General features: G+C 32.8%; 5 protein-coding genes and 1 long non-coding RNA gene across 9 annotated transcripts; 5 read left to right on the top strand and 1 right to left on the bottom strand.

Annotated features, from left to right (window-relative positions):
- Positions 1–1,387: 1,387 nt before the first annotated feature.
- On the top strand, positions 1,388–4,352 carry LOC110661385 (glycerol-3-phosphate 2-O-acyltransferase 6). Of its 2 annotated transcripts, XM_058147036.1 has the most exons (3): positions 1,398–2,176; positions 3,057–3,885; positions 4,198–4,352. In XM_058147036.1, exons 1-3 carry the CDS (start codon positions 1,553–1,555, stop codon positions 4,212–4,214), a joined length of 1,470 nt encoding a protein of 489 aa, XP_058003019.1. In that variant the 5' UTR covers positions 1,398–1,552; the 3' UTR covers positions 4,215–4,352. The 2 variants fall into 2 exon arrangements, with proteins under 2 accessions (XP_058003018.1, XP_058003019.1); XM_058147035.1 differs by lacking the exon at positions 4,198–4,352 and having other exon boundaries at positions 1,388–2,176; positions 3,057–4,129.
- Positions 4,353–8,845: 4,493 nt separating this feature from the next.
- Positions 8,846–13,866, top strand: LOC110661379 (26S proteasome non-ATPase regulatory subunit 7 homolog A-like). Its single transcript, XM_058147683.1, has 8 exons — positions 8,846–9,059; positions 11,153–11,217; positions 11,431–11,513; positions 11,673–11,730; positions 11,872–11,971; positions 13,477–13,533; positions 13,615–13,700; positions 13,795–13,866. The coding sequence occupies exons 1-8, from the start codon at positions 8,846–8,848 to the stop codon at positions 13,864–13,866; spliced, it is 735 nt and encodes a 244-aa protein (XP_058003666.1).
- A 43,974-nt stretch (positions 13,867–57,840) lies between these two features.
- Positions 57,841–71,114, top strand: LOC110649367 (putative tRNA (cytidine(32)/guanosine(34)-2'-O)-methyltransferase). 2 transcript variants are annotated; one of them, XM_021803901.2, is made up of 13 exons: positions 57,841–58,066; positions 58,256–58,495; positions 58,786–58,831; positions 58,922–59,015; positions 59,310–59,359; positions 59,727–59,776; positions 61,106–61,214; positions 61,838–61,898; positions 62,022–62,074; positions 66,094–66,186; positions 66,752–66,815; positions 67,323–67,430; positions 70,686–71,114. In XM_021803901.2, the coding sequence occupies exons 3-13, from the start codon at positions 58,805–58,807 to the stop codon at positions 70,925–70,927; spliced, it is 951 nt and encodes a 316-aa protein (XP_021659593.2). In that variant the 5' UTR covers positions 57,841–58,066; positions 58,256–58,495; positions 58,786–58,804; the 3' UTR covers positions 70,928–71,114. The 2 variants fall into 2 exon arrangements, with proteins under 2 accessions (XP_021659593.2, XP_021659592.2); XM_021803900.2 differs by lacking the exon at positions 58,256–58,495 and having other exon boundaries at positions 57,842–58,066.
- A 627-nt stretch (positions 71,115–71,741) lies between these two features.
- LOC110649368 (josephin-like protein) lies at positions 71,742–72,573 on the bottom strand. Its single transcript, XM_021803903.2, has one exon. It carries the CDS (start codon positions 72,246–72,248, stop codon positions 71,859–71,861), a length of 390 nt encoding a protein of 129 aa, XP_021659595.2. The 5' UTR covers positions 72,249–72,573; the 3' UTR covers positions 71,742–71,858.
- A 5,646-nt stretch (positions 72,574–78,219) lies between these two features.
- Positions 78,220–79,931, top strand: LOC131180210 (uncharacterized). The gene is made up of 3 exons (XR_009149021.1): positions 78,220–78,323; positions 79,128–79,207; positions 79,680–79,931. It is a non-coding gene; the product is annotated as an uncharacterized LOC131180210 (long non-coding RNA).
- Positions 79,932–94,523: 14,592 nt separating this feature from the next.
- On the top strand, positions 94,524–101,232 carry LOC110650820 (sulfoquinovosyl transferase SQD2). Of its 2 annotated transcripts, XM_021805937.2 has the most exons (11): positions 94,524–95,122; positions 96,465–96,531; positions 97,133–97,203; positions 97,510–97,627; positions 97,731–97,804; positions 97,941–97,996; positions 98,093–98,176; positions 98,428–98,515; positions 98,592–98,669; positions 100,233–100,289; positions 100,503–101,232. In XM_021805937.2, exons 1-11 carry the CDS (start codon positions 94,764–94,766, stop codon positions 100,996–100,998), a joined length of 1,548 nt encoding a protein of 515 aa, XP_021661629.2. In that variant the 5' UTR covers positions 94,524–94,763; the 3' UTR covers positions 100,999–101,232. The 2 variants fall into 2 exon arrangements, with proteins under 2 accessions (XP_021661629.2, XP_021661630.2); XM_021805938.2 differs by lacking the exons at positions 97,510–97,627; positions 97,731–97,804 and having other exon boundaries at positions 94,540–95,122.
- The last annotated feature ends 42,947 nt before the right edge of the window (positions 101,233–144,179 follow it).

A 144,179-nucleotide genomic window follows, 5' to 3' on the forward strand; every position in this document is an offset into this window, starting at 1 on the left:
TTCCAAACCCTTATACTATTTAAAAAAAAAAAAAAGTAATTAGAATCAATTTTGGGTCATGTGTTCTCATTAACTCTCTAAAACGAATGTCTATTTTAAACATTAATATATTTTTTTCTTAAAAAAATTCCTTCATTTGAAGTAAAATACCAAAAGAGAAAAGAAAAACCAATCTGTAAATAATTGAAACAAAAACCAATCAGTAAATATACAAGTTTGATGCTATAATCAAGAGATATTTATTTGAAAATCTAAAAATCAGTTTGTGATGTCATGCCCGTATGAAACACATTAAGATTGACTATCATTTTGTATGTGATAATAATAGAGCTATGTTTATATCAACCAACCTGGTGTTTCACGCTCGTATGAAACACACTGATGTTGACTATCATTTTGTACACAGTATGGTGTCTAAAAGCAGTTGCAAGTTCGGTATGTCTCTTCCAAAAATCAATTGGCAGACCTACTTAACAAAGTTGTGTCCCTAGCAAGGCATGAACTTCTTTGTCCATAGTTGATAATTCGAACAAAACCATGCTCAAATTGAGTAGATGTGATAAGGATTATCCTGTTGTATTTATCCTTGTAACTAATAACTAAGTCATTGTATTTTTCTCTCTCTCTTTTATAACCAATCTTTTCACTACTATAACTATTTATAAGTATTGTTCAATGAAATACAAGAACTCGTTACGTTAGACTTCTATAATTATTGGCCTTTGATGAAGTCAAAACTCTCATTTCATTCACTTTTCAGAAAATAATTTATTATTTACTTAATTCATTTATTTCTTAAATTGTGGACTTCTAAAAAAGTAAGCTATTTGAACCAAATAAGGTCCAAATACGTGCACTGCCCATTGTAATTTCCAAACTTAAATCCAGTGATTGTCATCATCACTTGGAATGACGACTACCATGATTTTGTTAGATAGAAAAATCGTTTATTGTCCGGCTTGAACTGAGATTTTGTCATAAGATAGATACAGATAGGTACGAAATTGGTTAAGCTATGCCAGGGAGCCAATTGAATTTTGGCTTTGGCTTTGGCTTCTTATGCGAATGAGAGTTGCTTGTCAGCAAAAAACTTTGCCAATTTTTTACAAGAGGATTAATTAAGCTGAGCTTTAACAAAGAGGCGTGGCCAGCACCCAAAAACTATAAAGTAGGCTAATTGAATGATATGTAGGCGTTGGTATGGACTTCCAACTACTCAGACCCCTCTTCACAACTGCCCTAATTTATAGGTCAATAAAATAAAATAAAATATTTAGTGGGCTTTACTTTTGGCATTAGCCCCATGAATTAAAATTGGTAAAAAAAAAAAGAAAATTTTAAAAAATTAAATAATAGGTCCTTAGACCCCTTCTCTCTCAACCACAATATTTTCGTGCTTACACAAGCAGCTACTACATGACCATGCATCTTTCCCCTCTTTTTTATAAACCCCTCTCCTTCCCCTCTCTCTCCATGCCATAGCTCACTACTATCACACACTGCAAGCTCACAAGCCACCACACAAAACTCTCTCTCTCTCTTTCTCCCACAAATGGTCATGGGGGCCCGTCGACATTTTGAACCAGTCACAAAATGTTGCACCGAGGGACGAGCAAATCAGACGGTGGCTGCAGACCTTGATGGCACCCTTCTTGTGTCAACAAGTGCTTTTCCTTACTTCTTGCTTGTTGCACTTGAAGCTGGAAGCATCCTAAGAGCGCTAGTCCTTTTAGCATCGGTTCCATTTGTGTACTTTGATTACTTGTTTATATCGGAGACAATGGCAATCAAGACCCTCGTCTTCATTACCTTTGCAGGACTTAAAATAAGAGATGTTGAGCTTGTTTCGAGGTCGGTCTTGCCTAAATTCTATGCGGATGATGTTCACCCTGAAACTTGGAGAGTGTTTAATTCCTTTGGTAAAAGATACATAGTCACTGCTAATCCTAGGATCATGGTCGAACCATTTGTCAAGACCTTTTTAGGTGCAGACAAGGTTTTGGGCACTGAGTTAGATGTTGCAAAATCTGGGAGGGCAACTGGGTTCGTCAAGAAACCTGGAATTCTTGTTGGAAAACACAAAAGAGACGCCATCTTGAAGGAATTTGGCGCTAATTTGCCAGATTTAGGCCTGGGAGACCGAGAAACTGACAATGATTTCATGTCCATATGCAAGGTTAGATCTGAAGAACTGTAATTTCTTCTCCTTATTATCCTTCTTCTTTATGAGCTTGTTAATGCATTTTCTGAATTTTGTATGAGTTGTTTCTTAACTCAACATATCCTATACTTACAGCACAACAATTATTGTAGGTTTGGTGATAGTTTTTAAGGCAACACAATTTTACCCATGAAATCAAGAAGGAACACAAATCCACCAAATTTTTGCTTAAATTAAGTCCATCATTCAATACTCAAATATGTGAGACCTATAAATGGATTTCACTTTATATATTTTGTGTTTTAAACTCATAGTTAACCTAATTTAGGCAAGAAAATCCATTTAAATTTATCAAGGACTTCTATTGTTTTGGCATTTTATCGCTTTCCTTGTTTTTCTTTATTAATTTCTTAAATAAATTCTTAATTATATAATAGTTTCAAGCAAAATAGTATTTATTTCTACCAATGAATATATTTTAAATTAAATAATATTCATATCATTTCAAAATTGAAAAACATTTATTTTTCAGGCAACATACGTTAGGGAAAATAAAAAGCATAGCGTACATTCTTCATGTCTAAACTATACAACTCTTTCTATTTCAAGTGAAAGTGTAATCATGAACCTCACGTAAGAGGCATGCATGATTCATGATTTGCAAGGAAGATCAAACAATGGGTAATTCTTGCCTAAACCGAATATATTATGAATTTAAAATATAATCATATGGGACTCATGTATTTAATAAGTCTTATCATATTTCTTGTATCTTAAGTTCACGATGAACTCAATTTAAGTAAAAAAAATCATTAAATATGAAAATTGTTCATATAACAGTTATATTTAAAAAATTTTCCAAGTCTTAACATATAAATTTCTTGGTAAAGTTCAGGAAGGATACATGGTGCCAAGAACCAAGTGTGAGCCACTGCCAAGAAACAAGCTTCTAAGCCCTGTAATATTTCACGAGGGACGATTAGTTCAGAGGCCTACACCTCTGGTTGCCCTCTTGACATTTTTATGGATGCCAATTGGAATTATTCTCTCAATCCTCAGGGTCTATCTTAACATCCCTTTGCCTGAGAGAATTGCCTGGTACAATTACAAGCTCCTGGGGATTAAAGTTGTAGTTAAGGGCACCCCTCCACCACCTCCCAGGAACGGCCAAAGTGGATTTCTTTTCGTCTGCAACCATCGAACCGTTTTAGACCCTGTCGTGACTGCAGTAGCTCTACGAAGAAAAATTAGCTGTGTCACATATAGCATAAGCAAGTTCACTGAAATAATTTCACCTATTAAAGCTGTTGCATTATCGAGGGAAAGAGAGAAAGATGCTGCTAATATCAAGCGTCTGCTTGAGGAGGGTGACTTGGTGATCTGCCCTGAAGGAACCACCTGTAGAGAACCATTTCTTTTGAGATTTAGTGCTCTTTTCGCTGAGCTTACTGATAGAATCGTGCCTGTTGCTATTAATACAAAACAAACAGTATTCCATGGCACTACGGTTCGAGGGTACAAATTGTTGGATCCTTATTTTGTGTTCATGAATCCAATGCCAACTTATGAGATCACATTCTTGAATCAGCTACCCACAGAGCTCACATGCAAAAGTGGGAAATCAGCCATTGAAGTTGCAAATTATATACAGAGGGTGCTTGCTGGGACACTGGGATTTGAGTGCACTAATTTGACAAGGAAGGACAAGTATGCTACTCTTGCAGGTACAGATGGCCGAGTTCCAACTAAGAAGGAAAAAGAAAAAGAAAAAGAAAAGGCTTAAGAAGAAATTCCCATAGAACTCCATATTTCATCATCTTTTTATTAATTGTTTTCATAAGTCTCAAACTTTATCATAAAAATAAACATATATCTTAATGATGTTTAGTATGAATTAAATAAACTTTTTTAATTTTCTGATGTAGTTTGCTACTTGATTTGGATATACAAATATATTTATTCTGATTATTGTTTACAAGCTTAATTTACATATATTCAAATGTAAATGTAATTAAATTTCACTGCATTTTATACAGTAACAGCGGCGGCCTAGTAGGAGAACAAAGGTTGTACGCGGTTGGTGAGATAATTAAGATGAAGCCAGTTGATAAGGGGATGTAATCATGGCTGCCATCTGGTTCAGAGTCAAATCAGATCGAAGTTGAATCAGTACAATTTAAAATTGAACTCTCATATTCCAATTAATTAAAATCGACTTTGAATCAAATCAGCATTGGTTGCAATAAGTCAGTTCAATCAGATCATGAATATCAATTTTTCATTTAAAAAATACAAAATTTTCAACAGTTAAATTAAATTCAATTAAAATTAAATTAAATTAAAATTAAAAAAATATATAACTTATATATATATAATATTTTTATAAAAATTAATTTTAAAAAATTTTTATATAAAATATTTTTTTATTATTTAATTACAGTATTAAACCGATGTTAAGTATTTATGTCATATATAATTGTTATCATGTATTAATAAAATAATTAAATTTAAAAAATGATTTTTTATTTAAAAAAATTATTTTTTTAAAATTATTTTTCTTAAAAATAAATTTTTTTTTTTACCGAGAAAGTATTTTCTTAATATTGTCTTTGAGAATCTTCACGAGTTCGAATGTGCAAAGTAACACTTGATTGGATTGCCTAGTAAGGCTAATGCCCTCTGGACGATTTATGTGAGAATAGATTTGAGGACAAATTAATATAAATATGTTTCAAAATGATAAATGTATAAAAATTATTGAGAAAAATATAAAATAAATATAAAAAGTGCAAAAAGGGAAAAGATAGTAGTCAAGGGAGCAGAGCTAAAAAATCATTTTGAGGGACTAATATAGTAACAAAGCTATATTCTCTTGAATGTGATCAATTGATTCACTCAATTTTATAAAAAATTATTTAAAATATATATAATATATAAAATATTTTTGATAATTTTCAATCAATTTTGATTAAAATTAGTAAAAAATATAAGGATCAATTTTATATTGTGAATTAACTACATAATTTATTTAAAAAAAATATAATGATGCTATTTTTAGATTTTTCCTGTTGGTATGGACTTGTAAGACAAGAGAGAAAACACTTATTGGGTTGACTTGAACAACCTCTCCAATACTTAAGTCAGTAATTAGAACTGAGTATAATATAGTATTGATTAAAGATAAAAGCATACCTAACTGTGAAGACTTAGGTTCCTTATATAGGTATTGGATAGAATTCTATTTAGAGTAAGATTTAATATTGAGATAGAATTTCTATTTTAGAGAAAGTTCAATTAGAGTGGGATTCGAAATCCTTAATAATGTGTAATACTTATATTTAGTAGATAATATTTGTATTAAATTAGAATTATATTCATTTAGGTATTTTGGGTGGTACTGTATCATATATTATTTTATTTATAAAGTTTTGCTTTTAATATTTTAAATAATTATAAAAATTTGAAATATACATAAAAAAATATTTTATGCCTAAATTCTATAGGCAGCATAGATAAAAAAAAATACTCTTAATTTGCAATAATCATTTTAATATTCTAATGTATCAAATAATTGTAAAATATCTTGACTATTAAAATTTATTTTTTGAAATTAATTTTTTTTATATACAATTATTTCAAATTTTAATTGTGATTATATATATATATATATATACTCACAAAATAAAATTTTTAGCTCTATCACTTAATTAATGTTAAATATAAAATTAATTTAAGAATAATTAACTATATTATTGTCTATATATTTTAAAAGAGTTAATATTACATATTAATTAAATACCATAATAGAGTATAATTAATCTGAAAATTTTTTTTAGAGTGCCAATGTTATAAAAAAAATCTATTGAATATATGATGAAAAATAAAAAATTTAAATATTTCACATTATTTATGTTATAATAATATAATAAAAATTATTTGAGGGCCAACAGTGAAAATAAAGTAAATTTTTTTTAATATGTATATAATTAGAAAAGGAAGTTTTAGGAGCGTTAGGCCATGACCCCCCACTAGCCCACCTTCCCTTCGCCTTTGGAGGTAACCACAGATAAAAATACTAACTAGTGGCCACTCTAAAGAATTTAGAAGGAGAAGAAAGAGAGAGAAGAGGGAGAGAATTTAGAGAGATAATTAGAATTAATTTAATTTAATTTGTAAAAAATTATCGAGTATAATATAATGATTAAATTAATTATTGATCATACACACATATATAAAAATTTCACAAAATACTCTTCATTAATTTTATTATTTATAATTATATTATTTTTTATTATTTAAATTAATTTTAAAATTTATATATTAAAATTTTTAATATTATTTATATTTAGATTCCACTTAATTAATTTTTTCATAATTTAAAACATTTATTTATAATTATAAATTAATATAGAAATAAATAAAAAATTTATATGTTAATTAATGTTAGAAAATTATATTATAGTATTTTGTTAGGATTATAATAGAAGTGGTGTTGACTGTTGAGGTTGGCATTTGTCAGAGAAGACGATGAACAATAACTACCAGGCTTTTAATTGTAGACTTGATGAGCAATAACTACCAGGTGAGCAATAACTACCCCAGCCCCATTGAAAGCTAATACAGAGCCCTGTTAATTAACAGAACGTGTGGGTTATAGCCTGACATCTGTTTATAGTAGCCATGCTTTTTTGTCCCGCCCATCTGTCACCCCTTCATTCATCACCCGCAGCGCCCCACGATTGGGCTTCTCCGACCATTCATTTAGTGAGTTTTTTATTTTTAAAACTTATAAACCGACTCAATTAATAATACATTTTACTTTTGAAGTTTTAAAATTTTTAAAATTTTTTATTCTTTAAAAAATGCTTGTTTCTAAATAAATATATTACTTTAAAAATTTTTATTTTACTTTTAAAAACTTCGAACAAAACATTTGAATCATATATGATATAATTAAAATTATAATTTAATCGAGATTTCATTTTATATTTGATTACGTTGATTTGTAATATAAAAAAATTTGATATAATGAAATAATAATTATGTGATATAATTAATTATATTTAAAATAATATAATTATCATTATATATAAAAATAAATATAATTATAATTATTTATTTTAATTTTTTTAATTTATTGTTAATATTATCACTATTACTATTAAGTTACCATTGCTACTGCCACCCTTACTTGTACTCTGTCACCGCTACCACTACAACTATTCTGTTATCATTATTATTATCACTATCACTTTCACTGTTATCACCACTTAATTATTTTTACCTCTAATACCAATTGTACACTATCACTTCACCTTGCCATTATCACCGCCATCTAATTAGCATTGACTACCACTACTTAGTCATTATTATCACTTGACTACCAATAACAATAACTATTATAACTTATTATTAATATTATAAATAAATTAAATATTAAAATAAAAATTATCATTATATTATATTACTTATATTTAAAAAAAAAAGTCTTTAATTTAAGTGTTTAATTCCACTTGTTAAATATCTTTTTAAGGTTTAGTTTTGGTTGGGCTTTCTGGGGACTGGGGTGTCATAAATCCAGACTTTGGATTGGCAGTAAATTTGCTTAATGACAGGGCAGTGTTCCAAGAAAAATAGTGGCCCTTACCACATTTAAGTAACAAATTGTTGTTAAATATTTAATTTAATCTGTACTTTCTAATGAACCTCATTAATCACTCTGAGTGAAATGCAGGATCTCATTTCTTACTATTTAATTTAACTGCTGAAATTAATAAAACATACCCGTCAGTCCATAAAGATATATTTACTTTCCTTTTTTATCTGTTGCAAATTATATTCATGAATTTAAAAGAGAGATCAACCAAATGATGCAAATAGAGATCGGGATTTGAGATCATGAATTATAATTCTTGCTTATTAATAAACTGTAATGACACATAACAATAATTGTAGATTTGATGATATTACATGATGTGGTTGCAATCCCCAAGATCTTTTAACATAATATGATAGCTAAGAGAAACAATGAATTGCCGAGCAAAATTTTCATCCGAACCCGTAACAATTATGTCATCAACATAAACCAAGCAAAACATGGTAATGCCTTGTGATTGATAATATAGTAAAGAGGAGTGCACATTCGAGACTTTAAAATCCATGGCAATAAGAATGGAAACAAGCTTCTTATACCATTACCGAGGAGCATGTCAAAGACCATACAACGACCGTTGCAATTCACATACATAACCCTATTTATCTTTATGAACAAATCCCGACAACTGTTCCATATAAACTGTAGCATCTATGTCACCATGCAAAAATGCATTTAAGACATCAGGCTGGCGAAAACACCATGAGTTGGAAATAGCAAGTCATAAAATAATTCGAATTGTGATAGGCTTGACCACAGGTAATAACTCTCGATAAAATCCACACCAGGACGCTGAGTGTACCCCTTAGTTACGAGGCAGGCTTTAAATTTATTTAGTGAGCCATCAGATTTTTGCTTAACCCGAAAGATCTATTTATAGCCAATAACGTTTTGAGCTTCATTTCGTGGAACCAAGTCCCACGTGCCCATTTTCAATAAAGCATTTATCTCATCCTCCATGGCTTGACACCATTCTTTGAACTATAGCCTTGGTATAGCAAGCAGGAACAGCTGGAATAGAAATGTGAGCCATGTATAATTTGGGTTTTAAATGGCCAGTTTGGGCACGAGTTACCATTAGATGCGTGCGTACTAGAGGTTTAGGCTGGGCTAGATCAAGGTCTATGACTGGAGGTTGGGCCAAATTTAGTGAAGTAAGTGATTGTGGACCTGTAAGTGTTTGTGGACCTGATGGCGTGAAGGATGGAGTGGATTGTGGCTGTGAGCTTGTCGGACGTGAAGGTGGTGAGTGGACAAATGGGCCAGCAGTAGTGGGTGTATGATTAATGGAGTAGTTTGGGCTATGAATGGGGCCGAGCCAAGTATGCCTTCACGGCCAACATTATGTGATAGTATAATAGTTGGTGGAAAGAGATGAAAATTTTCCAATTTTGGATCTATGGAACATAGTGCTTTTGAATTTTCACCACTAACCCTCTATTTGGGAGAAGGTAGAGTATAAAAAGATTTTATAAAGTAAGATTTTTCAAAGTAAGGTTTTTCACGATTTTCAGAGATTCATAATTTTTTAGTGTTTGGAAGGAAATTAAAGTTTTTTTTAAAGTATTTGAAGGTTTTAAAGAGAAACCCTACTTAACCCACCAATTTGGTGGGTTGGAAAATTAAACTTTTTGGAAGTTTTTAAAAACCTTCAAAAACTATACTTTAAAAAACCTTTTATCCTCCCAAACAAAAGTTCAAGATTTTTAAACTTTGAAAAACCTTCAATTACTTTAAAAAACACCTTTCCAAACAAAGGGTAAATGGAAATATCTATTCACAAAACAAAACATGGCGTTAGATAAATATTTTCTTTGTAGTAAAATCAAGATAAATATAACCCTTATGAACCTTACTATACCCAAGAAAAACACATCTAGAGGAGTGAGCATGCAATTTGTTTTTTGAATATGGTTTTAACCATGGATAACAAAGGGAACCAAAAATGAGTAAATCATTGTAGTTGGATATAGTTTTGAACAAAAATTCATAAGGTGTAGATGGTTTTGTGTGAACAGATGTAACACGGTTGATTAAATATACCGCAGCGTCAAAAGCATAAGCCAAATATTTGTAAGGTATGCTGGCATGATGTAACAAAGCCCTCCTAGTTTCTATTATATGTCTGTGTTTCCGTTCTGCACATCCATTTTGTTTAGGTGTATAAGGATAAGAAACATACTATGAAATTCCATGTTCTCAGAGACGTTTAGTTAAACCTTGAAATTTCCCGCCCCAGTCCGCCTGAAAATTTTTAATTAGTAATGAAAAATATTTTTCCACTAGTTTCTAAAATGGAACAAACATGAGTAAGACATCAGATTTTCGTTTAAGAAAATAAATCCACGAATAATGGCTATAATGATCATAAAAAAACACATAATAAATATAGCCATCAACAGAGGGAATCGGTGATGGATCCCAAACATCTGAACAAATCAATTCCAATGGTTGTGAGACTACAATTTTTTATGAAGAAAAAGGTAATTTGTGGATCTTACTAATATTGCAAACATCACATGGAAAATGACCATCTTTATTAATAACAGGCAATTTATTGGATGACAAAATATGTGAAAGAGAATGATAATTCAAATGACTTAGACGTTCATGCCAGGTTTTAAATTCCACTGAATTAATTTGAGAAGTGATTGAACGAACTAGCTAAAGTGGCATAGAATACAACCCATCTTTACTCTGGCCTTGGTAAATCACTTGATTTGTGCAAATATCCTTGATAAGAAAATAATCAGCAAAAAATTCAACAGAAACAGGATTGTTAGATGTTAAGGCATGAACAGATAATAAATTTTTGTGAATAGTTGGAGCAAAAAAAAAAAAATGCTATCAAATTGAAAATGAACATTATTAGCTGACATGATAGAATTTCTAGAACTAGTGATAGAAATATTTTTACCATCGCCAGTGGTCATAGTGTTTCCATTCGGTAGGGGCTTAGGATGTGCAATATTTCCATTAGCTGAAGTGACATGACAATTTGCACCAGTGTCCACAGTCCACAATTGTGGGGCAGGTTTGGTTGTGGTAGTGTAATATGCTTGTGGCCCACGCGGAGTGAAGGATCCCACTTGATTGGAAAAATGGGCTCTTGAAGACTGAATTATTTGATTTCAAGGAGAGGGGCACTGTCTAGTTAAGTGGCCCTAGCCCTTATAGTTATGACAAATAACGGGTCCATTTGAGGAAGCAGGTCGAGAAGGATTAGGTCTTCTACGTTGCCGTCCTTGTGGTTCAGCATTGGCAAGGTGGGTAGAGGGCTGAACAGCAGATAAGGTATGCTCTATTTCATGATTTAAATACTTTCCTCTATGTGTAAGAGAGCATACAACATATCATAAGAATACCCACCAAGGCCTACTATGATGTTGAAGAGGTTAAGGAGGTAAGAATAAATCATGTTTTGTCTTGTAGTTGTTATCAATGATCAATCTAATGCACTAGATTATATGGAAATGGAATATAACTGATTAAATTGTCAAAGCCAGTTCAAATTTCATATGATATTAAGAAGACATTAATAAAAGTAAAGAAGTTGTTTGATATTTATTGAGATGCTAGCTCTATTTCTCCCTCATGGTTTTTATTGTAATAACAGAATGCTACTCAAAAGAGCCAGAAAATTTTTGTTCATGTGCCTTCAGAAATTGCAGCTTATGAGGTTGAGAAAATCGATATGACGTGATATGAAAATCATATTATCCTGTTAGGATGTTTGTTTCTACTTTTTAGTATTTTTTTCTGTCCATTCTTATCTCTAAAGAAGATGCAGTTAACGTAAACCCATATTTGTTTGACATTTATTTTCACTAATGATGAAAGCATCACCCCATCAACAAGAGTAGAACACCTACTACAGGATGTGAAAGACATTACCATCAACACACTTGCAACTGAGGTTTTTGTTTTCTAATAGATTATCTTTTCAATTACTGAGCTTTTTTCATTTTTTTTTTTAATTTTTTGTTGAGTTTATGGATGTTGAAATTATAGCTGATTTGAGATAAGGTGAAGGATGATAATTATCTTCTCTTCTCAGGTAACTGGCAAACTTACAGCCTTGAAGGGTTTTGATTACCTTGATCCTATCATTGACGAAAAGCTCCCATTAAATAGTGAGATACTTTACCACTTACAAGTGAGGTTTATATTATTTGTTTGTTATTGCATTTTACCAAATGCAGTGTTCCTTGATTATGGACATATGTTCAATAGTATTCCATTTTTCATGCTTGATTCTTCCTTCTCTTCCCATTCAATAATTTCTAATAGCTCAAGAATATGTTTGAAATTCTTGGGTATTGACTGGTTACAGCTTATGGCTGCATGTAGGAATTGATTAGGAATTAGTTAATTGTTTTTTTATGCTTAATTTTTTGTTGTTTACTTTTAATTGATCTATATCAGGTTCATTAATCATTCTTGAGAAGCATGCCAAGGTTTGAATATATTGTAAATATATTAGTTTGGAAAATTCATTTGATTACTATCCATGTATTACGATGCATACCAACCAAGGATTTAAATCAAGGTCATGGCTGCATTCGCAGTTGTGGGTAATGTAAACAAGCCTTTAACATCCATTATGTAATGGTAACCTATTACTACACATTTTTTAAAAAAAAATTGTAAAATTCATTAAATGAATAGATATTTAAAGTTATAATTAAAACTAAGATACACAACTAAATAATAAGTATAAATACATTAAATAAAAACATTAAATCCATCATTATTAGTTCATAAAAAAAAAATCCATCATTATTAGATATCATTGGCATTATCAATGTAAAACTAAAATATCTAGGTGAATAGTAAATAACCAATCTTATTACCACCAAAAAGAGATTCTAGGAGGTTCTTGATACTTGGATTTTGAGAGCTTTGATTGTTAACTTGTTGTTGATATTGACACTGTAATGGATTAAACCTTCCTTTTGTATTGTTTATTTGATGGTTCTCAACTCAATAAATAAATGTGAAAATTTGAGTATATCTAGGGGTGGAAAATTTGAGAGAAAGTCTTGGGAGAAGTGTCGAATGTAGAGAAAGTAGACAAAATATGAGTGTGAAGCAGTCTCTACATAACAAAACAAAATCAGATTCTCTACTTTATGGTAATGTGAGTTACCCTCTAAGTAACGGCTAGTAACGGTTACAATCCCCAAAATTTTATACTTGTTAGTTACTAGGAGAATCAGCAACAGTGCCCTTGAAACCTGTAAAAAATGGTTATTTAAAGCCATGGTACTAACAACCATAAGCATATATGGCTTTGGGTTTATGTGTTTGAGTGGTTGTGTAGGAGTGCCAGTTATAGGTTGTTTGGATATAGGTCAATTTTAGGTTGGAGTTTATTGATGTAAATTATCCTAGGTGTTTTAATATGAACCAAATTTCAAGAAGTATCACATTTCCTCTTGTTTATTTCATGTTTTGGTTAAAAAAATTTTGGAGGGACTAGAAATGCACTTGGTTCTATTCATAAAAATGAGGATCATGTTGCACTGTTTAAAAAAAAGGATCAAGTTGCTCATCGGCTTATCTATTTATGCTTTTGGGACTAGAGAGCTATTAATTTATACAATAGTCATTCAATTTTCTCGACTCTTTACTGTTTTTTCTTTTATGTCTGTTATGCAAAATGTGTTTAACCTTCTGCTAAATTTTAATGTGACCGAGTTAATTAAGGCTTTTGCCGGTAAACATAAGTCGAAATTGCTATTATGCTTGCACTTATAAATACATATATCACTAATCCATTTTTATCCCATTCTTGCAATAAAAACTAATGATATGATGTTGGTTATATATCTATCGTCTCTCATTCAGAGTGTCATTGCACTCTATAACTTGATTAATAATAAGGTGATAGCCTTTTCCATGCAAATAGCTACACTGATAACACCTCCTCCTATGAATGTTCATGACATTTTATTTACTTACAAAATTTGGTTTTCAGAGGCTCAACAAAGAACATGAGAAAGCTAAAGATGCAAAACCAACAAGAACCCCAGCTGTTAATGGAAGCTGAAAATTTATGCTTCAGGCTTTGGGTCTGTTTGCACCAGTGTTATCAAAAGTGTGCCTCAGGCGCAACCCTAAGCACTTAAAGGTAGGAAAGGTGAACCAGCTCAGTGAGGCGCATCGAGGCATGCCTTAAGGAGTTAAGGCACAAGTTAAAAATTGGCTAGGGTTTCTTTTAAAATTGCTTCAGCAGCTAGCGAAAAGATAAAAAAGAGAAGAAGAAGAAGAAGAAGAAGAAGAAAAAAAAAAAAAAGGAAAGGAGAGATCAAACCTGGTATGTTTCAATTTAGCTGCTTTCTTCTTCTTCTTCTTCTTCTTCTTCTTCTCTCTCTCTCTTTCTCCTCTGCTCTCTCTCTCTCTGTTTTGTCTATGGCGCTGCACTTTCTTCTTCTTCTTCTTTTTTTGGGCTGCCATACTCTTTTATGTGCCTCTCTCTCTCTCTCCCTGGCTGTGTTTTATCCAAGGCCAGCAACTGTAATTTTTTTTTTCTTTCTTTGCCATGCTCTCTCCTTACCTTGTGCTATTTTTCTTTTTCTTTTAGTCTAAATTTGTGATTTTGACATTTTATTTATTGTGAATATGTGAAAATATGTTGAGACTTGAAATGCTATTATGTCAATTTCATTACTCTTATTAGCTTTTAGTTTTATTATTGAATTAAAAATGGTTTATTACTTTATTTTTTTTTATTGCTAATTGCTATTAGTTCTTATTATAAATTATTAGAAATATTGTAACTCAGTTTATATTATTATAAATTATTAATTTCTATTATTATAATTGGATTATGGTATTATAAATTGGTATGTATGTTATTGTTAGCTTGTTGCTGCTTGCTAAATTATTAATTTCCTTGGCTTTTTATTTTATTTTATTTATTTATTTTTTTGCAAAGATGGAATCAGAAGCATCTACTACTGCTACTAAAACTGATAATAGCAACAAAGATCTCGCATGAAAGTATGTCCATTTGGTGAATCCAAATAATAAAAATAATATTGTTTCCAACTTTTATAGCAATGTTACAAAAGGAGGGATATTCCAAGCTAAGGAGCATTTAGTTGGAGGATTTTGAAATGCTACAATGTGTAAGAAGTGTCCAACACATGTGCTTGAAGAGCTACAAGAGTATATGTAGCAAAAGACTTCAGCAAAGAACTTAGATAAACTGCCTGATTATGAGGATGTTGAAAGTCTTGGAAATGATGAAGATGAAGATGATATTGGGGTAACTCTTGGAGGCTCAAAGGGAAGTAGTAAGGTTCAAAAGAAGTAAAGGACAAAGAGTCCAATAGATGTATATTTTGCCAGAAGTGCTGAAAAGGCAGTGCAAGATAGAAAAAATCAAAGATGAAGCAAACCACTATTAATGAGACATGTAAAAAGGAATTGCGAAAAAAAGCATATAAGGATATAGCTCGGTGGATGTATGATGCAGCAATTCCTTTTAATGCCGTCAATTATCTAAGTTTTCAAGTTATGGTGGAGTCTATTGGATAATTTGGGATTGGTATAGAAGCACCTAGCTTTCATGAGGCGCGGGTTCCCTTATTAAATGAAGAAGTTGCTGAGATGAAGAATTCATTAAAGTCCTATGAAGAAGAACGGGTAAAGTTTGGTTGTTCCATAATGGTAAATGATTGGACTAATAAGAAACAATGGACTTTAACTATTTTCATAAAGTATATTGATGCTTCAGAGTACTCAAAGACTAGTGATAAGATGTTTGAGCTGCTTAATAGATTTATGGAGCGTGTTGGAGAGGCTAATGTAGTTCAAGTTGTGACAGATAATGCTAGTAATTGTGTGCTTGCAAGTAATTAAGAGTATTTATTCTTACTATTATTAGATAGTTTAATTTCATTTTAAGTAAATAATGTATTTAATATTTATGCTACCATTTTTGTTTTGTTTTTAGGGAAGTTATTAGAAACAAAGCGCCGTCATTTATATTGGACTCCTTGTGCTGCCCATTGCATAAATTTGATGCTAGAAGATATTGGGAAAATTCCCAACATTCATAACACAATTAAAAGGGCAGCGATATTGAATGGATATATTTACATTCGTCTGGGTATGGTGAACACATTGCGATGCTTTACTGGTGAAAGAGAGCTAATTAGGCAAGCTGTCACAAGATTTGCAATTGGTTTTCTCACCTTTCAATGCATACATAAGCACATGGCAAATTTGAGAAAGATGTTTACTTCACAGGAATGGACCAAAAGTAAGTAGGCAAAAGAACTGTCTAGTAAGAAAGCATGCAATATTGTCATGATGCCTACTTTTCGGACTAAGATTGTTTATATCTTAAAGATATTTGGTCCAGTAGTCTGTGTGCTTAGACTAGTTAATGGTGAGAAAATGACTGCAATGAGATATATTTATGAGGCAATGGATAGGGCTAAAGAAGCAATTGCAAAGTCATTTAGTGACAATGACGAAAAATAAAGGACAATTTTTGAGATTATTGATAAACGATGGGAAAGTCTACACCATGGACTTTTGCATGCAGCTGGATATTATTTGAATCCTGAATTTTTTTATTCAAATGATAAAATTAATGAAGATGTTGAGATTGTTACTGGCTTATACCAAGTTGTAGCAAGGTTGATTCCAAGCAAAGAAGAACGAGACAAAATAATGGCACAATTACCTTTTTATCAAAATGCTGAACGCGTCTTTGGGATGGATATGGCAATTTGGAATCGAAAGAAAGTATCTCCAAGTAATATAATTTTACCCATAAGCATGTAATCTCATCTTTCAATCTTTTTGAATAATAATTAAGATGCATTATTTTTTCATTAGTTACATGGTGGTTGACTTACAAAGCTATAACTTCCAATTTGAGAAATTTTTTTGTCAAAGTGCTTAGCCTTACTTGTAGTGCATTTGGTTGTGAGCGTAATTGGAGTATCTTTGAGCATGTGAGTGATAAACATCTCCCTTTAGTATTATACCTTTAATTTGTTCTTTCAAAAACCATACTTATTAAAAGTATTACATTTTGCAGATTCATAGTAAAAAAAAAAAAAAAAAGGCTAGCTCAACATCGTTTGAATGATTTAGTGTTTCTCAAGTACAATCGGTCATTAAAGTGTCAATATGATGCACGTGACTGCATTGACCCATCTCATTGAAAGAATTGATGATGGTAATGAATGGTTGATGGATTAAATGAAGAAAGAGATAGATAGAAATGAACTTGTTTTTGAATGATGATTTGACATGGAATGTGGTTGCTGAAGCTGTTGGTGCTGAAGAGGATGCCTACAACACTAGATCAAGTAAAGGAAAAAATGTTGGATCTATATCAGTTTCAAGATCTACATCACAGGAAAAAAGAAAAGCATCATCTATTCATACTTCTTCACTTTTTGAAGATGAGGAAGTAGATTATGATGATGAACATTTTGATTTGGAAGATGAGTATGAGGAAGATAATGAAGTTGATGAAGAAGATGAAGAGGACTTTGATGTTTCTATTGATGTGGATTGAATATTTAGTAATTTACTAGTTTATTAAACTTTAACTTTTAGTAGTTTATAAGTGTTTTTAACTTTTTACTGGTTTATTTTTATCTTTTTTGGATTGCAAAGTTATTATTACTTGAATGCTTGTTGGTTATTATTATATAATTTTATATTACTTGAAGTGTAATAGAATATTTATCTTTTTCAATTTTTAATATATATATATTTTTTGCACCTTGCCTCGCTTGGGCACGTGCCTGTGCCTTGTGCCTAGGCTCTAGGACACCTTGGCACCTTGGTGCGCCTTGAGCCTTTAATAACTATGGCTTGCACTAAAAATAATTTAATTAGTTCATTATTATTTTAAGCCCATGATTAATTAAATTAATTTTTTTGCAAAATTAATTTAATTAATTTTGTTGTATTATCTAATTATGAGGCCTAAAATAAGTGTTATTAATTGTTTTGGTGGTTATTAGATATTTATTAGAGGAAGTTATCTAACTAGCAGAATAAGTTACTCAGTCGTGATGGAGGCTATCTGTTATAGGGGAGGTTGCCAACAGTTGGGGAAATCATGAATAGCAATTGTATAACTACTTGAACATGTAAATGAGCAGTGGTGCTACTTTCAGAACATTCACAGGGTCGGTCAGGTGTTGCTGTAAATGTATTCTGATGTGCAAAGTTCAAGCTAGGACCAATCAATCAATCAACAACAACAGACTCCAACAGTTTATCTATTTTTAATTTTATCTGTCTTTTTATTTTCTAAGCCTTACATTTATTTTCCGAGTATTGTGCTTAAATTGTTAGTAATCAATACAATCTCTTGTTACTTTAATTGTTCAACTTGAAGTGAGATTTTGACGAAACTATGTTCAGTCTAATCAGGTTCTCACAACCGTTTAAGAGAAGTCAGAAAATTACACAACTGATACACTCAGTATCTATCATGCTTGCATTTTCTAAGCTATTAGCCAGCCAAGTTATTTCTCAAGCAAATAATTTTTGGCATGTCTAGTGAGACCTAGGTCTCATTTCACCATTTGACAACATCATTTTTGCAGGTAACATTATGCCTCCAACAATCAAAAGCAAATAAATCACCAAGTCTCAGGACATGGAGGGAAGTCCTATTATAATTGGTCCAAACGTGCAGGTTCTGCTCATGGTGGAACACTTTGAAAGGCAACCATCACAGGGAGAAGAAGTCCATATTTCATATGTAATAGAGGTTGTTCTTACTTTGCCCACTGACACAGTTTAGAAGCAGGGTGGAGCAGCTTGTAATGTTTTTAATATGAAAAAACTAGCTTCTACCATCACGAATGCTTTGATAAAAGGCATCAATTTATGGGTGAAGAAATCTCATTAAGTGAATGCACAATTTATTTCTGCAAAATATAATATTTAAATTTCTATGTTACTTTCTGATGGCTAGGTTCCTAGGCCAGAGGAGTTCGATTAGGTATCCATAAGTGCCAGAGAAATTGGAGGGTAGTCCTTGCCATGAACTCCCCAAGCCATTGTCAACGGAAGCTGAGTTTAAACTGAAGAAAGGTACCAGCCACATCATAGGAGAGATAAGCAAGTGGCGGGACAACCCAGAGCACCAGTGCAAGTCAGTCACCTTAGTGGCAAAATAGGTGCTCCCATGTAAATTATTGGAAGCACTAGCCCTATGACTCATCCGAGCAGTTATGATGCAGAGGCAATTGCAGATCCTAATATTACTCTAGTGCCTTAGCAGATACTTACACCGCAAGTAACCTTTGGCTCGGGGGGCAACAATCGTAGAGAAACCGACATCCCTATGGTGCAAGTGTTGTAACCAACTGCACCAGGGCCCCAGGTGCTAGCATCCATGGTTTAAGTTCTAGCAGTCGTAGTTGCTCCATAGGTGAACATGCACGTAGCTAGAAATGTCATTTAGGAGCTATATGGCCAAGACCTTAGACAAATTAGCTGCCCAGAATTCCACAAGCCATATCCTGACTCCATTGACAAGGAGATTCCATATCCGAGAGGATATCATATTTTTGAATTCAATGTATTTTCAAGGGAAGATGGGCAGTTAACTTTGGAGCACGTAGCAAGGTTCACGATACAATGTGAAGAATTGGTGAATTATGAAAACTTTGCTAGTAATAAGTGTCATAACGGTTTTGCAGTCGACAAATGATTCTCACCAAAGTGAAAAAGTGAGGAGTCGCCATTTTAATTTTGAGAAAAATTAAAGAAAACCATTTTTATTTTGAAAAGATTTGACCACTTCTAAGACAGAGAATCTAGGTTCGGGGTCCGTATATGTATGGGGGAAGGTGTTAAGCACCCCGGATCATCCCTTAATGAGGGCAAGCAGATTTAATGATGTACTCTTTATAACTTAAAACCGATAATTTTGGAGTTAAAATTATGATGTTGGTTCCCATGGTTTATTAAAGGAACGCTTGATTTTTCACTACTCTGGATTTCCCATGAACACAGGGAAATGAGATGACTCCAAAGTGAATTGAGATCGTGCTTATTTAATTTGTTAAGTATTTGTTAAATTCCTTCCTCCTAGAATTAGGACTTTAATTCCGAAGAGGTATTATTTGATACCTAGAGATTCATGATGAATGAGGAGGACTCTCGGCTTACTCATCATGCACCTCATCATTGGCATTCAAATAATTAAGAGTGTGGTGTGTGTAGTGAATGTACATGAACCAATGTGGGTATGGATTTTCATTCCTTTTAATTAGAACTCTAATTTAAAAGGAATATGTTAATTAAAACCTAGAGAGTTCTCTTCATTAATGAGGACTCTCAGTTAATGAAGAAAGGTCTCATCATCGGTATAATTACCTGTAAAACCTTTACCCATATCGTTTTATCTTAAACTATCTAGTGTTTTATAATTATGGTATTTTGTTTGATTAAGTCAAACTGAAGGAAGAATTGAGGATTCCTAAGGAGGACTCTCCATTGGATCTCCTTATAATATTCGGGGTTCTTGGAAGGACTATCTCACAAACCAAACATTGAAATGTGTTTAACAAATTTGTTTAAAATAAAAGTTCATAGGATTTCTGTGAAAATTAACATCAGGGATTTTAGAGAAAGAACTCTCTCTCTATCTCCCGTATTTGAAAAGAATGAAATTCATAATGATGTAAAATTGAGAGGGTTCTAGGAAAGAACTCTCTCCCGAACTCTCTCTCTATTTCCTTAGCCTCTTGAATACTCTTCTTAACACTTGCACATGGCTTTCCGCTCCTTTGGACTTAATGATCATGTCATCCATGTAGACTTCAACTTCTTTATGCATCATATCGTGGAATAACATGACCATGGCACATTGATAGGTAGCTCTAGCATTCTTCAATCCAAAGGGCATAACTCGATAACAAAACATCCCCCACTAGGTGATGAAGGCAGTCCTATCCTTGTCCTCATTATCCATCAAAATCTGGTTATATCCTGAGGCTTCATCGATACATGAACATCTCCCCAGTCCTGCTGCATTATCCACTAGCACGTCTATATGCAGGAGAGGAAAATCATCCTTCAAACTTGCTTTATTAAGGTCCCTGTAATCAACACATACTCTTACTCTACCATCTTTCTTCATTACAGGGATGACATTAGCTATCCATTCGAGATACTTCACAACCTCTAGGAACCCAATATCATACAATTTTTTAATCTCGTCCCTAACCTTGAGCAGCATGTTAGGGTTCATTCTTCTCAGTTTCTGCTTTACTGGAACTGTTCCAAGAATTAGAGGGACCTTATGTGTTACTATCTGGGGATCCAGACCTGGCATATCATCATAGCTCTATGAGAATACGTCAATGAATTCCTTCAGCAACTGGATCATGTCCTCTAACTCCTCATTATTTACAATTCTGAACTCTTTTTTATTCTCTTCAGTCCCTAAATTTAAGGTGCTCATCTCATCTACACAGGGAATTAGAGTGGGTTCATTTATTTTCATTTTCTCTTTCAAGGGTACAGACTCTTCCTTGGAATCGCTTGTATCCATGGCAATTATGGGTCTTTCAAAGTTAACATAAGGAATTTCAGAATCAATTGAATTATTATTTCTTGGTTGATCAAGGGTTCTGAAGAAGTTAAAATAGAGTATATTAAAGAATAGAATTTAATGACAGGATTTAAACAAAAAGAAAATAGTGGACATAGGATTTGGAAAATACGCTATTAATTTATTAATATTGTATCATAAGAAAAGGTCCATTTATAGAATCCCACTTGTCACCATGGACCAAGTGAATAAGTGTTTTTAACAAAATATACATTATTCGAAGAAAAGGACAGGGATATCCTTGGCTTCCCAATTATCTAGCTATTGGCCTTCTACGATTGGCACGATCAGCACTTCAAGTGTAGGACTTGGCTGAAGGATGTTGATGGATATATCTGAGAAAGGTTCTTCACCCACTTTTTTTACTTATTCAATAATCGGCCTCGTGAAAACATCTCTAATTTAAGGGATGCTCATCTTCTTTTCAGGGGATCTATCAAATCTTTGATCCCAACGCATACTCCTCATCCAGAACCTCCTATCTGCTAGAGCATCCTCTTCATATCCTAACCCGGAATGCCCAATCCTCTGAGTAGCCACTACAGGCTCGACAATCCCCTACAGTGTGCCCCCAATCCCTTGCCTTCTTTATAACCATTCTTTAGCATTACTTTTGCAACCATAGCTGTGGCTCCACCATCATTTAAAGGGAACCCTTATAGCTTCAATGCTTGAAATTAACTCTCCAAGGTCTGCTCAGTTGCCTCTATATAGGGAACTGATTGAGGCTTTATGACCAGCATGGCCTCCTTTCCTCTCACTATAACTATTTTCCCCTCCATGACATACTTAATCCTTTGGTGGAGAGTAAAGGGAACAGCATTAGCTGCATGGATCCACAGCCTCCCTAGAAGTATGGTGTAGGCTAGTTCAATATTCATCATCTAAAAGGTGACATCAAAAGTACAGGCTTCGATTTGGAGCGGAAGCTTAATATCTCCTAATACATCTCTTTTGGTTCCGTCGAAGGCTCGAACTATCATACCACTCTACCGCATTGAAGATGGTTCAACAGGGAGCTTAGCTAAAGTTATGCTGGATAGCACATTGAGTACCGAACCATTGTAAATCAAGACTTTTGCCACAATGCATCCTTTTCATTTAACTATTACATGAATAGCTTTGGTGTGCTTGAAGCCGATGTCGATTTCGTTATCTAAAAAGGTGAAAAATTTTGGCGCCTGGATCTGTTCAATGATCTTCTCAAATTATCCCGATGAAATGTCGAGAGTCACAAAGGCTTGATTTAAAACCCTTTATAGCACTTGGCGATGCACTTCTGAGTTTGTAACACCCCCGTTTGCATAGCCTGGTATATTTCACTGTTCCGGTGACCGGTGTCAGTCCGGACAATTATTGGGATTAGAGCCACACCTAAGACAATTTGAGAAGCCATAAACACAAATAATTAGTAATGTTTAATTAGTTAACTATAAATAAGAAAAACAGAACATAAGAGGTTAAGCGAGTAGAGTCACACGATGAGTGACCTCCTCGAGAGCAGCTAAGTCGTTTTAAACTCAAATTTCGAACCATAAAAAGTAGCCTGCGGTCCTTAGGACCCTTATGAACACAATGGAAAAGAAAATCACGAAAAGAAGCTGTTAAGTCGGTCAAATAATTAGGTCGAGGATCCGAAGAAATATTGGATTATTTGCAAGCTCGATGAACCGCGAGGGCAATTTGGTCAATTGACCCGAGAGTGACTCTGACATAATCACAAATAAAATCGGAGAAAAGAAAATTTTGGAATCGACAATAGAATTAAAGAACTAATAGAAAAATAAATAGAAAAAAAAAAGAAAAGAAAAGAGGTTGGAAAAGTCAAAGTTGATGACATCACTAATGATGTCATAAACAAATTTGTTAAATATTTATTAAATTTGATATTTATGGTCTTCCAAAGCAAAAACGTGTAAAGGAAAAACAAAGAAAAAAATTTAGGATTTTCTTCTTCTTCCCCTCTCTCTTTGCCACCCACTTGTTTCCTTAAATCCCCCATGGAAGCTTTCTCTTTAAGCTTACATTAAGCTCAAATTTTCCTTACCCAACCATAATAACTCTCATAAGGACTTCTTTAAAGCTTGTTATTACTACTTAAGAAGGAGATTTCAAGAAGAAAGAAGAGCAAAGGTTAGGGTTTTGAAGCTTTAAGTGAGGTTAGCATATCAAACTCTTTATTTTTCCATTTAAATGCATGTTTAGGTAATTAAGTGAGCTTAGAACTTGATTTAAATGAAACAAATATGGGAGAGGGACCAAACTGAAATTTGGGCAGCTTGATAGGAGTATGAATTACATGAAATTGATGCATTAGAAGGAGTTTAAAAGCTTTGATTAGTTGAATGGTTAAGGTTAAGTGCACTAGTTATGGTTAAATGCAAGAGTTAGTGAGTTTAGGGTTTCAATGCAAGGGTTTATGAACCAAAAATTGGGAAATGCATAAATGGCATATTTGACCTATTGTGAAATGAAATAATGATCAATTAGGACCAAATAAAGTGTATGGGAATGGTGGAAAATTTAGCTAAATTCGTAGGTCAATGGTCATCTTCTTTGGCAGCATGACCAAACCCACTTTGAAGGACCAAAACTCAAATTTTACAAGTCCAATTGATATTCCACCAATTGGAGATGAAAATAGACATAAAAGAGCACAATTTTCATTAAGGAACCATGACCAAAAACTGACCAAAACTTGGTGAAAGAATTGACCAAAGTGAATTGATAGCGGTGCCTCAAGATTAAATCGACCAAATGACCAGTAACTGTTCATTTGGTCATAACTCAAGCTAGGTAGGTCAAATTGACCTGAAATTTTACCAACAAATAGATATGATATAGACCTAAAACTTTCATGAAGAACACCAACCCAAATTAGGCCATTAACTCATTCAAATCATTGAGCAAAGTTAAATTTACTGTACTGAGATTCTGCAGATTTTTCATTGAGCGACAATGTTTGGATGGTTATAACTCTCTTTAGAAAACTCGGATTTAGGCGATTCTTGAACCGATGGAAACCTAAGACATAGTACAACATTTCATATGAAGAAAGTGAGACCAAATTATGAACTTAACTTGATCAAATTATTAACCCAATTTGGACCAAAAATCACAAGACCAAAATCTCAGTATGAATAGTACACGTGAACAGTAAACTTATTTTGGCCATAACTTGAGCTACAAAACTCCGATTGAGGTGATCCAAAAATGAGAATACACTTAAGACAATAAGTAACATTTTCTATGAAGGAAGTTTTGTCAAATTCCAACAGTAGATCGACCAATGGAATAGTGCAACTTCGGAGCACAAAACCGAAAATTGGCAATTTTGCCAAAATGACCTATGCTTTGAAAAAGTGACCAAAACCAACAAGTTTAATGAACAAAATGTGGTATGTGGGTGAAGTTGGAGTTCCCATACCTATTAATCCTTAGAAAGTCAATTATTTGACTTAAATAGTGCAGTGAATAGTAACCCGAAACACAAAATTTCGAAAACGTCGAATTTAACACGTTAGAAATAGGTAAATGCGAAGTTAAAATTTATTTTGGGATTTATGTTAAGTTCTAGTACTGAAACATTGTAAAATTTTGTGTTTCAGTTGAAAAGAATATCGGGAAGGAACCCGAGGAAACGAGTCGAGGCTAAGGGACGACTCGCTTGAGGTTTGTGCACAATAAACCCTATTTAAGCATTTTATCCTTGAAAAATTGATTTATTACGCATTATGAATTTATGAACTTTTGTGTTTCCACCTTGTGATCAAATTGTAACTTTGGAAATGGATTGATTTTTGTATGTAATATTTGAATGAAATGTTTGAAACGAATTTTTGATTCACACTTAGCATGACAGTTACTTATTATTCCTCCTCCATTTATGGGGTTGAGATCGTTTATTTTCCTCCCTCTCTGGCTTGCCAGTTGAGGTTGTAGATCGGATGAGTACTCATTAGCTAGCTAGCCACCTCCCTCATTGGTTTCGATTAAGGGGGTTGAGATTGCTTTGTCATGGTGTACAACACGGCATTGATCGGAAATTTTGTGTCATGGCTTAAGTTGTGTATGACTTTGGCAACATTGTGTTTATGCAATTGTTTGACTAAACTGTTGTTTAATATATTATTTGACAAAATGAGTTGTTATGAGCTTTGATATTTGCGAAATGTGATTGTGAAGTATTCAAATTATATTTCATCAATAAATGATTTATGTATCGCATTTTAAATCTTTATTGTGCACCACTGAGTATGTTTATACTCAGCGATAGTTTAATTTACTGTCGCAGATAAAAGCAAGGAGAAAGCAGCAGAGTGAGCTGCGGGATTGACAAGATCTTTTTGATCCCTTTTTGTACGGGTATTGTTTTATACCCTTATGGTTATTTTGATGTAAATACTGTAATATCATAAATATCAATGTAAATTGAGCAGTTGTAAATAAAATATAATAATATTATTTTAGATTTTCTTCTGTAAATTTGATATTTGTACATATGGATTTTCTGCCTTATGTTTTGTGAATGGAATTATTGAACCTACTGAGTTGACAAATTTGACTTGGATTGTGAAACTGTTTTGAAATGGATTGACTTGAGTTGAATTGTGAATTATTGGAGGTTGGGAGTTGTAAAATAGTTTTGGAAGTGCTTTTTACAGGTATTTGAAGAACTGATTTCTCAAAATACAGAGGGAATTCTGTCAAAATTTTTATAAAATTTGTGACAAAATTTGAATGGACAAAAATAAAGAGTTTGATATGCTAACCTCACTTAAAGCTTCAAAACCCTAACCTTTGCTCTTCTTTCTTCATGAATTCTCCTTCTTAAGTAGTAATAACAAGCTTTAAAGAAGTCCTTATGAGAGTTATTATGGTTGGGTAAGGAAAATTTGAGCTTAATGTAAGCTTAAAGAGAAAGCTTCCATGGGGGATTTAAGGAAACAAGTGGGTGGCAAAGAGAGAGGGGAAGAAGAAGAAAATCCTAAATTTTTTTCTTTGTTTTTCCTTTACACGTTTTTGCTTTGGAAGACCATAAATATCAAATTTAATAAATATTTAACAAATTTGTTTATGACATCATTAGTGATGTCATCAACTTTGACTTTTCCAACCTCTTTCCTTTTCTTTTTTTTTTCTATTTATTTTTCTATTAGTTCTTTAATTCTATTGTCGATTCCGAAATTTTCTTTTCTCCGATTTTATTTGACAGTTATGTCAGGAGTCAGCTCTCGGGGTCAATTGACCAAATTGCCCCTCGCCGGTTCATCCCGATTTGCAAATAATCCAATATTTCTTCTGGCTCCCTGACCTAATTATTTGACTGACTTAACAGTTCTTTTTCGTGATTTTCTCTTTTCCACTGTGTTCATAAGGGTCCTAAGGACCGCAGCGTCACTTTTTACGGTTCGAAATTTGAGTTTAAAACGACTTCGCAGTCGTTCCCGAGGAGGTCACTCATCGCTGTGACTCTCGGCTCGTTTAACCTCTTATGTTCTGTTTTTCTTATTTATAGTTAACTAATTAAACATTACTAATTATTTGTGTTTATGGCTTCTCAAATTGTCTTAGGTGTGGCTCTAATCCCAATAATTGTCCGGACTGACACCGGTCACCGGAACAGTGAAATATACCAGGCTATGCAAACGGGGGTGTTACAGAGTTCAAGATAAGTGATAGTAGTGAGATTCTCGCAGGTGTTTTCTTTAACTTCTCAAACACATCATACTCGCTCTGCTTCATAATTTGCGAGAGCAATTCCTCCTCATGCTTATGCTCACTAGATTCTCCTTTTCTCATTTCGTCAGAACTCTCATCATTCTTCACTGCTTCCTCTGCCTTTTCTTTTCCTTTCTTCTTTTATAATTCTTCAGGGCCATAACATCTTCCACTCCTGGTGATGTACTGAATTTCCCCGTTTGATACAGGAGGGTTGAGGATAGGCTTCAAGGGTTATAGAAAGGGGCTTAGCTCTAGTTCACATACTGATTGGGGCGAGATGACACTGTTTTGAGTGGTAGAAGGTCAAGTGTAAGTGAGCTTAAAGTGTGAGGGGGATGATGAAGTAATTGGATGAGTGTAAGTGTGGTTGAGAGTAGGAGTAAATGAACTACTCATAGCCTCTTGAGTGAAGACTTCAAAATTATAATTCCAGAGGACTGTGTGGGTGTTTGTGACTAGAAGTTGTTGGGGTGTCCTGATGATGACCCTTGGAGGTGTTATTGAGGTCTATACTAGAGGCAAAGAAAATGTGATCCTGGGGATTTGACCAATCTGTTCTTCTCCAGTGGTGTTCACTTCTTCTTTTTCTTCTTCTTTTATTTTCCCTTTTCCCTAACACCTCAAAATTATGAACCTCATCAATTTTTCAATTTCATCTTTTAACTCCTCACAGTCTGTTAGTATATGGTCTAGGGCACCTCCATGATAAGGACACCTTGCCCCTGGTTGTCCTTCCTCAGTCACCATAGTCCCGTGGCTTAGATACCCTTGTTTCACAGTAAATTCAAAAATTTCCTTATAAAAAGGTTGCAACTATTCAATTTCTAGTTCCAAACTGTCCTCCATGATTTCCACCATATTCACATCGTCTCCTCTCCCAGCCTTATGGTTTGGCAATGGACTTGTTGCTACACTCGGAGCTGCATTTCCTCCTTTTATTTTCAGCCAACCATTTCTGATGAGAGATTGTACCCTTCCCCTAAGTGCTCCACAGTTATCAGTTGCATAACCAACGGCGCCACTGTGGTACTTGCATCTTGCATTAGGATTATACCACCTAGGGTAGGGTGGCTACAGGGGGTCCAATGGAATGGATATGATCCGATTAATACTCAATAGATAGCGATAGATCTTTCTTAAAGGCATGGAAAGTGGTGGATCTGGATTTCTTATGGGTCTAGGATTAACTTGAGGAGCTGGTGGTCTAACAAATGGAGCAGGTTAGGTAGGTGGTCTTGGATGATAGGTAGTTTATGGTGGATACTACGAGCGAGGATGAGAGTAGTTAGGGAATGGAGGCAGGACATTTGCCACCACTGGGCTTTGGGCAGGAAAACGTGAGCGGAAACTGTTTTGGGGAGGGCGATATGGATAGGCTTGTTTAGAAATGGTATGTATGTCCCCTTCTCTTTTCCTGAACTGATTTGGAGTTCTTTTCGCAGAGTTATCCCCTGCAATCTCTTGAAGCCTCCCCAGCCTCATATTGGCCTTGATTCTTTCCTCCTTCTGAATAATATCAGCAAAATTATTAAATGTATTCCCGATCATTAGGTTGAAATAAGGAGCTCTTAGAGTTTCGATAAATAAGGAACAGAGCTCGTTATTTGTTACTAGGGGATACACCTCTGCCGCTTCTCCCTCTACCTCTAACCATACTCCTTGAAGCTTTCTTCTTCCTTCTGTACCAAGTTTTAAAGGTCCCTCCTAGTTAGGGCCACATCACAATTGAATTTATATTGCTTCAGGAATGCATCCGCTAGGTCTTTCTAGGAGTGCAGTTTACTCCTATCCAACTGAATGTACCAACATAGAGCCGGACCAGAAAGACTTTCGTGAAATAAGTGAATCAACAACTTATCATCTTCTAACAGTGCTGACATCTTTGCAATATAGGTAGCCAAGTGTATGCGAAGATCAGCAGTGCCACTATACTTCTCAAATTCATGAACCCTAAATTTTGGGGGCACCACCACGTCTGGAACCAGTCTCAAAGCAGACACATCCAGAGACCCATACATGTTTAACCCCTCGATTACCCGTAAGCGCTCCTCTAGGGCTGCCAGCTTTTCATTTTCCACCTTCTTCTTTTCTTTTCCCATTCTGTACACTATTTCTGCTAATGTATTAGGGGCTAGCTAGTAATGTTTGGCATAGGGGACAGTTTGATTGTAAGGTTGTTGAACTGGGTAGGCAGGCTTATTCACTGGATAAGTAGAAGCATGAGAGTTAGTAACTGCTGTAAGTTCAGGATTGGGTGTTGAAAAACAAAAGAGGATGAAGCTTGGCATTGCTGAGGGTTTGAATCCCCAATTATTATTGATGGTGTGGTTATTGGTAAAGCTGGTGGAACCGCTGTTTCTTTCCCACAGGCTAATTCTCTCATCATTTGCATCAATTCGGAGGCTTGCTCCTTCAGGTCAGCAACTTGTCCTTGTAGGCTTCGAACTTGTTCTTATTCCTCTATTATCTTTTCTGTTCTGGAATGTGTTAAGTAAACCTTGGTTGGTGCAGAGGTTTGCTTGATCGGGTTTGCTTTGTTTCGAGCAATGTTGATTTTCTGTAAAGAGCTATAAGCATTAGTTTTATTTGTTTAAGATCATTTTATTATAATTAATTTCCTAACCGATTAAAACAATATGGTGGCAAATGATTGCCGAAACGGTGTTTGCCAAAAGTAAATCAAGTCCACTCTATAATGGCATCAATCAATAGTTTAACTGTGAATGACAGGGTCGTATACATATCCATGATACTTGTTTATGTGGCACACACATTTTTTTACATAGTCTTAAGAGGATAAATTCCATGGGGTTATGCTATTCATTCATGATTTAATAGACACAAAACATAATTTGATCAATCCATTGTATGAAAAACTTAATCGTTCATTTACTTGTCAAAAATATATAGAATTCAGTTATTGCCTAGGCTCAGGGAGGCTTCTAAGACGTAGTGGCATTTCTTGAGATATTCATGGAGCCTCTCTTCTTGTCTCGCAGGATCAAATGTTTTTAGGGCATATTCCGACTTCGATAATAGCTCATGTTTTCCTTTTACCACCATCCTTTCCAATCGATTAACATTTTTTTTCAGTTCTTGATAGAGGGTGGTCTAGCATTCCTTTTCCTTCCTTTCCCTGGCACATTCCTTCAGAATGTCGTTGATCAACTGCGTTTGCTCCTTAAGTTCAATCCTGTTTTTCTTGTTCTCCTATTTATATTTAGCCACTAACATCTTGTGATATCTCAGCTCTTCTTGTAGTTTGCTGTTTTGTGTCCTGGCCCCTCTTATCTTGCCCCAGAGCATGGCTTTTTCTCTTTCCCACTGGGCGTTTTGTTCCCTATACTCTGCCTTTATTGTCGTCGTGTCTTCTCTGACCCTCTTTCCTTCCTTTTTTCGGGCTGACAGATCTTTAAATTGCTTTACCCGTTATTTCAATTGTTGATTCTCTAAGACCAAATCTTGGAAGTGAATATCCAATCTGGCACAAGCTTCTTCCATGTAGTCCTATACAAATTCTGTGTGAGGCAATTTATCTTTCGGTCCCATTAGCTTCAGAACTTTATACCTTTGTCTCTCCTGTCTCTCCATATAGGATATCCCTCTGTAGTGCTCGGTCCCTTAGGCGACCGTTCCATCAGGGTTACTTTTTCCTAGGATTTGTGTAGGGCTTTCAGTTCGTCCTCTTTACCAGGTTCATAGTAGAAATGAACTCAGTACAATTCTCTGATGCATGGGATAAACTGAGTTGAACAAAACTGCCTCATCACTAAAGCTGGGAGATAACTTGTACATCCAGTTAACCTAACCAGAGGTACGAAATGATAATCTCCTATTCTGAATAAGAAGGATTGGCTAGTAGTCCATAACTTTCTCTAGCAATAGTCGTGACTATTAAAACTTAGAATCAACTTTTACCATTGTTGCCCATTTCTTTTACCTATTGTTAATTTTGACATCTTCTCAATAATTGGTTGATCAGAATACCAAGCTAACCCTTTGGTCTCCCTTGGGCAGACATGGCTCAAAGTCCAAAGATACAACAATTGAATGCAGCATTTCATGATTCCTTTACCCTATTTTTGGCAATATGTTAAAGTTAAGAAGGTTTCAGTGAGGATAGCAGGAATTGGATTGATATTCTGCTTTTCTACTGCCCAAAACAACTCCACCACATTTTGGGTTATAATTTCTGGAGGTCCAGGGAATAGGAACAACCCATACATACTCAGAGCTAGCGTTAGCAAAGCTGTCTCCCATTTTCCATTCCGAATAAGTTGATCTAGATTCTTTTTTATATAGGCCCAACGCCACTCATGGGAATAGCCTTTGACAGCTTCTTTTGCTTTGGCTTCCTCTGCTGGGACTCCAATTATGTGAGCAAACTGTTTGCACATCTGCCTGTAATCAAGATGAAGATAAATATGGTTTTGAGCCACACAAGAGATCTCCAGTAATGCCTGATACTCCTCTATTGTTGGTGTTGTATCAATATCATTAAAGGAAAAGACCCTATAACTGGGGTTTCAAGTGGACAGTATAGCTTTCAAAGCAGGAACTTGTACTTTAACCCATGTTAAAGTGGCAATTTTTTCGTTCTTCTCTTCAAACTTTGCTTGGGCATGGGCAGGCAATGATTTTTGGCTATTTAGTAGACTGTTAAGACAAACCAATCTAACTTCAATCTTATTAGGATCGAAGGGAGGTAATGGGTGGACCTCTGCTTTTATATCCACTTCTTTTGCTTGTAAAGACCTCGAGTCATGAATTAATCTAGACCACTATTGGGCATTCTATTCTTGCTTTGAAATTTCATCAGCTGACCAACTTGAAGATGCCATCTAAAGTTTCCTTGTTTACCCTTTGCGAACACTCAAGGAAAAAGGTTAGAACATAAAAATATAAATGCATAATTTTGGGGTAATTATGAATTATACTGTCAAAGGCAGCAATGCTTATACACCTGTCAAAGTAGGAAAGTGTTTAAACTATTTTGACAGTATGATTGAAAATTACCCTTGTCTTCTAAAGATAGTAAAAAAATGCTTAAGTATAAATAGAGTAAGAGAACAGGAAGTACGTCCCTTTTGTCCTAAACGGGATAACCCTAATACCGGGTGGGTGTTGTCTAATTAGATGGTTCTACCCTTAGGGATGGCTTACTATGGCTTTTGACTAATGTAATGGTTCAACTCAAGGTCTAATTTGCTAAGGTTTAAAGGTCCCCAAATTGTCCATACTGTGAACAGTAGAGCCCTATTCCATTACTATGATACTAACAGGAAAATCCATGGGTATTACAATAAATGAAACGGGTTCCAATCTGAGCAGAAGTCCTCCTGGATACTAACGGGGTAAAACCCATGGGTCTACATGACTCCTTCCTAATTCCTAGAAGGTAAGAAAGCCCAAGTATAGGGCTAAAGTGTGTGAGGACATTATGTAAGCGTAGAGTGTGTGAAGGGACATATCTACCTCTTCCTTATTCAAAGGAATTTAAACAATGATTGCTGCAATACACACAATGAGTCAAATAATTAAAACAATTCAAAAATAAAAGTTAAAAAGAATAACGATAATTTAAATATTAAGGCCCTCGATTTCGTAGGTTAAACCCCATAATCATCGATTTTAATTTACAAGAGCACAAGATTAGATCTACTTTTGAACCTCTAAACCAGGGTTAATTCGTTTTCCCAGTGGAGTCTCCAAGTTATCGCAACAGTTTTGTGATTGCTTGACGATTCTCACTGAAGTAGAAAAATGAGGAGTCACCACTTTAATTTTGAGGGAAATTAAAGAAGACCATTTTTATTTTGAAAAGATTTGACCACTTCTAAGACAAAGATTCTAGGTTCGGGGTCCGTATACGTGTGGGGAAGGTGTTAGGCACCCCACATCGTCCCTCAACGAGGGCAAGTAGATTTAATAATGTACTCTTTATAACTTAAAACTGATAATTTTGGAGTTAAAATTATGATATCGGTTCCCATGGTTTATTAAAGGAACGCTTGATTTTTTACTATTCTGGATTTCCTATGAACACAGGTAAATGAGATGACTCCAAAGTGAATTGAGATCGTGCTTATTTAATTCATTAAGTATTTATTAAATTCCTTCCTCCCGGAATTAGGACTCTGATTCTGAAGAGGTATTATTTGATACCTAGAGATTCATAATGAGTGAGGAGGACTCTTGGTTTACTCATCATGCACCTCATCATTGGCATTCAAGTAATTAAGGGTGTGGTGTGTGTAGTGAATGTACATAAACCAATATGGGTATAGATTTTCATTCCTTTTAATTAGGACTCTAATTCAAAAGAAATGTATTAATTAAAACCTAGAGAGTTCCCTTCATTAATGAGGACTCTCAGTTAATGAAGAAAGGTCTCATCATTGATATAATTACCTGTAATACCGTTACCCATATTGTTTTATCTAAACTATCTAGTGTTTTGTAATTACGATATTTTGTTTGATTAAGCCGAACTGAAGGAAGAACTGAGGATTCCCAGGGAGGACTCTCCATTGAATCCCCCTATAAAATTCAGGGTTCTTGGAAGGACTCTCCCGCGAACCGAACATCGAAATGTATTTGATAAATTTGTTTAAAATAAGAGTTCATAAGATTTTCGTGAAAATTAACATCAGAGATTTTAGAGAAAGGACTCTCTCTCAATCTCCTGTATTTGAAAAGAATGAAATTCATAATGACGTAAAATTGAGGGGGTTCCAGAAAAGGACTCTCTTCCAAACTCCCGTAATTAAAAAAAATAGGCTTTATACAGACGTAAAACTGTGGGGGTTTGAGGAAAGGACTCTCTCCTGAACTTCTGTATTTATAAAGAATGAATTTTATAAAAACACAAAACTAAGTTCAAGGAAAGAACTCTTTCCCGAACTCCCATATTCATAAAGAGACCGACTCGTTGCTTTTAAGAGAACGATCACTCACAGACTCTTTATTTTCCGAACTACGAAACGACTGTTACAAATGATAAAAGATACTATCTCCTAATTTCTTGTTATGCGTGAACTCAAACGTATGAGTAACAACCGTATGTACATTATTTCTAATCTCCTAGATTTATTAAACACCTCATATGAGATCTCATCCTACCATTTTGACCTTGTTATTTTCGATCTCTTGCAGTCATATCCAAACTCTTTATATTGAACCGAACTCATTTTGTCATATGCTTACTTTCATTATTCCCAATCTCTTCCATCAAATCCGCGCTCATCTTGTCAACACCTTATATTTACCTCACTCTTCCTATTCGAACTCTTCACTATTCTTCTGAACCTCAAGTAACATTTATACCACCCGAACTCTTATTTTTATACTATTAAAAGTAAAGAGAAACATACTTTTGAAATGATGAATGCGTTACTATAATAGGCAGAACGTAATATTTGTGAGACAAACTAATCTATTTTAAAAGCTCGGCATGATTAGATGTTCCAAAAGTTTAGATTCTAGCTTACGTAATAAATACAGCCTAATTGCATTCAATCGGAGGAAGGGTTATTAAGGCATTTACCTGTAAAGAGTTATTAAAGGTGACAGGAGAGCTGCTACTGATATCTCACGTCAAAATGGAATCGTAAAAGCTGGGTCAACCAAGAGTGCCTTTTGAAATGACAAAAGCGACGAGGACAAGACCCTGATGACGAACCAAGATTAGAACACCGGGCTATTATGCAAATCTATCGAAGAGAGGGACCAAAGTATTGGGAGTTCTGGAGACAAAATTCTTTAGAAAACTAGTTTCTAAAGTCTCTTAAAGACCAAGAACTTCAGACCAAAAGGCAAAGAAGCTAAAAAGCAATACTCAAAACTAGAGAACCCGACCAAAGACTAGCGACCAGAGACCCCTTCTACAGTATAGCATTCAGGTATTTATAGGTAACGGGGGTCTTAAAATGGAGGGTTAGGATTCAAGTAGGAAAAGATGAAGTGTCTGGATTTAGAAGAACAAAATCCAAAGGCCGGGAATTAAAGAGGATCAAAATTGGGGTTGAGATTTAGCTTAGAATTCTTTTGTCCTTTCCTCTTTAATCCAATGGTTGAGGGTTTTTCCTTACAGAATGGATCTGAAGGCTAGGAATGAAAAGTGCTGAATCTATTATTTACTTTTAATCTAATGGCCCAAAATCTGTCCTTACAAGTGAGATCAATGGTGTGGATTGAGGCATACCAAAATGCTTTAATCGCCTTAGATCCAATGGTTCGGGTTTGTCCTTACAAATGGGATGGATGATGGAGATTGGATCATACCCCAAATACTTTAACTAACTCAGATCTAATGGTGGGGGAGTTCATCTTGCAGATCAAGGGTCATGACCGAAAGTAACTTTTGAACTCCAGATTTTCCAAACCTTCCAATTTTTATTAGCCATTTCTCGATTTACCCGATCTCTGTGCTCTGTGTCTCGTTCTCTTACCTGACCTCTCATTATGGTTGGCAGCTCTAAGACCTTCTAGTGTGATCTCTTAAACCAACTCTTTCCACATCCTACCTCTTCTCACTTCCTGATCTCTTTCCTATCCTTCCTCTGCATCTGGTCTATATCGGTGAACCTTGAATAATGGTGAAGCATTAAATTCTCCACTTATCGATGAGTCACTTTGAGTTCTGCAAACATTAAATGCCTAAGCCTATATATAATAGGGGGCAGTAGGCTGCCATTCTCACATTTCCACCTTTCCTTCTCCTGTCAATTTTCGGCCTATTCTTCCCCATGCCTTACCTTTTCAACATCATTTTTTACTATGACAAGTGCTTTGATCTTTTTCTGATTACTTCCTTTTCCTGTCACAGATCTCTAATCGGCTTACCGGTTCGAGCCAAAGACCGATCTCGAGTGAGGGGACTACTAATTTCAATCTTGATGTTCGTGATCGCCTCTTGAAGTTCATTCACCTCTTGAAGATACTCATGTTCGAACGTGATCCTTGTCGACCTGAAATGCTGGATAACGAGTGTGATCACCCATGAGAACATCGAGCAGCAACTCTCTGACCTCGACCCCGAGATGGGTAAAACCCAAATCTTTAATCTCTTAGTCTTAGCGATCTCACTAACTTGCTTTTCTATACAGTATGGTGAGAGGTGAGGCTGCGAAAGAAGCTCAAAAGCAGAATAAGGAGCTCAGCAGGAAGGTGCTAGAAATGAAAAGAGTTGAATTTCGAAAGAGAGCCCGAACTAAAGAGACAAGCTCCGAGGTTCAAGTCCAAGAGCATCCAATCCCAGAAGTGCAAATCCTCACTGTGGAGCCTCCTGCTCAATCTGAACCTCCTTCCTAACCTCCGGTCTCTTCGGCTGCAAAGGGGGGATCCTTAGGTCAGGGAGCCTCGTCTGGGCAACCTCTCTTACAAGATGCTAGAATACTACTCCAATCCCTAGAGAAAAACAAATTGGTGCAGGGCAACCTCGACTTGGCAAAAGTATTGAGCGCTATGATCTGCTTTCCTGAGGACCGGACCAGAATGGGCCTCGAAAGTATTGATAATCTTCTTAGCGTCTCGATGAGTTTGAGCTCGGAAGCGATGACAACCCAGCACAAGGTCAGAGAGAAGGTTTATCTTATGAAAAGGGAGATGTCAAAGATGGCCAAAGATGCAGCGACAGCACAGAACCAACTCTCTATTGCAAAATGCTAAGATCGTCGAACTGGAACAACAGGCGAAGTCTTATGATGAGAAAGCAGCTCGGTTAGAGAAGGAACTTGATGATGTCAGTGCTAAGTTCTCTGAGGAGATCAAAGCAAAGGAGGAGGAGGCTTTGAGAAGCTGGGGCTTATGTGAAAGCCCATAGTGATCTCCTTGCTGAGCTCATCAAGCGCTATCCCAATGAGGACTTCACCTGGCTCGAGGAATTTGCCCCAGCTATCGAGGCCGAGAGTGAGGGCGAACAAGAGGGGGGAGGAGGGAGTGAATGTTGAGAATGTACTTGAAGAGTGGGCTAGGGAAGACCCTCCCGCTGAATGACTTTGTACTCTCTACCTTTTGAAATGAATAAACTCTTTTTATGATCAATTTTCTTGATGAGATCAAAAAATATTAGACCAAGTTACATGCGCAAGTCCTAAATAGATAAAAAAAATTAACTCCCAATCAATTGAATAAAGTTGAACATAGAACTAGATGATCCTGAGATCGGTTATCAATCATAGAACATGAGACCTCATTTTAAAGAGATCAGAAAACCATTGCACACAAACATGAGAACTAATAACCCTGTGATCAAAGCTTTGAGACATTTGAGGAGTGATTTGTAATATTGTAAAATAAAAAAGGTGACTTGAGATTGGATAATAATTGAAGTAATTAAGATTGAAATAATTATTTAAAGATCGGATAAAACATTAACTTTATTAAAAGTGTTTGAACAATTCAGGCTAAATAATTGATCAAAAAGCAAATCGCAATTTGGAATTTTGAGGTATTTGAACACAGTGAGATAGAAAAACAATAGAATGCAAGATCGGATGATCCGAAGATTGGATATCAATCAGAACAGGTCGAATAAAGATGAAGAGATCAGAAAATAACCTAACTTAAAGGTGCATGAAAATAGAATTTTAAAACTTAAACATATGAACATACAACGAAAAGATCAGAAAACAACCTAACTGTGCGTGAGGTCAAATTATTCTGAAGCTAGACATTTATTTGGGAAACAATTCGAACCATTACTGAGTTCAGATAAGTGACCTGTGATCAGGTTGTAATTTAGGTAACTTATTGAGATCGGATGATGTTAGGATGGGAAATTCATTCACTGAAATTAAAATTACATCATAACTTTTAAAGAGAAAATTTGTATATTAAACAAGTTGTGTATTTAAAGGCCGATCAAAGTACGGTGTCTACAGCAAGCTAAGGTTGTTCCCAAATTCACTTACTCGAATTGTTTTCACTTGGTATTCAGCTCTCCCAAGAAACTCTATTTTTTCTTGGTATGAAATGGAGAGATTGTTCCATACTCAATTCTTCTAGGCTAAACCTGAGGTATACATAGCGAAACTTTCTAGAATGACCCAGAGGAGTGGAGAGTCAGCAGATGCTTTCATTACACGATTTAAGAAGATGAGGAATAGGTGCAAAGTGTTCCTTCCTAAAATTGAATATGTCAAAATGGCCTAGCAGGGGCTAGACATCAAGCTTTGAAAGAAGTTATAGGGGATGGAGTTTAGGGACTTCTACGAATTGGCTGTCAAAATCGCTAAATACGAAGAGTTGCTAATGGAAGAATTGAACTAGAAGAGGATAGTTATGGGTACATATTACTGAGAGATAAGTAATCATGAACTTGTTGTGGCTGATTTGGTTTCTATTGGTACCTATTGTATGTCTTACTTTAGGTACACCAACTAAGGTGGTTCACCAAAGGAAGACTTAGACGACTTCAACCACACCTCCTCAATCTGGAGTTCTAATGTATTAGCAATCAAGCCAAATATGAGGCACTGATCATCAATTTGAATATTCTAAGAGTGTTAGGAGCTGAGGAGGTACATATCATGGGTGATTCACAACTGGTCATCAAGCAGCTAATAAGGGAGTACAAGTGCAGTAGCTGGCTCTGTACTTCACAATAGTGTTTTAGCTTCTGGATAGCTTCAGAGAAGTGTCTTTCATGCATATGTTTAGAGAAATCAATTGGAAAGCTGATGAGTTGGCCTAACTAGCGTTTGGCTTAGAGATGTCTCGAGAACTAACCCACATAATGATTCTAGTTCGGAAAAGGAAACACTCATTCATTAAAGAAAGAGGTATTTTAGTTGATTCATTTACTATTAACCAAGTTGTTGCAAATGACTGAGGACCTTGGTGATAAGGTACTTGGAGAATCTTTCAACTAAAATATCTCACCACATCAAAATACAAGCCTTAAACTATTTGTTGTTGGAAGGTGAACTGTTCCGAAAAGGCTTTGATGGCTTGTTACTCAGGTGCCTTAGTTCTTCTGAGGCTTTAAGAGTAATGTAACAGGTGCATAAAGGTATCTGTGGGGCATACCAGGCAGGTGTGAAGATGAGATGGCTTATTAGAAGACAAGGCTATTAATGGTCGAAAATCCTAAAAGACTGTATAACCTATGCTAAGGGATGCCAATAATGCTAAAGGTATGGTGCAATGAGGAGAAGGCCAGTAGAGGAAATACACCCCATCTTAAAGCCTTGGCTGTTTAGAGATTGGGCAATAAACCTCATTGGAATGATCCACCCTACATCTTTAATGGGGCACACCTTTATCATTGTTGCAACAGATTACTTCACCAAGTGGGTAGAAGCGATACCTGTGAAGAAAGTAAAATAGAGCGATGTAATTGACTTCATTAAAGAATATATCATATACAGGTTTGGAATTCCTCAAACTATCACAACTAACTAGGGATGTAACACCCCCTACCCAATCTACAGTGAAACCGAGCAAAGGAATGCCACATTCTATGCTGTGAGCACCTAAACTTGTATTTGAACAATTTTCTCCCTTAATGATTACTCTTAATTTTTAATCATAAATTTCAAAGGGAAAAACTACAAGAGTTTCCCCTAAACTTTTAACATCCACCTGATAACAATGGGCACTTAGTGCCTTTATATATTCATTCATCAATCCAATAACATAATTAATACAGTACTACTAATGATGTCTCCTATTGGCATGCCAATCTATCCAAACCTATAATTCACTGTTTAGGTTTACCCGGGCTTAATAAGGTAATTATCATTCTTATTTTTGCATGATATAATCAACAATACTTATATGCACATAAACTTTTACCATTATCATATTTTCATATTGCATACATTTAAATTTTATACATTTATACACAATTCACACACATGATATCTATTGTCAAATTCCAACAAAAATAAGACATTATGCATTACTTTGCTCAAGCATTTTGGCCTATTACTTGTAGGATTTAAATTCAACTTTCTTCATGAGATTTTTAAATCTATGTTTTAACTTTAATATGGTTTTTGAATCACTTAATTTAGATTCAAGGATCAAAAGTTATGATCAATTAATCAACGATTGTCCTTAAGCAAAATTTTAACTTCACCAGTTACAGGGCAGGTTTTGAACACATTTTGGAGTCCAGATTTGAATAGGTTGCAATTAGATTTGGCCAGTTTGTTCTCCATAAAAGGTGATCCCTTGGATATTAACTTTCCAAAAAAATAAGAAGCACCTCATTTGGAGTTTCCTAGGGTAAGTTATACCCATTTCACTCTGAACAGTCCAGAATGCACTCCTACCAGGTTTCAGATTCTATGCCCCATATTCTAGCAAATTTTAAAGTCACATACACAAAGATTTTGGGTAGCATTCCTTCATGAAAGTTTTAGCCTTATGTCTTAACTTTCATTTTCCATAAATTTCATATCATTTGGAATTATAGAATGCAAATTATAGGCCTATGAATCATTGTTGTCCTAAATTTCAAGTTAAATTCAGGTGAACAGCGTAGCAAAGTTAAGATTCCACCAAAAATTCTAGCAATAAGGGTTTCATGGAATCTTTTCTAGAATTGGACTTTCATATGTCCATTTCAATCTCCAATTTGAATCATTTCAAAATCAGGGCTACAACTCAAGTTATAAACAAAAATGTGCAAACTGTTCTAAACTCCAATCATAGTCAGAGCAGTAATAAGAAATGCAAGAATTTCACCATGCAACCAATAAAATCAGCTTTTGGTCATAACTACAAAGTTTTAGGGTATTCATTTAGCTTTCCAATGGTTTAAGAATCACCCTATTTCAAGTTCTAGAGCACAAGTTATGAATTTTCAAATTCGAGTGTCCTGCTTTTGGAAATCATCAGGTCTGTTTTCCAAATTTGAGCAATAAAAAGTTTTGCCTCAAACATCATCATAGCATGGGAATTAGGTTTAGCACAAAAATACAAAAGTTTTAGAGCATTCATCAAGGTTTCCATAGACATAAAGATCATAGAAATCTAACTTTTTTAGGTCAAGTTATGAAATTTTAAAGTTGGCTGGTTCTGCAGGCCTACTGGCAGAACCAGGGTTTCATCACCCCTACCAACTATCTTTCTCACTATTTTACCTTTTGCCCTTATCCCTAGTGGTATCCTTGCTCAAACTTGATAAAAAATAAAGGTTATAGCATTAACCTTAAGGGAAAATCAGCTGCTATTCTGTTAGTAGTATGCCCTAGAGCATATCATTTAGTATGTATCTTGTACATGTTTTTATTAATAAAAGGCATTTTCACTTTTCCGTTTACATAATATATTTATGTGTAATAGAAAAGGTCCATTGATATTTTATTAGAAATTATATTCTTAAGTTGTTAAGAATATGAGTGACAGTATTTCTAGCACAAAGTATCATAAATAGGTTCACAATCGAGGATACTTCACAATAAGGACATGACTTATCCAGAAAGATTGTAATCATGTTTGTTTCCAAGTTATTTATATGAGATATAAATAAGATAGAATGATGAGTCTCATGCCATATAACAAACATGATAGGCACTTATACATGATAAGTAGGCCAAACCAGTGACATTTATGACAAGCACATGGAGTTTACTCTTGTTAATGCATTGTCAAAAATCATATTAGTGCATATAATCTTTAGACCTGAGATAGCACAGTTATCTTGTATATTGGTGGTTTGAGTTTGATACTACTTTCATACTTGTACTGTGTACGGATATATAGGCGTGTGTTGGCTCCAACTAGTTATATATGGAGGTAGGTGTTGATCAAGATGGAATCTGTTCCTCTAAGTAAATAGGAATAAAATCCTATGTTCATTTAATTATTCTTGATGTTTCAAGTTCCTGGCCAAGACAGATAGATTTAATCAGAAAAGAGTTTCTAATGAGAAAATCTTTTTAATCAAGAACTGGAATTAAAAGAGAATATAATATTCATAGCAAATGGGGTTTGATATAAACCATGACTCTAGCTCGAATTGGGATTTTGTAACAGAGAGATTCTAGTGCATGGTAACATATGATTATATGTTCATTTAAGGTAAACCTTATTACTGATTGGGTGGCCATGGTATGCTATGTTAGGTGTTAACCATGGTCTATGAGGTGCATAAAATGATTTAGAGAAATCATTTATGATAAGAAAGAGTTCTGATGATATTAAGAGTTGATATCATGTCTCATTGCCAATTAGTGATGAGCCTAGTAAGTCACACACATACATAAGTAATCACCAAATTAAATATGATTTAATTAATTAATTAAAGAGTTTAATTGATTAATTAAAGAGGTTTCGTTTGCAATTAGATTACAAAGTCCTTAGCATGGCTTAAAACCAAATCTAGGTTATTGGATGTGTAGTATAAGTTAAATTTATATTTAAAGTGTTTAAATATAAATTTAATTAATAAAAAATTAATTAATAAAGATTAATTAATTAATTTATATTTGATGTAAATTGATTATAAGAAGAGAAATAATTATTTTGGGTTGAGAACTCAAAATTAAGACATAGGGGTATTTTGGTCATTTCATAAGGTGACATGTGGCACCATGAAATGGTGACACATGGCAATACACATAAACTTGCCAAATGCCTTTTAATCATATAAGAAGATCAAAGTCAAGATTAAATATAGGTTTGACACTTGGTACAATTTGATTGGGTCAATTAAACCTAGAACCAATCAGAGGGTGACATGTGGCAAGGGTTTTAAGTGGTGACCTAGCTATATAAGTGTAAGGATGAAAGAACAAAAACACAAGCTGCTATTCATCTCTTTGTGCCGCCACCCTTGGCTGCCATCCTTTCTCTTCTTCTTCTTCATCTCTCATCAATTCAAAGAGATTAGACAACAATCTCTTGAATTAAAAATACTAGAAATCGTTTCTAGTGTCCTGTTTACATTTGTAATCTCTCAAAAGGCAAAACTTGATTTTCTAATTGATTGGGAAAGCTTTAGAAGCTGTTCAAGGGCTACCATTGGTGATCTTGATGTTGACAAGCTAGAGGGACAACACCTGGCGTCTTAAGGTGCATCCCAAAGGTATCAAATACACTGCAGTGCATCAAAAATGTTAATGCACTTGTTCTTAATCTAATCTAGGCTTCTAATGAATTATTCTATTAATTTTAAAATCTTAAATAGCAAATGTAGATCCAAAAATATATTAAAAGAGTTTTAATATGCTGTTTATCATTGAAATCAAATAGATAAAAATGAATCTTGCATGATGCAAGTGACCCCAGATGAAAAATTTTGAATTTCAATGATCTAAACTTGTGTTTTTCATGCTTTCGCTCATTCAATTGGTATCAGAGCCACTATATTTGCCATTTAGATTGTTGATTATATGATTTAATTGTGTGGTTTGATCATGAGATGATAGATTCATTGCTGGTTGCAAAGGAAAAGTGGCAGCATGGTGATGAACACCAATGGTGCGCACACTTTATAGTCTCCAATGGTGTGCGCAAGGTTTGGTTTTTGAATCTACAATTGTTGTATGATCTAAGGTTCATCCTATGACTAATTAAAATGTTTAATTATGTATTTTAATCACACAATTAAATTTTAATTCAGATCTAAATTTTAAAAGTTATTTGAATGTGATTCAAATCTGAATTTTTAAAGTTGTTTGAATGTGATTCAAATCTGAATTTTAAAAGTTGTTTGAATGTGATTCAAATCTGAATTTTTAAAGTTGCTTGAATGTGATTCAAATCTGAATTTTTAAATTTATTTGAATCATATTCAAATCTGGATTTTTAAGTTGAATATGAGATATTTAATTTAATTTAAGTATGTATGTTTTATTTAATTGTTAAATAGTGATATGCATGATGGATGATCATGGACTATAAAATACCAATGTGATTGGATTAATTTCTTTTATGTTTCTTTGGGTTGTAAATTAATTAATTTATTTTAATTTATTTTGGGCATGTATTATAAAGGTTGTAATATTTTTGAGTTGTAATTTTATTTATTTAGTTCTTATAAATTTGCCTTGGTATGCCAAGGATTACTATGTAATTGGATTGCAAGAAGATCAAGGAGGTCAAGACCATTGGTAGGACCAATTGGAGGAATTCAAGATCAAGTGTTGACTATGCACTCTTTCAGCAACTCTTGTAAAATGAATGAAATGCACCTAGGAATGCCCTGATTCAATTCTTGGTGGCTCAGAATTGAATCCCTTAGAAAATCCATGATCATACCATATTTATTGTTTATCCATGAATGCATGAGATGTATGGGAATGTATGCAAGCATATGATATATGCATGCTAAATGGATAATGTGCAAAGTGAGACCATAATAGTAATTAGGACGATCATAAAATCTTCCAAACAAATGATTAAGTTGGATATGCTATAATTAAAGTAATTATAACATGGGCCCTCCATTAGGGTAATTATTTTAAGAAATTTTAAATAGTTGCATATGATGCAATTAATTTAAGAGATTTTCTTAAGAATAATTGTTAAGTATGAGATGTTGTAAATATGTAAATTGTTTGGTGGCCAATAATGGATGTGCCTGAGGACATTAAAATTATTTGCATGTTTACTGGCTCAATGGGATCAACTTAACTAATGCAAGATAAGTTAATAATGGATGTGCCTCAGATTTTGAGCATTAGGGGCTAGGTAAAGGATTGAACCTCACATGAGATGTGATGGGCAAGGAGTTGCTCACTTATAATTTATTGCAATTCCAATAATGGATGTGCCTGTGGATGATCAATAGGATTATAAGAATTCAATCACCCACTAGAAATCTATCCAACTAGGATTTCCATTTTCTACTTTAGAAGTGTAGGATTCACTAAGTTAGTGGGAGGACCAATTTGATTAAAAGACCATAATCATTTTGGTTAATTATATGATATATTTACTAATTAATCTGATTATTTTCTACAGTTAATTTTCTGATAACAATGAGCACAGAACAACCACCACCATCCAATATCCTTATAAGCATACTTGATCGCAATAGGTTGACAAGACCTAATTTATCTAATTGGCTAAGAAATTTGAAACTTGTCCTGAACCTTGAACATATAGGATATGTTCTAGACTCAAATGTTCCTGGTCCCTTACCTCCAGAGGCCATTCAAGAGGAACATGAAACTTTGAACAAGTGGAAGGAGCATGATATGAGAGCTAAGTGTTACATGTTTGCTTCCATGAGTAATAAGTTACAGAAGTAGCATGAGAATATGCAGAGTGAAAGTGAGATCCTCCTTCACCTACAAGAGTTGTATGGTGAGCACAGCAGGAATGCTAGTTATGAGATATCTAGGCAGCTGTTCCGCATGAGGATGTCTGAGGGACAAAATGTTGGGGATCATGTCCACAAGATGATTCGGCTGATTGAGCAGGTGGAACATCTTGACTAACATGGATTTCCAACTGCAGACGGATTTGATCCTTCAGTCCCTTCCTGAGTTTTTTGAGAATTTTGTAACAAATTTCCATATGACTAAATAGGAATGCACCTTGGCTGGTTTACTCAACATGCTGGTTATTGCCTAAAAGAATATGCCGGGCAATAAATGAAAAGAGGTAGCTTTGATTGCATCTTCTTCTGCTGGAAAGTCTAACAAGAAGAAGGGCAATGAGAAAAAGAAACCTCAGATTCCTGGTCCTTCCAAGAAAATAGCTAAACAAAGATGGAAGACTAAAGCTGATGGAGGCAAAGGAAAGTGTTTCCACTGCTAGAAGGATGGGCACTAGAAAAGGAACTGCCTAGAGTATCTTGCTTCTCTGAAGGACAAGAAGAATACACCTTCGGAAGGTACGTCCATATCTTGTTATTTAGATTCTGATGATACTCATAGTTCATCTACAGCTTGGGTTTTAGATACTGGTGCAAGTTCTCACATTTCTTATAATATGCAAGAACTAGCAAATAGTAGCAGCTTGCGTTCTCAAGATGTTAGACTCCGGATTGGTGATGGCTCAACTGTTGAAGCTTTAGCCATAAGATCTAAATCTTTTTACATGTCTGGACATGTTTTGTGTTTAGATAATATTTTATATGTACCTGATGCTTTTAAGAACATCATTTCTATATCTAGTTTGACTAGAAATGGCTATGAATTTCAGTTCACAGATGATGTTTGTAATATTTATTTTGGAAATAAATATGTTGGTTCGGGTTATATGAATGATGGTCTTTATTATTTGGATAATAATAACAAACACAAAATGAATGCAAGTGATCTAAATGAATGCAAGTGATCTAAATGAATGCAATGCCATGGTGAAAATCAACTCAAGTTCAAAATATATTTGGCACTTAAGGTTATGTCATGTTGCAGAAGAAAGGATTGCAAAACTAGAGAAAATAAGGATTATATCCTCATTGAGTTTTGAACCTACTTCAACTTGTAAATCCTGTCTTCAGGGCAAAATGACTAGATCACCCTTTGTAGGACAAGGGCTAAGAGCTGAAAATATTTTAGAGCTAATACATAGTGATGTATGTGGTCCATTTAAAGAAATGGCTAAAGGTGATTTCCATTACTTTATTACCTTTACTGATGATAAATCAAGGTTTGGGTATTTGTATTTGATGAAATACAAACATGAATCCTTTGAAAAGTTTAAAGAATTTAAATCTGCAATCAAACAGGAAAGAGTATTAAAGCTCTTCGATTAGATCATGAAGGTGAATACTTGAGTACTGAATTTGATGAATACTTGAGAGAGCACGGCATTATTTCCTAGCTGACTCCTCCAGGAACACCACAGCTGAATGGTGTATCTGAAAGGAGAAATCATACCCTATTGGATATGGTAAGTAGTATGATGAGCTATACTGATATGCCAATCTCTTTTTGGGGATTTGCATTAGAATCAGCTTTGCATATTCTGAATAGGATTTCATCAAGATCAGTTTCTTCCACACCTTATGAGATATGGCATGGAAGAAAACCAAGTCTTAAGCATGTTAAGATTTAGGGTTGTCCAGCTTATATCAAAAAGCTGAACACTGATAAATTGGAAATCAGATCAGAAAAGGATCGATTTGTTGGATATCTAAAAGATAGTTTTGGATATTATTTTTATTTGCCTACATCACAAAAGGTTGTGATAAGTAGAGATGCCACATTTCTTGAACAACAGTTTGTTCAAGAATGAGGCAAAGGAAAGCAAATAGAGTTAAAATTGGAGAATTCTGACCAACCAACAGATCAGATGGGATCTGTTGAATATAGATCCATCTAGTCAACCTACACCTATTGATGAAATATCTACAGATGTTCCTTGTAGAACAACCAGGGTATCTCACCCACCAGTGAGATATGGTTTCCTTCATGAAAAAGAACAAGAGTTGTCTACTCATGAAGAAGTAGATCATAGAGATGATCCACTTACTTATGAAGAAGCTATATCAGATATAGACTCTTCAAAATGGATTGATGCTATGAAATCTAAAATTGATTCCATGTATAAGAATCAAGTTTGGGATCTTGTTGACCCGCCTGAAGGTATTGTACCTATAGGGAACAAATGGGTTTTCAAGAAATGGAAAGGTAGAGACCTATAAGGCAAGGCTAGTAGTCAAAGGGTTTCGCCAAAGGCAAGGAATCAACTATGAGGAGACTTTCTCGCCTGTTGCCATGCTTAAATCAATTATGATTCTATTAGCAATAGCTGCATACTATGATTATGAGATTTGGCAGATGGATGTCAAAACAGCTTTTCTAAATGGATACATTGAAGAAAACATTTTCATGGAACAACCTAGGGGTTTAGAATCCCAAGATGGTTCCAAAGTATGCAAGTTAAAGCGATCCATTTATGGGTTGAAGCAAGCTTCGAGGAGTTGGAACATCCATTTTGATAAAGCCATTAAGTCATTTGGTTTTATCAAAAATGAGGATGAGCCATGTGTATATAAGAAGGTTAGTGATAGTGCTGTCACTTTCCTTATCTTATATGTGGATGATATTTTGTTGATGGGTAATGACACAGGTATGTTGACAACTGTAAAGGTATGGTTGTCAAATACATTCTCCATGAAAGACTTAGGCGAGGTAACCTATATTCTTGGGATTCGCATCTATAGAGATAGAGCAAAAAGAATAATTGGTTTATCCCAAAGTCTATACTTGGAAAAGGTGTTAAAGAGGTTTAACATGCTTGATTCCAAGAGAGGATTGTTACTAGTGAGACATGGTATCCACCTTTCTAAAGAGATGTCTCCAAAGACACCTGAAGAAAAAGATAAAATGGCCAGGATTCCATATGCTTCGACTATTGAAAGTTTGATGTGTGCAATATTGTGTACTAGGCTGGATATCGCATATGCTATTAGTTTGACTAGCAGGTATCAATTCAATCTAGGTTTGGAACACTGGATAGCTGTCAAGAATATCCTTAAGTACTTAAGAAGAACTAAGGATTTATTCTTAATATATGGAGGTGGAGACTTGCAATTGGATGGTTATACCGATTCTGATTTTCAATCAGATATCGATGATAGAAAGTCTACCTCTGGATATGTGTTCATTTGTAATGGAGGTGCAGTCAGTTGGAAGAGTTCCAAAGCAGTATGACCGTAGATTCCACTCATCGAGGTGAGTATATTCTTTGCATCGGATCTTTGCAAAGGAAGTCGCTTTGGATAAAGAAGTTCATGACAGAACTTACAGTAGTTCCTTCCATTGAGTCAGCAGTTCCACTTCACTGTGACAATAATGGAGCAGTCATACAGGCTAAGGAACCCCGGTCTCACCAGAAATCCAAACACATAGAAAGGCGCTACTACATTATCAAAGAAATAGTTGGGCGAGGCGATGTAGCCATGCTGAAAAGAGCATTAGCTGAAAATCCAATTGATCCATTCACTAAGCCTATGTCACAAACTCAGCTAGACTGACATCTTGAAAAGATGGGTTTAAGATATTGTAATGAATGGCTCTAGTGCTAGTGAGAGATTGTTAGTAGTATACCCTAGAGCATATCATTTAGTATGTATCTTGTACATGTTTTTATTAATAAAAGGCATTTTCACTTTTCCGTTTACATAATATATTTATGTGTAATGGAAAAAGTCCATCGATATTTTGTTAGAAATTCTATTCTTAAGTTGTTAAGAATATGAGTGACAGTATTTCTAGCACAAAGTATCATAAATAGGTTCACAATCGAGGATACTTCACAATAAAGACATGACTTATCCAGAAAGATTATAATCATGTTTGTTCCCAAGTTATTTATATGAGATGTAAATAGGATGGAATGATGAGTCTCATGCCATATAACAAATATGATAGGCACTTATACATGATAAGTAGGCCGAATCAGTAACATTTATGACAAGCATATGGAGTTTACTCTTGTTAATGCATTGTCATAAATCATATCAGTGCATATAATCTTTAGACTTGAGAGAGCACAGTTATCTTGTATATAGGTGGTTTGAGTTTGATACTGCTTTCATACTTGTACTGTGTATGGGTATATGGGCATGTGTTGGCTCCTACTAGTTATATATGGAGGTAGGTGTTGATCAAGATGGAATCTGTTCCTCTAAGTAAATAGGGATAAAATCCTATGTTCATTTAATTGTTCTTGATGTTTCAAGTTCCTAGCCAGGACAGATAGATTTAATCAGAAAAGAATTTCTGATGAGAAAATCTTTTTAATCAAGAACTGGAATTAAAAGAGAATATAATATTCATAGCAAATGGGGTTTGACATAAACCATGACTCCAGCTCGAATTGAGATTTTGTAACAGAGAGATTCTAGTGCATGGTAACATATGATTATAGGTTCATTTAAGGTAAACTTTATTACTGATTGGGTGGCCATAGCATGCTATGTTAGGTGTTAACCATGGTCTATGAGGTGCATAAAATGATTTAGAGAAATCATTTATGGTAAGAAAGAGTTTTGATGATATTAAGAGTTGATATCATGTCTCATTACAAATTAGTGATGAGCCTAGTAAATCATACACATATACAAGTAATCACCAAATTAAATATGATTTAAATAATTAATTAAAGAGTTTAATTGATTAATTACATAGGTTTGGTTTGCAATTAGATTGCAAAGTCCCTAGCATGGCTTGAAACCAAATCTAAGTTATTAGATGTATAGTATAAGTTAAGTTTATATTTAAAATGTTTAAATATAAATTTAATTAATGAGAAATTAATTAATAAAGATTAATTAATTAATTTATATTTGATATAAATTGATTAGAAGAAGAAAAATAATTATTTTGGGTTGAGAACTCAAAATTAAGACAAAGGGGTATTTTGGTCATTTCAAAGGGTGACATGTGGCACCATGAGATGGTGACACATGGCACTACATATAAGCTTGCAAAATGTCTTTTAATCATGTAAGATTATCAAAGTCAAGATTAAATATAGGTTTGACACTTAGCACAATGTGATTGGTTCAATTAAACTTATAACCAATCAGAGGGTGACATGTGGCAAGGGTTTTAAGTAGTGACCTAACTATATCAGTGTAAGGATGAAAGAACAAAAATACAAGCTGTCATTCATCTCTTTGTGCCGCCACCCTTGGTTGCCATCCTTTCTCTTCTTTTTCATCTCTCATCAATTCAAAGAGATTAGACAACAATCTCTTGAATTAAAAATACTAGAAATCATTTCTAGTGTCCTGTTTACATTTGTAATCTCTGAAAAGGCAAAACTTGATTTTCTAATTGATTATGAAAGCTTTAGAAGCTGTTCAAGGGCTGCCATTGGTGATCTTGGTGTGGACAAGCTAGAGGGACAACACCTGGCGTCCTAAGGCGCATCCCAAAGGTACCAAATACACTGCAGTACATCAAAAATGTTAGTGCACTTGTTCTTGATTTAATCTAGGGTTCTAATGAATTAATCTATTAATTCTAAAATCTTAAATGATAAATGTAGATCCAAAAATATATTAAAAGAGTTTTAATATGTTGTTTATCATTGAAATCAAATAGATAAAAATGAATCTTGCATGATGCATGTGACCCTAGATGAAAAATTTTGAATTTCAATGATCTAAACTTGTGTTTTTCATGCTTCCGCTCATTCATATTCTCCATTCTCTTTCAATTCTAAAATTAGGGTTCTTCAAGCTTTATTTGTTAACTCTTTTTGCTCCCTTGCTTATGCCTTTCAAAATTGGTTTGATCTAGGGTTTTGGTTTGATTTTCCTCCTTCAAAATTGAGATATGGCTGTTAGAAGAATAAAAGATGAAGAGGAAAAGGTTGAAATGGGTTGCCAGCTGGATGGGAGAAGATAAAGTAGAATTTTTGATCTCCTCTTTTAACCATTGGTCCTTCATCCCTTTACCCATTGGTCCATAAGGTGTTTTCTATTATTTTTAAAATTTTTCCAAAACTTTATAATCTATTCAAGGAAGTTCTCCACCCTTTTATTTGTCCCTTAACTTATTGATTAATTCACTTTAGTTCTCTAACTCTTAGTGGCTAACTTTCTAAGTGTGAAAGGAAGCAAGTGCATACCCACTTAGTTTTCCACTTATGCGAATACTTTTATTTCTTTTCATTTCTTTGACTTATTAATTCATAATTATACCTTAATTAAGTCTTAATTAAGAGTTTTACAAGGTCCTAAATGAATTGAAGTGGCAAACAGACCCAAATACCGATCTTTAGCCACTTCCTAAGGGAGTTACTCATTGTCGAGACTTATGCACATTTAACTGATTTCTAATCCATTTCTTTTATTTTTCTTCAACCTTACTTGATCTTTATTGAATTAAATTATGACTCCTTACTTTAATTGAAGGGTGATTCCAGACATTTTAGCCGTCCGAATAGACGTTAATCACCAGAACAATAGAATGTACGGAACTACTGAAAGTGAGGGTGTTACAAGAGAACTATGTTTACTAGCTAGGACATGAAAGACTTTGAAGAAGATTATGGTATAAAGCTACTCACTTTAACTCTTTATTACGCTTAAGCCAATGAACAGGCAAAAACATCCAACAAAACTTTGATAAGTATCCTAGAAAAAATTATTGACAAAAATCCAAAGGAGTGGCATCGAATACTGTCAGAGACCTTGTAGGCATAAAAAATTATTGACAAGAACCCAAGGGAGTGGAATCAGATACTGTCAGAGACCCTGTGGGCATATAGAACCTCTAAGAGAGATGCAACAAAGCTGAGCCCTTTTGCCCTAACCTATGGGCATGATATTGTCCTTCAGATGGAGATAGTGATTCCCTCACTTCAGGTGATAAAACAAAACGACTTGAATACAGGAGAATATAAAGAGTCAATTGCTATGGAGTTAAAAGAATTAGATGAAGTTTACATGTAGGCCTTGAATCATATGGCTATACAAAAGAAGAAAGTCTCAAGGGTTTACAATAAAAAGATCTGAAGACAGAACTTTCAAGAAGGTAACTTGGTCTGGAAAACTATACTACCAGTAAGTGCCAAGGATAAAAAAAATTTGGCAAATAGTCTCCAACTTAGGAAGGACCCTTCTAAGTGCATTGAATACTTAGAAGAAATGTGTATTAATTGGCTAGCCTTTAAGGAAAGCCACATAAAAAAGTAATTAATGGCAAGTACTTGAAGAAGTACTTTCCCACTATATGGAAAATGCAAGAATAGCCAGAGGAGGAAAGCTAAAGTCGAACCTACAACCCCACCTAGCTAAATCCATACCTTCCTTGAAGATTCCTACAAGTACCAGTACAGATAAAGCCAACATATGGCTATATTTTCAATATATTCACACATGTAAAGTTAAAACAACTATGTAAAAGTAGGCTTATCAACCACTGATGTAAATAAAAGAGCCAATCCATGGCTAAATGTTCATCAAAAGCTGTTAAGCAATTATCATGAAATATACCGTACTACATCCCATAAATGTATAAATCTCAAATTAAATCTAAATCAATGACAGGAGAGTTGCTCAAATAGATGACTAGCGGCTGCAACTAAAGAAAAGAAGTTGAAATAGCTACGATGGCTCTAAATCTAAAGCTCCATCTGAGGAAGTGTTGCCTTTAGAAGCTTGCCCTCAGCATCTATCTTCTTAATGCTCTGGGTGTAGTCAACCCACATCTCCTCAACCTGTTCCAACAGTGAGGCCCTCCTGACCTTTACCTGGGCAATCTCAGCCTCTAGCTCAAGCAATCGTTGATCTAATGCCATGATCTCCTCTTTTTTCTCTTGAGCCAAGCTCACTTACTAGTCTTCTGATACATAAACTCTTGAATCTCATTGGTCAAAGATTCAGTCATCTTCATCTTATCTAAATGCTTAGGGTACAAATTAGACAGCTAGGCTTGGAAGTCACTAAACTGTTCAAATGGCTCAGAAGTTGCTAAAGTAAAAAGCAGAAGATAATATCATGCCTTGTTGATTCTCAAAAAGGTCACCAATCTCTAAGGTAAGTAGAAGCCTCAGTCACACCTTGGCCACACTAACAACAGATACCAAGGGTCTGAAAAGGTTCAGGGAAGATACCAAGGGAGAACTAGTAAAGTCAATGTTAACATCGGTGAAGAATAAAAGGTTCAGGGAAGATAGGGGATCACCTACAGTCTAAAAACTAATCAATGGAGATGCAGGAGTAGCTGGTGCAATGAGAACATCAGGCTCATTAGCCGGTGTTATGGTGGTAGTGGTAGGGCCAACAGAAGTCTTTACGACCTAAGGATATGGTATCTGCATGCAAAAGGGAAGTTAGTACAGTGAGACAGAATAGTAATGCACAAAGGGTGAAGGCATAAAATCTCAGGAAGAGAAGTAAACTACATATCATTTAAAGAATCAACCTGCTCGTTCTTTATTACCTCGATGTTATCTCTCTGATCAAGGGCAGGTGCAGTAGTCCTTCCACCATCACTAGAAATGGTGTTCTGAGAAGAAGAGATATTTATGGTGGAAATGCCCTCAGAGAAATCAGTGTGATTAGAGTTTGAGGTAGTAAAAATCACAACAGGACTTAGGGCAAAGGTCTTAGGACCTTTAGTCCTTAGAGTCGTACGACTTGAGCGCTTGGGAATAAGAGATATAGAAGGATCTTTCTTCGGTTTGGTAATAGAGGGTAAGGTGTTTTAAACCTGAGGCCTGAACTTTGGTCTGGTAAATTGGGTCAGTGGGCAAGGTAAGTACAACCTTTGTTGCATCTAGAATCTAAATTTCTTCTCCCTGTGATGGTCGCCTTTTGAAGTGTTTTACCATGATCAGAACCTACACGTTTGGACCAATTGCAGTAGGACTTTCCTCTACGTCTTAAAACTCGGTGGTTTCTTTACTTCTGGTTTTTAAAGGCATGATGTTGCCTGCAAAAGGATGCTATCGAATGGTGAAATGAGACCTAAGTTCCACCAGGCGTACTAAAAATTGTTTGCTAATTTTTGGCAAAGAATAATGGTGTAGATTGTTATTTTGATACTATGTGAGAATGTGTCCCATCGAGTGTGCCAAAAATGATTTGCTTAGGAAACAACTTAGCTGGATAACAGCTTAGGAAATGCTAGTGTGCAGATACTGAGTATATCAACTGTGCACTTTTATGACTTGTAATGAGACGATTGTGGGTTCGAGTCCCACCAAGCGTGCCAAAAATTGTTTGCTTGGGAAACAACTTAGCTGGCTAATAGCTTGGGAAACAACTTGGCTGGCTAATAGCTTAGGAAATGTGGGCATGCCAAATACTTATTGTATTGACTATACACTTTTATGACTTCGCTCAAACGGTTGTAGAAACCTGACTGGACTGAATGCAGCTTCATCAACATCTCACTTCAAATTGAATAATTAAAGTAACAGGAAATTGTATTTGATTGCTAGAAATTTAAGTACGAGGGTTGAAAAATAAATGCAATGCTTGAAAAATTAAAAGACAGATAAAATAAAGATAGATAGACTACTAGAGTTTGTTGTTATTGATTGATCGGGGGCCTTGAACGTTGCACAGAAGAATACATTTATAGCAACACCTGACCAACCCTGTGAAGGTTCCAAAACCAACACCACTACTCGTTCACAGGTTCAAGTAGTTATGCAATTGCTATTCATGATTTCGCCAAATGCTGGTAACCTCCCTTACAACTGGTAACCTCCATCACGACCGAGTAACTTCTTCTGCCAGTTGGATAACTTCCTCTAATAAATATCTAATAACCACCAAAACAATTAACAACACTTATTTTAGGCCTCATAATTAAATAATACTATAAAATTAAATTAATTTCATAAAAAATTAATTTAATTAATCACGGGCCTAAAAATAATTAATGAATTGATTAAATTATTTTTGGTGCAAACAATGTCTTCAGTCATGACACCAACTCAAGCTTCTAGAGCTAGTAGACTAGCTTATGGTGTAAGACATTTGGGGCAATTTTGTTTTAGGAAGTATTTGCTACAAGAATAACAAAATAATTTTTATATTTTTTAACTTTTAACCCCTTATTAATATGTTTGGATATTTAAAGAGACCAAATTAACTTTTTACCTTATTAATAGATATACCTTATTAATAGATATATCTTTTTGAGGAGTTAAATTGTTAATATTAGGAAACTAAATTAATAATTATCCTATTTAAATGTTAAAACTTATAAAGGCAATACTTAATTATGATTTTTTAAGCTTTTACCAAGCACATCCTTAATGGTAAAATCAAAGATGATAAAGCCCTTACAGATTTGATTTGAAAATAGTGAAATGTATTCTACTCAGCATTGTAAACTATTTTATAATAGAATTTTCATTCTCTTCGGTACGTTTTGTGTAGGAGACTGAATTGAACCCTATTCTTCCTTCTCTTAATAATTCCCATTCTCGTCATTTGACTATCGTTGACTCGTGGCTGCTATGGCTTGCTCCTACATCGCCTAGGCTGCTGGCCTAACCAAATTTTTATAGAAAAATTATCATCTAATTACCATTATTTATAAGTCAGTTTATTTAAAAAAATACTTAATCATTCAAATTTAATTTTATTAATTAAATAATTAATATATTAAAAAAATTACACATTTTTTTGGATATTGCCAAGTGAAAAGATGATATTATTCTTGTGATTAAATTAAAATTATTAATTTGCTGCTCCTTTTCTCTTCTTCCCTATTTTTGTCTCCCCATTTATCTCTCCATCCTCTTTCTTTCCCATTTCTTTTTCTGTTCATCTCTTCTATTTCTGTCTATCCATTTCTCTCTCTCTCTCTTATATTTGTCTTTCTTCCCTGCCCCTCTCTCCACTTTTCTATCTCCCTCTTTCTCTCCCACTAACAAATTCAATTTGTGATATTCTCTTCCAAAATCTAAAATCAAAATCAACAAGGAATCCAATCCAAAACTTAACAAGCCCAGATAATAAAGAAATCAACAAGGACTTCCAAAATCAATAACCCAATCAAGAAATTAAAATCTATAACAAATTCATCAAATAAATGCAAAATCAATAATAAAACAAAAAATCCATCAAATAAATGCAAAAATCAAATCAGCTCCCTTCTGAGCTCCTCCATTGCCATATTTAATCTCCTACACTCATACATCAAAATCCCTGGCTTCCCACTTTTCTGGTTTATCTTTCCTGCTATCCTCTACAGCAATCTTGATGTGTAAACAATCATCAAGGCCTATTCATGGTCTCCAGCTTTTTTTTTTTTCTTTTTTAACTTATAAATTTTAATTTTTAAAGTTAAAATGTGCTTTTTTTGAAATTAAAATTTATAAGCTAAGATAAACACAGTATGACTAATAATTATATTAATAACATTATCATTAATAATATTAAAAGAAATAATCAGAATTAGAAAAATTATACAAAAAATCTCCAGCATTTTTTTATGACATACAAAAATTGATTTTTATGTTTTAAAATCATCAAATTTAATTATTGTGGTTTGTTAACGACTTTAATATTTGATTAGAAATTTACCAAAAATTATTATTTTTAAATTTTAAATTAAATTTTACCTTAATTTTAAAATTTTAAAAATTTAATTATACTCTATTCTTTAAGTAATTTTTGATATTATCCTTTTATTAATGGGAAATTACCAAAAAAAAATTATATTTTCAAAACTTTTTCAATTATAATCTATATGTTAAAAATTATCAATTAAATCTTATACTTTTTAATATTACACAATTTACCTTACCATTAACTGTGTCGTTAATTCACTAACGGATATGCCACGTCAAATGCTAATCAAATTAATTCAAATTAAATTATTAATTAACAGTCAATTTTAAAAGTAATTTGAAATTTTATATAAATTAAAATGAATTATGAGTAATTTTTGAAAAAATTACAAAAAAAATTATGCACTTTAATTTCTTGCAATTATACCTTATATTTTAAAATTATTAATAAAATCTTATAGTTTCAAACGTTGCACAATTCTACTTTATTATTATTATTGTGAAGTAACATCACATGGTGTTCCGTTAGTGAAATGATAGCTCAGTCAGTAGGATAAGATTGCACAATATTTTAAAATATGTAATTTAATTGATAATTTTTAACGTATTGGGTAAAATTAAAAAAATTTTAAAAATATGTATTTTTTTTATAATTTTCCTTTAATGTTTTTGATGTATAATTTGATTATTTTTATTAATATTGAAATAATAGAGATTAAGCACTCATTAAAAAAAAATTGAAGAGTTTTCTATTATTAAGAAAAGAATAAATAGAACCGACGGCGGCAATTAAAATATGCCTTGGAGAAAAAAATTTTAGCAGGCAGGCCATTAGGCGTTAGGGACAGTCGCCAACTAGAAAATAGCTCAAACGTCGTCGCCGCTTGTGCTACAAGATTCTATTCTGATTCTTTTACCTTTGCTCCTTGTTCGTTAGAAGGGTTCGTTTAACCAGATCAAAACACTTGAGAAGAAGTGCATATTCACCCTCTGACCAAAACCAAAGCAAGTGAGTTCTCATCCCTTTTATTTCAATTTTCTTTTTCTCTTGACTCCGTTCTTCCTCTGCTTCGTATGCCTTGATCGAAACTGGTTTCTGCCACTTTTTATATGTTCCTTCCCTGTTTCATTTTAATCCCATTATCATGTTTTGCTTGAAATTTTATTTTCTATGATCATAAACTTGGGACGTTTGGAGAAACAAGTGATGCCTTCTTCCATCTAAGTTCTTGCTATGCACATAAGCTGCTTGAAGAAATGGCCGACCTGAATTTGGTTATGCCTTGGCCTAGGAGCTAGGACTCGGACATAAAGGGAAGAAGAAACCTAATAATTCTTTGGTTTCCCTTTTGCCTGTATGGTAATCTTTATTTGTTAGTCAGTTCACTTCGAAAACGCTTCAGAAAAAAAAAAAAAAAAGTTGTCTACTTCGAAGAAGGTGCGTATGGCTTCTTGCGTTGTGTTACTCCATGGATAAGGTGCCAAATTTAAATAAGAATGGAAATTTTAGAGGTTAATTTTGTGGCCAACTCCAAGCCCAATTTAATTTCTGTAACATTTTTCTTTGGTTATATGATCTATACATCTTGCTTTTCATGTGTTCTCGTTTACATTGGCATCATTGTTGTTGGTATGAAATGAAGATATGCTACTTCATCTTGAACCATAAGATTCTTTTGATTCTGGAGTTACCCACCAATCCTGCTATATTTTGTCTATTATTTGCAGGAGTAGTGAATTTTAAAACATGGGAAAAGCATCGAGGGATAAGAGGGTAAGTCATGCTTATATTAAAAGTTTATTGCTTCTTCTTCGAAGTTTGCTATATTTGGCTAGATATGATAATGAGATAATTGGTTTCCAGGATATCTACTATCGAAAAGCTAAAGAAGAAGGTTGGCGTGCTCGAAGTGCCTTTAAGCTTCTTCAGATAGATGAGGAATTCAACATATTTGAAGGTTCTCTGACTCTCTCTCTCTCTCTCTCTCTCTCTCTCTCTCTCTCTCCAAGTTGATTCGTTTGTCTATCCCTGGGTCACAATGCATAAAATATATTAATTTGGGTAGTGAATTTGTTCACCTTATTTGAAGGTTCTCTGATTCTCTCTCTCTCTCTCTCTCTCTCTCTCTCTCTCTCTCTCTCTCTCTCCAAGTTGATTCGTTTTATCTATCCCTGGGTCACAATGCATAAAATATATTAATTTGGGTAGTGAATTTGTTCACCTTGTTGTTTGATCGTGATTTGATTTTTAGGGGTTAAGCGTGTGGTAGATTTGTGCGCTGCACCCGGTAGCTGGAGTCAGGTATACTTGATTTGAATAATGTTCTTTGACTGAATTATTTAAGACATGGTTATTTAAAACAATATCTTCCTGCCCGTGGTATTTTAGTTATAAATTATGAAATTAGTCAACTTAGCAGTTTAACATTGCCCTTCTCACCTTCACTATCAGTTGCTGCCATCAAAAATACATTTTCATTTTCAAAAGTTTAGTCTTACTACTTGAAATTGAAAATGTCCTTCACTTTGGCATATTGGTTGCACCAAATCTTTATTGATATGCTATCATAGTGGACATTATATTTTACCTTATGGTGGTGCTGTTTGGGGTGACCGGTGAGCGATGCACAAAGCAAGCTTGACTAGTTTTCAATGCTTCCATTTTGCAGGTTTTGAGCCGTAAATTATATATGCCGGCAAAGCTTTCACAAGATTCAAGGTTAATTTTCAATATGTTAATTTTTAAATAGTTTATATAAAAGTTTGTATGCAAAGCTTAGGATTAAACCTTCACCTGAAATTAAGTGCCTTGACATTGCCTTGCCTGTTGAAAATTTAAAACAGGTTGAGGACGCGCATGTTATGAGAATTATTATAGTTGAATCTGGTTTCTTGATTTACATTGAAGTTGTAGCTTGTCTTAGTTTTCTAATTTCCACTTTCTCCAGTGTGAGTTAGATTGATCACAAGCCTTGCAACTATCACATGCATGACAGAGGCTTGCAATAGATGATCTCTATTATAAAACTGTAAATTGATTTGCAATGGGCTGCTATCTATTTTACATTTTCGTACAGTCATACCTGCCTTTTTAGTTTATTGGCATTTGTCGAATATGTATAGGAGGTGCAAGCAAACTAGTATGCTCAATAAACAGCTTCTGAATGAGCTTGTTAAACACTTTCTTTGGCGGTACAGTTTAATTAACAAATTAGCAAAAAGAAAAGAATAATATAAACTTTTTTTTGAATAAATGAAATGAATAAACAATAACATGTGTGGTTGGCTTGATCTTGTTTTAGGCTTGTTGATGTTTGTTTAGCTACTTATTTAAAGCTTAATAAGAGTTGATAGTTAATTAACTTTAAGCTATAAAATGGCGTTTTAGTAGTAAATTTATTTGGTATTAAGTTATAATCTGTTGTTAGATCTTCTTATAAAAGTTGAATGACTAAAATAAATCACTAGAGATTAAGATATTTGCTTTGAAATATAGGTACCAGGCAAGTAAAGAAGGGGAAAAAATGGTGAGGAAGATGTGGTATTTCTCCCACATTGATTGTAATAAAGATTTTTACATAAAGAGGAAGCACATACTCTTTTCATTCGAAAATCTTTGGTCATTTAATCCTCGTGGGAAAATCTACATGTAGTGCGTTGAATTATTTTGATGTAAGAAATTGTAATTTTTTTTTAAACAAAGGCTAAAAAATCTTTTCTTAGGTTGAGGTTTAGTTATTGCATTGAACTTAATTTTGAGCTTGGTAACTTATATTCAAACTAATATTGAATGGTTAAATTTTAGCTTGAGGTTGAGGTTGATTAAGATAAGTGCTACCAAGCCTAAATACCATTACTTCAGCTCAGCTCGTGGCTCAAATTGTTTACACCCTTATACACATTTGAAAAAAAAAATCATTGTATTGCGATAAATATTGAAAAAATAATAATAATAATAGAACTTTCATTGCCAAAGAAAGGGAAAGAATACGTGAAATTTATTCTTCATTCTTGTTGATATGGTAACTTTCTACCTGGTGATTTGCAGGGATGATGATCTTCCTCTTATTGTGGCTATTGACTTGCAACCCATGGCTCCAATTGAAGGTGTTATTCAAGTACAGGGTGACATCACCAATGCCCGGACAGCTGAAGTGGTGAGGAACTGAGGAGCGTTATTTGCCTCAACTTTCAGATGCATTTTCCAATTAACCTTTATGTTCATTGTTTCTCTAATATTTTATGGCCTATTTGAGTTGTCACAGTTGGATTGGAATGTAACTGATAATTTATAAGCATACATCTTTTCTTTCTGTCTCCACTTCCCACAAGGGAGGTCATGATTTTATAATATTGTCTTGAAGTTTTTAATGAAACATTGGGTAATATCATGGAATTCTTAAGTCTGATTATTATTGAAGGTGGGCAAAAACCATGTGAAAGTGAAAGTCTAAAATTGGTGTGTGTACTTCCAAAATCTCATTTCTTGGATAAGCAGCATGTTTGAACTAAATTCTTGTGACTCTAGGAATGCTAAAAGGAAGTTACTGGGAATATGAACTCCAACTGGAGTAGAATGGTAGAATTCAATGGCCACATAATCAATCTTCAAGCTGCCATCAAAAAAGTTGTATTTGTTGAATTTTCCACTATTGTTTATCATTTTGGTTCTTTTGGGATGCACATACTTGTATCTTAATATTGCAAATCTAATCAATGTTACGTAAATGTTGTTGCATGATGGATGGTTCTTTATTATTCATCTTTGTCTCTTCTACAGGTCATTAGACATTTTGATGGCTGCAAAGCTGACCTGGTTGTATGTGATGGTGCACCTGATGGTAAAACAACATTTATAGTCCTTACTTCATATTAAATGGTTGATCACCTTATTGTTTGGATCAACACATCAAATTAATATTTTATGCGTTCTAAAGATTGCTTTATTCTCTTCTGATTTGTAGTCACTGGTCTTCATGATATGGATGAGTTTGTTCAGTCTCAACTCATACTAGCGGTAAGAGTTCAGATTCCTTATTCTAAGGGAGTCTCCTGCATTCCTAAGGATGGTACCTTCCTTTCATGAAGGAATATGAATGCATATGACAGATGAAAATTCCTGCACCACATTATTTGTTCTATGTAATTGGTAGTTTTCATTTGAAGTCAAAAAAACCAAAACAAAAAAAATGCTGAACTTTAGTGCCTTTTTTAAAAATAATCTGTACTTTTAATTTTTTTTGCAATTCACTATTAAAACTTACAAAATTGCCATAATTAAGCAATCCGGTCAAGTTCTGATGAAATTGGCTTACTGGAACTGACAGGGAAAATTGAAAAATAAATAAATAAATTGATGGACTAAAAAATGACAGTGATTCTCTCTCCCTCTCTATTCTCTGTCTCAGAACTCTAAATATCTTTGTTGTTCTCTCCATCCCCAACCTACCCAATATCCATCCACCTACCCACCCACGGCCATGACGCCGTGCCCGGGCCCCCCCCTCCACCAAACAAAACATAAAAAAAAACCTACCCATCATCATCCTCCTCGTCTCCAATCCAAGATTGTGGCTGGCAAGTCCAAGGAGCTCACTTTTAATTTCAGTACCTTCTTTGAAACAAGACCCTCCATCAAGGTCGCTTACTGTCCCAATGATGCCTGGAACCATTTCTTTCTTATCATCAAAACTGGAATGAGACCCTTTTGTTTGCACATGGCCAGCTTCATGCTCATGAGTGCATTCAATTTGCTTGGGAGGGGAAATCCTAGTTTTAAGCTCCATTTCAATTTCCAAGCCCAGGTTTGTGGATTTTCCCATTAAGAAATCACAGTCATCTTCGGTCTTTGTCTATTTGAAAAGAGCAAGAATATGATTGGGTCTTTGCCCAATTGCAATAACGATGGATCAATTGAGGTGGTGGAAGGGGTGCTGAATAGAATTTCAAAGAAGAGAATTTCTATTTTTCTGCCACCTACTACTAGGGCATTTGCTGGGGCTTTCTTTGGTGTGGACTGTGGAAGTGACAGCAAGTACCAAGCTTCCTTTGAGAAGCCGTGCTGTAATGAATTTTAGATGGGGAGTTAGGAAAGGTATCAGTGGTGATTCAATGGCTGGGATTAATCTGAGAGAGAGAGAAAGAGAGAGAAAGAGAGAGAGAGAGAGAGAGAGAGAGAGAGAGAGAAGAGAGCTTTTGCTTTTTTTCTAACTTTCATCATTAGCTCATGTTAGCCAATTTTACTAGAACTTGACCGAATTGCTTAATGGTGGTATTTTGTAAGTTTGTAGGGTGAATTGAAAAAATTATAATCGTAGATTATTTTTAAAAAGACCTATTAGCAAAATAAATCTAAACCTTTACGTTGGTTGCTTATTATATCCGAAACTTTTAATTTTAGATAATTTAATCATAACTTTCAAAATTTTAAAAATTTTATCCAATTAGTAAAATCTCAAATTGGGGATTTTGATTTTTGCCACATGGGAGGCTATATGATTTGACAAATCACAATTTCTAATTTTCTTTATTTGATTTATCTCTCTCTCTCTCTCTCTCTCTCCATGGTTTTTCCTACTATCATTTATGTATTACATGGTTGTTTAAATATTTGGATGATAACGTATTATGCATTGATTAATTTGTGTTCATTGACTATTTTTTAAGTTCTATCAATTTTCTCACTACAATATGATGCATCGTTTTTGTGAAAAGTTTGGTCTCATCTAGAATCTCTCACACTTTTTAGTTTGTTGTTAGATTCCTTGGTTTCATCTTCAGTTTCTTGGTCATCTGTGTTTAACTATTTTCCCTTGATGAAATCAAACCATATCATTTTTTCATCAAATACCATTCTAAAGTTATTTTAACATTTGTAATGAGATTAAAATGTGATCTGTTTTAACTTTATGTAGGGAAAAAATTTCAATATATTAACTTTTTTCCTTTATCACTTGTTCAATGCACTTTGATTGATAAACAGTTTCATTCAACTTTTAGGATGGTTGATTGGATGCATTATATTCTACACCATCTATACTTAGGTAACAAAATTTAGTGTGTGTGTGTGTGTGTGTGTGTGTGTGTGTGTGTGTGTGAGAGAGAGAGAGAGAGAGAGAGAGAGAGAGAGAGGGAGATGAATCAAATAAAAAAAATTAAAAAATGTGACTTGTCAAGCCACATGGCATCCTATGTGGCAAAAGTCAAAATCTTCAATTTGGGATTTTGTTAATTGGATAAAATTCCTTCAATTTCAAAAGTTTTGATTAAATTGTCTAAAATTAAAAGATTTTGATAAAATGAGCAACCAACGTAAAGGCTTGTATTTATTTTGCCAATAGGCCTTTTGAAAAGGTGCTAAAGTTCAGCACTTTTTTGGTATTTTGACTTGTTTTAATGCCAAAATATTGGACATTGACAATAATGAGTCAATAATGAGGTTTATGGTATTCACTTTTGTAGGTCTTTTCATCATCATCATCATCATCATTATTATTATTATTATTATTATTATTATTATTATTATTATTATTATTATTATTATAGTCACCTTTTGAATATCTATGTTATTCAACACTTCCGCTACAAATCTCAACTTTTCATTGACAATAAAATCCAAAAATTTTTAAGTTAAATGCAAAATCTTTTTGTAGAAAATGTTAAATCCCTTTCTGAAAATTGAAATCCTTTTATGAAAAATGGATGAGTTGATTATTTTGCTGAATCGAGTGAATTGGGAAAAATCGATACAAAATCAATCAACTTGCTTGATTCTTTTCTTATTTGGGTTTTTAAGGCCCATACAAACCTAATATGTTTAAAAATAAAAATTTAACTTCAATCTTACCATGAAAAGAACCCTTAAACCCTCCCTGAAGTAATTTGAATAGAGGGGGATAAAAAGAAGAAAAACCTGTCCTCATACTTAAACAGTAAACACAACCAAACTCTTGATGTCGTGCATGAATCTGCATTTTCTGTACCTATTCCAATAGTCCCACAAGATAATGGTGTCTTGTGACACATTCAAAAGGCATTTTTTTCCCCCTTTCCTTCTGACATTCTTTTTCCTATTCCTGCTTCTCTTTCTTTTTTTCTTTTGTTCTCTGTTAAGTGTGATCTAGATATCAATTGTTGTCGCATTGTGACATTGCCCATCTCAGATAGGCCATCTTTTGTGGTTTTTTGTCATAGTTTCTTGACATTTTGTGTTTAGGTCCTATTGTTAACATAGTATAGCCTTAGGTCACAAAGACAGAGGCTTAGGTTGATAAGCATAGAGATCATATGAAGAAGAGAATAGGTTTTCCACTTGTTTTTTTTTTTTTTTTTGGCATCTGTCTATGTGATATGGAACATCAAATGAATATGGATATACCATTTTAATATTCATTTATGTTTTAGTCTTTTAGAAGAATTGATCATGGAGGGACTTAGGCCCACATTTCTTGCTTTAGACAATCCTATATCCAATTGGCGAGATGACCGTTACATATCTATTAAATATGCCATATGTTACATTGTGTTTATATATATATATATATATATATATATATATATATTGATTATTCTTATTGATTTTGAGGATTTGTATTGAATTTGATGATTCAATTCTTGGCTCACAACAAGAGGATTATGATTCTTGATTTGAATCTTTATTTGATGACTATGCTTTGTTTGTATTCATCTTCAAGGATGTTTGAGAATCTTGTTCAGTTGTTTATGACACATTATATTGTTTTTAGGGTTTGACTATTGTCACACATGTACTTAGAGAAGGTGGAAAATTTATTGCGAAGATATTTCGTGGAAAAGATACAAGTCTTCTTTATATATATATATATATATATATATTGATTATTCTTATTGATTTTGAGGATTTGTATTGAATTTGATGATTCAATTCTTGGCTCACAACAAGAGGATTATGATTCTTGATTTGAATCTTTATTTGATGACTATGCTTTGTTTGTATTCATCTTCAAGGATGTTTGAGAATCTTGTTCAGTTGTTTATGACACATTATATTGTTTTTAGGGTTTGACTATTGTCACACATGTACTTAGAGAAGGTGGAAAATTTATTGCGAAGATATTTCGTGGAAAAGATACAAGTCTTCTTTACTGCCAGGTGCGCAATATGCTCATTAGAACTAGGATTTAATTTACAAGATTGAGTTACTTGTTTGTTGCTGCAATCATTCCTGACATTCTGGGGCATAGTTTGTTTTCCGGTTATCCCTTGTCCCTTTTTGTAAATTTTACACGACTAGTGAGGCTCAACCAATAAGCAAAATTCGTTTGAACTAATGAAAACAAAAACAAGTATAATAGAATTATTGACTTCAAGCCGTGGGGCACTTTTTTGTCGTGTGAAAATGGCATTGAAAGCCTCTTAATAATTGGTCTATATGTGCCAGTTGTCAAAGTATTATAGTTGCTTGATTTTGAACTATTGATTGAAAGAATTATATTCTTTTTTTTTTTTTGGGTTGAATTGATTGCAAGAATTATCAATTGACTAGTTTTGGCACATGATTAGAAATGTTAGTTGATCTTCCCGGCTACCTCCCTCCCTATTTTTTTTTTCAGTTGATTTCTTGATGCAAATCATATGACTGAAGGCCATGATCAAATGAAATGTTCTTGTTTTTAGCTCAAATGGACTGTTTATGTTGTTTGTTTCTCTTCTGCAGCTCAAATTATTTTTCCCTGTTGTTACTTTTGCAAAACCAAAAAGTAGCCGCAATTCCAGCATTGGTATGGGCAACCTTTTTCTTTTTGTTTTTCTTATTCTTTTTCTTAGCAAATCACCTACTTAGTTATTTGTAGCCTTGAATTAAACTGGTTTTAGTTGACAGAATTGAAGCATTTATCTAGGGAGTATATGGCTAAACCCAGTAAAAAGTTATTATGAAATGCAATTCAACATTATTTGCCAATAAACTAGAAAAATTTCTGGTTTCCATGGTTGTTTTTTTTTTAATTCATATGCATGCTTTTGTGAGAGTGATCTTTCTAGGGAGCAAAAAGGGGTCAAGATAGAAGCAAAATGTAGTAAGCATGATTTTATGGGCATTAGAATAGGAACATCACCCAATTGGAACAATACCATTACCACCTGTCCTACCCACAAAGGGATGTAGGTGGATCAACCAGGGCAATGAGACCGGTGATGTTGAGAATAAAACCAGTAGATGATCCTACGTGCAATGTACAAGACAGCATGAAATGCTTATAGCTGATATTATATCATTCTTAATGCAGAGGCATTTGCAGTTTGTGAGAATTATTCCCCTCCTGAGGGATTTAATCCAAAAGACTTGCATCACCTCCTGGAAAAGGTTGGAAGCCCCTCAGGCGTGGACGATCTAGGTAATCTAACAGTGTCAATATATTATTATTATTATTATTATTATTGTGGCATATTTATATGTGTACTTTCATATGCATTGTTAAACAGACATGCTTAGAATATTATTTTATGTTTGAATAATGATATTTTTTTGGGGGAAAACATCAGCAGAGACATCATTTTATCTCTTTCCCATCAATGGTTAATGTCACAAAAATTTTCCCTTTTGCAATTCACAATGAATCACATTCAGCAAAGGTCATTTCCTTATTTCGTTTTTTTGTCCCTTCTATGGGACAACTTATGCACAACGAGCAAAGTTTAGGGCTATTTATGATTGGGCATTGTAACCTGTTCTACTACTTACTTACAGTCAATAGTGGAATATAGTCCAAGAGTGATTGAGAAGTCATCCATGCAATGCAAAGAGTGTTAGAAACGTTGAATTGACTTTGCATGAACAGTGCAGATTGCAGTGCAGATTGCTCCTACCCTGCAATTTGTCATATTATACCCTGTTGTTTTACGTTTTAATTTGAGGGATTGCCAATTGGCCATCCATTTGTCTGGAACTTAAGAAGTACCTTTTTCATTATTTGGAAGCCCCTCAGGGATGATCTAGGTAATCTAAAAATATCATTATTTAAATATATTATTATTATTATTATTATTATTGTGGCATATGCATTTATATGTGTACTTTCATATGGATTGTTAAACAGAAGTGCTTAGAATATCATTTTATGTTTGAATAATGATATATTTTTTGGGAAAACACCAATAGAGACATCCAATTAATGGTTAATGTCACAAAATTTTTCCCTTTGCAATTCACAATGAGTCACATTCAGCAAAGAATATCTAAGGTCTTTTTCTTATTTAGTATTTTTGTCCCCTCTATGGGACAACTCACGCACAAGGAGCAAAGTTTAGCGCTTATTTATGATTGGGCAATATAACTTTTTCTAGCACTCACTTGCAGTCAATTGTAATCGCTGGGAGTAGTGGAATATATGCAGAGACATTGAGAAATCATCCATACAATGCAAAGAGTGTTAGAATGTTAGATTGACTTTGCATGAACAGTGCAGGTTGTCTCTACCCTGCAATTAGTCTTATTATAGCCTGATGTTTTACGTTTTAATTTGAGGGATTGCCAATCTGCCTTCCATTTGTCTGTAACTTAAAAAGTACCCATTTCATTATTTGGAAGGATAAAAATCACTTCTTTATCTTCTGCAACAATGAAATTGTAGTATCTGTTGGATTTAAAGGAAGAAAAACTAAGAAAAAAATAAGAGAGATTTCTGTTGAAACTAAGACTGATTTCTTACTTTTCTTTCTTATATACTTTTTGCATTATATGGCTATTTATTGAGCCAAAATATCATATGCTTTCTACCTAATCAACTAAGAGAGGGATGGAGCACCTTACTTAGAAAATTAGTTTTACAAGTTTGGACATTTCACATCTACTTTTGCAGCTAGATTTCAGCATTTGAATTCAAACAAAATACATAATCTACATCCTTGAAACTTGTAGAAAATTTGGGGTTTGAAGCAGTAGTATCATATGCTTCAACACTCCTCCTTGATACTTTTGCTGAAGACTTCAAATGAAGTTATCTTGGAGCAACATCTCTCCAATTTTCTTCCTTGATTGGTTGTCTTTGAAGCACATCTCTCAAGTTCTTTGTACGTGGAGCACTTCTCTCCGACATTCTTCATTCACTTTTGGTGCACATCTCACCATTACTTTGATTTTCATTTTCTGGTGCACTACTCACCATTTTTTTGTTTTTCTGGTGCATTTCTCACCAGTGAATTTTCTTGTTCCTCAGAACAGAAATTCTTCTTCTTCTTTTTCTTGTGCTACATTTGATGTGTTCTTTTCCTTGAATCTATAAGCTTTTTGCACATGCCTAAACCTTTTACATTTGAAGCACTGTGGCTTTCTCTTGTACCAGAAATCTTTTCCTTCATGGCTAGTTTTCTTACAAATGCCACATGGAGGATACTTTCTTGGCTGGAACTTGCTTCCTTCAGAAGAAAAATCTTTGAAGTTGTTCCTTGCTGGAAATGCACCTTCAGCAGATTTTCCAGATTCGAGATTGAATCTTTTGCTCTTGAGCTTGCAAAGATCCAATGAGTTCATTTATAGATAGCTTGCTAAGATCTTTTGATTCCTCAATTGCTGCAATTCTTGGCTCAAATTTGTTTGGTGTACTTACTAATGCTTTATCGACAATCAATTGGTCTGAAAAAATCTCTCCATAAATTTTCATTTCATTAACAACTTTAACAAACTTTGAAACATAATCTTTAATAGTCTCTTCTTCATTCATCATTAATGATTGAAATTCCCTTCTCAAATTTAACAACTTACCAGCTCTTACCTTTTCTAAACCTTGAAACTCCTCCTGAAGAGCATTCCAGGCTGATTTTGCTGTTGTTGCCCCCATAATTCTTAGAAATATTGAATCATCTGCTGCTGAATGGAGAAATGAGAGCGCTTTGAAATTCTTTGTTGAATCTTCCTTTTATTTCTTCATCTCAGCAATGGTAGGATTGTCTTGAAGTGATGGTTCATAACCCTTCTCAACTGTCTCCCACAGATCATGTGCCATGAGAAAAGCTTTCATTTTGACAGACCAAAAATTGTAGTTCTCCCTTTTGAACACTGGTGGTGGTGGAAGTGAAGCATTTTCAGCCAGGTTTCTTCAACAAAAGAAAAACTTTGATTTGGTCCCTTAAGATCAATAAAGCTCTGATGTCATTTGTTGGATATGAAGGAAGAAAAACTAAGAAAAAAAAAATAACAGAATTTCTGTTGAAACTAAAACTGATTTCTTGCTTTTCTTTCTTACTTTCTGCATTACATGGCTATTTGTAGAGTCAAAATATCACACGGTTTTTACCTGATTAACTAAGAGAGGAATGGAGCACCTTACTTAGAAAATTAGTCTTACAAGTTTGGACATTTCGCATCTACTTTTGCGGCTAGAGTTCAGGATTTGAATTCAAACAAAATACATAATTTACATCCTTGGAACTTGTAGAAAATTTGGAGTTTGAAGCAATTCCTTCCCATTTTTAGCTGAACAGCATCATTCTTTTTATGTTCTATTTGGCCTCTCTACTTTGATCAATTGAGTCAAAGCATTGCACAGCTGTAGTTAAATTACTGGGTCTTCTATGGCCTGTTCTAAATATATCTTGTTTCTGATTACTTGGTTGTTAATAATCTTCTGGAAATTGTATTTGGGGTGTTACAGATTGCAGCAGTGGGTGGTTGGAAGGCCCGAATAAGGTTTATATTCCATTTCTAGCTTGTGGGGACCTCAGTGGGTATGATTCTGACCGATCATATCCACTGCCGAAAGGTTCTCAGGGCACTTATCAGAGCTTGGACCCGGTACAGCCCCCAATTGCTCCTCCTTACAAGAGAGCTCTTGAAATGAAGAAAGCTTCTAATCATGGCATCAAAGAGCTTGAAAAGCTCTCCTTGGATTCTTGATCTTCCCTCTGAATTTTTTGTTTTTCAATTTATCTTTTTCCCTTACACAGAATCTCAACGAATTTTGAAGGGTTAATTTTGTTGTAGTTGGATATTACTGGCAGACATACAATGATTACCATGTCCTAATTAATTATGATTTCTCATGATGATCAATTCAATGTCTCAAATCATTGGTAGATCTTAATTTACATCTCTCATTCTTCTTTATCTGTGATATGCACACGAGACCACTAATTTGTATCAGTAATGATACCATAGAGAAGGCATGAAGTCCGCATACCTCGGAGCATTGCTAAGTGCCTAGGAATGAAGACATTGGGGAATTTTTGGCCATTCCTACTATTGACTATTGTGGGTGTTCTGCAAGCCTTGCGACTCGTGTGCCTATTGTACATGGGAGTCAGAACAATGAAATAAAATACACTGAGCTTTGCAATTGAGGCCCCGATGGTGACTCCACCCTGATTGTTGGATGGGCTCAACCAGTACGATTGGCCCACCCATGGAATGGTCTGCATCCATTAGTTGTGTGGCGTTGAGTTTTCACATACGTAATTTATGTCACTTCTCTGGCTCCATAATTTGTTTTTTTTTAAATTTATTTGACTTAAATAGAAGCTTGCATTTTATGTGATCCTACATGAAAATTATACCTTAAACAGAGATCTAACCTAGTATACAGTAACATTCGTGATCCTGAGTTTCAACAGTGGCTCTTAAAGTGATTTACCATCTGTTATACAGTAGTGTTTAATAGTAGTGGTGACTGGTGATTTCCATATAGCTAAAGCTAATCTTTAGAAGGTTGCTATGATCAGAAACTTGTTATGATCAATTAATGAATCATATATTTGTTGTTTTCTTTCATTTACATATGATTGTGATTGAATTTTCTAGCAAGAATTTGTAGAAACTGAGATTGAAAATTCTAGCAAGAATTTGTAGAAACTGAATTTGACCTCTGCAAAGAGGAAGAAGAATTTAAGAACTCAATACAATCTTCTATAGCTTCAGCTCTCTGGGAGTCTATTGCATCTGCAAGAGATCTTGATCTTGTCAAACTGGCTGAAGAAACCTTGCGTGAAGACTTCCTTTTCATGGACACAAGACGTAGAACTCTAGCTACCTTAGCACCGAGTCGCCTGAGTATTCTTGCAGGTGAACATTTGGAGCTTCTGAGGAGCCTAAAGCTGAAGATTCCGGCAACCCTCTTCCTGTTTGCAGCAACTCTGATTCCACCTCCATGTTTAGAAGAGAAAATGGGCTTCTCCTGGACATCAGGACAGAAACTCACTCTCTTATTTGCCTTGCATGACATTTTTAGAAGAGGATAGTTGCAGATGGGAGAAGTGGGAACAAGGAAGAAGAGGCAGTTGTTGAGGATGTGAGGAGTATGTATTGATGAACTATTAATTAATATGACATAAAGAGAAAACAAGAAAAGAAGATAAAGGTAAAAAGATTGTCACTGAAATGAGGAATAGAGCTGTACATTAATTGGTGAAAATTTTATGCTTATTGTTTGTACAGGTTGACCGTACAGACCAAGCAGTTTGATTCACGCGCAGCTCTTAACGTGCATGACTCATGCACGTGGCATGTTTGACCGTGTGATGGCTGCTAATGCCCATAATATGCTGCCCATGTCCAGCCTCATGCTTTTCAATTCTAAAAATAATTTTAATATTATTAAACTAAGGTTTCATATTTATTTTATGAAAAATAATTTTTACATTTTTTTTAAGCATTTAAAGTTCTTAGTGAATAAGTTATAAAAAAAATATATTTTTTTATAAAAAAATAATTTTTTTAAAAAGTTAATTTTTTTCTTTTTAAAAGAGAAAGTAATTAATAAATCATAAAAATTATTTTTCTAATTAAAGAGAAAATTAAACTTTTTTAAGAAAATAATTTTTTTTAAGAGAAAAAATCATTTTCTTAATTTTGTCAATCTTATTAAAATCTTAAAACATTTATATACTTATAATATAAATACATAATATTAATTTAATATTATAATTAAATAATGTAAAATATTTTCATAAAAAACATTTTTTAAAAAATAATTTCTATAAAAAATATTTTTTCTACTTAAGTTATTTTCTGTAAAATAAATAAAACTTAAAATTTATAATTTTTTTTCTTTTAATAAAAAGGAACAAAAAGTATATTTGAATTAATTTTACATTTTTTTTTTCATTTATTATCAAACTAAGACTAAATTTATGAATGTTTGGTGTCTAAACTCATGACTTACGATAAAAACAAGATAGTCATAGCTAATTAATATTATAGTATATGTCCATTTTTTAAATACCCAATACCAAGATTTAATTTTTAATGAGTTGAAATAGGTAGAGTAACTCAAACTATTACATTTTTTTTATTTTTCGTATTTTATTCATTTAATTTTATAATTATATATTACTTATACACTCTCTGTAATTGCATTTTCAATGATTAATTCACTTTTTATATTTATTTAATTATTTGTTACAATTGTTATTTATATATTTTTATTTTTTGTATTTTATTTATTTAATTTTATAATAATGTTTTGTTTATATACCATCTGTAATTGCATTTTCAATATGATTAATTCACTTTTTATATTTTTTTAACTATTTGTTATAATTATTATATTATTATTATTATTATTATAACAGAAACAAATTTAAGATATCTATACAGCCAGGAAAATCACACTTTAAAAAAAAATAAGACAAAATTTACGTAATTCGACAATAAAATTTATGTTCATAGGTAAAATATGAAAAAAAAAATCACTATAATTAAAAAAGAATAATAAAATTACATAAAACTCTCCAAACTCTAATTCCAATTTGTTTTTCAAATTCTCACATTGGTCCATGTATTTTTTTGGATATTTCATAAGTATTCCGAGTCGACCTATTAAGGGGTAAAACGCTTTCAATGAGTATTTTCTCTATTTATAAGGATAGAACACTCAATCTTGCTTAATCGATAAAAGTATCAAATCACTCATACTAAATATTCGTTGATGGTCTGTGTTTTTAACTATCATTATAAATCTCACAAAATATTTTATTTAGATTGCAATGCGCAATTTTTCATATCGAACCAAAATTCAAATTCATAAAAATATATTTTAAATTTAAATAATAATTATTTTATATAATAACTCGCTGCATTAAAGATATTTGATTTTTAGTGCAGACTACATATTATAGATGGGTAGATTTATATCATTATAATTAAAGGGTACCATGCCCTGCTTGCCTATCTAGCTGGGCATAAAAGTTGGCCCATCTATCCTATTAGTGAGGCAAGTATTATGAAAGATGAATGATAAGAAGATTTGGTTTATGTACAAAGAAAGTGTCCCATTCAATTTCCAGCTGTGCTTGTGCTTGGAATTAGACTTTATCAGTGAAATAGATTCAAGAGAAGAGTGGGATTGGTCAAAAGAACTGTAGCCTTTAATTGTGAGAGATGATGAGGTGAAAAAAAAAAAAAAAAGAGGGAATCCTTTGGAAGAGGAAGAGGGAACAAAGATAGACAAAAATTGATGCACTTCTTATCAGCATTTATTTTTAGGTCCTCTGAGGGCCTACCCTTTTTTTTTTTTTTCTCACTATGATAAAATTTTTTTTGTCTAAATTAGATTATTATATATTCAAAATATAAGATATATAGTGAAATTCACTTATTAAATTTATATGATTATGTTATTAAATAAAATATACATTAAATTTTAATTCTAGTATGATGATAATGATTAATATATATTTTAGAAGGAATCTATTTGAATATGGAACTGAGGGTGAGGAATGTATATACGAAGGAACCACTATAAAAAAAAATATCAGTTTTGCAACTGATTTTTGTAATCGACTAAAATCGATTACTATTACCAATTAATTTTATAACCGATTTGTGATTTTAATTTTTTTAGTAAAATAGTTAATTTTTAAAAATTTAGCAACCTATTAAATAGGTAGGTTGCTAAATATATTAGCAACTAATTTTGATAGATGTATAACCGATTCAGTCGGTTGTAAATTTATTTTTTTTTTTTTTTGTAGTGAACAACTAAGTTTATTTATTTATTTATTCATTTGGCTTTTATTAGAACTCAAATTTAAAACTTGATTATCTTATAATCAATTTAATATTATTAAATTAAAATTATTACCAAAATAAAAGCAAATAATACTTTATTTGATACCAAATTTAGAATCTCAGTAATTAAAAAAATAAAAAGCAATTAATCCACTCACATTAATTAAAATATTTCTGGGCATATACTCATTCATATTTTAAGTCTAAAGGATATTCACATATCCTGTGTTAGAGATATAAAATTCCTTTTGAAACTCTCAAACATAAACTTAAGCTTCTAAATTAGGCTATTTATTAACAGAAATTATATCTTAATTTGTTGAAATTGTGATAACTGTTAAGGCATATAGTTAATAAGGATAATATATTGCAAACATAATTACAAGCCAAGGTATATGCTAAATATCCATCTTGAAGACATTAGCAAAATGTCTTTTTTGCATAGATTGAAGATCAACTTATACATATCTTAGTTAACACATTTTCCCCCACAAATCTCATGATCTTTATGTGTTATTTATAATTTTAAAATTAGCTGTTGGGTTTATTGTTTTTTTATATCTATGTAGATTATACATATCAAATTTCAAGCTATCCATAGCATGAAATAATAGAGTTTCCTACTATTTATAAAATATTTTAAGAATCAATTGAATAAAAAAATAAATAAATTTAGACACCATTTGTTTTACAGGAAATAACTTATATATAAAAAGTATTTTAAAAAAAATTCTTAAAATATTTTTCATTATTTAATCACGATATTAAATTAATAATATGTATTTATGTATATAAATATAAATATTTTTACATTTTAATAAAGCTATCAAAATATAAAAATAAAAAAAAAATTGACTTTCTTTTGAAAGGAAAAGTTTTATATTTCCTTTTCATCAAAAAAATATTTTCCATTAATCTATTTTTTTAAGTATCTTAAATGCTAAAAAGTATAGAAAACATTTTTTGAAAATATTTTTAGGGAAAAAATAGAACTTTAATATTTAGTTAAATGAAACTCTTTTAAAATATTTAATAAAAATAATTTGTCTACCTCTTTAATAAAAAATAGAGTTTTTCTAATAAATAAGTGATACAATAATTTAACTTTAATAAATGCTTAGTTCTAAGAGTTAGATAATAAACCCTTAAAATTGAGCACATATGATTTATAGGAATAGAATAATAAATATAACAACAAATTCATAAAAATATTTATAGAAAATTATAAAAATTATATAAAAAAATATTTGTCTTATATATATGTAAATTGAATCGCCATATGAATTGCGAGGCCTTTAGATTGAGGGACAATGGGACTTTTACTAAAATATGAGGACTGAGAAACTGATGTCTATTAAATTGCCGGCCCATACAAGGCTTTTACCATTTAATTATTCATCCATTGCCAATAGTCATCCTAAATGGCGATATTTTTTTTAAAGTGGTAAATAGCGAAAAATTTTACTATTTTGATAAGAGATGTAGTTAATTAAAAAAATTATAAAAATTTAGTTTAATAGTATTGAAGTAATATAAATTTAATAATATTATAATAATTTTTTAAATTATTAGTCTTTTGAAGTAAGTGGATTGCACTTACATCAAATAATTTATGATGAATAATTATTTTATACATACATTTGTAAGAATTAAATATTAAATTTAATTATTTAAATTAAAATATTAAAATTTTATAATAATTAATATTAAAATTTAATAAGTGCAATATATATATATATATATGTGAAATATTTTCACACTTAGTATTTTATTATTAGTGGTAAATGTTTCAGATGTTCCAATATTGTAATATTATAAAACAAAATTTTCCAAAATATGATAATTTCATGTTTTTTATAATTATATATTATGTGATTGTTAATTTAATTTTTAATGGATATTAATACAAAAATAATTCATTTTTTAAAAATTTAGGATTACTTGTTCAATTGCAAAAGAAATTATTAATTTTATTATTTAAATAAGATTATAGTATAAAAACTTATTATTAATGACAAATTATCAATATTTAAGTGACATTAAAATTTTTAATATTGTAAATGTTATAACAAAATAAGGATATTTGAATTTGTTCATAATCATTCAAATTTTACATATACTAGTTTTTAAGTCACGTGCGTTGCACATGCGTTTATATTATTTTTAAAAAATATAATTATAAGGATTTGATTTTTATTTTTATTAATAACACGATTTTCTTTAATTTATTTGATTCTATAATGTAATTATAAAATTATTTTACAAAAATTAATCATACTTATTTATATAAATCACCCCAAATTCAAACTGATGGTTCACATCCTCGAAGACCTAGCCCAAACCTTGGCTCAGCTTAACCTTGTTTAATAAGGCTCAAACTCTTAACTCGAAGTCGACTTGTGCCTATATCACTTAGCTTGGAAATAAAAAGAGTTCATATGTAACACCTACCATTTTCAGACGTTGGAATTTCTCGTAGATGGAATATTCTAGCGAATTCAAAGATTCCAATGATAAAAGAATGGTGGTAGAATATGTGTGTGTGTGTGTGTGTGTGTGATATTCTCAAAATGTATTTAAAAATGAAAATATTTTAAAGGTTTTCATCCCTAAAAGTTTTTTAAGTGTTTCTTTATGCAAAAAGAACTTCATCTGTTAAGTTTCTTTTTACTATTCAAATCCTTGTTGAACAAAATAGACTCTAACAATCGGAATCATGATTTTTGACAGCTGAAAGTCCCTCGATAGTAAGGATATAAAGGGCCAACAGCTTGCTTTTCTACCAAAAAGGAACTCAAACTCTCTTTTCTCTTTTTCTCCAAGCTTTGGTGACATGCAAAGTTGCGTTTGAAGAAGTTTTCTTGGCCATTGCATGTTTTGAAATTTGATTCTTCTATGGGAAAGCTTGATGAAAGTGGATTGAAGCTGGAATTGTCAATTCACTTCCCTCTTCAATTCAAGGAAAAGAGGTAATTTCTTTTTTCTTTTGATCTTTTAGAAGAATCTAAGTATGTCTAGATGTGTTAGATTGTTGGTTTTTTATTGCATGTATGTTTAGAGGAGTTTTGGAACATGTATAGGTTGAGAATGAGTTTTGCATGTTTCTAAGAAGTGTGATTTTCATGTTGGGTCTTGTATTTTGGATGCTAAATGAAGTATTATTTTTGATTTTTATCAAGTCTAAGTGTTTATAGACCTTGAATGGTGATTCTTCTACAAGGAAGCTTGATGAAAGTGGATTGAAGCCGGAATTGTCAATTCACTTCCCTCTTCAATATAAGGAAAAGAGGTAATTTCTCTTTCCTTTTGATCTTTAACAAGAATCCAAGTATGTCTAGGTGTTTTAGATTATTGATTTTTTTATTGCATGTATGTTTAGAGGAGTTTTGGAACACGTATAGGTTGAGAATGAGTTTTGCATGTTTCTTAGAAGTGTGCTTTTCATGTTGCGTCTTGACTTTTGGATGCTAAATAAAGGATTGTTCTTGATTTTTATCAAGTCTAAGTGTTTATAGACCTTGAATGGTTAGTTGTCTTAGTTGAACCTAAGGATTTCTTATTTATGTGATAATGGAAGTTTGTTTGAACCTTGAATCCTAGCTCTTAATGGTTGCTTGTGAGTTTTGAGCATGAATTCAAGTTGTTTTAGGCTTTAGGAATGTGTTTATATGTTTGGATTGTGTTTTGGAGCCTTATGGTATGTTTTAGAGGTTTTGGGAGGAGAAATTCTACTAGTTTTTGACTAGAAAATTCTGAAAATTCTCAGATTCGGCTATTGAAAACCATTATTTCTGTAGTCGAAGCATGTAGTTTCTCAGAAAAGAATCTGGAGAAATCCCAGGTTCGACAATCAAAGTCTAAGGCTTCAGCAGCTACAGTGGCTGTTGCTCGAAATGGGCACCTGATGTTTAAGGGTTCGACAGCATAAGTCTAAAATTCTGGCAGCTGAACTTGGTTTTGCCAGCCTTAATTCTTCTTTAGTTCTAAGGTTCCAAAATACCATTTTATGATTTCTAAGGCTTAGAATAAGATGTTTAATATATGTATAGAGTTTTAGAGCTTTGAATAACTCTTTATGTTCTGATGTTTATAGGATCGGACTTGAAGGATTAGAAAGGTTAAGGATTCGAGAATAGCTTCTGTTCGAGTAAGGTGGTTAATAGGCTACAAAAGGTGAGTAACTCTAACCCTAATAAATGTAAATTCTTTAATGCAATTTATGATCATCTACATGCATCATTTCATTATTTACTAGGATGTATGTATCTAGAGCATGAATATATTGCATTTTTGCATAATTGTTGTTGATGCATGATGAAATTTGGATGACCCACTGATTTTCCCTATGTAATGTATATGTTATATTTATGATATGATCATGCATGATCTGTGGTGGTAAGACTAGGTGAGGCTAATAAGCCCCTGGCGCACTACTTTTAAGTGAGTACTGAGAAGTCTTTATATGAGCTGGGCACATTGGATCTGGGAAATCACTGGTAGCAAATTCATCTTATATGGAATGTTTTGATGTGAAAACTCATTTGGATGATATATTGCACATGTATGAAATGAATGATATAGTTAATTGATATTGATTAGTTTACTCACTAAGCTTGTGTAAGCTCACCCCTTTCCCTAACCCCAGGTGCAGGAGTGCAGGAGTAGAAGTCCTTTGGAGCTTGAGCAAACAGGAGTAGGTGTAGAGCGTTTATATGTATGTTGCATATTTAGTGGACTGGTAATATATAAAGGAATAATTACTATGTTAGTATTCAAGTTTTTTTATTGATGTTTTATCTTAAGTATAAGTGATATAATTATGTATGTTTAAAATCTAAGCTAACTGCTCATGTGGGTATATATGCATGAACTAATTACACTTTAATAATTTTATGTATGTAAATGTTTAAATTTTGAGTCAATTCTATGTTATTTATAAATAAAAAAATTAAAGTGTAATGATTTGAAGTATATTTAAATTATGAGATACATGGATATATTCATATTTAATAAGTTTTTAGACTTATTACCTATTTTCATAGCCTTAAACTGAACCAACTCCTAGCGCTAATAACGGCCCTCAGTCTAGGTCATTATATCATAATATTTTCACTTAACTGATGGGAGGTTCTTATAAACAAAATCACTAAACTACACCCTCATAACATGAGGAATAATTGGGATGATAGTTCATTACCTAAAATGACTTGAATGGCAATAAAAAGATATTATGAAATGGCAACCAAGATCAAATAAGGTACATTTTCATTATTATCTTCTTTTATACATTATTATTTTCAACCTTTCATACAACACACTATTTTGAGTGTCGGAGTAACCATCAATGGATTGTCCACCTCATGTCTAATTTGTCTACAAGTACAACTGATCAAGTAGGACCTACTCAAGAATTCAGCACGGCATCACTTATATTTTATTGCCACTTCAATTTACTTTAACCTTCAATATGGATTAATTTGATTGAACTCCAGAAAAACGCTAAAAAGCATATTTTACTTGTAAATTTTATTTTAAGACTTAATTTAATGCTCAAATTAATTTTGAAATCAATTTCATTTTTAACTTTCAATTTTCAACAATTAATTTTAAAATTAAATATTAAGCTCAATTCAATTTTTGAAATTTCAATTTTCAATAATTAGCTTTAAATTAAATGATGCACAAAGAGTACATTGCAAGTTTGTTAAAGTAAAAAATTATTAAAAAAATTGAGCTTGTGGGACCATAAAAAAATAAGATAATATTTTAAAAAATTTTAAATAGTTTATCAAATTTTAATCAAACATTAATTAAAAATAAAAATAAGAAAAATACTTTTATTCAAAGTGAATTATTTAATTATTAATTAACATTAAATCCCACTAAAACAATAAATTCATCTAGCTAGGACATCCACCAAATTCAAAAGATTTAAAATTGTAAATGCATCCTCAAGTGAAAGGACTACACCTGAGAAAGACAACTACACAATTAAATTTATGGTTTATTTGGAATTAATAATTTACAAGAAAAGAATTTTAAAAAAAATTCTCACACAATCATTCATAAATTTTATTTTTTATAAAATGAAATTTTTTTTAATTAAAAATAATTAATTTTTTTTATTTCAAACATAAAAATTAATAAAGAAAAGTAATTAAATTAAATTTTTGTAAAATTTTACATTCCAAACAAAAGCTATATGAATTCACATATAATAATTGATTTCTTGTAATACCCTAAATTTTTAAATTTATTATTTTGTGAGTAATATTAATATTTTAATTTTATTTAAATTTTAGGAAAATTATTTGAAATTTTTCGGGTTTTAGAAATCGGATTCGATTTTTTTAAAATATAAAACTTTAATGATTTTTAAAAATTAATTTAAAGACCACGTAGCAAAACAAAAAATATATTTGGATTCTATGGATTTTTCTGAGTTTTCTGAAATTTTTTCGAAATTTTTGGACCTCGTTTTCGGTCCCAAGGCAGAGTAAAAATTCAAAATTTTGTATCTTGAATTGGACCGGCCTAATCGAACCAGATCGGATCGGACCGACCTTCTTCTTCTTTTCTTCCCTTCCCCCACACGTCCCGTCCCTCTTCCTTCCCCTCCTGTTTTCTCTCTCCTCCCTCACCCCCAGGTCACGCCGTCGCCTCCCCAGCCTCCCCAGCCTCCCCACCTCGCCGGCGCACCGCCTCGATGCCTCCCCACCTCCGGCTGGCCTTCCAAGCAGCCGAAAATGACGCGCGAAGCTCCCTTTGCGCCCGCGGGCCGTTTCGGCATCCCGGCCGATCCGGCCACCAATTGGGCCAGGTCTTATGTCAAACAACATCTACACCTCAAGAGCTCTCCATACACAACAAGAATACCAAAATCCATCAAGTGGCTTGTCCAATTTTTGTCCGGAAAGTTTTAGCCCATTTCGAATTTTGGGCTAGATTTCTCGCAAACTGTGAACTCCACGAGGAAATCGAGAGTACCAGAGCGCTCCACTCGTCGAGAGCTTTGCGGCAATATAAATTTTGAAATTTTTCGATATCGTTTTTCGATGGGTCCCATGAAACTTCGCAGTATTTTTTCGAGCATTAGATGAGCTTAGAAAATTCCGTAAAAATTTTATACTGACCCCCGTGTTGTGGGCTTCGTGTAGGTACCTTCAATTCGCGAAAATTCGGCTTGTCCAATTTCCGCCGCATGCATCAAGAAAAAGTCTTGGAATTGGATCGAGATTTTGGCTACTCCACCATTGTCAGACGCCCCGAGTGCATTCCCGAGATCGGAATTGGCATAGGTAAACCCGAACCTTACATTTTCGTAATTTTCTAGTGCTTAAATGGGATTAAAAATCCATAAAATATTCGTGGTAGCTCAGAAAATTATGATTTTTTTTGCATTGGCCTAGTAATATTGCTAAGGACCGCGGGGCAAAGTTTTAGAATTTTTAGAGTTTATTTGGGTAGTTTTTGCAAAAAGGGTCAATTATAAGGACTAAACTGTAATTTTACATATTGTGATTGATGACTGTTTGAATGGGCCCAAGAGGGACTGTGTGATATGATTGAGTTGTAAGTGTATGGTTGGTGGATATAAAAGTGTGTTTTAAGCCCATTTGCAGGTTGAGTAGGTCTTAGGTATAGGGGAGACTCTGCCGAATTTTTGAAACGACTTATGACGTATTTGGTCTTTTCTTAGTTTGTATTGAGTCAATTGTATTAAATAATTGTAATAAAATTGTCAGGTGAGCCGGGATAGCCTTCTTCCTCCGCCCAGCCACCACAGTAACTACTGTTAAGTCTGTGAGTAAAATATTAATTTTAATTATAATTTCGTTATTATTATATGTTCAAGCATGCCCATGCATCACTTATATGCATATATCTATGTAGTTAAACTCTAGGCATGTTTTATGTTGCATTCACAACTGTTAAAGTGCCATGGATATTGTTGTGGTAATTTGGAGCAATGTGCGTGCGTTAGCGTGCGTGTGATGTGGTGTTGGCTATGGATAGGACGGGTAGACACGGCTTGAGATCTTCGCTGGGACCCGGTCCTTCAGGGTAGACACAGCTTGAGTTCTTCACTGAGACTCCGATTTGGTTTATTAAGCGAAAGTCCGACTTGAGTTCTTCGCTGGCACAGGTTGGATTAAAAGAGTCAGATAGGGATCACCATATATTTATGATTTGACATTACTGGGTGTGTGAGTGCTCCAAATTATCTTTTTGCTGTTATGATGTGAAAATATTACTGATGTTGCATTTCACTCTACATGGTGCATTAGCTTTAGATAGTTATAGAAATTATGGTTAAAATTGATATTTTATTCTCTGAGTTGAACGCTCACTCCTGTTCATTATTTTTCTAGGCTACAGGAAGACTATTGTTGTGGTTAACCTGCTTTTCCTCCTCGCAGGTCGTCTATTCATGTTTGTGTAATTCTGTTAACTTCTAGAATTTCCGCATGTGTTAGAAATATTTATTTGATTTGGGTCTATAATATAAATTATCATGTTGGACCTGTAAACTTATTATATGCATGTATGTTGGACTAGATGAGGGAGCTGAGCTCCCATTTATTTTTATGTTGTTATGAGTATGTGGAGGGTGAGCTGAGCTCCCCAATTGATTATATATTGTGTTTACAGGTCGGGTGAGTTAAAAACTCCCCGTTGAAAGGTCTATTTTATGGCCGGACTCTGTCCGATTGAATTCTTGAAATTGGGCCCAAATGGGCCTTAGAGTTGGATTGAGGAATAGTTAGGCTTACTACGAGCCTCGGGGGCTTTAGGCTGGCTCAGGTCCTAGTGCCGGTCCGGCTTATAGGTTGGGTCGTGACATTTCTTGAATGTAAGAGGTTATGTTGAGATATGATTTTTTTTTTCTTTAACCAAGCATGCAATCTTAATTCTTGTAACTGGTTTTGGATCAATGCTTTTTTATTTATTTATTTGGTTATCATTGAAGTTCAAAATTTAAACCTTAAAGCATTGTATAAAACTCTAATATCAATAAATTAGGGCTGATTAATTTAGGTTTTGTACTTAGAATACGTGTCCTACATTGAAAAAATACAAAGATGAAAGGATAAATATAAATAGTATGATTGCAACATTAACTTAATTAGTCATTTTAATATGTAAAGTAATTTAATCACTTATGTAAACCTGAATTAAAATGAATTAAATTATAATTTAACCAACACTCTTCTCAAATTTAATATGGTATCAGAGTTTTCTTTAGGTTATGGGTTTTAACCGCTCATAAAGCTATATAATTGAGTTTGTATTCTGTTATTACTTACTAATTATCAAGTGACAACCACTTAATTTCACTTGAGGAGGGAGTGTTGGGAATACTTGTCCCACATTGAGAAAATACAAAGATGAAACGATAAATATAAGTGATTAGGTTACAACATTATTTTAATATATAAAGTAACTTAATCACTTAATAAGTCTGAATTAAAATAAATTAAAACATAATTTAATCAGTCATCTTTATGAATTAAACAAGTGTTATTACTTTATTTAGGTTTTATCACAGACCATCATATATTTTTGCTGGCTTTTTATTTATTTTTTTTCTTCTTAATTTTTTTTTTCTTGAAAAATCTCACCTGTAGAACTACTTTTTCATTAAGCAAGAAGAGAATATTGTTATACACAGCTAACAAAATGCATTGTTTAAATTTTTTATTTGGAAATTTTAGAATTTTTAGTTTTTATTGCTTTCACGATGAGATGATTAACTTTGTGATTATATTTTTACTTTTGAGATTTTAATTATTAAATAGAAAATAATGAAGACAAATATTAATTATAATAATAAAAAAATAAGTAGAATAATTTGCGAATCAAATATGTTTAGTCGGAAAGAGCATTTTATATCTAAAATCAATTAAATCTTGTAAGTAACATAGTCTTGTAAGTAACATAGTGCATGTATTCATATAATAGTAATGATAAGTGTTTTAGGTTTTATTCGTAACATTTATTATATATTTTATAAAATTATATATAATAATATGAGAAATAATTAAAAAATTATATAATAAAAATTTTTGTATAAATTAAAAAAACTAAAAATTAAGAAAATTTGTATTATAATTATAAAATTTTATAATAAATCTAAATTTCTCTCATTTATTTATCGAATCATAATTTTTACTTGATTGATAGATTTTATTTTTCATGAATTTAAAGTTATAGTTGATATTACAATAATCAAAATAATAATAATAATAATAATAAGGATCGAGTAACGGGTAATCGAGTAATGGGTAATAAGCAATTTTAATACCCGAAAACTCAGAAGAGAAAGTTACTCACCCAACTATGCTAGCAATGCTTACATCACTTTTGAAGATAAGGGTCTCGACATATCCGCCTTGATCAAAATTACATTCAGATAAGAGCTTATTCAAACAGACTCCTAACACTACTCAACTGCAAAACTCCTATATAAGGGCATGTATAGTAACCAGTTTTTACTCATTCAACCTATTGGCTAATTCCCATTACAACCCACCCAGTGCTCTTTTTTCTTATAGATCCAATTCCTATATCCACATCCATAATCCACCATGGAAGAGAACAACATCAATAATAACATATTTTTAATTCTAAATAAAATTCTTGTAAAAACTTATTTTTATAATAAATTTATAATTTTATGAAATACATATTCTTTTATGTTAACTTAAAAAATATAGTTTTGATGAAAAAAATATATATATCAATAACTTTAAAATATTAGAATATAAACAAATTAAATTTATTTTCTCAAAAAGAAAAGATTTGAATGAATTTAATAATATAAGTTAACTCATATGTGATATTAAGTTATCATTTTAACTTTTAAATAGTATTTTTACACATTTATTATTTTTAAAAACATAAAATTATTTGTATTATAATTTTTATTTGATTATATTGTATTTAATAATTATAATAACATTATCGGGTAATAATTAGAGATATTTTTTTTAAAATAAAACATAATAGAGATATTATTGCTTCTATTACAAATAATAAATTAATAAATTTTTAGAGGATTAAATAAATTAATATTAAATTTAATAATACAATTTACATAATTAATTTTCATATTTATATGTACAAATAAAATAATTATATATTATTTGATACACATGCGTCACTAATTAGAAAAAATAGTTATTATATTCTTAAATTTTAATAAAAATTATAAAATTTCTCATACATGGAGTATTATTTTTTTTAACAAAAAATATCATTCAATTAAGGAAATACCATATGGCATATACTTGAATTAAAATTAAATTATAAAATTAAGATTTATTAATTTATTTTTAAGATATGAATGACTCATTTAATTGCAAATTTACTATATAGAAGTACTTAAAATACAAAAAGAGGTCCTCTCTCTCTCTCTCTCTCTCTCTCTCTCTCTCTCTCCAACCAACTAAGTTGGAATGTAAGGACAATGATTGGTGGAGATTGCTTGACATATGTAGATGATTCTTATTGAGTACAATGAGAAATTCTAAACTAAAAAACATAAATCTTTATTATTAAATTAATAATTTTTTTATATAAAAAATACGCACACATAGACTAGTGATAGAAATGAATCGCTGTTAAAACTATGATGATTTTAACAGAGTTTTTATTCCTATATAATAATCTACACACATGCACACTCTACATTCAATGTGAGATTTTGAAAAATCAATCCCTAACCATGCCTAACTCACTTCGGACCTTAATTAAGGTCACACTAATTAAATATCTAAATTATAATAAAAGAGAAAAAAAATCAAATTTTAATAATATTTTTCATCATTTAATATATTTCACCCTGATTTCATTTTTTTTTTCTCTTAACTGTAATTCAATGATTTATTGGCCAGAAAAGGGCAGATCCCCAAAAAACAGTCATAAGAGCCCATAAGCCTTCGTAGACAGAAAATGAAACTCTCTACCTTGCTGCCACAATTCGGCTTTGATTTGGATTTATTCGCAGTGTTGTTAAATTAGGTTGATAAATTGGATTTATGGATTAGTGATTTAATTAATGGTTAGTGATTTGATTAATGATCATTAAGAAATTAATTAAATATAACAAATCTAATTAATTAGATTTTAATTACTTAAAGTCAAATATTCAATATTTATTAAATTATATTTACATCAATCTTGATAAGATTTTTATTTTATATAAAAATATTCAATTTTAAATATTGTTACTAAATATTTTTTATTATTTAATAAATATTAATTATATGTCAAAAAAACATATTTTTATTTTATATATAACTTAACTCAATTGGTTGTGACCTTAAAGAATTTGAATTTAATTTTCCTCGCCAACACTAAAAAAAAAAAGGAATTTATTCCTATTAATTAACCAAATTAACTGAGTAACACCGGTCTTTAATTTAACTGATGAAATTTCACTTTTTATTTGATCATATTATAAAATAAAATTAATTTCAAATCGAAAATTAAAATACATTGCCAAGTAAATTTGTAAGAAGTTTCACCACAACAAGCTGAAATTGATTGTAAATCTATTGATTTTAATGGATTAGCAAAAAAAATGTTATTAATCCGCATTTTTCTTGTAGTGAAGTTCACCCAGTACTGGAGGGAAGGGGCTGGCGGGGTCGTGGCCCTCAATCCTCCTATAAATTCCTTATGTATATTCTTTAAAAATTTTATTTTATTTTAATTATTTCCCCTCCAATAGTTTTATTGTGTTATTATGATAAAAATAATATGAAGTATTAAAAATTCTCTTTTATTTTTATCATACATTTAATAAAAATTTTTATAATATAGACACCCTTAAATTTTTTTTTTTAACTATACTATATTATGATACTTTTTGAACATATAACATTATTCTTTTAAAATATATAAATAATAAATGTAATTAATTATTTTAAATTAATTTTATATTTAACATTATTTCAGTGTTGGCGTTAAAAATTTTATTTAGTGGAGTCATTTATTTAATAAGTATATGTAAAAAATTATATATAAATCAATATATATATATATATATATATATATATATTGATTTTTTAATAATTAAAATTTGAAATTATTATAAATAAAAAATTAATTTCAAAAAGTAAATTTAATAATAAATATATTTTATAATTATTCTAATTTTTTAAAATATTAAAATTATGATTGTAAATTAAAAATATTTTTCTTCTTATCCATGCTATTCAATAGAATTTAAACATAAAATACTTTTATGTATATATATATATTTTTTCACAATTAGATTTGACTGAGGCTTAAACTCGAGACTTAATCCTATAAACCACTTCCGAACTACTAAGTTAAAGCATATTATTTATATCTTAAATTTTAAGATCATTTAAAATATTAAAAATATTAATGTGTATTTTGTATGACTGGTTTGACATTCTTATTCCTTAAATGAGGTCGAGTGTTCTATCCTCGTGAATGGCGAAAATATCTATTGAGAGTGTTTTATTCATTAGTTGACCGACCCTATTAAAAATAATTATAAATAAATTATATAATTTTTTTTAAAAAAGATAAATTATATAATTATTTGATAAAATGATTGACCCCGTTTTATAGTTTTTATTAATTTTTGTGAAAATATACTGAAAGCTATTAAAAATATTTTATATATTATATATAATTTATTTTTTTTTATAAAATTAAGTATATCATTGATTACATTCAAGCACAGGTATTGGATTGGCTCCCTCAAGCAAAATTTTGGGGCTCTGCCCTAGGTTCATCAAAATTCTTGTAACACCCCTATATGCATAACCTGGAATATTTTATTGTTCCAGTGACCGGTGTCGATCCGAACAATTAAGAAGATTAGAATCATATTTAAGACACCTAGAAAAGCCATGAATGAAAATAAATAGTGAGTACCATATAGTGAAATATAAGTAAGAATAACAAAGCATAAAAGGTTAAATGAGTCGGGGGTCACAGCGATGGGTGACCTTACACGGAAGTGACTGCGAGGTCAACTGTAATCCTAATTTTGAATGGAAAAAATTGACACCGCGGTCCTAAGGATTATTGCGAACCTAGTGGAAAAGAGAAAATAACATAAAAGGGTTGATAAGTAGGTCAAATAATTAGGTCAAGACTCCAAAAGAAATATCGAATTATATGCAAACCAGATCAGACCGGTTAGGGGCAAATTGGTTAATTCACCCCTAGAAGTGACTTCTGACCTAACTGTCTAATAAAATTGGAGAAATTAAAATTTTGAAATAGAGAATTAAATTAAAGAAACAAGAAAAAATAAAGGAAAAAGAAAAGAAGAGAAAATTAGAATTTTTGACATCATCAAAGTTGCATAAGCATGATGCAATAAAGTCTAATATTAAATAATTTAAATTGTGGGATAATTATGGCATAAAAGAGTTAAAAATTAAAAAAAAAAAGGTCATCTTCTTTACCAAGCCTAGCCGTCCCTCACTCCCTCTTTCATCTCTCTCCAAAACTCCATGGAAACTTGATTTTAAGCTTCACAAACCCTAAAAATTCCCCATAAATTCCTCCTTTATTATTGATTAAACCTTACTTTGGCAACTAGAGAAGAAGATTGAAGAAAGAATTGGGGAAGAAAGATAGAGGATTGAAGAGCTAAACTTCCAAGAAAAAGGTTAGTGTTTAAACTTGTTAATTTTTAGCTAAATTCATGGTTCTATAGTTCAGTTAACTTGGAAATTGAAGAAGAAATGAACAAAAGCATGTATATACCCACTTACATAGAATTCGGTCAAGGTGTAGTAAACTAGGATTTAATGGTTTTTGATGCAATTAAAGATGTAGAAAAGTTGAATTGAAGTAGTAAATGTGATTAGAATGCTTTAGTTTCATTAATTGTATTAATGGTGAAACTAGGGTTCTTGAGCTTTAGAAATTGGGTAAAAAATTGGAGAAAATGGTCAATTGATGCAAATGACCTTAATTGAGGTTAGAAATGGTCAATTGTGACCAATTGTGATGTGTTTACATGAATAGAAATGAAATGCAATTTGGATTTATGAAGGGTCCCAATCTGGTAGTTTGACCTAGGTCCCTTTCACGAATCAAAACTGAAATTTTACCAATCTAATTGGTACGAGGCCAATTGGGAATGAAAATAGACACATAATGACACAATTTTCATTCAGAAACCATACTCAGAAAATGACATTAAGATAGTGAACAATTAGGTCAAATCTGGATAATATGCACTGCCATTGTACCAAAATGACCAAATGAACAGTATTTGTTCATTTAACCATAACTTGGTGTAGGAAGGTCCAAATGACCTGAATTTTATACCGGTAGAAAGCTGAGACATAGCACTACAAATTTGATGAAGAACACAAACTCAAATTCTGACTATAAGCTATCCAAAAAGTGAGCTGCAATCAGCATATCAAAATTGCCAGAACCAAGAAAGTGCCCAGAATTCTAGGTTTGAACTAATCCGGCTAGCCTTAGAAAAATAACTATATCTTGGGCTACAAAACTTCAAATGGAGTGATTCAAAAAGGGAATTAAAGATAAGACAATAAGGAACAACTTTAATAAAGAATACTTAATCAAATTTTCACAATAACTAGACTAATGGAATAGTGCAAAATAGGGGACCAAAACTAAAAAAATGAAAATTCTCTTAGGAGACTTAGAATTTTAAATGGCAACCAAGGCCAACAACTTAGGTATTCAAAATGTGGTATGTGGGTGTAATTGGAATTCACCTATCTATTAAGCATGAGAAAGTTAACATTTTGACTTGAATAGTGCTATGAATAGTAATCTCAAGATACAAATTTCAAAGAACGTTAATTTAAGCATATTAGGGCTAGAATTTAGTAGACATTAAGTTATTTATTTGATTTATTATAAGTTATGATACTGAAACACTGTAAATTGTGAGTTCAGTTGAAAAGGCTACTGAGAAAGGAAATGAAACATCGAGTCAGAGCCAAGAGGTGACTCGTACGAGATTTGTGCACAACATAAAAACTTATTTGAATTTTCTTTTGCAAATTGTGTGGAATGGACTATGAAAAATTAAATTGTGACTTATTTGCATAGAAAATTTTGATTTAAAGGAATCATATGCTATTGACCTAAACTGTTGGGAAAATAAATTGTATGTGTTTGATTTGCAAATTACTGTTTAAAAAATTGTTAAAATAGTTTGAAACCGCAATATCATGACCAAATGTCTGAATGCCTCACTATCTTGACTAGTGTGGGGAATTAGCTTTGTATTCTCTCTCTGGCTGAAGCGTTAAGGTGTGTGCCAGTAGAGGAAGAAATTTGAATGGGTACCCATAAATTGAGCTAACTAGCCTTGGTATTCCTAATAAGTCTTTGGCTATTGAGATGAAAAATATATATATTGATGGCGTGATATGACTGTGTGAATTTATAAAAATTGTTTTGTGACTTTAGAAGTGAAAATTTCTTTAACTAAAATTATAAATTGTGTTTTATATCTGTTTAATGATTTTAGCATTGTGTTTAGAATAATTATGATTTAATATATAAATAAATTAGTATTCTTGTTATGTTATGCACCACTGAGTAATTGTACTCAGCGATGGCTTTTTATTGCCGTCGCAGGTAGAGAAACTAGTAAAGCAGCCGAATGAGTTGCTAAGAACCATAGTGCTACATTTTTGGATTTTGACCGGGTATTGAATTATACCCTTTTTGTACATATTTATTTTGATGTATAAGACTATATGTATGCTTTGTAATTTGATCTTGAGCAGTTGTACAGTAACTTGTAATAATATTAGTTTGGATTTTCCTATTTGTAAATTAAGACCAGTTAATGTAAATAAATTTTCCCTTAATGCAATGTGTATGAAATTATTTAATGTTATTTTTTAAAATATTTGACCTAAGAATTGTGAACTGTGAAATTTTGAATGTAATTGTGGAAGTTGAGTAAATTGAATTGATTTGAGTGTGTTGGAGGTTGGATTTGATGAAGTGAACGATTGGAAATGTTTTTTTTACAGGTTAAAATTTTTGGTTTTTCTCAATTGTAGACGGCACTCTGCCGAAATTTCTATAAAATTTGCGAGAAAAAAAGTGGTTAAAATTTTTACTTAACATTTAAACTCCAATTAAAAGTTTTTAATGCCTGTTAAAAGTACTCGCCACCTTCAAAAAGAGATAAAATTGTTTTAAAATTTTTTGTAATGTATTTAATGGGTTATCAGTAGGTGAAATTCAGTAATTCGTTAAGTACACTATGGGATCATGTTATGCGTTATAGAGAGGTAAGGTGTGACAATTCTTTAACCTGGTCTTCTAATTGTGGGGCGCTAATGAAGATGTGTATGACTTGAAATTTATTTTGTGTAAATTTTTTTTAATAAAATTAAAAATTTTAAGTTTACACGAAACGCGTACAGTTCCGTACTCAGCTAACGGAAGCAAACATTTGTTTTTAAAATGCTGGTTTCTGAGTCTCCACGGTAATCTGATTTATATAAAAAACAGTTTTTTTTTTTTTTTTTTTTTTAAATAAATGAAAAGCTAAAAGAAGGTCTTAAAAGCCACGATAGCAAATTGTGAAGATTTGCCGGAGGACCATCAAAATAATAAATACCATACGATAGAGATACTGCAAGGATGCAAGCCAATCTATACCCTTAGTAGCTTCTCGATCGATAAACATGTGAAATTCTCACCATTCAGATTTGAGACATCATCTCCTTGATAGATAAAACAATGGACTGAAGTCTACCTGTCATGAAATATTATATTATATCGGTTATTTTATGTAGGACAACATACATAAAAAGATAAATTAATAGTAAATAAATATGTGTATTTTAAAAATTTGTAATTATTAAGTAATTTTTTTTTAATTTTAATAATTATATTTATATATATTTATTATTTTATAATTTTATATAATATATTTATTTATTTTTTTATTATCTTATCATTTCATGTAATGTATTGACATGATATCATCATTTTCTACATAATTTCTCCCTTGATGGAGTGTCACGGCTATAAACAAGAACCACCACATCCTTACTATCACACTCCAACTCAATACTACCCGTAGCCTCTATTCCAATAGCTAGAGTCAGACCCTCTAACAGGACAACATCCCAAATGCCTTGCAAAAACAGCAGACCAGGAAATATCAAAGAGTAAACAATAGCCCTATGCAAAGTATTGATAGGAGAAAAATCCTCTGAAAATGTTAGTTTGAAAGTATGAAATTTTAAGTACCATGAAAATATGAAATTCTAATGTGTGATGTAAATGAATTTAGGCACTTCATTTTAATAACTAGTGCTTGAAGCTTAATTTTGATTATATAATTTTGCATTGCTTATTTTCAAAATTAATATAAGAAAAAAATATTGATTACTTAAAATCGTAATATGTGTTTAGTCATTACTTGTTACGATTCATCAATAGGATTAAAGGGAATACATGTCGTAAATAATTATAGATATCTGTATGAATTAATATAAAAAAAGAATATTCATCACTTAAAATTATAACATATGTTTAGTCATAACTTATTAAAAATAACTAATAGAGTTAAATGAATAAGTCACAAGCGATTATATATATTTGCCCTTGCATAGGCTCAAAATTGATCTTCACAAGTCAACACATACCTCATCTGCGATATGAGCTCAATGAGCATTACCAAAGAGCACAGTTACTCCCCTAAGATCTCCAAAAACCCTAAAACTCAAGGATACTGTAAATAAGAGGCAACCAGAACGCTCCTACACATAAGGTTGCAATGTGGGACACAATTAAAGTGTCTTCATATTGTGACGCAATTATAGTACTAACAAATTGTGACATAGTAATAGTACTAACAGACTGTGACATAACTGCAGTAATTAGACGCAGATAATGATCCCAAGATAATAAACTTGATGCTCATACATGGACCACAAGTTTGCTTTTCTTAATAGATAGACAACGATTACAGCACCCGAAGACATTTGTCTTCAATGATTTTGTCCTTGTTCGCATATCTCAATACCAGATAGAATGAGGGTGTATACCAAACATCAGCAACACCGAATATCATCTTTCTTTTTGAACCTGTAATTAATACTTGGACATTTCTAATATCTTTTTTTTTTTTTTAACTTTTTCATGTCAATTAACTAATTTAAATATCAGAGTGCTAAGTTAGGAAGAGCCAACATTGGCCTTTTTAACGACTGTCTTGCAAAGCAGAGGATGTCCAATTATCATAACAGCTTTAAGTGATCCTCGGAGCCCATTTCATTAATCATCCTGTCTACATGAAAGTCATTTGAGGCTTCACCAACATCACCAGTTATAAAAAAAAAAAAAAGGCTCCAGAACACAAGAAAATTGACTCAACTTATCAATGGTTTTAGCTCATATACAATAATAAAAAAAAGTCAACTGTAATTAGTGACAGGTTCACACTCGATAAATATATATATATATATTTTTTATTTTCAAAAAACCAGTAAAAGCGATCAGAGTCTGCAAGCTTGGTTAGAAGCATATACTCGGGTGTTTCTCTGGATGCTTATTTGGGAAGAATATCCTTTGTCATTGTACCATTCAGGAATTAAGATTCCTTTAATCCAATTTCAATTCCCTCCCTTTCTCCTTTTCTTACACAACTATTAATCTATCAGCAAACCCAGCTCATCCCTCGCCCCCTACTATATTTGTACTAACCGCCATCATGGTACCCTCCTCTTCTCTCTCTATAAATCCCTCTCTCTCTCCTCCACTTTTCTCAACCACTTGTTCTTCCTCTGCCTCCGCTTCTTCTTCTGCTTGTTGCTGCTCTTTGTCTATTTCTTTTAAAGCTTTGAGCTTTTCTTCTGTTAGGGCAATCCCAATTACCATTTCTTGCAAGCAGGATTCTAATAGGCTAAAAAGATTTCATCTTTTTAAAGCTAAAGCTAAAGCCAACGATAGCCATATGACTATTACGGAGGTTAGAGAAGAGGAGGGGGAGAATTCTCCTCTTTTGCTTGATTCTGAGACCAATTCTAGGCCTCGCCGCATTGCTCTTTTTGTTGAGCCTTCTCCATTTGCGTGAGTCTTTCTTTTGCTGTTGATCTTTAAAAGATGCTGAAGTGATGGCTTAATTATATCTTTATCAACTTTTGATTAACTTTTTTGGGTTTATGACCAATCACTGACTTCGATTGTTCTGTTGTTGCTTTGTGCTTGATTTAGTTGAATTTCACGGTTCTAGGTTAAAATTTCAAGACTTTTTTTTTCCTTGACCTTTATTTTTGTTTCCAATGGTGTCCTTTATTGCTGACGTGAGAGTTTTGGTGCCCTGCCAGCTGCTAATGTTGTGAAATATAAGTCTTAACTGTGTGGTTTCTTCAGTGCTGAAGTACGTTGGTTGATTTAAGTTTGATTCATCTATACTTGGGTTTTTTTTTGGCCTTTTGGTATATGGTTCTATTGGGAATGTTTATATTCAATTGTCTTCCGCGTGGTCACTTAGCTGCTCTGCAATGATGATTCTCTGTGATTAAGTAATGTTTATTCATTGATCTGAGATTTGGATCCATACCTTTTTTCTGTTCTTTATCTACTATGTTACGTTCATTTCATTAGTTGTTGTAATCTTGGTTGGTTTCTTTGGTTTCACTGTTTTTCGGCTGAGTGCTGTTCATCAGCCATTGGTACTCTGGAACGATTTTTCCAACACAAATGGTTGGCTTATTGATATTGCGTTTATGTCTGTGCTGTTTTGTCATGTTCTTGTTTGTGGTGCGTCCTCCACTGGGGAGGTTTAAACTTTTAACTATATTTATTCTTTGAGGTGGCCGTTCTGTTTGTAAAGTGAATCTCATTAGTAATGGCTATTAGTTAATGACAAATAAGCATCAATGTGGCCTTCCAGTTGGAAGACACTAGTTCTTAAATTCATGAGGTAAATGCTCTATCTGTTAAGCTATCTGCCCACATTGTTGCAGATGATTTATCCATGTGTTCCATTTGTGTTTGTGTTCTTTCCTACCTCTTGGGAAAGCCAAACAAAATTATCCCACACAAGAAATACTACAACTGCTACTTTCTACTAAACCTATAATTTGGAATTTGGTCACAAGGATCAATGAGTCTGCTGTTGTTGTAGACTTTAGGTTCTCATAGTAAATATATCTAATATTAAAATATTGATTATTGATACCTAACTATTTCTAGTTGCTTCAAAAATGAGAGATAAGGTATCTGAATTGATGATTTGGCTAAGAGAGATGATAGGAGCATTTCAACTGTAACTCATGTATCAGCCTTGTTTAGTTGTTTGTTAATTTTGGAATAGTAGTTCATTCACATGAAGGTTTATATTTATTATATCAGTTGTAAGGTAAGAAGTGGACACTCATTAAATCCTCTGTTTCCTTTTGTTCTGCAGATATGTGTCAGGATATAAAAATCGGTTCCAGAATTTTATCAAATATTTACGTGAAATGGGTGATGAGGTAATTTTATAATGATTCGATTGGGAATTTTTCACGACTAGGTTTAATATTTTGTAATCCAAACATATGCCATCCTCGCTGAAAGTTGATGATGCTTCTCAAGGATGAGCATATGGGTGGGGACAGATTGCTTGTTATCCATTTTACAGTGTAAAATCTATCTCCATACTATTTTCATTTTTGGGTATTGGGAGGTCTTGGGCTAAATAATAGATTAGGTAGTCCTCTCTTTATCTCATGAAACCCTCTCGCCCAACTCCAATAGAATTTGAAATTAAGATCTCCTAGTTGGAATTCTAAGTTATAACCATTGTGGCATCCCCTTGAGGATATTTATTTTTTTTTTAATTTAGGTTTCCAGCATGAATTCAGAGTTTGAAACCCTTGAGTCACAACGGTTCAAATAATTGGCTTTGTCCGGCAAAGCTTAAGATTTTGCCTCTGCCAGTCTGCCTGTTTTTCTATTTGCTATTTCCAGTCTAACTATCAACCAGCTTGCTTCTTTAAAGCTTCAACTTGCTGTTTTAACATTTTGCTTCTCTTGGTAAAAATGCCTTTACATAATAAAACTGACAAATTGTTTTGCTCATACATGGCATAGGTGATGGTTGTAACAACACATGAAGGAGTACCTCAGGAGTTTTATGGAGCAAAATTGATTGGATCACGGAGGTTGGTACAATAACCTTAGGCTGTCTTGATGAATTAACTTCTATATACGCAAATCTTAAGGATGCTATTATAATAGTTAAGTTGGACGGTGATTTGTTCTTTTGGCCTGCAAGTAATTTGCTGCTGTTGTTGCATTATATTTATTATTACAAATAGCTATTACACATAGTTAAAAACTATCAAATATTCTTTTGTTTAGATGTCATAGTTCAACTGCATGATTTTAAAGTCTGCACGCGTTCAGTAATGTTGGCTTTAATACATTGGTTTTCTCTTATGGTTCTCAAGTTTTCCCCCTCTTTGCAGCTTCCCCTGTCCCTGGTACCAAAAGGTGCCTCTTTCTTTGGCACTGAGTCCAAGAATAATTTCAGAAGTTGCACGGTTTAAGCCTGACATAATACATGCATCATCACCTGGGATAATGGTAAGTTTTTGCATTCAAACATATAGCTGATAGTACAAAAAAAAAAAAAAAAAAAAAAAAACTGTTGGCAATACAGGGCTGACAGTTGCAATCTGTGCTGTAGGTTTTTGGCGCTCTCATTATTGCAAAACTGTTGTGTGTCCCTATAGTGATGTCTTATCACACTCATGTCCCTGTGTGAGTTTGGTTCTTCTATGATCTTTTTGACATTTTTGCTGCACTTGTTTATGCTGCTTATTCGGTCTTCTACTGCCGGAGTTCTTTACGATGTATAAAGTGTCATGGCTGAGCATTATTCTTTTTTCATTTGCAGATACATCCCAAGGTATACTTTTAGCTGGCTGGTTAAACCCATGTGGTTGATTATAAGTATGTGAGCTTTTCATTCCTTTGTCATAGTTCAGTGCAGATGCCAAAGTCTTAAGATTGCAGACCCATAACTTACATTTTTTTCCTTTTTATCAGAATTTCTTCACCGAGCAGCTGATCTTACACTGGTGCCATCAGCTGCTATTGGGAGGGATCTCCAAGCAGCTAGGGTGACAGCAGGTGGGCGTAAACATCTAGTTCCTTATTGGTTACCTATATCCCATAGTTTATTTGTCAATTCAGAGAAAGTTGAGTATATAAAACTCTGCGCCAAAATTTTCAGTTATTTTTAAAATAATTTTCTAGAGCATTTTATTTCACAATGTAACAAAAATAAATGACATGTGCTTCATTTCCAAATCTCCTACTGTTCAAAGCCTTTCTGTGTCACTTTACACCCCTCAGTATAATTGGTTTTGCATATTTTTCAGCTAATAAGATTCGCCTTTGGAATAAGGGTGTTGACTCTGAAAGCTTCCACCCTCGTTTCCGCTCTAATGAAATGCGATGGAGATTATGGTAAGACCTTTATGTCCAAATCATCATAACCTTGTCATTCAAGTTCTTCAAAGTGATTTATTTTTGTTCTAAACAGCAATGGTGAACCTGAGAAACCATTAATAGTCCATGTTGGACGACTTGGAGTTGAGAAGAGTTTGGATTTCCTTAAAAGGTATTAGCTCTCTCCCTCTCTCTAATTTGTTACTTGCAATTTATCAATATAGGCCCACCAAATTCTTGGAAATTTGACATATGAGTGGAACTGGTGGGGCTTACTTAACAAAAAATATAACTGAACTGACGAAATTTGATTATGTTGGTGCTAATGTTTTAGTTTTGGTTTATGTTTGGTTAGTATTTTGTAGAATTTGATGTTTGGTTATCAAATTGATATTTTGAAAAATTATAATTGAAATAACTGATTTTCCATTATGATCATATAATTTTTAATTATTAATCATATGAATTTATAAATTATTAAATTTTATTACTAACCAAAAGAACTAAGGCTATGTTTGATATGATGTAATCAAAGTTGTAATGTAATCGTGATTATGCTGCATTTTATATTACGTTGTTTGGTAACACAAAAAAATTTGATATAATGGAATGACAATCACGTAACGTAATTAATTATACTTAAAGTAACGTAATGGTCATTACATATAAAAATGAATGTAACCATGATTACTTATTTTGATTTTTTAATTTATTGTGAATGCTATCACCACTATTACTATTCGGCCACTACTGCTCCTACACCACAACCATTACCACCATCATCTTGTTACCACTATCGCTATTACTATCACTTGACTATCGTTATCACTATTTAGCTATTGTTATTTCTACTACCACTTGATCACCAACATCACTATTGCCTCACCTTGCTACCACCACTACTATCTAATTACTACTGTCGCCACCACCGCCACCGCCACCGCCACCGCCACCGCCACCACTATCACTCAACTATTAATCACTACAATCATTATTACTTATTATTAACATTATAAATAAATTAAATATTAAAATAAAAATTATTATTGTATTGCACTACTTATATTTTTATTTTGCAATCAAATATAAGAACTTAATGACAATTACTTTACATTACATTATAATTTTGATTGTATTACATAATTGATTCATTGCATTACTTTACGTTCTACCAAAAGTATCTAAGTGGCTGAAACGAAAAATGTTAATTTGTTTAGATTGATTTTCTAACTTATTCAGTTAAGTATTTTTAAAAGGTCTAGTGGAATTTGTTTAGCGGAAAATTTTGTTCGGTTAACTGGATGCAAACACCTAATTGGTGCTAAAAAACGTCTGAAAAGCTTTTGTTGTTGGCTGCATTTAAAGATCTCTTCCAATAACCAATGGGATTATGCATTTAAACCTTTGCAGTACATCTTCCCTTAAAGTTCTGATCCTTCCAGGCATCCACTTAGTATTTCGTAATTGTTCTTTAGGATCTATCTCTTTGTTTGTCAATGGCATCTCATACTGGAATTATTCTGGTACTGCAACATATCTCTCTTTTCTTCTCCCTTCTTCTCTCCTCATTTTTATGCGATTCGAAGCTATCATATTTGACGTCATACTTTCACTTCTGTTCTTTGTAATGTATGGTATCCTTGTGTTTATGTTTCCGCATTTAACAACATTTTATACTCGGCTAAGGTATTTCATGGTTTTTAACCTATGGCATTTAATGAATTTGATTCAACAGCGTCATGGATAGACTTCCAGATGCAAGAATTGCCTTTATTGGAGATGGCCCATATAGGTAATTACTCTTTTTTATTTAGAATAATTGAAGAATGGTAGTCATCTGAATTCACAAATTTCAGGATTTGTGAAATGGATTGTTGCAGATATTTTTCCATAAACTGATTTTTAAAGTAAATAACTGAATGTTTGCTTTCATGCAAATAAAAGCATAATAGGAAATCTGTTCTGTTGCTCTGTATTTTATGAAATTCAACTTCTCTCTTTCCAGGGAGGAACTTGAAAAGATGTTTTCTGGTATGCCTACTGTCTTTACTGGGATGTTAGGAGGAGAAGAGCTCTCTCAGGCATATGCCAGCGGGGATGTTTTTGTGATGCCTTCAGAATCTGAGACGCTCGGTCTTGTTGTTTTGGAGGCCATGTCTTCAGGGATACCTGTGGTGGCAGCTCGTGCTGGGGGAATCCCAGATATAATTCCACCAGACCAGGAGGGCAAAACTGGCTTTCTCTTTAGTCCTGGAGATCTTGATGACTGCTTGGGAAAATTAGAGCCATTGTTGAACAACCGTGAACTCAGAGAAACCATTGGAAAAGCAGCACGCGAAGAGATGGAGAAGTATGATTGGAGGGCGGCAACTAGAAAAATACGAAATGAACAATACAATGCTGCGATATGGTTCTGGCGCAAGAAGAGAGCACAGCTACTGAGACCTATTCAATGGCTAGTAAAGCGTCTTTTCCCATCTCCAGAAGTTAACTACAGGTGATGGATACATCGCAGAGGTTTGTTCTGCAAAAAGTATCCCAATTTATTGGAAGTTGTGGATTGGTTTGGCGCCCTTGAAGGTTTGTGGATGATTGATTGTTTCATTAATCATTTGTTGTATTTTATGGACCATAATTTATGGTCAGGTTTGCAATTAAACGATTTAAATAGTTTAGCATGAGATCTTTCTGGGAAAGCAAACTACAGCATTAAGAAATTCTTCTCTTTCTTTCAATTCTATATCATCTACAGAAATCCATGCACCAATGATCAGATCGAAATTAGGATTCAAGTTGCATCACAGGGCATGAGTGCACTTCTTCAGGGATTTTGTGTAATTTGAGGATATTAGTATCCTGAGACCTAAAAGAATTGAAATATCTCAGATCCCCACCCAAGAAAACTCAAATCTAAGTACAGAAATTCAATGCCAGCTATCATATTCATATTGCCTCTCGCAGCCCAAGATACGGGAAATCATCTTATCAATCTGTTATTCCATATAGACGGGCATACGTGAAATGTTAACTAATTATGAAATAACGATTAACTTGTTTTGGGTCCAATTAAATTTAGTGTTTTCTATGTATTAAAAAATAGTTTTTGTTTTTTAAAAATATAATTATCTCTTTTTATTTAAATTTTTTTTAGTTGATTACATGGAATCACAAATTAAAAAAACAAGAGAAGTAGGATTTCACAACCTTCTGGAAAGTTTTCCTCCTGCTGTAACCATTACCATCATATTTGGCCGGTAAGATGTTTGAAAATGAGACTGAAATTATTATTTTTTTAAAAAATATTTTAAAATATTATCAATTTTTATAAAATTTCATGTTATTTTAATTTTTTATGTTTAAAATATATTAATTTTAATTAAAGATAAATAATATTTTTAAAATAAGGACAACCATAAGTTAATCTTTTATATTTGTCAAAATTTATGACTTAATCCTTTAATTTTTTGGTTAAATAATTAAAATATTCTTAACTTTAATTTAAAACATTTGAATTTTTGAAAATTTATTTTATTAATAAAATGGTCATAGAATCTAAATTTTACATTAAATAATTGATATATATATATATATATATATATATATATATATATATATATATATATTTTTATTGGTTAAATGAGTTAAAAAAAATCAAAATCTTTATAATTTTTTTTTTAATTTTAGCAAAATCTTTTAATTTTATTAATTTAAATCTCAAACTTTTATATTAGTTTCGATTTTAGCAATTAGCCTAATTGGATTACTTAATTGATAGAAATAGTTAAAATATTTTGCCTACATTATTAATATTAACCAATCTTTTTGTTTTTATATTAATTTTAGTAGTTATTCTCAAATTTATAAAAATATTATTTTAATTAATTGTCTATCGATTTGTTTATATTTGATGTTTAAATATTTGATTTTTACCCTTTTTTTTCCTTAAATTTGAAATATAATGATAAGAAAGATGTGAATTAAAAGTATAAGTAAAAAGAGAGAAAAAAAAATAAAAATTAAGATAGTAATATTAGATATATTATTCATTTGTTATTTTTTTTATTAACATGAAGTCTTTAAAATTAATAGAAATACTAAAATTATTGAATATATTAATAAAATTAAGAGGAGTAGCTAAAATTGTTAATAAATGAAAAAGTTTAAATTATTTTTATCAATTAATTAGTTTATTTATTTTTAATTAAATTTATTGCTGAAATTTTTAGAATGCCAATCACATTAATTTTAACGATTACTTAGTAAATATAATAAAATATAATGAAAAAACATGTAAATTATCTTTTATTTAAATGATAGTCTTTTTCATTATTAATTTCATCAATATGATACATTATATTTAAAATATAATATATACAAATAAAAATTATCATATTGTATAATTTATTAATTTAATTAAATAAATTAATTAATATAATATTTTTTGCTATAAATCATGAAAAATTATAACAACATTATTTTAACTCTTTTAATTTCAAATATTATTTTGGATACCAACTAATATTAATGAGTTTATAAATTATAAATACATACACGAAATAACTTAAAAAAAAAAAATACATAACACCAAATACGATTAAAGCATGATACAAATATTTTAGCACATTTATTCTTAATAATTTATGACACTACACATAAAGGATATCTTATTAAAATATTATATTGGTTATATTTTAGACATAATACATGTATATATTATAATATAAATAATATATATAATTATTTAAATAAAAAATTTGAATGAAACGACTATTTATTAATTATAAAATAAAATCTGACATAATTATTTTAAATTACAAATAAAGTTAATGGTATTTTAGTTATTTTTATTACAATATTAAATTTAAATAAACATATCAATTTATTGATATAACAAAATCTGAATAATTGTATTATATCAAATTGAAAATAAAAACACCAAATTATAAATTTTAACAAATTTAAAAGATTAAAAATTTAATAATATGTTAAATAGTAATATCAAATTGATAAAAAGACATCTAACGGTTGTTGATACGTGTCTTACTACCTTATCCTTACTCACACGATTGTCACTACGTGCTGCATGAATTCACCTTTCAATTTAAGAATTTTTATATGATGTAACCGTTGCACATATAACAGTTTAATTATAATTATTAATTATGGTGAAACCTATTATAATCAATAATTATAATAAAGTCATTGTATATACATCAATTTCATTGTATAATTTTTCCTAACTCAAGCCCACCGAAGGTTTGTGGTGCCAATACAACCTCCAGATCAATGCTCCTGTTCCTTTCTCTCCCCGAAAACGTCGATATCTTACCATTAAACTTATTCGCCCTACCAATCCTAATGGCCAATGGTTGGCCCCAGCCAAAATCATTATTGTACATCAGGAATCTCGGGAAGCAACCCATCCTGATTGATGCACTGTTGAAGTTTCTACTAAGAACAAGCGGATTCTCTCTCCCTATCCGCTATGCCATTACGCATGGTAAGATCATCACGTGCGATGACGTTTTTATGTTAAAGCTTAGTTCCCAGTGCAAATCATGAGAGAGTAATTCGCTTATAGGTTCGACGGTGGGGATTCTTTATATAACATTTCCAAAGTCACAGGTGGAGACGGAGCTCAAGTTGGTGACGATAGTTTATGGCCATATGAAACACAGTCATTTTATGTTGGAAATATAACCTGGGTATTAACCCGAATTCATTAGATTTAAAAATAAAATCAAGAACAATCGTATGAAAACTTATATGTATTGCCAAAAGGTGTCAAAAGGTGTTAATAGCAATCAGTTTATAAGTTCGCTACTAATTAATCAATTTAGCAACAGATTCAGTGTAATACCTGTCATTTTCCAATGTGGAATATCTATCATTGATTAAATATTCTGGTGAAAGTTAAAATTTCACTGATAAGGAAGTGGCAGCAGGAATGTGAAAGTATGTTCAAGTTTGTATGTTTGAGGTGGTCAAAATATACTTAAAAATAAAAAATGTTTTAAAGGTTTTATTTCCTAAAAGTTTTTAAGTGTTTTTAGCAGAAGGAGTTTCGATAGTCGGACTTTCAGTAGCCGAAGTCCCATTTCCTACTCAAATACTCTTTTGGACAGATCGAACTCCAGCAGCTGAAAGCATGGCTTTTGGCAGCGAAAAATCCTTCGACTACTAAGGGTATAAAAGGGACAAAAGCTCATTTTTCTGCCCAAAATAATTGCAGTTTTCTTCTTTCCTTTCTCTCTCAACTACTAGGGCATACAAGGAGCTTTTTGAAGAGATTTCTTTGAGTTTTTAAAGATATGAAGGTGGATTCTTTCATTTAAAAGTTTGGAAAAGTAGATTGAAACCTTAAGGTTTTAATTCTCTCACCTCCAAGCCTCAAGAAAAGGAGTTAATTTTCTTTTCTTCTTGATCTAATAGGTAAATCAAAGAAAGTTGATGAGGAATTAGGCTTCTCTAACTTCAATTTTATGAAAAGTTATTTTTAAATTGAGTTTTGGGAAGTTTATATATGCTAGGGTTAGGGTTTTGGGATTTTAAGTTGAAGTTGCATGTTTTGTGGTTAGAATAGTTATGTTTAAGTGTTATGAGCCTTAAATGGCTAGTTCCCCATTGATGGATCGAGTAAAATCCATGTATATATAATGCTGGGTTTGGGGAAAACCTAAGGTTTGAATTTTGATTAATGTATATGGGTATTAAATATGTTTTTAAGTTATTTTAGGCCCTAGAGATGTGTAAATGTGATTGGATTGTGTTTTGAAACTTTGGGATGAATTTTGAGGTTTTTGGGAGAAAGATTCTGTAGGTTTTCGACTTGAAAATTCTAAAAATTCTCAAGTTCGGTTGTCAAAAGCAAAAGGTTCGATAGCCAAAGCATGTAGTTTCTCAGAAAATTTGAAAAATTTTTAGGTTCAGCAGCCGAAGTCAGCTCCTGGACAAAAAGGAACATCTGAAGCTTGAGACTTCGACAGTCGAAGTTTAAGAGTTTAGCAACCGAAGTGGGTTATATCTGACTTTTTCTCTCTTCTTTTTCAAGGTTCTAAAACACGGTTTCATGGTATCTAAGGCTTAGAATAAGATGTTTATGATATGTATTGAGTTTTAGAACCTTGTATAACACTCGAGGGTCCGATTTTACAGGGTTGGGCTTGAGAGACTCAAAAGGTTAAGGATCTAAGGATAGCTACCGTTCGAGTTAAGTGGTTAATAGACTTCAAGAGATGAGTAACTCTAACATTAATAAAATGGAAACTATTTAAAGGTAATTAATGATCATTCTCATGCATCATGTCATATTCATTTAGGATGTATGGATCTAAAACACAAAGATATTGCATAATTATATAATTATTAGTGGTGCATTAATCGATACTGGATGACCCATTGACTCCCCCCATGTTTATGACTATGTTATGTTATGTATTTTATGGATCCATAAGTAAATACTATGGAGAGATCTTTATGATGCCCCATCAGGAGAGATCTGTAAGTTGCCTCGGGTGCATAACACATATCATGTTTTGAGCAAAAGTTTGGGAAGTTACTGGTGATAAGTCCATCCTACGTGAAATGTTTGTGATGTGAAAACCATGCAAATGATGCATTACATATGTGTGAATGAATGATATAATTAATGTTGGTTAGTTTACTCACTGAGCTTGTGTATACTTACTCCTTTCCCCTTGCTTTCTTTAAAGAGAGAGTATCAGAGGTAGCTTTAACCTTTTCCTTTATGTATGATGTATGGGTAGATGGAATGTAAAATTTCAGTGGATAGTAATGTGCTAGTAATTAAAGAAAATTTGAGTTGTGTAATATTTTTAAGTATGATATTTATGTTAACTCTTTTGAAAGTATACATGCTAAACCATTACGCTTTAGAGTTTTATGTATGTTGAGGTTCAAAGTCTGAACCAAATTTATATTATAAATGTCTAAGTATGAATGAAAAGAATAAAATGTAATGGTTTGGAGTATGCTTAGATGGCGAGTTACAGGAATGGGTGTATATTTTTACAGATTAGGCTTGTTATGGGTCCCGGCAGCCTTAAGCTGACCCGATCTCTAGTGCCGGTAATAACCCCTAGTTTGGGTTGTTACATTCAATTGGTTGTAATGAAGCTGGTTACTAAATCGATTAGTAACCTGTTGAAAAACTGATTGCAAATAACAATTGAAAAATGAATAAATTATTAAAATAATCAAATTAAAAAAATGATTAAAAATTATTGATTGCCAATAGCAACCAATACATAATTTGTTGCAAAAAAATCGATACCTTAGTTTGGTAATTTTGCAACTGCTTTATAAGTTCATTGCTATTTGCATTTGATTATCGATTGCTAATTTGAAAAAATTAAATGAAAAAAATTCCAAATAATAAATAAGAATTCTCATAAATAAATTATTCTAAAAATTACTAAAATAACAATTTATTAATGAAAAATTAGTACTACAAAATTGATATAAAAATATTAAAGAAACAAATTACTAATAATAATTATTAATTAAAATAATAACAAAAAATTAAATATAAAAAAATATATTTATAAGATAAATTAGTAAAAAAATTGATATATATATATTATAACAAAAAATTAAGCACAAATTAATTAGCACTACAAATTAGAACTATAAATAATTTACTAACAAAAGATATATAAACAAAAAATAAATTATAATAAAGAATAAATTAAACAAAAAAATAAGAAAGAAAAAAGAAGATGAAGAAGAAAAATGATAAAGAAAAAGATGACGAAGAAAATAGATGAGAAAGAAAAAGATGATAAAGAAGAAAATTGATGAGAAAGAAGAAGTTGATGAAAAAGAAAAATAAAAAAAAAAGATGATGAAGAAAAAAAATAGATGAGAAAAAAAAAATTGATGAAGAAAAATGAGAAAGAGAAAGATGATTAAGAAGAAAATAGATGAAAAAAAAATGATGAAGTGAATAAAAGAAAAGAGAAGAAAGAGAAAGAAAGAAAATAAGTAGTGGGGAAAGCAAATGAATAGTGATTTATATAAGTGAATTAGCAATTGATTGTCGATTGCTAATTTTTTTAAAAAATTAAACAGAAATTTTTGAGGGGAAAATTTTGCAACCAATTCACAATCAATTGCAAAATTGGTAGTAAAAATCAGTTAATATTAACAACTGATTTGCAAATCAATTGCAAATAAAAAAATAAAACAAAAAATTGAGCAGGACTCAATTGTAAAATTAGTTGCTATTAGCAACTAATTTTTGTTTGGTGGAAATAAGAGGGGTAAAAAAAAAAGGAGCACTGCAGCCAACTGAAGCAAGGATAAGACAACATGCACAAATCATGCCTTAAGAGAGGCTTGAGATACCAATTTCAATTTCAAAGAACTTTAATAATCAGTATACTCAGATACATGTGGTTTATGCATTTATTAAAAGGACTTGAGTTTTTTTTTTATTTTTTATTTTTTCATACTTAAGTGTCTGTAGTTGAATGCCATTAGTACTTAAGGACAAAATGACTAACAAAATTAGATCTAGCTAATGTGGCACTGATGTACCAATGACATGGATGATGTGGCACTAACATTAGCGCCACATCAACAATTTTAATGCTATTATTTATTTTGAGACCCAAGTGCAAAATGCCAAAATCACAGGTCCCTTAAAAAAAGTTTAGGCCTTGATTGCTAAAAATTTAAAAATACAAAATATTTAAGTATACTTTTTTCTAACAAATTTTGAATGTTTATTTCAAATTATTATATCCTTTTCCTTTTTGAAAAATTTTCTCTTCCTATTATCTTGTTTCTTCTCTAACTGATTCACACTGTAACACCTTAGCCTAACTGCATAGTATTATCCACTTAAACCCACTTGACTGACCTCATTATCATCGGGCTCAAAAGCATGCTATACAGTTAGGCAAGTCACCTCTCTATGAATACCCTTCACTTTTTCTCTTTTTTTGATGTGGGACAGTTCATGAAGGAACGGAAGCGTGAAAAACACAAGTTTATACCATTGAATTCAAAATTTTCATCTAGGGTCACATGCATCATGTAAGATTTATTTTTATCTATTTGATTTCAATGATAAACAACATATTAAAACTCTTTTAATATGTTTTTGGATCTGCATTTGCCATTTAAGATTTTTAAATTTATCAAATTAATTTTAGAACCCTAGATTAAATCAAGAACGATTACACTAACATTTTGATGTACTGCAGCGTGTCTGTGCCTTTGAGATTCGTCTTTTGGACACCAGATGTTGTCCCTCTAGCTTGTCCACACCAAGAACACCTATGGCAGCTCTTGAACAGCTTCTAAAGCTTTTTCTATTAATTAGAAATTCAAGTTCTGCCTTTTAAGAGATTAGACATGTAAACAGGACACTAGAAATAATTTCTAGTATTTTTAATTCAAGAGATTGATGGCTAATCTCTTTGAATTGATGAAAGATGAAGAGGAAGAGAGGGAGAGCTTCAAAATGGCGTGACAAAGGAGTGTGGCTGCTGGTTGTATTTTATTTTCTCATAACAACACTTATATAGCTAGGTCAACACATTAAACCCTTCCCACATGTCACTCTTTGATTAGCTCTAGGTTTAAGTGACCCAATCACATTGTACCAAGTGTCAAACCTATATTTAATCTTAATTTTAATCATCTTACATGATTAAAAGACATTTGACAAGCTTATGTGTAATGCCATGTATCACCATCTCATGGTGCCACGTGTCACACTGTAAAATGACCAAAATGCCCTTGTGTCTTAATTTTGAGTTCTTAACCCAAAATAATTATTTATCTTCTTCTAATTAATTTATATCAAATATAAATTAATTAATTAATCTCTATTAATTAATTTCTCGTTAATTAAATTCATATTTAAACACTTTAAATATAAATTTAACTTACACTATACATCCAATAATCTAGATTTGGTTTCAAGTCATACTAGGGACTTTGCAATCTAATTGCAAACCAAACCTATTTAATTAATCAATTAAACTCTTTAATTAATTAATTAAATCATATTTAAATAGGTGATAACTTGTATATGTATGTGACTTACTAGGCTCATCACTAATTAGCAATGAGACATGATATCAACTCTTAATATCATCAGAACTCTTTCTTACCATAAATGATTTCTCTAAATCATTTTATGCACCTCATAGACCATGGTTAACACCTAGCATAGCATGCCATGGACACCCAATTAGTAATAAGGTTTACCTTAAATGAACCTATAATCATATGTTACCATGCACTAGAATCTCTCTGTTACAAAATCCCAACTCAAGCTGGAGTCATGGCTTATGTCAAATTGCTATGAATATTATGTTCTCTTTTAATTCCAGTTCTTGATTAAAAAGATTTTCTCATCAGAAACTCTTTTCTGATTAAATCTATCTGTCCTGGCCAGGAACTTCAAACATCAAGAACAATTAAATGAACATAGAATTTTATCTCTATTTACTTAGAGGAATAGAGTCCATCTTGATCAACACCTACCTCCATATATAACTAGTAGGAGCCAACACATGCCCATATACCCATACATAGTATAAGTATGAACGCAGTATCAAACTCAAACTACCTATATACAAGATAACTGTGCTATCTCAGGTCTAAAGATTATATGCACTGATATGATTTATAACAAAACATTGACAAGAGTAAACTCCATGTGCTTGTCATAAGCGTCACTGGTTCGGCCTACTTATCATTTATAAGTACCTATCATGTTTGTCATATGGCATGAGACTCACCATTCCATCTTATTTATATCTCATATAAATAATTTGGGAACAAACATGAATACAATCTTTATGGATAAGTCATGTCCTTATTATGAAGTATCATCGATTGTGAACCTATTTATGATACTTTGTGCTACAAATAATGTCACTCATATTCTTAACAACTTAAGAATAATATTTCTAACAAAATATCAATGGACCTTTTCTATTATACATAAATATATTATGTAAACGGAAAAATGGAAAAGCCTTTTATTAATAAAAATATGTACAAGATACATACTAAATGATATACTCTAGGGCATACTACTAACAATCTCCCACTAGCACTAGAGCCATTCATTACAATATCTTAGTCCTATCTTCTCAAGATGTCGGTCTAGCTGAGTCTGTGACATAGGCTTAGTGAATGGATCAGTTGCATTTTCAGCTGATGCTATTTTCTGCATGGCTACATCGCCTCGCCCAACTATTTCTCTGATAATATGGTAGCACCTTTCTATGTGTTTGGATTTTTGGTCAGACCTTGGTTCCTTAGCCTATATGACTGCTCCATTGTTGTCACAGTGTAGTGGAACTGTTGACTCAATGGAAGGAACTACTGCAAGTTCTGTCATGAACTTCTTTATCCAAACAGCTTCCTTTGCAGCATCTTATGTAGCAATATACTCAGCCTCTGTAGTGGAATCTGTAGTCGTGCTCTGTTTGGAACTCTTTCAACTGACTGCACCTCCATTACAAATGAACACATATCCAGAGGTAGACTTTCTATCATCGATATCTGATTGGAAATCAGAATCAGTATAACCATCCAATTGCAAATCTCCATCTCCATATATCAAGAATAAATCCTTAGTTCTTCTCAAGTACTTAAGGATATTCTTGACAGCTATCCAGTGTTCCAAACCTGGATTGGATTGATACCTGCTAGTCAAACTAACACCATATGCGATATCCGGCCTAGTACACAACATTGCATACATTAAACTTCCAATAATCGAAGCATATGGAATCCTGGCCATCTTATCTCTTTCTTCAGGTGTCTTTGGAGACATCTCTTTAGAAAGGTGGATACCATGTCTCACTGGTAATAATCCTCTCTTGGAATCAAGCATGTTAAACCTCTTTAACACCTTTTCCAAGTATAGACTTTGGGATAAACCAATTATTCTTTTCGCTCTATCTCTATAGATGTGAATTTCAAGAATATAGGTTGCCTCCCCTAAGTCTTTCATGGAAAATGTATTTGACGACTATATCTTTACAGTTGTCAACATACCTGTGTCATTACCCATCAACAGTATGTCATCCACATATAAGACTAGGAAAGTGATAGCACTGTCACTAACCTTCTTATATACACATGGCTCATCCTCATTTTTGATAAAACCAAAGGATTTAATGGCTTCATCAAAACGGATGTTCCAACTCCTCGAAGCTTGTTTCAACCCATAAATGGATCGCTTTAGCTTACATACCTTAGAACCATCTTGGCATTCAAAACCCCTAGGTTGTTCCATAAAAATGTTTTCTTCAATGTATCCATTGAGAAAAGCTGTTTTGACATCCATTTGCCAAATCTCATAATCATATTATGCAGCTATTGCTAATAGAATCCTTATTGATTTAAGCATGGCAACAGGCGAGAAAGTCTCTTCATAGTCGATTCCTTGCCTTTGGCGAAATCCTTTTGCTACTAGCCTTGCCTTATAGGTCTCTACCTTTCCATCAGAACCAATTTTCTTCTTGAAAACCCATTTGTTCCCTATAGGTACAATACCTTCAAGTGGGTCAATAAGATCCCAAACTTGATTCTTATACATGGAATCAATTTCGGATTTCATAGCATCAATCCATTTTGAAGAGTCTATATCTGATATAGCTTCTTCATAGGTGAGTGGATCATCTCCATGATCTACTTCTTCATGAGTAGACAACTCTTATTCTTCTTCATGAAGGAAACCATATCTCACTGGTGGGTGAGATACCCTGGTTGTTCTACAAGGAATAGCTGTAGATGTTTCATCAATGGGTATAGGTTGACTAGATGGATCTATATCTTTTTTATCTGTTGATTGGTCAGAATTCTCCAATTCCAACTTTATTTGCCTTCCTTTGCCTCTTTCTTGAACAAACTGTTGTTTAAGACATGTGGCATCTCTACTTATCACAACCTTTTGTGAAGTAGGCAAATAAAAATAATATCCAAAACTATCTTTTGGATATCCAACAAATCGATCTTTTTCTGATCTGGTTTCCAATTTATCAGTGTTCAGCTTTTTGATATTAGCTGGACAACCCCAAATCTTAACATGCTTAAGACTTGGTTTTCTTCCATGCCATATCTCATAAGGTGTGGAAGAAACTGATTTTGATGGAATCCTATTTAGAATATACAAAGCGGATTCTAATGCAAATCCCCAAAAGGAGATTGGTATATCAGTATAGCTCATCATACTACGTACCATATCCAATAGGGTACGATTTCTCCTTTTAGATACACCATTCAGCTGTGGTGTTCCTGGAGGAGTCAGCTGGAAACAATGCTGTGCTCTCTCAAGTATTCATCAAATTCAGTACTCAAATATTCACCTCCACGATCTTATCGAAGAGCTTTAATACTCTTTCCTATTTGATTTTCTACTTCATATTTAAATTCTTTGAACTTTTTAAAGGATTCATGTTTGTATTTTATCAAATATAAATACCCAAACCTTGATTTATCATCAGTAAAGGTAATAAAATAATGAAAACCGCCTCTAGCCATTTCCTTAAATGGACCACATATATCACTATGTATTAGCTCCAAAATATTTTCAGTTCTTAGCCCTTGTCCAACAAAGGGTGATCTAGTCATTTTGCCCTAAAGGCAAGATTCACAAGTAGGAGTAGGCTCAGAGCCCAATGAAGATAAAATCCCCATTTTCTCTAATTTTGCAATCCTATCTTCTGCAACATGACATAACCTTAAGTGCCAAATATATTTTGAACTTGAGTTGGTTTTCACCATGGCATTGCATTCTTTTAGATTACTTGTATTCAATTTGTGTTTGTCATTATTATCCAAATAATAAAGACCATCATTCATATAACTCGAACCAACATATTTATTTCCAAAATAAATATTGCAAACATCATCTGTGAACTAAAATTCATAGCCATTTCTAGTCAAACTAGATATAGAAATGATATTCTTAAAAGCATCAGGTACATATAAAATATTATCCAAACACAAAACATGTCAAATATGTAAAAATATTTAGATCCTATGGCTAAAGCTTCAACAATTGAGCCATTGCCAATCCGGACTCTAACATCTTGAGAACGCAAGCTTCTGCTACTTGTTAGTTCCTGCATATCATTAGAAATGTGAGAACTGGCACTAGTATCTAAAACCCAAGCTGTAGATGAACTATGAGTATCATCAGAATCTAAATAACAAGATATGGACATACCTTCCGAAGGTGTATCCTTCTTATCCTTCAAAGAAGCAAGATACTCTGGGTAGTTCCTTTTCCAGTGCCCATCTTTCTGGCAGTGGAAACACTTTCCTTTGCCTCCTTCAGCTTTAGTCTTCCCTTTCTGTTTAGCTATTTTCTTAGAAGGACCAAGAATCTGAGGTTTCTTTTTCTTATTGCCCTTTGTGACACCCCTTACCCGACTACAGTGTAGCCGAGCAAGTTATGCCACTCAGTGTGCCGGAGCACTCTATGTTATCTTAATTCATTTTTATCATAGTTTTGAAAATAACTTGTGAAATATAATTCATTTATTGAAATTGTAATTTATTTGAGGTTCCGAAAATTTTATAGAACATCTGGCGGAGTACCGGCTAAAAATGGAGAAAACAGTTCTTCGGAACCTGTGAAAAACACTTCCTATGATCATATTCAATCAATCCCAACTCCAATTATCAACAAAGTCTCAGAATAATTTCATCAATTTCATTTATTTCTCAATCATTCATCTCATGGTACTCATATACAATTCACATTTTGTATCACATCAAGTTACAACAATTTCTTAACGATTCCTCTATTTATCATTTCACATCATCATTAGACTCAAATCATAAATAAATTCTCACATGTGATTTATAATCACAAATTACAAGTACTTACATTAATACAAAATTATATTACATTTGTTCAAATACATATGTTAAAATAAGAGTTTAATTACCAAATTTACAAAAATCTCAAAATACAAAATGAGACCTAGTGTCCTACCAATGCACTGTGGATGGTGAGGTGACACGGAAACTATGCAGAACTGTGAACTGCCTTACCGAATCTGTGGTCTACTGGGCCCTCTGTCTAAATCTTCAGTACCTACGCGTTGCAAAAGTGACGCGCTAAGCATAAAGCTTAGTGGTGCCAATAATACAAGAAAATATAATATGCAAATAAAAAAATAATAATTTCCTTGCTATTGTATTCATAAGAAATGAATAATTACTAACTTGTTGTTTAGTCGAGGGCTAATCATGTTTTATGATATTAACTTCTTCATGCATTTCGTTAATTATTTTCTTCATGATCTTGAGCTTCTTTGTATTTTTGTAATCATTCCTGATACTTAATTTTCGTATTTTCTTTAATAATCAGTTCAATCACAGTTATACTTTTCCATGCCCAAGTAACCTATCTTTGGACGATCGATCGATAACGGGTCGTTGGCACTGGACACCGCGGGGCCTCGGGCCGTCATACCATGGGACGCAGAACGTCAACCATGTATGCAGTCAGTATGGCTAAAAAGCCATGATATCACATAATCGGGCATAAAAGCCATGCATACGGGCATAAAAGCCATGAATACGGGCATAAAGCCATGAATACAGGCATAAAGCCTTTCGCAGTACTGCTAAAACAATACCCTATTGGCATGCCAAACTATCCAAACCAATCTTGTTAGGTATACTAGGGCATTTGATACTTTAAAATTCTTCAATCTTTGAATTTCAACTTTTGGTGTCACTATTCATTTCATTGGTCAACAAGAAAGTTGACTTTTGCATAGAAAGTAGGTACATTGACTTTGGCACTTCAAACATACCACATTTTTCATTTAAAACTTGTTGGAAGTGATCACCATTACCATTTCTAGGCTTAAACCAAGGGAAACAAAATTTTCGCTTTTGAAGCTTAATTTTACTATTCCATTAAGCATCACTATTCAGTGGGAATATGAGGAAATGGTAAACATGAAAGTTGTTCCTTATTATGTAGAGTGGAATATCTTTATTTCAATCAATCCATTAGGAGTTTTGTAGCTCAAGTTATGGCCAAAATAAGTTTCTTGTTTCTGCATTCTGCTGAAATTTTGGGTTTTGGCAGATTTTGGTCCAACTTTGGTCAGTAATTTGACCAAGTTAAGTTCATAATTTGGTCTAACTTTCTTCATATGAAATGTTCTACCATGCCTTAGGTTTCCATCGGTTCAAGAATCGCCTAAATCCGAGTTTTCTAGAGAGAGTTATAGCCATCCAAACATTACTGTTCAAATGTAAATCTGCAGAGTTGCAGGTTTGATAACTCAACTTTGTTCAATAATTTGAATGGGTTAATGGCATAATAGGTTTCTTCATGAAAGTTGTTTGTCTATATCATATCTTGTTACTGTAAAAATTTCAGATCAATTAACCCTATCTACAGTGAGTTATGGCCAAATGAACAGTTACTGTTCATTTGGTCATTTCTGCAGGTGCTGTTGCAGGGTATCCGGATTGGGGCCAACTTTTGGTCCTCTTGCTTTGGTCTTTTGGGCATGGTTTCTTGAGCAAAAATGTGCCATTATAAGCCTAGTTTCATGTCCAATTGGCCAAACACCAATTGGACCTACACAGCCAAAGTTATGGCTGTCTAAGTGGACTGAAATTTCAGTCACCCTGCTGCACTTACAAGGCAGCCTACTCATTCCCTTTGCCATGCTACATTTCAGTCCAAATTATGGTCAACTTACCTAAAATGGTCACTAATTGACCCTTATAATGTTCTTTCACAATTTCATAAGCTAAATCCAAGTTTCACACCTTAAAACCCTAATTTCCATTATAAATTTTCACAACTACCTTAATTAATCACTTTCATTCCTTACATATATATATATATATATATATATATATATATATATATATATATATATTTTAAACATACTCTCTAGTTCACTCTAAGTCCATCAAGACACTCAATCATGTTCCTTCTTTAGGGCTGCTAAAAATCATGGTGGACATACACATAACTTTTATTCATTTAAGTTACAAATTCATACTTGTTTCAAGTCTCTAGCATGGGATTAAAGAGTTTTAAGTATATATGTGCACTAACATCTTGTAGGGCAGAATTTTCCCAAGTTAATCTTCACTTTCTTTCCCTTTCTAGGCTGCCAAACACTTCCCAAGAGGTAGAGACAAGTTTTTAGTGAAGGGACTTAGGGTTTTATAGTGCAAATTCATGGGAAAATTGAAGTAATTAAAGAAAACTTCAATGGAGGGTTATGGAGGAGAGGATCACGTTTTGAAGAAGAAGATGGCTGCTTGTTTTTGGTCTTCCTTGGTCTTTATTTATCTCTTTTATTAATTAGTCAAATGGTTACTTAATTGTGATTGGTTATGGCTTTTAAATGACATCATCAAGATGTCATAAATTGCTTTTTATTTCATTTTCCTTTTCTTTTATCCACTACTCATTTCCAATTTCATTTTTAGTAATGTTTATTCATATTTTATGTCATATTAATTATTTACTCAACTGGGCAAGTCGGCCAAAAATCACCTCTGAAGGCGAAATGACCAAAATACCCTCCGTTTGGCTTAACGGGTCAAAATTGTCTGTACCGATTGAAAAATTTTTCTAGGTATTTTCTTGGCATTCTAATGCCATAGGAATCTCAATGACCCTTCTCTGAAGTCCCAAAAATTATTTTATGAATTTTTTTCCCCGGGTCTAGGGCTCCTCGTTGCGAGAACCGCAACTTCCCTCTGGTTACCCATCGCTTGGGCATCGGCTCATTCGACTTAGTTGTATTTTATTTCTAAAATTTTTACTAAATTTTTCTTGTTAATATTTGAGTTAATTTTGGTTCTTGACTTTAGTTTAAATATTTTTCCGGACGTTCTAGCTGTCCGGACTGACACCGGTCACCGGAATAGTAGAATGTACGGAGTTGCTACCGGGAGGATGTTACAACTCAGGTCCCTTAGGCAAATCCCACATCGGCAAAGCACGGAGAAGGTCTTGGGCTCAAAAGTAATGATATATAAGATGGGGGAACTAATCACTAGAGGCGCCTTTTGGTGGAATGGCCTGGAGAGTCGGAAGAACTCCAGGGTTAAACGTGCTCGTTTGAGAGAAATCCTAGGATGGGTGACCTCCTGGGAAGTTCTCCATTCCACCTATGGGACAAAACCGTGAGGCTTATGGCCAAAGCGGACAATTCCTCTAGTGGCTGGTTCCCGATCGTTACACCCTTCTTCTTGTTGGACTTTCCAGTAGAAGAAGATGCAATCAAAGCTACCTCTTTTCCTTTATTGCCCTGGCATATTCTTTTGCGCAATAACCAGCATGTTGAGTAAACCAGCTAAGGTGCATTCCTGTTGAGTTATATGGAAATTTGTCACAAAATTCCCAAATGACTCAGGAAGGGACTGAAGGATCAAATCTGTCTGTAGTTGGAAATCCATGTTGAAGTCAAGATATTCCAACTACTCAATCAACTGAATCATCTTGTGGACATGATCCCCAACATTCTGTCCCTCAGACATCCTCATGCGGAACAACTGCCTAGATATCTCATACCTAGCATTCCTACTGTGTTCACCATACAACTCTTGTAGGTGAAGGAGGATCTCACTTACACTTTGCATGTTCTCATGCTGCTTCTGTAACTCATTACTCATGGAAGCAAGCATGTAACACTTAGCTCTCATATCATGCTCCTTCCACTTGTCCAAAGTTTCATGTTCCTCTTGAGTGGCCTCTGGAGGTAAAGGACCAGGAACATTTGAGTTTAGAAAATATCCTATATGTTCAAGGTTCAGGACAAGTTTCAAATTTCTTAGCCAATCAGAGAGATTAGGTCCTGTCAACCTATTGTGATCAAGTATGCTTGCAAGGATATTGGATGGTGGTGGTTGTTTTGTGCTCATTATTATCAGAAAATTAACTGCAGAAAATAACCAGATTAATTAATAGATGTATCAAGTAATTAACCAAAATGATTATGGTCTTTTAATCAAATTGGTCCTCCCACTAACTTAGCGAATCCTACACTTCCAAAGTAGAAAACGGAAATCCTAGTTGGATGGATTTCTAGTGGGTGATTGAATTCTTATAATTCTATTGATCATCCTCAGGTACATCCATTATTGGAATTACAATAAACTATAAGTGAGCAACTCCTTGCCCATCACATCTCATGTGAGGTTCAATCCTTTACCTAGCTCCTAATGCTCAAAATCTCAGGTACATCCATTATTAACTTATCTTGCATTAGTTAAGTTGATCCCATTGAGCTAGTAATTATGCAAATAATTTTAATGTCCTCAGGTACATCCAATATTGGCCACCAAACCATTTACATATTTACAACATCTCATGCTTAACAATTATTCTTAAGAAAATCTCTTAAATTAATTGCATCTTATGCAACTATTTAAAATTTCTTAAAATAATTGCCCCATGTTATAATTATTTTAATTATAGTATATGCAACTTAATCATTTGTTTGGAAGATTTTATAGTCATCCTAATTACTATTAAGGTCTCACTTTGCACATTATCCATTTAGCATGCATATATCATATAATTGCATACATTCCCATACATCTCATGCATTCATCGATAAGCAGTAAATATGGTATGATCATGGACTTTCTAAGGGATTCAATTCTGAGCCACCAAGAATTGAATCAGGGTATTCCTAGGTGCATTTCATTCATTCATTTTACAAGAGTTGCTGAAGGAGTATATAATCAATACTTGATCTTGAATTCCTCCCACTGGTCCCACCAATGCTCTTGACCTCCTTGAACTTCTTGCAATCCAATATTACATTCCTTGGCATACCAAGGCGAATTTACAAGAAATTAAATAAATGAAATTACAACAAAAAATTATTACAAACTTAATAATACATGCCCAAAATAAATTAAAATAAATTAATTAATTTACAATCCCAAAGAAACATAAAAGAAATAAATCCAATCACATTGGTCTTTTATAGTCCATGATCATCCATCATGCATATCACTATTTAACAATTAAATAAAACATACATACTTAAATTAAATTGAATATCTCATATTCAACTTATCCAGATTTGAATATGATTCAAATAAATTTAAAAATTCAAATTTGAATCACATTCAAACAACCTTGAAAATTCAGATTTGAATCACATTCAAACATTTTTTAAAAAATCAGATCTGAATATTATTCAATCAACTTTAAAAATTCAGATTTGAATATGATTCAAACAACTTTAAAAATTCAGATTTGAATCACATTCAAACAACTTTTAAAATTCAGATTTGAATCACATTCAAACAACTTTTAAAATTCAGATTTGAATCACATTCAAATAATTTTTAAACTTCTGATTTGAATCATAATTTAATTGTGTGATTAAAATTACTAATTAAACACTTTAATTAGTCAAAGAATAGGCCTTAGATCATACAACAATTACAGAATTAAAAGCCAAACCTTGCGTCACCTTGAAGAACCTTTGTTGCCGCCACCAATGGTGGCTTCACCATGTGTGCCGCCACACATCCATTGCAACCAGCAATGGATCAATCATCTCATGATCAAATCACACAATTAAATTATATAATCAACAATCTAAATGGCAAATATAGTGGCTCTGATACCAATTGAAGGAACGGAAGTGTGAAAAACACAAGTTTATACCATTAAATTCAAAAATTTCATCTAGGGTCACATGCATCATGCAAGATTTATTTTTATCCATTTGATTTCAATGATAAACAACATATTAAAACTCTTTTAATATGTTTTTGGATCTGTATTTACCATTTAAGATTTTTAAATTTATTAAATTAATTTTAGAACCCTAGATTAAATCAAGAACGATTACACTAACCTTTTGATGCACTGCAGCGTGTCTGTGCCTTTGAGATTTGTCTTTAGGACACCAGATGTTGTCCCTCTAGCTTGTCCACACCAAGAACACCTATGGCAGCCCTTGAATAGCTTCTAAAGCTTTTTCTATTAATTAGAAATTCAAGTTCTGCCTTTTAAGAGATTAGACATGTAAACAGGACACTAGAAACAATTTCTAGTATTTTTAATTCAAGAGATTGATGGCTAATCTCTTTGAATTGATGAGAGATAAAGAGGAAGAGAGGGAGACCTTCAAAATGGCGTGAAAAAGGAGTGTGGCTGCTGGTTGTATTTTATTTTCTCATAACAACACTTATATAGCTAGGTTAATACATTAAACCCTTGCCACATGTCACCCTTTGATTAGCTTTTAAGTGACCCAATCACATTGTGCCAAGTGTCAAACCTATATTTAATCTTAATTTTAATCATCTTACATGATTAAAAGACATTTGGCAAGCTTATGTGTAATACCATGTGTCATCATCTCATAGTGCCACGTGTCACACTGCAAAATGACCAAATGCCCCTGTGTCTTAATTTTGAGTTCTTAACCCAAAATAATTATTTCTCTTCTTCTAATTAATTTATATCAAATATAAATTAATTAATTAATCTCTATTAATTAATGTCTCATTAATTAAATTCATATTTAAATACTTTAAATATAAATTTAACTTATACTATACATCCAATAATCTAGATTTGGTTTCAAGTCATGCTAGGGACTTTGCAATCTAATTGCAAATCAAACCTATTTAATTAATCAATTAAACTCTTTAATTAATTAATTAAATCATATTTAAATAGGTTATAACTTGTGTATGTGTGTGACTTACTAGGCTCATCACTAATTGGTAATGAGACATGATATCAACTCTTAATATCATCAGAACTCTTTCTTACCATAAATGATTTCTCTAAATCATTTTATGCACCTCATAGACCATGGTTAACACCTAGCATAGCATGCCATGGACACCCAATTAGTAATAAGGTTTACCTTAAATGAATCTATAATCATATGTTACCATGCACTAGAATCTCTCTGTTACAAAATCTCAACTCAAGCTGGAGTCATGGTTTATGTCAAACTCCATTTGCTATGAATATTATGTTCTCTTTTAATTCCAGTTCTTGATTAAAAAGATTTTTTCATCAGAAACTCTTTTCTAATTAAATCTATCTGTCCTGGCCAGGAACTTGAAACATCAAGAACAATTAAATGAACATAGAATTTTATCTCTATTTACTTAGAGGAACAGATTCCATCTTGATCAATACCTACCTCCATATATAACTAGTAGGAGCCAACACATGCCCATATACCCATACACAGTACAAGTATGAAAGCAGTATCAAACTCAAACTACCTATATACAAGATAACTGTGCTATCTTAGGTCTAAATATTATATGCACTGATATGATTTATGACAAAACATTGACAAGAGTAAACTCCATGTGCTTGTCATAAGTGTCCTGGTTTGGCCTACTTATCATTTATAAGTACCTATCATGTTTGTCATATGGCATGAGACTCACCATTCCATCTTATTTATATCTCATATAAATAACTTGGGAACAAACATGAATACAATCTTTCTGGATAAGTCATGTCCTTATTATGAAGTATCCTTGATTGTGAACCTATTTATGATACTTTATGCTACAAATAATGTCACTCATATTCTTAACAACTTAAGAATAATATTTTTAACAAAATATCAATGGACATTTTCTATTACACATAAATATATTATGTAAACGAAAAAGTGAAAAAGCCTTTTATTAATAAAAATATGTACAAGATACATACTAAATGATATGCTCTAGGGCATACTACTAACAGTTCATTCCTACCAACTTTCACCTAGAAACTTGCCATTTACAACCAATTTAATGGGAGACAATGAGAAATTTTTTGCGACTTATTTTTGGATTTTGGGAATACCTTTAAGAAATATAGAAAAAGATATATAGGGCAGAGAGAATGAGAGAAATACAAGTAAATGCAATGACAATGAGGAGAGAGAAAGAGGAGAGAGGGACAGAAAGATAAAACAAGAGAGAGATGGAGAGAGATCCAAATAGAAAAAAGAAATAGGGCGAAAAAGATGGATAGAGGGAGACAGAGAGAGAGAATACTCAAACAGGAAGAGGGAGAGCAAAAGACATGTATAGAGGGTGACAGAAACGTAAAGAGGAAGAGAGCTCAGGGGATAGACCTAAATAGGCAGAGAGAGAGAGGGCAAAAGAGATGGATAGAGAGAGAGACGTAGTAGGAAGAGAAAGGGGGAAAAGCATAGATAGAGAGATAGAGTGAGAGGAAAAGAAAGAGGGAGAGATAGGAGCAAAGGGAGAATTAAAAATCATAATATTTAAAGACTTATTTGTTAAAATATAAGAACTTATTTATAAATCAAGGGGGAAAATACACTTAATATCAAGTATTATACACTTTGAAACTTTTAGTATTCGCAATATGAGCTTTCTTTTTTCGGCACTCAAAAGACATGTTTTTAACCTTTTACACTTAAGTACCAAAATAAATAATAACAATAAAATTATTGATGTGGCGTTAATGTTAGTATCACGCAAGTGTCATGTTAGCGTATGTCTGTCAATTCAATAAATGTTGTCCCAAAATAGTCTAAGAGGGGAGTGAATTGGACTTAAACAATTTTTTGGCCCTTGCTTGTAGCCTAATGAAAAATTATGGCTTTGTTCAACTAGGTGCTTCTATATATATAGTGAAAGTGATATGTGTTTCAAGAATGTATCCTAAATTGCAATTCAAGCCTCAATTAATATTTATAGTAATTTTTGACATAACATGCATCACAAAATTTTCAACTAATTTTTCAACCTACTCAATATATCTTTAAGTATATCAACTCAATCTATTCAATCAACATTCAATATCATGCATAGAAATTAAATTACACAAAAGTAAAGAGATTAAGGTTAGAGAAATCAAACACAATGATTTTTATAGTGGTTCGGCTTAACTAGCCTACATCCACTCTCTCAAAGAATCTTTTTGAGTCTTCTCTTCACTATTTGCTTTTTTGAAGGCAAGAGACCAAAAGCCCTTTAAAACTTTTTCAACACCAAGCTTTTACCAAGGTAGCTTGAACCCTTAACAAGTGCTATCTCAAGCACTCACACTCACAAGCTTTAATAGGTGCTTGTACAACCTCTCTTAAATACAATTTAATGTTTTAACACTCACTCTCACTCAATACAAATCAAACTATAAAAAAGAGATGAGTTAATTTACTAATGGTAGCTCAAACACTTTAAAGCTTTTGAATGAAAGTAATAAATGAAAAGTCAAGATTGAAGTGCAATTGTAGGCTTTCATTAAGTGTAAAATGAAGTAAAGAAGGAGTATTTATAGTTCCAAATTATTTTTGACTGTTTGAAACCTTTTTGGAACGTTACACACTCTGTTCTAGGCAAAATAGCTGTTATTTTGTCTTTTTGTACGAAGTAGAGGAACTCTGATCATTTAGAAAACTAATAAAATTTTTGGCAATAGTAGCAAACTAGTTAGTAAACTATAATTTTAACAAAAACATTAGCAAACTAATATTTTAGCAAATAAGTTAGCAAACTAATTTACCAGATGCCTATTTCAAATTGTAATCTTCAAAAATCTAATTTAGACCTTAAGAGAAATATATATATATATATATATATATATATATATATATATATATATATATATATATATATATATATATATATATATATATATATATATTTTCCAATAGAAATATTCAAAGTCATGATGAAAGGAACTTTTATAAAGTAATTAAAAGAAATAATTTTGAGCTCCAATTGACTAAAACTTTTATCTATTCTTTTTACACAAGTCCTAAGACTCAATTTCTAACTCTATGACTTTCATACTTTTACTTTGAGTCTTAGCTTTCATAATCTTGTTCTTTCTTAACTTGGATTCATCTTGAGATGCCTTTGAGTGCCCTTCCTCCTTAGATGCAATCTCAAATATTCTTCATGAATAAGAGAAAGAATATACACATCACTTAAAATTGAGTTAGATAAATTCTAGTTAAGTTTTTTTATCATCAAAATCAATGCTTATTTTGAGCTATACGAGGTCAACAATCTCCCCCTTTTTGATGATGACAAAACTCAATTGAATCATCAATCAACAATAAATAAAAGTGTGCATAATTTTATGCATAACCAAGCCTGTTAGTATGCGGGAATTACTCCCCTTAAATGTATGCGCACAAGTTCAAAAAAAAAAATAAAAGTATTAATAGCTATACAAAACTTCCCCTGAATTTATGCAAAAAAATTCGTAAGATATCCACAATTTCAATATGCAAAATGTTGAACTTAATAGTTTGCACACATAAGCCACAATAGTTTGCATACACACTTCTAAAACATAAGCATACATCGATTCTCAAAATATAAGCACACATCCATTCTCCCAAATCAAAAGCACACATTCATTCTCCCCCTTTTTGTCATCAGCCAAAAAGGAAACAGGAGATATTAATCCAAAAAGAACTAAGTAAGCACAAACTGAAAAACAGTAAAGTAAACAGTAGCAAACTAAAAAACCATCTAACAACAGTAGGAAACATATTAGTAAACTAAAAAAGCAGGTCATTATCTAAACATTAAGTCTTTTGCTCCTACGAACAGCTTTGGAAGGCACTATCTTCTTCTTGGAAGGTTTGGCAATAGGTGGCTGTGAGACTTGGACAGCTAAAGTATCATGAGAATCATGCTCCTGTGATTCATCCTCATCAGATTAGCTTTGGAGAGCAGCAGCCAGACACTGATATGGATTGGTTACTGCAGACTTAACTCTTTTCTTACGCCTCTTAGCCTGAGAAGCTTCAGCTGCAGAAAGTTTAGGTGGAGCACTCTCCTGTTGATCCTTTAAAGAATCTTCCTTCTTCTATGTAGACTCAACTACAGGTTCTATAATTTGTTCACTTTCTAGTTCAACAGTAGGTTCAACTGCAGGTTCTACAACCAGTTCACTATCAACAGTAGGTTCAACTGCAGGTTTTGTAACCTGTTCATTTTCATGCTCTACAGCAGCAGTAGACTCACCAAGCCCAGTGCCTCCACACTCAACATTACCATGATCAAAAGCACTTCCATCATGAGTAGAAGGATCACCTGCATGTGCATCAGTCTCAACTCTAGTTGTAAAATCAGTTCCCTGTACCTGCTTAAGATCTGCAATTTGTTTCTTTAAATCCTCATTTTGAGTAAGTAAATGACTTACTTTGTAATCAACAATATCCATAAATTTCCTCAAAAATTCAAGAGACTAATTTGATGTACTGAATTTCTCATTAATAAATGTTCTTAATCCTTGAAGCTCACTCATAATCTCATTTTTGAAATCAGAATCAACTTTGGCTTTAGAAGATCCACCTTTTTCAAAATGTTTCTTTCTACCATCATTATCAGAATGAATTTCTCTAAGCACAATTAAATCTGCCCTAGAACTTTTTTTAGAGACATCTATATCCAGCTCTCTAAAAAAGGCAGTCAAAAGATGCGCATATGGTAATTTGCCAATTCCATAGGCTTTACACATATTTTTGAAAATCAAATAGGCCAAATTAATTCTCACTTTATTAACAATATGCCACATAATGCACATATCCAAATAACTCAAATATTCATAGCTACCAGATTTAGGACAAAATATATAATTCACCATACTGTGAATAATCTTAATGTGTTGAACGGCTTTAGTGCTAGTAGATTTTTCACTAGTGGCAGTGTTGGCAGGAAAGACTTTACTCTCAAATTTAGTTAAATTAAAACCTGGAACCCTAGCAACGTCTCTATGAGCAGAAATTCTATTTCCATCATTCGGCAATTTTAAGGCTTTGGCAATCAATTCAACAGAAACCACATACAATTTGTCATTCAAAGAAACCTTAAATCTATCTTCTTCATCAACAACTTTTAAAGTTCTATAAAATTCTTAGACTAGTATAGGATAATAAGCATAAGTGCATTCACACACACTCAGCCATTCTTGAAATTCAAAGAGTTCCTTAAATTGAAAATCAACCTGATCAAAAATTTTCCCATTTTATGAACTTACAATCTAGAAGCGCTTTGTCAACAAGAGAACCTGATGATTTTGAAGCACCCTGTTCACGCTGAATGTCAATCCCACACACTTTCCTTCCCCTTCTCTTTTCTGGTGCTGTCATCGTAGGTTCTATTTCCTCAGATGAAGCAGAGCATACATTGTTGGAATCAATTTCTAGTGTTTTCCTCTTTTCTTTCAATTTCTTCTTTAAGGCAGCAATTGGGATTTCTTCAGATGAAGAGGAGGACGATGAGGCTGCAACTGGGGTTTTACTTTTGGTGCGAGCCATGGCGAACTAGAAGCAGTAAGGAATCGAGAATTTAAAATGGATTTCGGCGCAATGAGGAATGAATGAGGGATTAGGGTTTTAAGAGATAATTAAAGAGAGAGGCGCTTGAGAAGTGAGAAAAAGGATGGGTTGGCGCTAAAAAAATTGAAAGCAGAAAATGGGTAAGATTGGTACCGTGAAACGATAGGAAGGTGAGAGAGGAGTCGGGTATGGCGAGAGGACAAAAAATATACTGATGGGCTCAGGTTTCGTGTAGCAATGGATATTATTTGAGAAGAAGTAAAATTAATTTTTCTTAAGTCCCGCGCTTTCCCTCTTCTAGTTTATTTTATTTGAATTTTATTTTTATTTTAATGTGTATATATATATATATATATATATATATATATATGATATAGCAAAAAAAAAGTGAATGAGTAAGTGCATTGATTGGCGTGAAGAAAGTTCTAAGCACAAACACTTTTAGGCTTAAAATTTGAACAGCACAAGATACAACAAACTAATTTTAGGCACGCAACAGTAGCATACATGTGACATTCCTCACCCGACTATAGTGTAGCCGAGCAAGGCGTGCTACATTCGGTGCCGGAGTACCCTAACTTATCTTACTTTATTTCTTTAAAAATTTTAAACTCGTTATATTTTAAAATAATTCATACTCTATGAAGAAACTAAAGGAGTTTCCCCTATTTTATTTACCTTTGACGTGATTCACTATTCACTTGCTTGAAAATTTCAATAATATTTTATAATAAAAAATCTCATCAATAATTCTTATAATCATTTCATCATTTCATGCATCATCTATATATTTCAATTCTATCTTCAAACCCGTGCAATCTCATTCATGCTCAAATTACATAATTTACAAAATAATTACATAATTTCGTAATTTATATGATATATAAATTAATTACATATGAAAAAGCTAATTTATTAGTTTACATCACATACCTATTAATTACATTTTCATAATTTACATTTCAATACTATAACTAAGCATTTTATACAACATACAAATTATAACCTATATGGGCCCTATCTACATGCATTGCTGAGGAGGTGATAACCTTGAATACTTCAGACACTTCCAAAATCTCTGTTTAATATTCGTTGGGCTTTACCTTCAGTACCTGCACGAGGAAACAAATCCATTGCGCTAAGCATTGCTGCTTAGTGGTGCAATAATATAACAAGAAAATAATATACAATAAAAAAAAAAAGAAATGGATCAAAATTTGGATACTATGGAATTTAATCTAATTTCATATAATACTTCTAGTATTAACTATCCTTAGTTCTAATGTATTCCTCTTCAGAAGCGCTCAATTCTTTCATAATAATTAAATTTTAATATCGTTCCAATTCATTTCATTTCTTTCTGCTAAATAACTAATCTAATTTGTTTTAAATATTTGTACTCATTTAGTTAACTGCTAATATTTTCAGTTGCTAATATTCTTAACTTATTTTAATAATTTTCACTGCCCAAGTAACGTATGACAGGCTGACTAAACTGGATAACGGGTCGTTGGCACTGGATACTGCGGTGCCTCGAGCCGTCATACCATGGAACGTGGAACGTCAACCACGTATGCAGTCAAATGGCTAAAAAGCCATGATAACACATAATTGGGTATAAAAGCCATGAGTGCGGGCATAAAGCCATGAACATAGGCATAAAGCCTTACGCAATACTGCTAAAACAATACCTTATTGGCATGCCAATCTATCCAATCTGATACACTTGTCTAGGCAATACATGGGCACATAAGTATCATTAAATATTAATATGTCTTCTTATTTCATTATTTCATTATAAGTTCCAATTATAATTTATAATGTTTTAATTTTATTCTTAGCAGAAGTATAAATTTCTAAATCACAATTCTGTATAATTTATACATTCATCATAATTCATACATACCTTACATCATTCATTTTGGATCTCAATTCACAACAATAGTGTTCATGTACCATTGTACTCAAAACATTCTTTTTGCTTCTCATATGCCATTAATTATGCATAGTATAAATTTTTAGCTACAAAAAGAGGCATAAGCCCTAACTATCTTTTTTTTTTTTCATGATTTAGGTACATTATCATTCATATTTCAAGTAGTCCATGAATGTTTCATGGATTTCAAATTTAGCTAACTTTCCTTAAATCCTAGTATCACTCAATTCCAAAAATTTAAATCAACTATTTATATTATCTATATATTAACCATTACAATAGCTTTCTAATTTATTATACCCTTTCCTATATTATTGACTACAATAATTCTTATAGTTTGTCATTCTACTTCACATATTTTAGTGGTTACTATTCATTTGACCATTTCCATTCAAAAGTTGACTTTTTGATTTATAATAAATTTGTGGAGCCTAAATTCACCAAGATACTACATTTTGCATTTTATTTTTGTTGGCATTGATTGCCAAACTCAATTCCTAGCCTCCTAGGTTTTATTTCAAATCTTCAAAATTTGAGGACCAAATTTACTGTTCCATTGGAATTTGCTACAGTAAAAAATTGATAAATCTTTCTTTATGAAAGTTGTTCCTTATTGTGTCTAGTTACATTTTACTTTTTGAATGACCCCATTTGGAGTTTTCTAGCTCAAGTTATGGCTATTTTACTATAACTGATCAGATTGCCTTTACCTAAAATTTCTGGGCAATTTTTGGTTCTACCAGATTTGGTAGTCCAAATTTGGCTAGCAATTTCATTTAGTTAAGTCCAGAATTTAAGTTTTTGTTCTACATGAAAGTTGTTCTAAATTGCCTCAGCTTTCCATTGATATAAATTTCAGGTCAATTGGACCTTTCTACACTGAGTTATAACCAAATGAATGAACACTGTTCATTTGATCATTTTGCCCAGGCAGAATGTAAGTTACTCAGATTTGGTCAATTTTTAGGGCATCCTAAGTTTAGTTTCTAGATAGGTTTCCTTCATCAAAGTTGTGCCATTATGTGTCTAATTTCATGTTCAATTAGCCTTGCACCAATTGAACCTATACAACTCAAGTTATAGCTACCCAAACATGCTGGACTCACATCCAGACCTGTAGGGCACATTGGACAGCACACCCAACCTAAAATCCTAAGCTACAATTCACTTTAATTCCTCATTATACTCAGCCAAATGGTCACTAATTGACCATTAGAACTTCCATTTACCATCAATATGGCCAAACCCTAATATAGCTCAAAACCCTAATTTCCAATACCTCAATTCATGCATAAGACCTTATAATTCAACTTCTATCATATACAACATCAAGAACAGTAGTAATCAAATTTAATTCCATCAAAATCATAATTTCCTCAAGGTTCCTCATAGATGCTAAAATTTCATGGAATATAATCATGCATCTTTAATTCAATTTTCAATAAGTTTTCAACTTAGCTTAGCTTAAATTCATGTTCAGAAGGAAGTAAGAGCAAAGAATATGGCCCTAACCTCTTTGAGCAGAATTTTTCCTTAGCTAACTTCAATTTTTCCTTCACTTTTTCCTCTTCAAATTGCTGTCTCTAACTTGCCCAAGGTGTAAGATCAATTTTTCATGAAGAGGTTATGAGATTTTATGGTGTGGTTGAGTGAGAAATGGAGCTTGGGTGATGCATCAATGGAGGACTCTTTCTCTTTCTCTTTGGTTCATTTTGGTTTGGCTGCTTGGGAAGAAAAAAGATGCTGATTTCTTTGTTTTTATCACATTTTTGCTTCATTTTTATTCCTTTAATTAATTTGTTTAAATTGTGATTGGATGGGAGTGCTTAGTGACATAAGCATGAGGTTAAAATTACAATTTTAATTCATTTTCTTTTCTTTTCTTTTATACTTAATTTTAATTTAATTTATAGAAATATTTATTCATATTTTAGATCATAATAATTATTTACTTAACAGGACAAGTCGGCCAAAAATCATCTTTGAAGACGAAATGACCAAAATGCCCTCCGTTTGTCTTATTGAGCCAAAATTGTCTGTACCGATCGAAAAAATTTTCTAAACCTTTTCTTGGCATTCTAATGTTATAGAAACCTCAATGACTCTTCTCTGGAGTCCCAAAAATTATTTCACGGATTTTTCCCCAGGTTTAGGGCTTCTAGCTGCGAAGACCGCAACTTCCCACTGGGTTACCCATTACTAGGGCACCGGCTCATTTAACTTAGTTGCATTTTATTTCTAAAATTTTTCCTAAATTTTTCTTATTAATATTTGAGTTATTTATGATTTCTCACTCTAGTCTAAATATTCTTCCAGACATTTTAGCTGTCCGAACCGACACCGGCCACCAAAACAGTAGAATGTACGAAATGGCTACAGTGAGGGTGTTACAATACAACTTAGTAAACTAATTTTCACGAGTACAAAATTAAGTTAGCTACTATTATATAGAGTTTTCTTAGAAAATTAATAACATAACAAATTACTAACAAATTAGACAATATGCAAATATATTAAATCTATATGAATTTAATTTTAAGCAAGTGGTTCACTCATGCCAATTTCCCTTCTAATTTTGCAAAAGGTTTCCTCATTGAGTGGTTTTGTAAAAAAATTACAAGTTGATTTTCAGAAGCAACAAATTCAATTTTGATATCTCCATTTTAAACATGATGTCTAATAAAATGGTGTCTGATCTCAATATATTTTTTTCTTGAATGTTGGACTGGATTTTTTATTAAGTTTATAGCACTTGTGTTGTCACACCTAACTAGAACAAGATTATATTTTAAACCAAAATCTTCCAATTGTTGTTTCATTCATAAAATTTGAGCAACACAACTACCAGCAACTATATATTCAGCCTCAGCTATAGGCAGAGCCATTGAAGTTTGTTTCTTACTGTGCCAAGAAACTAGTTCAAAACCAAGAAATTAACAGGTACCTAAAGTACTTTTTCTATTCAATCTACTTCCAGCAAAATCTGAATCACTATAACTAACAAGATTGAATGATTCACATTTTGGATACCATAAACCAATTGAGTGTGTACCAATGAGGTATTTGAAAATTCTTTTAACTGCACTTAGATGGGATTCTTTTGGACATGTTTGAAATCTTGCACACAAGCAAACACTAAAATGTATGTCTGGTCTAAATGCAGTAAGATACAAGAGAGAGCCAATCATACCTCTATAAAGCTTTGTATCTACTTCTTTACCTTTTTCATTGTCCATTTTAATTGTTGAACTCATAGGAGTGCCAATGCTCTTCAAATCTTCCATTTTAAATTTCTTCAACATATCCTTGATGTACTTTGATTGATTTATGAAGATGTCATCTTTTATTTGCTTAGTCAAAGAAAGAATGTGAGCTCCCCCATCACGCTCATCTCAAATTCATTCTGCATAATCTTAGAAAATTTCTTGCAAAGAGATTTGTAATAGCACCAAAAATTATATCATCAACATATATTTGCACAATGAGCATATCATTATGATGCTTTTTAACAAAAAGTGTTGTGTCCACTTTGCCTCTTTGAAAATCATTTTGTAAAAGGAATTTACTAAGTTTTTCATACCATGCTCTAGGAGCTTGTTTTAAACCATATAAGGCTTTAGTAAGTTTATAAACATAATTTGGATGCTCATGATTTTCAAAGCCTGGAGGTTGTGCAACATACACTTCCTCATCAATATAACCATTTAAAAATGCACTCTTGACATCCATTTGATAAAGCACAAAATCCTTGTAACATGTAAAGGCACACAACATTATAATAGCTTCAATTCTAGCAATCGGATTAAAGGTTTCATCAAAATCAATACCTTCCTCTTGGTTGTAGCCTTGAGTCACTAGTCTAGCTTTGTTTCTAACAACATTGCCCTTTTCATCCATTTTTTTTCTAAAAACCCATTTAGTACTAATAATTGAATGATTTTTTGGTTTAGGAACCAAATTCCAAACCTTATTTCTCTCAAATTGATTGAGTTCTTCTTGCATGACAAGAATCCAACTCTCATCATTTTGAGCTTCTTCAAAACATTTAGGTTCAATTTGTGAAACAAGGCAACATTACCAAAATATTTTCTCAATTGTGCTCTAGTCATCATCCTTTGAGATAGATCATCAATGATGTCTTCTTTGGGATGATTTCTATGGAATCTCCATTTCTTAGGTAAATCTTCACGTTGGGGTTCATACACTTGTAATCATTTCAGATTTGGCATTTCTTCATTGATTTGATCATTGTTGGCATTATCGACTTCTGTTGTGGTATCTCCTAGAGTTTCTTCAACTTTGTCATCATTTTGTTCCATTTCTTGACTTGATTTTACATTTTTTTTCCAAACACCTGCTCATTATTATCATCAAAGACATCTTTCCTTCTAATAGAAGGATTAGCCTCATCAAACAAAACATGAATAGTTTCCTTAATAACTAGTATTCTTCTATTAAACACCCTATATGCTTTACTCCTTGTTGAGTACCCAAGAAAGATTCCTTCATCAAATTTAGCATCAAATTTCTTCAAGTTATCCTTCTTGTTATTTAAGATAGAGCACTTACCTCCAAATGCTCTGAAATATGAAATATTTGGTTTTCTTCCTTTCCAAAGCTCATAGGGGGTTTTTTTCAAAATTGGTTTAATCAAAATTCTATTCAACACACAGCAAGAAGTATTAATAGCTTCAGCCTAAAAATACTTTGGTAAATTATTTTCATTCAACATGGTTCTAGTCATCTCTTGCAAAGTCCTATTTTTTCTTTCTACAATCCCATTTTGTTGTGGAGTTCTAGGAGCTGAAAAATTGTGGTTGATTCCATGTTTATCACAATATTCTTCAAATAAATGATTATCAAATTCAGTTCCATGATCACTCCTTATAGATGTGATGTAAATACCTTTTTTCATTTTGAAGCATTTTACTAAAAGAGGTGAATTTCTCAAAAGTTTCATCTTTATGAGCAAGGAAGAATGTCCATGTATTTCTTGAATAGTCATCAACAATAACTAAAGCATATGTCTTCCCACCAAGACTAGCAGGAGACACGGGACCAAATAAATCAAGATGAAGGAATTCTAATGGCCTAGTAGTAGAAACAATATTTTTAGATTTAAAAGATGCTATAATATGCTTTCCTAGTGCACATGCCCTACATTGAAATTCATTTTCATAGTTAATCTTAGGAAGACCTTTAACAAGTTCTTTCGTAGACAATTTTGAGAGTATGCATGCTCGCATGTCCTAATCTTCTATGTTATAAATAACTAAAATTATCAAAAGATACTAGACATGTATTATGATTAGTTTCAAAGTTATTCATGTCAAGCAAATAAACATTATTAGATCTATTAGCAATGAACAATGTGTCATTATCTAGGTTATTGATTGTACAATGAGAAGAAGTGAACTTTACCTCAAAACCTTTATCACAAAGCTGGCTTATATTTAGCAAGTTGTATTTCAAACCTTCAACAAGTGACACATATTCAATACAAGGTTTGGTTCCAATTGTGCCATTTCCAATTATTTTTCCCTTTCCTTTATCTCCAAATTTCACATGTCCTCCATCTACCATTGTGATTTTTGACAACTTGTCCTTTTCACTAGTCATGTGTTTTGAACAACCAATATAACATTTTTCACTTTCCTTCATCCCTTTGAAGCAAACCTGAAATTTAATCATTTAGCTTTAAGTACCCAAGCAACTTTGGGTCCTTGGGAGTTAGTGACTTTAGGTAAGGTTCCCTTTGGCACCCATACCTTCTTTACCTTAAGGAAACCTTTCCTAAGTGCACAAGAACTAATCATGTGACCTCTTTGATTGCAATAATAACATGTGACATTAGGCAAGGAGGATGTAGATGCTTTAATGAAATGATTCTTGTATTTACCATAGTTCGTAAAATCATTGAAAACAATTCCATATTTTTCATTTGAAATTCTTTGGTTTCTAAGAAGTACATCTAGAGTTTCTTTTCCTTTCGCAAATTTTTCCAAATCATTTATCAAAGATTCTATTTTAGCTTCAAGAACCTTATTTTTCTCAATGAGCTTTTCACAAGTTTCTTTTGAGTTTTTCAACTCCAAATCTAGCTCTTTAAACAAAGCAATTTGTCCTTTGTAAAATTCATTTTCTTTATACACATAGGATATAACAATATTTTTGTGATTTCAATTATTCAATTTCTAAGTTCATTTTAGTGCATCTTCTCTTATAGTGTCTGTACTCATCATAAATGATGTGGCCCAACTGCAAGTGCACGGGTCGTACAAGTAATATAGAAAAGATATCGTTCCCACGATGAGTTGTGTTAATGATTGAATTTTTGATATAAAAAGTTGACTAAATTGAACTATTTTTGAAATTAAAGCAATAAATTGATTGGTATTGGAGTATGAAATCTATATGTGCAAAATTAATAATCTATTCAACTACGTAATGATTTAACTAAATTTGCATCAAATTGAAACAAGCAAATTCAAATATGGCAAGATTTAAAATGGCAAGTAATTAAATTCGATTAGAAATTAACAATGATAAAAAAGGCGATTCCGGAGTTCGGGATTTCATAATCAAGCTATTTTGGGATTTTAAATTGGTTATCCAATCTTGTGGAACTTGCGGGTTTTAAGGAGATTAATTTTTAAATCCTTTGAATACCCTTTCGAGTGGGACAAAGAGTGCCTTAATCAATCTAATCCTACTTTCGTGGAGTTAGAGTTAATTAAGACCCATTAAGTTCCTTAATTAATCTGTAAATCCTCTTAATCCTTAGTTTATTTCTAGATCTAAGTCCAATTTCTTGATTATCTATCACAAGGCTTTCTCCTTTCGGTGCCTCAACCATGGATTAAGAACATCACTTAATGGGATCCTACATTAAGCATGTCATTAAGCACACAAGAAATGAATAAAACTCATTAAGACCACAAAATATGGATTACCAAATCAAAATCCACAAAATATCTCAAATATTACATCCCTTACTCCAGAATCTATCTAAAACTACTCACTATCCATAATATTTACAAGATATTCTGAGTTTATATGGAAATAAAGCTTTAATCTAAGCTAAGAAACAAGAAACTCAATACTAGAAAGGTAGGAAAGATGTAAGAAAAGAAAGAAATCTCCAAATCTGATTGGAAATGGTGTGGGAGGTGTTTGTGACCCTTCAGCTGCTACTCTCTTCTTTCCCCTTTCTTCCTTTCTTTTTTCTCCTCTTTTCTAAAATGGGAAATGGGGCTATTTATAACATTTTCTGACATAGAGCCCTAAAATGGTGTGTTTGAGGTGAGATTTTCTGAGGGAATCTTCTGCCAGCTCATTAATGAAATCTTTGTGGGACTGCATAAATGGACTGCATAAGTTATGCAGTCCCTTATGCAGTTTTCGGCTGGTTTCTGGCTCTCTTATGCGAAACTGCATGACCAAGCGCATAGGTTATGCACAATTCCGTGAGATTGCATAAGGGAGGCGTGAATCTGCATAAGCTATGCACTCTCCTTATACACAATTCGGCAGGTATTGGAACAGTGTTTCTTCTCCTTATGCAGATCTGCATAACTTATACGGCAAGTTATGCGCAATTTGGCCAATGCATATTTCAACTTTGAAACTTGTTTTTGACATCTTTGGTTGCAGAAATCACTCCTCAATGGCAAAATTTCTTTTTAGTCCTTCCAAAAACACCATTTTTCCTACAAAACAAAGTAAAATTTACAAATTAATCCAAAATTGATAATTATAAAAAACTAAATAACTAATGAAATTAGCTAAAAGTGACTAATAATCAAATAAAATGGCTATGAAATTAAACCTAAATGATTATGCAAAATGTATGCATCAAACACCCCCAAACTCAAGCTTTTGCTTGTCCTCAAGCAAACTTTAAAATGTGATGCAATTTTTTAGGGGTGCCTTATCCAAAGAGCTATGAAAATCACTTATTAAAGTAACTTAACACACTTTTAGCCATACCAACAATCCATATACCCATCCTTCAAAATGCAAAGAATCTAATGCTTATCCAAGCTTTCACCACTTAGCCATTAAGTCAATTATCAATCAAAATTCCCAAACCAACCAATCAAAAGAGAGAGTCATGCTCAAAAGGAATTCTAGGACAATCAATAACCAAGGTGTCTCTATATAGAATGATGGAATTAAATGAATGAATAGATAATTTTTCAATCCCATTGGCAAATTCCCTACTCCTATCTCTACTAATGTAGCAAGTACTATCAAGAGATCAAAGGTCTTTTTAGGGATGTAATGGGGCCATGGGGTTCAAAATGAGGCTAAGAAGAAAGATGGGTAAAAAGGATTCAAAGCATGAGAATATTTTTAATCTTGACAACATAAGGTACACTTCTTATTTTATTATATTTTTTTTCTCCTTTTCTCTTTTTTTTTTATATATATATATAGAAAGGAGAAATACGCAATGAGAATTGTCAAGTGCTAGCATATTTTACAAAACACATAAAAATGGAGGGACATTTTGATACTTTAAACTTGTATTTTGCATTTTCTTTTGATGATTGTCCCTAAAATTTCCACCCCCAAACTCATTTCTTTTAATACTTTGGGTGGATTTCTTTCAATTTGAATGACAATAATGAAAAGCACATATACTAGCACTTTTACAAGATGACAAGCATTTCTTCTCCCTTTTATTGTGTATATATATATATATATATATATATATATATATATATATATATATATATATATATATATATATATATATATATATATATATATATATTTATTTATTTATTTTTTTATGTACCTAATGTTATAAATAATTATTCTCATGAAAAGGGTTGGAGTGTTTGGTTCATTGGCTAGGTAGCAATAAGGGTTTTAAGAAAAATTAGGAATAAAAAGGCTCAAATGGGTTTGCAAGGGTTAATTTTAATTAGGAAAAGGGCCAAAGGTTTAAAATGAGAAGGTTTAAATCAAAGAATGCCTAATCATCTCTCTTTTCAAGCACAAGCTGGTATTTCGCCTTGAAAGGTTTAGAAAATTTGTTCTAGGATTGGTGAGATATCATTTGACTACCTTATATCCAATAACTCCCTCTAAACATTCCAATCTCTAAAGATCTAGTTGGGTGGCTTTTTGGCTAAGAAGATATAGGCAAGGGATAGACACTTCAAAACTTTGCACCTCTTAGGAAACTTTCAATCCACAAACCCAACTAAAGGTAAGTCAAATCACTCTCATAGGCACATTTTCAATACTCAAGGGATTTGGCAAAAGATTTTAATGCATGATGCATGATTCCTAAAAATGAACAATGCATTAACTAAATGGAGGAAATCTATTTGTCTATTTGTGTGCAATGTGTACAATTTCTAAGTGATGTATAATGTGTGTGTAAATGTGTTATGTGTATGTATGTATGGATGTATATGTAAAATATTTACAGTATATGTAAATGGAATGGGGTGAGATGTTCCTATACTCAAAATGTGAAAAATGTAGCAAAAATCAAAATGTGCACCCCCAAACTCAAAATTGGACATTGTCCTCAATGTCTCAAGTAGTACATTATCAAAACTCAAAGAAAATAGTAATTACCAGGAATTGTGAAATTTAAGAGCAAAAAGAAAGAGTTACCTGGTATAGAGCAGACAAGAATTCAAGAGATAATGGGGATGCATAAGAAGCTGCACAGGTTATGCAGAGTAAAGTGCCGTCCAGAACAGGTGCATAAGGAGGGTGCATAAGCTGTGCGGTTCTGCATGAGTGGCAATAAGGACTACACAGGCTATGCAGAACATTAGCATAAGGGGATTACAGCCTGTGCAGTTCTGCATGAATGGCATAAAGGACTGCACAGGCTATGCAAAATATTTGCATAAGGGGATTCACAGCCTGTGTAGTATATTCAAAAGTTGCTGCATGATGATGAGCAAGGAAAAATGTGCAAACACCAGTAGAAGCATGCAAATATATACAGTGTATGGACAAGTATGCACAAAAGGGCAGTAAAGGCAATGAAAATCAATGAAAAACTAATGTAATAGCCATCCAATAGAACTTCAAGAAAAACAGAATTCAAAACAAACTAAAATTGTTTCAACATATCTACAAAGAAAAACTCGTACAAGTTTGAACAAAAGTAAAACAAAAACTAATCTAATTCTATTGTTTTGCCCTTGTCCAAAGATGCTGCTAAAGGACTGGTTGGGTGTTTCTTTGTCAGTGATGGTTCTGGAGGAGGTGATGGAGGTGGAGGTAGCATTCCCAGAAAAACCATGAGCTGCTTCATCATCTCCTTTAATTCTTTCTGCTTATCTCTGGTTTCCATGAAAAAATCAAAGAGTTGATCATGACGATCCTTGAGGGTATCAAGACCAGATTCAAGCTTTCTATCTATAAAATATATATCATCACTAAGCCTTTCAAGATAGGTGAATAAGGCTTTAGTGTTGAAGGCAGGAGGTACTGTGGATAAAGAGGGTCCAGCTGCAGAAGGTGTAGGCTGTGCAAAATCTGCTGGGATGTCCTGTGCAGGCTGAGTGGGTGGTGTAGGTTCAGCAGAATGCTGTTGGGCTGGTGGGACAGATTGTGCTTCTGGTTGTGCAGTGGGTTCTGGGTCTGCTGCTGGTTGTGCAATGTCAGCAGGTGGCAAACTGAATCCAGTTTTGGATAGGTGTGTAGCATTAAAATATAGAGTGTCTGAAAGTGCTGGTAGAGGATGCTCTTCTGAATTAAAACCAAAATGCTTGGCTATAACAGTTATAAGCCCACCCATGACTATGTCACCTATGGATTTAGTGGCAATATGTAACACATGCTCACAAAAGAAATAATCAGGAGAAACTTTGACTCTGTGAAAAGCACACCATAGCATGAACAATTCAGATTTTCCAACAGCATCAGAACTAGTCCCTCTGCCCAAGATAGTGCTAGCAATAAGCCTATGGATAAATCTAAGTGTAGGGTCTAGTATTTGAGAGGTTTTGGATCTGCCAACAAAAAAAGTCTGAGGTTGGTTTGTGATAATCCTCCAAAACTGAGCAGCATTCCAAACACCTTTGTTTGCTACCTCTACCCCTGTATATGGTACCCTAAATAGTCCATCAATTGCAAATCCAAAATGCTATGAAATTGGTCCAATGATAACTCTCTATTTTGCCCCAAACATCTAAATTTCATAGTTGGCTTGTAATCTACGTCATGCAATTTCAGGGTGGCAGAGAATGAGGAAATAAATTCCAAAACTAAAGCTGGATAAACTATTTCTTGCTTATGCACAAATTCCATCCAACCTAAGCCATCAAGGTATGCAACCACATTATCAAATAAGCCAACTGATTGGAGAGCATTTGCAGAAATATACCTAGTGGGTTGTACCCTCCTTTCCTTAAGTCTCTTAAAGGCTGCCTTGTGAGCTGCATCAGGAAGGGGCCAAGGTAGTTTTGATACCTGTGATGCTGCTGACATTTGCTTTTTGCTGGAAGAGGGTGATTTATCCTGTGGGGAAGAGGTAGAAACGCCAGCCTCATATCGTTTGGAGGTTGAAGTTTTGGGGTTTTTGGGTGGAGGCTCTGATAGAGGAGTGGTGGGTGGTTCTTTGCGTTTCGAGAGAGGAGGTGCAGAAGCCATGGGTCGGGTGGATTTCGACCTAATTTTTCTCTTATAAGTGGCTGTGGGAGGTGGTGGAGGGGTTTCTTGTGGAGGGGAATCGGGGTGGGGAGGCCGCATTGCCAAGGGCGAGACTTGGAGAGCTAGGTTGGAGGGGAATGAGGAGGCAATTTGTAACATCCTCCCGGTAGCAACTCCGTACATTCTACTGTTCCGGTGACCGGTGTCGGTCCGGACAGCTAGAACGTCCGGAAAAAAATATTTAAACTAAAGTCAGGAACCATAATTAACTCAAATACTAATAAGAAAAATTTAGTAAAAATTTTAGAAATAAAATACAACCAAGTGAAACGAGCCGGTGCCCAAGCGATGGGTAACCAGAGGGAAGTTGCGGTTCTCGCAACGAGGAGCCCTAGACCCGGGAAAAAATTCATAAAATAATTTTTGGGACACCAGAGAAGGGTCATTGAGGTTCCTATGGCATTAGAATGCCAAGAAAATATTTAGAAAAATTTTTCAATCGGTACAAACAATTTTGACCCGTTAAGCCAAACGGAGGGCATTTTGGTCATTTCGCCTTCAGAGGTGATTTTTGACCGACTTGTCCAGTTAAGTAAATAATTATTATGACTCAAAATATGAATAAACATTACTAGAATTTTAATTGAAAATAAGTAGTGGTGAAAAGAAAAGAAAAATGAAATAAAAAGCAAATTATGACAAATTATGATGTCATTTAAAAATTTCCTCCAATCACAATAAAACAACCAATTAGTTAACCAATAAAAGAGACTAAAAATGGGCCAAAGGAATTAAAAAACCAGCTGCTCTTCTTCTCCTTCTTCTTCACCAAAACGTGAACCTCTCCCTCTTCTCCCTCCATTGATTTTTTTCAATCAAGCTCCATTTCTCTCTTCTTTTCACCATAAACCCTAAACCCTTTTCATTAAAATTTGTCCACTCATCTTGGGAGAGTGTTTGGCAGCCTAGAAAAGGGAGGAAAGTGAAGATTTAACTTGGGAAAAATCTGCCACTTAAAGGTTAGTGCTTACTTATGCTAATATTCCTTTATTTCCATGTTAAGGACTTGAATTTAGTATGAAATTGTAAGTTAAATGGACTAAATTCATGTGTATACATACCATGGATTTCAGCTGCCCTAAGGAAGGAATAGGATTGAGTGTTGATGATGGACTTAGAATGAATTAGAGCTTATGTTTAAAGTGTATAAACACATATATAATGAATGGAAGTGTGTAACTAAGGTGTATGGGTGAATTGCAATGAGAAATTAGGGTTTTAAGGGTGAAAATTGGACTTGGCATTTGAATTGATTAAAGAACATTATAATGGTCAATTAGTGACCATTTTAGGTAAGTTAAGCACAATTTGGACTGAAAAATAGAATTGCAAAGTGAAGAGGTAGGCTGCCCTAGGACAGCAGCAGAGGGACTGAAAATTCAGTCCACTTGCACTGCCATAATTTGGGCTGTGTTGGTCCAATTGGTGTTTGGCCAATTGGACATGAAACTAGGCTTGTAATGGCACATTTTTTCTGAAGAAACCATGTCTAAAAGACCAAAGTAAGAGGACCAAAACTTGGCCCCAATCCGGATACCCTGCAAACAGCCCCTGCAGAATGACCAAATGAACAGTAACTGTTCATTTGGCCATAACTCACTGTAGATTTGGTCAATTGACCTGAAATTTTTACAGCAACAAGTTAAGACATAGACAAACAACTTTCATGAAGAAACCTACCCCAAATTATGACCAGAACCTAACCCAAATGGCAGTCACAGTCACTGTTCAAACCTGTAACTCTGCAGATTTTGATTTGAGCAGTAATGTTTGGATGGCTATAACTCTCTCTAGAAAACTCGGATTTAGGCGATTCTTGAACCGATGAAAACCTAAGGCATAGTAGAACATTTCATATGAAGAAAGTTAGGCCAAATTATGAACTTAACTTGATCAAATTACTGACCAAAGTTGGACCAAAAATCTGCCAGACCCAAAATCTCAGCATGAACAGTGCATGTGAACAGTAAACTTATTTTGGCCATAACTTGAGCTACAAAACTCCAAATGGAGTGATTAAAAAAAAGAAATTCAACTAGACAAAATAAGGAACAACTTTCATGTTTACCATTTCCTCAAATTCCCACTGTAGAAATATCAAATGGAACAATAAAGATGAAGCACCAAATCTGAAAATTTTGTTCAATTAACATTAAGCTTAGAAATGGTATTGGCAACCAATACCAACAAGTTTTAAATACAAAATGTGGTATGTTTGGGGTGTTAAAACCAATACACCTATTTTCTATCCAAAAGTCAACATTTTTGTTGACCAATGAGGTGAATAGTGACACCAAAACCAAAAATTGGCAATTTTGCCAAAATGACCTAAGCTTTGAGAAAGTGACCAAAACTAACAAGTTTTGAATACAAAATGTGGTATGTTGGGAGTATTAAAACCAATGTACCTATTGTTTATGCAAAAGTCAACCTTTTAGTTGACTAATGAAATGAATAGTGACATGAAAACTTGAAATTCAAAAATTGTGAAACTTAAAAATGCAAAATGCCCTAGTAGGCCTAATGTGATTGGTTTGGATAGTTTGGCATGCCAATAGGGTATTGTTTTAGCAGTACTGCGAAAGGAAAGGCTTTATGCCTGTATTCATGGCTTTATGCCCGTATTCATGGCTTTTATGCCAATTATGTGATATCATGGCTTTTTAGCCATACTGACTGCATACATGGTTGACGTTCTGCGTCCCATGGTATGACGGCCCGAGGCACCGCGGTGTCCAGTGCCAACGACCCGTTATCGATCCGATCGTCCAGTATAGGTTACTTGGGCATGGAAAAGTATAACTGCGATTGAACTAATTATTAAAGAAAATACGAAAATTTAGAATCAGGAATGATTACAAAAATACAAAGAAGCTCAAGATCATGAAGAAAATAATTAACGAAATGCATGAAGAAGTTAATATCATAAAACATGATTAGCCCTCGACTAAACAATAAGTTAGTAATTATTTATTTCTTATGAACACAATAGCAAGGAAATTATTATTTTTATTTGCATATTATATTTTCTTGTATTATTTGCACCACTAAGCTTTATGCTTAGCGCGTAGGTACTGAAGATTTGGACAGAGGGCCCAGTAGACCACCACAGTTAGGTAAGTAGTTCCACGTCTGCATAGTGTCTGTGTCACCTCAGCATCTGCGATTGGTAGGACGCTAGATGTCATTTTGGTATTTTGTAATTGATTTTATTTTCTCATATGTATTTGAAACTTATGTAATGTATTTTGATATTCATGTAAATAATGAAAAGTGTGGTTGTAAATGGAAAAGTGAATGTTTATCTATGATATATGCATGGTATCATATGAGATGGATGAATGAGAACTGAGATTGAACATTGTTGAGAATTTGATAAATGGAGTTGAGATGATGGAAAATGAATATAGGAAGTGTTTTTCACAGGTTCCGAAAAACTGTTTTCTCCATTTTTAGCCGGTACTCTGCCGGATTTTCTATAAAATTTTCGGAATCTCAAATAAATTACAATTTCAGTAAATGAATTATATTTCACAAGTTATATTCAAAACTACGATAAAAATGAATTAAGATAAAATAGAGTGCTCCGGCACACTGAGTGGCAAAACTTGCTCGGCTACACTGTAGTCGGGTAAGGGGTGTCACACAATTCCATGGGGTTATCGATGGTGAGAATGGAGGAGTTGAGGGAGAAAATAAAAGATGCAGAGGGAAGCTAGGGCAAAGGCGGCGAAAATAG

Source organism: Hevea brasiliensis, chromosome 5, assembly GCF_030052815.1.
Source record: "Hevea brasiliensis isolate MT/VB/25A 57/8 chromosome 5, ASM3005281v1, whole genome shotgun sequence".
NCBI lineage: Eukaryota > Viridiplantae > Streptophyta > Magnoliopsida > Malpighiales > Euphorbiaceae > Hevea > Hevea brasiliensis.

What these genes read in the sequence shown, in the direction of transcription:
- LOC110649368 (XM_021803903.2), bottom strand. Translation starts at nt 72,248, where the DNA reads ATGTCATGCAAGGCAAATAAGAGAGTGAGTTTCTGTCCTGATGTCCAG.
- LOC110650820 (XM_021805937.2), top strand. Translation starts at nt 94,764, where the DNA reads ATGGTACCCTCCTCTTCTCTCTCTATAAATCCCTCTCTCTCTCCTCCA. An exon ending in TACGTGAAATGGGTGATGAG is followed by an intron (nt 96,532 to 97,132) that starts GTAATTTTATAA and finishes TACATGGCATAG; the next exon opens with GTGATGGTTGTAACAACACA. An exon ending in GAAATGCGATGGAGATTATG is followed by an intron (nt 98,516 to 98,591) that starts GTAAGACCTTTA and finishes TGTTCTAAACAG; the next exon opens with CAATGGTGAACCTGAGAAAC.
- LOC110661385 (XM_058147035.1), top strand. Translation starts at nt 1,553, where the DNA reads ATGGTCATGGGGGCCCGTCGACATTTTGAACCAGTCACAAAATGTTGC. An exon ending in ATTTCATGTCCATATGCAAG is followed by an intron (nt 2,177 to 3,056) that starts GTTAGATCTGAA and finishes GGTAAAGTTCAG; the next exon opens with GAAGGATACATGGTGCCAAG.
- LOC110649367 (XM_021803901.2), top strand. Translation starts at nt 58,805, where the DNA reads ATGGGAAAAGCATCGAGGGATAAGAGG. An exon ending in CAAGTCTTCTTTACTGCCAG is followed by an intron (nt 66,187 to 66,751) that starts GTGCGCAATATG and finishes TCTCTTCTGCAG; the next exon opens with CTCAAATTATTTTTCCCTGT. An exon ending in CTCAGGCGTGGACGATCTAG is followed by an intron (nt 67,431 to 70,685) that starts GTAATCTAACAG and finishes GGGGTGTTACAG; the next exon opens with ATTGCAGCAGTGGGTGGTTG.
- LOC110661379 (XM_058147683.1), top strand. Translation starts at nt 8,846, where the DNA reads ATGTATAATTTGGGTTTTAAATGGCCAGTTTGGGCACGAGTTACCATT. An exon ending in GCTTGTCGGACGTGAAGGTG is followed by an intron (nt 9,060 to 11,152) that starts GTGAGTGGACAA and finishes TCTATGTGTAAG; the next exon opens with AGAGCATACAACATATCATA. An exon ending in GTTGAGAAAATCGATATGAC is followed by an intron (nt 11,514 to 11,672) that starts GTGATATGAAAA and finishes CCCATCAACAAG; the next exon opens with AGTAGAACACCTACTACAGG.